We start from the raw sequence: 144,179 nt of genomic DNA, 5'->3' as shown, positions 1-144,179 counted from the left end.
CCCCGGGGTCCGAGGATTGTTCAATGTTCCTGAATAAACTGCATTGAAAAAAAAAAAAAGAAATTGGGACCTTGGGAACAGATACTGGTACAATACCCTTGAGCAGTGCATGCCATTGGCTGAAGGAGAAGCTGTTTATGAAGTATTTCCCTCTTCAGTGAGGCAAGCTTATGCTACAGCCCACAACTGCCTGAGGAATTTGCTCTGCTAAATACCTAGTTCCATCTCGTCATGGTTTGGCCTCCCATGTGACTAGAATGAAAAAAGAGCTGCACCAACTTCTTTGCTGCTGTATGATAAGCATCTTCTCTCCACTTGAGAACGCAGCATAATGCCTTGATCATCCATATTCCCACCAATGTTCTGACTACATCGTATATAATTGTCTCTTTCTAAACTCTAAGCAAGACTACTTTAATGTCTATATGCTAACAGCACCTTTATGGTACCATCAGCTTTTTCTATACTGTATCTCAGAACTCCTGTCTTTAACAATGTATCCCTGGGTGCCTAGCCTCTAATCACAAACTTTAGAACATCTATCCTCTAAGCATGAACTTCAATGCCTGGGATCTAAGCATTACCCAGCTGCAGAGCAGTCTTTGTGTTTTCATGTCTGTCATGACAATGTTCCATTTCAGCTTACCAAATCTCTTACCTGAGGCTACTAACCACCATAGACTTTGTGACTCTGCAATATTAAACATATTCATTTTCTTATAATACTGTAGACTGGAAGGTCCAGGGTAAAGGTTGTTGTAGGTTTGGTTCCTGGTAACATCTCTGGTTCTGGTTCTGGATTGTAGATGGCTGCATTCTTGCTACCTGGGAGGAAAAGAGGAAAAGAGGGAAAGAGAGAGAGAGAGAGAGAGAGAGAGAGAGAGAGAGAGAATGAGATGAATTAATTTATTCACTTTACATCTTGATCGTAGCCCTTTCCCTCTTCTCCTCTTGGCCCCACCCACCCTCCCTCTTCCCCTGTCCTTCTTCCCCTATACCCCAGAAAAGAGGAGCTCTCCCTTACCAACCTATGCCAACTCATCAATTTGCATCAGGACTGAGCACAATCCTTTTCCCCTGTGGCCTGCCAACACAGCCCTGCCAGGGGGAAGTGATAAAAAAGCAGGCAGCAGAGTTCATATCACAGACAGCCCCTGCTCCACTTACCAGGAGACCCACATGAAGCCTGAGATGACCATCCACATAGATGACCCCACATCTATGTGAGGGCCCTAGGTACAGTCCATGGATGGTCCTTGTTTGGTGTGTCAGTATCCACAAGCACCTCTGGGCCTTGGTTAGTTGGCCCTGTTGGTCTTTTTATGGAGCTCCTGTCACCTCCAGGTCCCTCTATTTTTCCCCAACTTTTCCATCAGACTCCTTATGCTTTACCCAATGTTTTGCTGTTAGTCTTAGCAACTGTTTCGATCCACTGCTGGGTGGAGCTTCTCAGAGGACAGCTATGCTAGGATCCAGTCTCCCTGCAAAGCAGAGTATCATTAGTAATGTCAGGTTGGCTCTCTCTCATAGGGTGGGTCTCAGGTTGGACCAGGCATTGTTTGGACATTCCCTCAATCTCTGCTCTCTCACATCTTGTAAGCAGGGTAAATTTTGGGTTGAAGATTTTGAGGGTGTCAGGGGACAGATCTTGTAGGGCTTTGTCACTAATAACAGAATGGCCAATTGAGTAAGTTTTAATGAAAAGCAGTTTATTTTGGCCCACAGTGCTGGAGGTCTAAGGTCAAGGAGCCCACACTGGTGGTGGCCTTTCCCTTCTGCAGTCCTGAGGCTGGTGTAGGCCATCTCCTGGGGACAGAGGAAATGCACCTGTATGAAAGGCTGAACCAATCACACATACTAGAGAACTGTTTTACCACTGAGAGACACCTAGGCCTCTTCTTCCTATAAGGCCACCAGGATTTAATCATATGCACTCCATCCTGATGACCTCATTTAATTGCAGCTCTCTCCCAGAACCCCACCTCTAAATGCCATGATGAGATTATATTTCTAGCCTTTTAATTCTTCCTACAGGATATCAAGCTCTGACAGCAGTTTTAAAAGGTACAAATCATGTTCAAAATACAGCATCTTAATGTAACTTTATTCTCTATGTTTTGTGTTTAACAGAAGTAGATATGCTTTTCATCACCAATCCATCTGACCAATTGTGGAAAACAAGAATAAAATGGACCAGTCTAGCCTGGCATGGTAGCTTATGTAACCACAGCTCTTGGGCTCTTGATGCAGGAGGATTGCTGTTAGTTAAAAAGCAGATTAGACTACATATTGGAAACTTTTCTCAAAAAAATTAAATAAAAGGAAGGATTTTTCTTCTATTTTAAAAAAAATCAAGAACTATATTTATAAAATGATTGTGTTTGTAATTTTAAATTGATAAGGTTTAGATATGCTTTTAAAATAAAGAAGTTACATAAAGGCTTCCATGATTTTGTGAAACATACTTAGTGAATTTGACGGCTTAGTTTGCTTTATCTGCTTCTGTTTTATTCCCTCAAAATTGGGTAAGGCAGTTGGTTAGTTGATAAGCTTGCTAAAGACCTTAGTGGCTGCTTAAATATTCTTCAGTTATTTTTAGTTCTTCTCATGTAAGATACCAGGCAGACAAGTCCTTCTACTTCACTCCTGTAGAGAGCATGTGTGTGTGCCTAAAAAGAAGGTGTTATTATTTCAAATTAACTCTGCATGGTAAAGTTTTTTGAACATGAAAATAAAGCAAAATTTGAATCTTCAGCTTTCTTGGGTGTGTACTGTTGAAGGAAGGAGGGAAACAGTTTCTTCATCACCAACCAAGATCCTATAATCTTACTTTCTAAGGTCCTAGGGAACTTCCCATTCTTCAGCCCTGAATCACTAGAGACAGAACAGATTTTTTATTTCCCATGTCCAGCATCACCTAAGTTACAACTTATAGATGCAATAGATCTGATGGTTTAATTAAAATGATTGGCGTGTGAGTGGTTTTAAATTCTCCTCTTTAGCCTGCCTTGCAGCCTTGGCTAGGTCATCCTTGTCTTGTTTGGTTTAAGTTTGATAGAGCAAAATGGTTCTTCAGGAGGAAAAAAAAGGTAACTTTAGGGAAAGATGAAAAATGAAGAAGCAGAGATTCCATAAGGGCTACTACCGCCCTGTTCTGGTGGTATTTGATGCCTTCACTTTGCAGCTGGATGTATCTGTCAATACCCAAGACCCTTAAGTGTGAGGGGCTGATGTGGGCGGTGTTTGGGTTGAAGCAGGAAGAAAAGGTAAAAGAGTAACCTTTTCCTTTTCCATCTTGCTTAATCTCTAAGCTGTATCTTTATCATATCCTGATTCCCAGGTGTGCCAGGAGCAAGAAGCTAATATGTCTGCCCGATTAACTATTGATAGGTGAAGTTGTTTTTCTGTCAGAGAAATACTTAGCTGAGAAGAGCAAGGCAGGTAGAGAGGCAAGAACTAAGGACAGCTGGAGAATGAGACACGACTCTGACTCAGGTCTGCTCTTTGCTCCATTTATCTGTGAGCTTGGTTGGGTCAAAGGTGAAAACAAGGCTCCTGATGTCTTGGAGTCTGCCTTTATGCTGTGAGAGGCATTCGTTGTCGACTTTAAGGTCTTATTTGACATTTCTTTCCTTAGGACATTTTTTACCTTAGTCTAGTTCTGCATTATTTGTTCACATTTTTTTTTCCTGCCGATTGTTTACATTCTTATACCCTCTGAAGTTTATTCTCACCATTTTTGTATTTTGCTTTATGTAATTCACTAAGGTTGATACTCCTCAGGATTTTTTGGTGCAACATTTAAAAGATGGAGAGCTGAGAGGGTTTAGTTCTCAGCATTACTCCTCTTATTTGTAGTATTGTAGAGCTCAGGACTCATTTTCTCTAGCTGATCTCTCCTAAGCTAAGAACTTATCCATTCTGTGGGTTAGGGAGACATGGTTCTCCAAGTCCTTGCCCAGCCACTATCTCTCCCAGTGGACATTTTTTTTTTTTTTGTAGGTTACAGCTCATGACCTATCTAGTAACTAGTTGGACAAAGGCCTGAATGACTTTGAGCGAGGTTCCAGCTGACAAAAAAATACCTCTTTTGGATTGGTTCTAATGAGCTCCAAGCAGTGCCCATCTCTGGACAGAGTGAATGGAGGACACCCACGTGGACAGAGGGGCTTGGAACACATGAGTACAAAGGAAGAATCTGAAGCTTTGTGTCAGTTGGGGGAGGAGTTGGGGAATGAAAAAAAGGAAGCTTGAGAGACACAGTGGAACTAGTAATATCATGGTTACTAGGCCGAGAACTGCTGTCTTTGTCCAGCTACGAGGTACATACTGTAGCTGTTGAGAGAGAAGCCAGCGGGATGTATCCCCTTGTCCTTGGCAGCTCCAAAAGACCTAAAAATTGCAGAATATAATATAACCTTATTAATTCCACAAAGTTATTCTCATTATGTTAAGGATGAGACAGAAGTTCAGAGAAATGACCTGACCTGACTGTGTCTTACAAAACCCCCAAGTAGTTGATTCTAATGAGCAGAAATAAGGAAAAATCATAATTCAGGTAGAATAATGTGGGATTGTTTCTATCATAATTCTTTTTCTAGTCATATTCCAAGGTATCTCTCAGGCATTTCTGTCTCTTTCTTTAAATTTATCACCACTTTCCTTTTTCTCATTAATTGATACTGCAATAGTATTACTTCAACATTTTGAAGATTTGTCTTGATAAATTGAGATTTTTTATGTTTACACCATTTATAAAAGAAATGGTATTCAGTCAGGGTGACACTTACTGTTGGTTGGGAGTATAAAAAGGTGTAGGGTTCTTTGGGTTCCTATTTTCTAATTCTGTGGCTAAATGCCAGTTCTCACGTGTGGCCTTCTTTGTTTCTTTCTGATTTGCACCCACTCCTCACCATTGACATAGAGTTTGAGTTCATCTCACAGCTTTTGCCTTCATGGTTGATTTAGTACAATGATCTGCTTCTTTGCCAGAGACAAAATTGGAGTTCTGGGGCTTATGCTAAGCTTGATTTCCTGCACACTTGTTGTGTGTTGAGTTGTGTAACCCAACTGTATACATTCTCTGTATGATCAGATAGTAGCTGGAGTCCTCTTGGCACAGGAAACTCTAAGGCTTTGGTGATTTGTCTAATCATATAATGTTCCAGTACTGTACATTTTCACTTTTGGTTTAACTGTGTGATTCTTTTGACAAAGACTACAACCTTGGCATGGACTGTCCAATTCTTTCCTAACATGCCTTGCCATGCCACCAGATGGACTGTCCTTGAGGAAACATGGCCATCCCAGACAGCCATTTCCTGCCTGTCCACCCTTCTACATATGACAAGTAGGATTTAACTATGTGAGCTTATAGCTGAGGCTGTGTGGGTGGAGAAAAAAAAAACTTCACACCACATAATTCTTCAATCCTCTGTCTCCTCTTCACATTTCATAATGTCTCATTCATGAGGCAAAACTACAGAATCACAAGCACATAGAAAATGAGCATCCACAGACACAGAGTAGACTTAGGATACTGACATACTCCTCTTCACTGCATTTTTCCAAGTATACTTTTGTATATGTTTGTGTGTTTATCTATGGATGTGTATGTGGAGGGTGAATGTGTGTGCAGAGAAAAGGTCAATAGCACCTTGCTTTAAAAAACAGTATGTGTGTGTGTTTGTGTTTGTATAAGTGTATACCTTGTGTGTATGTATAGGTGGCCTTAGAGTCCTGTCAGATTTCCCTGCAGTTGGCGTTACAGGCAAAGAATTGTCTGATATGAGTCCTAGGAACTCTAAGGTCCTCTGGAAGGTCAAGAAGGGCTCTTAACTTCTCAAACTCTGTGTCATCTCTCATACATGGCACAGGCTTTCACATGCATGCTGGGAATCTAAATTCAGAGCCTCATATTTATACAAAAGACATTTACCCATTGAGCCAGCTCTGAAGGCCCTCTAGGGACTTTAAAGAGGTATCCTCAAAAGGGACTATTTGGCTATTATGGAGCAGAAAGGATGTGAATATAAACAAATGTTTGACAAGGCCACTATGAAAAGCATTACTGTGTACAAATTATAAATTTAAATTTAGAGGATAACGAGGAAGAAATTTTCCATTCATATCTAGAAGAGGGTCTAAGACATTCAATGATCCATCTGGAAAAGACAGAATCCTGGGCTCCTCCCTCTGAGCAGATGACAACACTTAGGGATTTGGGGAGCTTCCTTTTGTGGTGAATAAGGGCTCCCAAAGCCTTTAGGATTATCTGACTTCTGCCTTACCTGGAATAGCATTTCTAAACCACCCACGACAGCAGGTTTTACAGGCTCCTGTCCTATACTGTCACGTAGGGCCTCACATTTGGAAGGCATCATTCTCTGGTCTGCTGTCACAGTTATGAAATTCCTGTTATTAAATAATGGGTTTTAAACCTTGCTTTCTGCAGTTTGCGACTCCAACCCCATTCCCCGGGTGTTTGCCCCAGAATAACTTGATGCACCAATGCATATTGTATTTTTATTGCATTAGTTCCTGAGGGCTAACCCTCCTGGAGGCAGCATTCTAGAAACCATCCCATTAATTCTCAGGCAGTTTGTACAACTGGAGAGCTAAGATAGCAAGTGTTTGTACATGTTTCTTTGGTGAAAGAGTTAAAAACAGAAATCTTGGCATTGATTTCAAGTACTTGTGTGTTTGTGGGAAGATGGCTACAAATGCTTTATGTGGAATACATTAGGATTTTTCTTATTGCCAAGGTAAACATTTGGAAATAAGCCGAAATTGTTCATCAGAGAATTCTCACATTTTTTTTTTTTTATTTCTAGCTTGGTTTACTTGTTACATCTTTGTTTATTTATATGTCCTTTTTTGCCATAAATTCAACCAAGTATTTCTTCTCTGTTAACTTAGAGACCCGTGAAAAGACAAACAGAATTGTTTTGAAAAGAGGACCACCGCCTGGAAAGTCAGAAACAATGATTTGTATATTTCTGTAAGTCTTTAAGAAGGGCCCTTGACAGTCCTGCAGGCAGGCTCAGTGTCTTGGTTTTATTCCAAACTAGATTCTAGAGAGGAAAGAACACCAGTTTCTAGGTGGCTCCATCACAGCTGTGAGCCTGGCTCCGGAAGGCACTGGACTAAGGGCAGTGTGTGTGTGTATGTGTGTGTGTGTGTGTTGCTGTGAAAATGAAGATAATTAGTATTAGCTGCTTTCAGAGTGCAGTATTACATGTTAATCTGAGCAAGTAACTGGAGAGTGTTATAAGGACCTGCTTTTTACACAGTGATCATCACATTTTCACCTACGCCCCAGGGGCAAGAATGCATGCCACGTCAGAAGGCCCCTGACTGGCTGGTTAGACCACTCGTTGCTGTCCAGGCTTGAGAGTTCCTTCATTTTGAACAAGTTCATTTGTGACCATCACATATTTTAAACCAGTGTTTCCAGATTTTTAAGCTCAACCTACAGTTTCACATGGCTTTCTGCTTTTTTTGTATACCTAAAAATAAAGTTTAAGTATTTTCCCCATTCTGAAACTCGAGGTGGAGGGAAGCCTGTATGATTGTTCAAATACTGGCCTGTTCCTGATGTATAGTGAATTTGGATTAAAATCTAAATAGGTTCTTAGAAGTTAATTAGCAATAGCTCAGCTCAGAAAATATGCCTCTGTTGATTTCCTTTTATTACATGAGTCTAGGTTTAAAATTAAAATATTTTGAGATGAAGTTTAGTTTTCATTAAACAAGCACTTTTTAATCTGAAATTTTGATTGCCTTTGATAAATAAAATTTATGTTAGTAAGTTTTTAAGGAGTGATGAGAAAATAAGCATGCCTAAGTCAGACCCAACAGAAAAGCAACAGAACTAATTTTCTGAGAGCTGATTCTCATCCCTTGGTGCTTCCCTCCTGGTTCCTTTGCCTCCAGGCTTCTGGTGGTAATTCAGCTGCTCAGTTCTGGTGTGGATAATCAACCTAAGCCTAAACCTCACCCAGCTTCTCCCACAGTGGGCTCCAGGCAAATGTTATGCCATGGGATAATAAACTGAACTGTAATAGTTTTCTTGATTGTTAAAGTGAGTCAACTGAAAGGGGTATAAAAGATATAAAAGAAACAAAACCCCACCAGTGTCTAGGATATACTTTTCATTTGTTTTCAAGTGTCATTGGGCAGTAGTCATAAAATGGTTTGTGCATGTCCTCATTCCTAATTTAGTTTATGTCTTATTCTCTATAAGACATCTGTTTGATTATTAGAGAGTACATTTGACATTCTCTGTAAACAGATTTGATGTTGTTATTAAATATTTGATAAAAAAAAAAGTCATCAGTTGTCAGGTCTGAAGAAGTGTTTTCACAGCCATAGGTAATTTAGCATTGTTCAGAGCACTGAGAAGGAGAAGTGGTAGATCAATCCACGGATGAATGGATCAAGAAAGTATGACATTAATCTCCCACTGCATCTCTTTCTCTCTTCTCTCTCTGTTCCTCTTTGTCTTTGTCTCTGCCCCCCTCCCTCTGTCTCAGTCTGTTTCTGTCTTTCTCTCTCTCACACACATATTTGTTAGTTTGCATTTTCTCTTTTTTAAAATTTTATTTATTAATTTAACATCCTGATCATAGCTTCCTCCTTCCTCCTGGTTCTACTGTCCCTCCCTCTTCCCCTTCCCTCTTCCTCTATTCCTCAGAAAAAACGGGAGTTTCTGCTAGCTCTTCAAGTGCCACAGACTGTGCACATCCTCTTCCCCTGTGGTCTGAGGCAGCCTCACTGGGGGGAAGTGATCCAAAGGCAGGCATCAAAGTCAACCCCATTCCCCTTATTAGGGAACCCATATGAGGACCGAGCTGCCCATCAACTACAACTGTGTAGAAGGCCTAGTTCCAGTCTATTCATGGTCCTCAGTTGGGTGCTTCAGTCTCCGCAAGCCCCTCTAGGTCCTGCTTATTTGTCTCTGTTGATCTTCGTGTAGAGCTCCTGTCACCTCCAGGTACCTCTCTTCTTCCTCTTACTTTTCCACAAGACTCCTGATGCTTCGCCCAATGTTTGATTGTGAGTCTCAGCATCTGTTTCGATTCACTGCAGGATGGAGCCTCTCAGAGGCAGCTATGCTAGGATCCAGTCTGCAAGCATAGTAGAGTATCATTAATAGTGTCAGGGGTTGGCTCTCTCCCTTGGGGTGGGTCTCAGGTTGGGCATTGGTTGGACATTCCCTCAATCTCTGCTCTCTCTCTCTCTCTCCCTCTCTGTGTGTGTGCATCTTGTAGGCAGGATAAATTTTGGGTGGAAGTTTTTGTGGGTGGGTTGGTGTTCCTCTCCCTCCACTAGGAATCCTGTCTAGATAGAGGGTGGCCTCTTCATTTCCGATGACCCCTGTTACTAAGAGTCTCAGCTAGAGTCACCCCCGTATCCTCCCGGAAGCCTACCCTGTCTTAGGTCTCTTAGATGTCCCTGCCCACTGTTTGGTTTATCATTGTCCTACAGGTTCTCTGTCTTCCCTACCCTTGCCACTGTCCCCCTTCCTAGGTCTGATCTCCATCCCTCGTTTCTCTGTGCTATCCCCCTCCTACCTTGCTCCCTCTCTATGATCACTTCTGCTGTCTATTCTATTTCCCTTTCAGAGTGAAATTTAAGCATCCTCATTAAGGTCCTCCTAGTTACTTATTTTCTTTGGATCTGTGAATTGTAGTGTGTTTATCCTGTACTATGTGGCTAAAGCCTACTTATAAGTGAGTGGATCAAAGACCTCAACATATAACTAGATACACTAATTCTATTAGAAGAGAAAATGGGGAAGAGCCTTGAACTCATCTGCACAGGAGAGAGTTTCCTGAACAGAACACCAATAGCTCAGTCTCTAACATCAACGACTGATAAATGTTCATCCTGAAACTGAAAAGCTTCTGCAAGCCAAAGGTCACTGTCAATAGAACAAAATAGCAGCTTACAGTTCGGAAAAAGATCTTCACCAATCCTAATTCAATAAAGAGCTAATTTTCAAAGTATACAAAAGACTATATACCAACAAACAAAATAATTCAATTAAAATGAGTACAGAGCTAAATAGAGAATTCTTAATAGAGGAGTAGCGAATGGAAGAGAAGCACTTAGGAAATGTTCAATTTCCATATTCATCAGGGAAATGCAAATCAAAATGACTCCAAGATTCCATCTTACACCCATCAGAAAGGCTAAGATCAAAAACTCAAGTGACAGCATATGCTGGTGAGGGTGTGGAGAAAGGGGAACACTCCTCTATTGATGGTGGGAATGCAAACTTGTACAACTACTTTGGAAATCAATCTGGTGCTTTCTCAGAAAATTGGGAATAGCTCTACCTCAAGTCCCAGCTATATCACTCCTGGTTATATACCCAAAAGATGCTCCACCATATAACTAGGACTCTTACTCAATTATGTTCATAGCTTCTTTATTCCCTGATAGCCAGAGACTTGATACAATGTAGATATCCCTCAACTGAAGAATAGATAAAGAAACTGTGGTACATTTATACAATGGAATACTGCTCAGCTATTAAAAACAAAGAAATCATGACATTTGTAGGCAAATGGATGGAACTAGAAAAGATCATTCTGAGTTAGGTAACTCAGACCCAGAAAGACACACATGCTATATATGCACTTAAAACTGGATGTTTGTTTTTGAGCTATAATCTGTTGTAGTCCAGCCTGGCCTTAAATTCACTATGTAGCCAAGGCTGATTTAAAGTCCATGATCCTTCTGTCCCTACTTCCTGTGCTTGGGATTATAGGCATATGCTACCCCAGTAGGCTCCATGCAGTAGAATAACATCCAGCTTTAAAATGAAATACCTAGCTACATGTTGCAATATGGGTAAACATTAAAACATGACATTAAATGACATAAGAACCAAATGTTTCAGGGTTCAACTAAGGTGATACATACTCAGATAACAGAGGTAGAATAGCTATTTTAGGGACTAGGGAGCTTAGAAAAGAAAGTAGTTGTTCAACAGGTACATAGCTGTAAATTTGCAAAATAAAGAAGCTTCTACAACACTGGTTCTCAACCCTCCTAATGCTGGGACCCTTTAAAACAGTTCTTCAAGTTATGTTGACCACCAACATAAAACTATTGCAGACTGGATCTTAGCATAGCTTTCCTCTGAGAGGCTCCACCCAGCAGTGAATCGAAACAGATGCTGAGACTCAGAGCCTGACATTGGGTGAAGCATCAGGAGTCTTGTGGAAAAGTAAGAGGAAGAATAGAGGTACCTGGAGGTGACAGGAGCTCTACACGAAGATCAACAGAGACAAGCAACCAGTCCCCATAAAACTGTTCTGTTGCTACTTCATAAGAGTAATTTTGATTCTGTTATGAATTGTAATGTAATATCTGATACGCTATGTGACCACAAAGGAGTTGTGATGCACAGGTTGAGAGCCACTGTTCTACAGCTATGTTGTAGAGCAACGAGAGCAGAGGGAATGGTCCTAAGCTGTATACCTAAAGATGGTTGAGGGGCTAGTGTTAATGGTTATACTTTTTACTACAATTCAACAGTTAAAAGTAAATACTGTGAAACATACTTAGTCTGGTTCTTTAGATCAGCCAGTGAGAGTTTAGTCCCAGGGTGAAGAGGTGATGTGGAGGTAAAGTGCTTGATGCATAAGCATAGGGACCCAATCCAGATCACCAAAACCTAAGTAAAGCCAGATGCTGTAGCACACATGTAATCTAGTACTCCCATGGCAAGATGGGAGACAGTAATAGGAAAATCTTTGAAATTTGCAGACCAGCTGGACTGGTAGATGTAGCCAACAAAGAGGCCCTGTTTTAAACACAATGGAAGTCAAAATTATCCTCTGACATCTACAAGAGTGCCATGACACACGTGTTTGTACAGAGGCAAGGGAGAAAGATGGGGGAGGGGAAAAGAAAAGGAGGGGGATATAGAGAGACAGAGAACAAACTTGAATTTTAATAAACTATCAGTTGTCTTTCTTTGAATCTCTTTGTTTCCCTCTGTGAATGTTTTCTTACTTCATCCCTTAGGCTGGTCAGTTCGTCTCTGAATACTTGTTCAATGTTTCATGACATTGTTACTCTGTGCTGAGAGTGTAACCAGCATAGGTTTACAATAGTTCTGTTAACCATTTAGGACAGCATGTTTTTTTACTAAAAGGCATATAATTAGTGCTTCATGTCACAGAAGCTCAGCTATTTAGTCATCTTAAGAAAACATTAGATAAATAAATTCCCCAATTCAGCTTTTCTCTTGCTTTCAAAGTTTCAAGATATGTTCTTATTGTAAAAATGTATTTCATTTAATGGGGAATTTTAGGCATAACTAAATATTTTGCTGAAAATGTACATTAGTTCTTAAAGGGTAAAGTTCATCAGCAGATTGCCCATTTTACAATTACTGGCTCTTTTTCTATTACCAGGGACTACACTCTAATTAGGAGATTATATGTGTAGGCTTTCTGTTCATGAATCTAGTACAGTTCTTGAAAACACTAGAAAGAGGTATTAGGTTAAATGTTTAGAAATTTTTCTTCGTGAATAATACTTTATGGTTGTAAAAGAAAAATAGTTTGTATTAAAGAGTGAAAAGGTCCATTTGCACAAATACTTTGGAGAGAAAATACCAACCTCAAGATAGTACACTTAACAACAGATCTTATTGGCAGGCCTCTATTATTTTCTACCGTATTACTCTGATTGACTAACTTTTTGTCAGCTAAAGTAGCCATATGTAAACTCAATGACTGGCTCTTTGACCTCCCTACCCCTCAAGGGAGGAGCAGTCCTGTTAGGCCACAGAGGAGGGCTTTGCAGCCAGTCCTGAAGATACCTGATAAAGCAGGATCGGATGAATGGGGAGGAGGTCCCCCCCATCAGTGGACTTGGAAAGGGGCACGGTGGAGATGAGGGAGGGAATGAGGGAGCAGGATACGGCTGGGATACAGAGTTAATAAAATGTAACTGATAAGAAAAAAATAAAATTAAAAAAAGAAATGAGACATTAAAAACATACTGAGCAAATTAATTTCTTCTTGAGATATCCAGCTTTATTTTTTGTAGTCAAAGCTAACCTGTAGTTTATCATTATAGACTCAATGAATTATTGGGAGAGTTTCACCCAAAGTTTTTTTTTTCTCAAATTGAGATCTTTCTTTTCACTGAGGAAGTGGTTCACTAGGAAACCAACAAGAGATATGGAGGAAATACAAGGTAGTTTTTTTTTCCCTTCTGAAACATCTCACTATGTAGCATTCTCCAGTGCCCTCAGTTGCACACCACCTATCTTCAATCCAAGCTCCATCACTGCTGTATCTAAATCACTGTGTCTTTTATGATACTGTTTATTTCTAAATAACCAAAGTCCAATTAAAGGGAAATTAAACAAAATAAAAGGTTACAAGAAAAAAGGACAAGTGGAAGTGTGTTATAATGCAGGTCTTAGCTAAGGACTTGGGTACTGTGATTATGTTGTACTGTCTTCAGTATGATGACCAAAAGTATAGTTTTCCTGTTTACGGACATGGGCACATCTTCCACCTCTAGTACTTTAAATAAATTCCATTAACATGAAAAATGATACAATATATGGTAAAAGAAAACACCCGTGAGATATGTAGGGAAAACAGCTTCTTACGTTTGATGCAGCACTGTTGTCATTCTTCCAGTAGAAGGCATATTGCTGATTGTGTAGACTATTATAACTATGGTGACCTTTTAGCAGGGCAGTGATGAAACTTAAGTTAGGACCTAGAAATACTCCTAAGAATTGCCTTTATTTTGACTAATGTTTTACCTATAAAATTATTTCCTTCTGCAAGCACTTGCATGTATATGTTGAGCTACTTCTGACCTTTTGCCTTCTTCCTCTAGCAGATGTCCTTAGCAGATGGCCTTTTCTATTTAAGACACAGAAGGACGAGTCTATGCATATGATGTTCCCAGCTTCCTAGTTCTTCCTCTGACCCTTTCCACTAATATTGTTCTATCTAGACCAGGTCATAGCTCTCTATATATTGTAGAGAAAGTGTTTCTATCAGAACTGTAATCCCCATTTTTTTCTGCTGGTTCCATTCTTTTCTGTGTCTGAGCATTGTGAACCACTGACCAGTCTCTACCTGTCCTCTCAGTTTTCTCCTCCAAATGCATGTAAACATGTTGAGGATTGAGTGATACCCCAGCAGACTTCCATAGACTCCCACAGACTGAGGCACTTTCTGTCCACTATTATATCTTCCAACTCATTTAGAAGCAGAGTCCTCCCAAGGAGACATTTATCTGCAATTTTTCGTCCTCTGAACTTGCTGCCATCTGCTTTCCTCATACAATTTGTTAGATTAAAATGACAGAGATCATTGTTTTGGGCTAAGATCCACCACTGGACCCAAGCAGACCAGGCTAAGCAACGAAAGAGAGCCAACTTTGCTAAGCTACCCCAGCTCGTTGATCTCACCTTCTGAGAAATCAACTGCTGAGGTCTAGTAGCAACCAACAGACTAGTTTTAATGGGCTTGACAAGGACGCTCTGCAAGCATTAATCCTAACACAGAAAAGGCAACCTAAAATCTGTATTGACTGATAAGTTACTTTTCTGTTGTCTTGTCTGTTTTCCCCCATTTTCCTAAGAAATATACTGTTTCCTAAGAAATATACATATACTGTTTTCCTGGGTTTTTGCAGACTCCTGATCTCAAGTGAGCTTGCCTGATCAGCTTCCCAGGTGACTGAGGCTATAAATAGACACCACTACATGCTTGGCACACTTTAACGTGACCAGTCATGTTTTGGTTTTGTTCCTACTTTTTTGAATCCTTCATCTATAATATCACCTTCATCTATAATATAATATAATATCTATAATATCTCTCTGTCTCTATCTCTCCATCTCCCTCTCCTTCTGCCCTTTATCTTCTTGACATAGGGGCTGGCTATGCAGCTCAGGATGTTCTGTAATATAGGAATCCTCTGCCTCAGCCTTTTCATGCATCACCATGCCCAGCTGAGAGGTTCTCATTCTCCACTCTGGACTCATATCTATAAACTAAGTTGACATGCTTTTGTTCTTTAACACAGTAAAATCTTTCCCCAAAGCACCAACATCATCTTGGCTAGCTAAGATGGTTTTTAGCTGTTTTTTTTCTTAGGGCATGTTTCTATCTGTATGGCACTATTAACAATTTTGTCTAGGAAACATTCTTATCATACATGTTTTACTGAGTAAGCTCTGTGTTTCTCAGAGTGTAGTTTGGCTCCTTCCTTCTTTTCCTGTCTTCTGAATGATTGGCAGTCAGTACTAAGCCTTATATTTGCAATGTTCAATGTCCTGTGAACAGCCTAATTTATTTCGATTGTTTCAGGTGAGTTCTTCATGTCTGTGCAAGTCACATGCACATTTAAATCTCAGGTGTGACCTTTCTGACTTGGCAGGCTCACCTTGCCCAAGATGGGAGTCTCTGGCAATCCAGACCATTTCCTGTGTGCTCTCCTGTTCAGGTACCTGTTAGTCCTAAACTCACCCTTCCTCTTTCACAGTTGGTCCAGTCAGTGCCTGGTCCTGAGTCTTTCTGTCTTTAATAACTTCTGAATTCATCCTTGTCTTGTTGTTGGCTCAGTTAGAATCAGTGTGAGGACCTGAGTTTGATCTCCAGAACACCTGTAGAAAAACTGGGTGTATTGATTAATACTTTTAATCCCAGAATTGGAGAGGCAGAGAGAGGTAGATCCCTGAAGTTTCCTGTCAGTCTCCCTGTTTGGTGAACTCCAGGCTAGCGAGAGACTCTGCCTCAAAACTCAATGTAGAGGGCACCTGAGAAATGACACCTGTGACTGAGCCCTGGCCTCTACATGCAACAACACATAGAAACACATATATGTTTCTCCTCCCCCGTGTTGCCTTAGTTTCAATTCCATTGCTGTGGCAAAATACCATGATAAAAATCAAGATAAAATACCATGATAAAAAAAAGAGTTTATGTAAGCATCCAATTCCAGGTTATAGTCTATCATCATGAAGAAACCAAGGCAAGAACTTCAGCATTTAATCAAATCACTTACACAGTTAAGAGCAGAGAAAGGTAAATGCATTGATGCTCATTTAATTGCTTGTGCTTAGCTCACTTGTTCCAGTTTTATCCAGTTCAGAAACCCTTCCCAGGGAATGGTGTTGCCCACAATGTGCTAGTCTTCCCATCTCAACTAAAGCAATCAAGAAACCCGACAGCCAAACCAATATAGATAATTCCTCATGAAGACACTCTTTCCAGGAGATTCCAGGTTATCTCAAAGTTGACAATTAAAGCTAATCATCACATTTGCATTCTACACCCCTGAACACACACACACACACACACACACACACACACACACTCACAATTTTTCGAAAATCAAGTAATGATGCTAAGTTTCCAGTGCACACTGTCAATAGTCCTCTACTGTCTTTAAGATCACCCTTGACATGGGTCTGGAGAGCTGGCTGAGTGTTTAGAAGCACCTGTTGCTCTTTCAGAGAACTTGCTTTGATTCCCAGCACTCACATGGCAGCTTAGAACTATCCATAACTACAACTCTAGAGAATCAGATACCTCCTAATTTCTTTGGGCACTAGGTGTGTATGTGATGCATATACATACATACATACATGCATGCATACATACAGATCATTCATACACATAATATAAAAAAGTAATCTAAAAGGGGGAAGCAAACCAACTCTTAATCATTTGACTCTTAGAAAAGATTCATATAATTGTGCTGCACTCTGATTATATTCTGGCATTTATTTCTTGAAGACTTCACTGAAACTGCATTGAAACAATTTCAGCTGGTGGAAAGGCCAGTCCTTTCCCTCCTCTGTCCTTTTGCATATTCTCTTCCCTGCCTGGTGGTACATCTGTGCTTCCTTTAAACCTCAACCTGCACATAGGCTCCTCTGAAAAATACTCAGTTTGGTTTGTTCTTCTTCTTCTGAGTTTATACTTAAACCCGTGCTTAGTGTTTAGTGCCTTTACATATATATTAAAGTGATTTTCTTTCCTCATCTCCTAGAGTGCAGAGACCTTTATGTCTGATTGCTGTGACTGGAAACACAGCATCTGACACGGGGTTGGTGTTCAATAAATAGAAAAGGAATAAATAAAGATTGTTAGAAAATTATCTGTTGTGTTAAGACTCAGAAAAAGACTCTGATACCCCATTCTGCTTGTATTGTGAGTTAGTAAAGCCTTCAATTTTGTTAGTCAGAAGAGAAATCAATTGTGAAAATGGTTTGTATTTTCCTTCCTGGCAGGTAGTAAAAGTAGAATTTTCTAAGTATGGAATTTTAGGATCAGAAGACACTTTATAAATGAAGGCTATATTCACTAATCACAATTGGTATTTTAGATTTTATAATATCAAACATCTAAGTCTATCAACACAAGCAACACAAGAGCTGATAATTACCCTTGAAGCAATATTGCTTGTTAAAGCATTTTTAGGGAAGTGATGTATCTAAATGTGTCCTTATTGTGATGAATCTTTTAACTGTTTTTTCAGATTTATTAATTTTATTTTATGTAAATGGTGTTTTCTCTGCACCCCTACATGTAATACCCATGGAGGTCAGAAGAAGCCATTTAAATCCCTGGACTAAGTTTCAGATGATCATGAGCCACCACATGAGGAAACAATCCCAGTCTCTCTACAAGAGCAGTGTTCATTCTTAAGGGCCGAGCCATCTCTCTAACCCTTCTCCACAGGAATCTCTGGAAATCATCACAGATACACTCACAAACCAGTCTTACCAATTGCTGAGCTAGCTCTTTCTCACATGCCTATCCACTTCCCTGCCCCACGGTCCTTCCCAACTCACACTTACTCCTCAGGTTTGTATCATCCGAGTCAGTCTGAGGAAACAGACCCTCTGTATTATATTGCAGTAATCAGTCAGAAAGCTGTCAAAGTAGCACTGCTTCATGTTCTAATGTTTAATATGATTTTTAGAGCAAACGGTTTATAAGGCATTGCTGATGGCCTCTAGCTCAATTTTAATATTGAGAGGCTTCCCTATGCCTTTCAAAAATGTTTTTTTTTTAATTTCCTGTGTATAAGTGTTGCCTGCCATGTATGTATATGCCTCATGTGTGCCTGGTGCCTGCAGAGGTAAAAAGGGTGTCAGATCCACAAGAACCATAGTTAAAGATAGTTGTGAGCCATCAGGTGGGTGCTGGGGACTGAGCCTGGTTCCTCTGCAAGAACAATAACCCTTAGCTCCTGAGCCTTTTCTACAGTCCAAACAATCTTGAAGAGCAGAATCACATCCTATGTGAGTGTTAGGTAATATGATACTCTGTTTTCTTTCTCGAATCCCTAAATTCTTATTTTATTAGAGTTTTAATTTTTTATTAAATGTATTTATTTATATCCAGATTGAAGCCCCCCTCCTCTCTCTCCTCCTGCCCCTCCCACTCTCTTCCCTCTTTCCTTCCCTTCTCCTCAGAAAAGGGAATCCCCACCATCAACATTACCCTTCTCCCAGCACATCAAAAAACTCCACCAGGATCAATTGCTTCCTCTTCCACTGAGACCAAACAAGGCATCCCAGCTAGGGGAAAGCCATCTGAAGGCAGGGAACAGAGTCTATGTCAGAGACAACCACTGCTCCACTTGCTGGGGAATGGTCATAAAGCCACCCACCAGCTATGTATGTGTAGGGAGCCTAGGTCCTGTCCATACATGCTCTTTGGTTAGTGGGTTTCTGTGAGACCCCATGGTCCTCTGTTAGTTGACTTTGTTGGTCTTCTTGTGGAGTTCTTGTTCCCTCCGGGTCCTTCTTTCTTTTTCCCTATTCTTCCACAAAACTATTCAAGTTATGCCTAATGTTTGGCTGTGGGCCTCTGCATCTGTTTTGATCTGCTGTTGAGGGAGACCTCTCAGAGGCTATGCTAGGCTCCCATCTACAAGCATAGCAGAGTATCATTAATAGTGTCAGGGGTTGGTTCTCTCCCATGGGGTTGGTCTCAGGTTGGGCCAGTCATTGGTTTGCCATTCCCTTAAGTTCTTCTCTGTCTTTATCCCTGCACATTTTGTATGCAGAGTAAATTTGGAGTCAAAGGTTTTGTGGGTGGGTTGGTGTCCCTCTCCCTCCAATGGAAATCTTGCCTGGTTAGGAGGTGGCTACTTCAGTCTCCATGTCCCCTGATAGTAGAAATCTCAGCTAGAGTCATCCTCATCTCCTTCCAGGATCCTATCCTGCCACAGGTCTCCAACTTGTCCAAGAGATGCCCTCCTCATTCCCTTCTCTCTCCCATCTCTCTTGCCTCCCACCCTCATTCTCCCCATTTAATCCCCATCCTCTTTTCTCTCCCCACACCTCCTCCTACCCAGTTCTTTCTTTACATAAGAAAACTCTTTTATTTATCCAAAATGTCTATGGTTTTGAAGATACACCTCCATTCAGCAATTCTTGAAAAACCTTGACATACATTTACAAAAGGAACAAATGAGAGATGGGAAGGTGTGTGTGTGTGTGTGTGTGTGTGTGTGTGTGTGTGAGACGTCTCTTCAACATAACTATTATGTTTCTAGTAATTAGCAGCTTGAAGGTCTCTGAAGTATTTCAGCTTGACTGCTGATTACATCACTGTTTTAATATTAAGCTTTCTTCAACATGGAACTTATATGGTTTGATTTGTGCTCATAAGAATTAATGAGGTAATTCTCCACAAGTGTGGTGAGCTTAGGCATTACCATACGTCAATGGTAAATGCTCCAACTGTAGCCTCTTTAGTGGAGGCAAATTTTGCCTGGTCAGATGAACACTTACTCTGTGTCTGAAACTGGACCATCTGTTTCCTGTTTCTCTGAGTTGCTCTTCCTCTCTAAGCAACTGCTGCAGTCCTGACCATTGAATGAGTCACAGCTTCCTTGAGGGTAAACATGCAAAGTCAGCCTGTCAGGTATGTGTGGGTGTGACGAGACCCAGGTGATACCTAGCCTAACCTCCTCCCTCTACATATATCTTTCTCAATTCAGCATCTGTCCCTGTTACTGTGCTCCTGGCTCTAGAGCAGCAAACACTCCATTGTTTCTCTAGTGTCTTTCCTAGAAACCCTCATGGGTTTCAGCCAGAATGTTTCATTTTTAAAACATTTATTTATTTGTTTCTCATTCCATGCTTTCTAAGTGGAGTGAGAATCTACTGAGCCACTTCCATACCATCACTCCTACTCATGAAAATCCTGTTCCTTTAAGGCAGACCCTTGCCCTCTAATCTAATAACCTCAGCTAGCATTTATTGAACACTTCTGGGCCAGGCGATGAGCTAATCATTTTTAGCAGACTATGTCTTTGAAAACTCCCAATAACACTGTAATGTAGGAACTATTGTTATTACACCGTTGTGAGCTTTATGGAGGCCAGGAAACATGTTCTTATCTGTGTAAAATGAACAGAAGAGAATGTAACTACTTGAGTTGTTGCGAGCTATCAATATACATGAAGTGCTTACTAAATGCACCTGTGTATTGTATTTACTGTTACTGTTGCTCCTGAATGCTTTGTGAAAAGGTGGGAAAGTGACATTTAAACCCCAGAAGATTAGCTGTGGAGCCATGGAATGCTTACCTTCAGTTATCAAGAATGGCCAGACAACATTCCTTTGATACCAGATAAGAGGTCTCTGATTCACAGACCAGAAGCGAATTCTGCTTAAGCACTCTGGAATTCTCCCATTCTACAATGCCTCCTGCTCTTTCTTCCTTTGTCCTGTTCTTTTCAACTTCTTCCTTTTACCTTGTTCATTCACTACCCTTAAAATTTCAGAGCCCTATTTTACTCTCAACATGCAGCCGAGCACACCTTGCTATGACCATCGTCACTGAGATGCCTGCTCCATCCATTAATTCTACCAATATTCTTCATCTGCCAACTTGATCAGCTCCCCATTTGGCAGCTTGTTTTTATATTCAAGTCACACGCTTATTTCTGTAGACACCCTTGGCTTCCTTATTCTCTCCTCAAATAGTGTTTACCACTCCCCTACTGGAAATTTAGCTCTTGTAGAGCTAGCCTAAAATCTGAATTTACATCTGAACAATGGTGGATGGATGAAGAAAAATTGATACCCAGCCTGCCTAATTGTTACATTATATACATTTATCATCTTACTTAGTGTCTTTAAACAGATTCCTGGCCCTGCTTGACAGTGTTTGCCTTAATAAACTTAGCCATTCTCAAGAGAACTATTTTATACTGCCCCTCTTGTCTTGCACACTCTTGCTGATGACCTTGCTTGCTGTATCATTAAGAAAGTGGACAGACAGTGGCAAAATGGGAAATCCATCTTTACACTGTTGGGCTGAAAAAGCTACCCTGTGTTTGCTCCTCCCCCTCCTTGCTTCCTCTTCTTGTGGAGGAACTGTTTCTTTAAAGACTACTCTTGCTTTCTGTCTCTGTAGAGGAAGTGCTCCTTTTCATATTAGAACTTGGCTTTTCTTGTGATCTGGATATGTGTCTGTTCTGCCTCTTTGCCTGTTCTTCATGTCTAACATTCCTTTTCAATAGGGGTCCTTCTTTCAGCATTTATCCAGTGTTCTGGGAGAGACTATTACCAAAGATCCCTTGCTTTTGAGGCTACTTTTCCAATTCCAGGAACCTTGGATCTGAAATGGCCTGCTTGCTTCTATTCCTCTGCTTCTTCCTTGCATATTACTTTGTCCGCATATCGTCAACCCATTCTTATCTGGTATCTCCATCACTACTCCACTAAACCACTTTTACTGCTAAGATAGCCAATGTGCTCTGTTCTGCCAATTCCAAAAGATGCTATCCTGTCTCCACGTGATGCCTGTACTCTTTCATTCTGCATCATGTTGCTTTCAAGAAACCATCCTTCCGATTCAATCTGAAGAAATCTCCTCCTTCCACGACAGTGGCACTATGGTGTTACTTGGATCTATTTGTTCCTTGGCTCTACTACATGAATTTATCTTGTTTATGTTTTTGCTCATTTACTCACTGTGCCTCTTCAGCCTCTACCTAGAACTGTGCCTGGCACATCACAGATGCTCAATAAGGATCTGTTGAGTGACAAGGACAAGGCTGTATTTAGAGTCATCTCCTCTCTTACATCTCGCCTTTTGTTAACTAGGTGATGTTTGTCTGCTTGCCTCTACCTAACATCAGGTTAAGCTTGCCTTCTCAAAGCTCCCTCCTACTCTAATTGAGGAGACTTTCTGGGAGGTTCAATCTTGGACAGACCAACCAGAAATTGGATTCAATACTTCCCTCCTATTATCTCTGCTTCCATACCTAAGTCATTTCAAGAGCCTGAGTTATAAACCTTCTTCCTAAATGCTAATTGTAGGCGGTTGGCTTGGTGGAGATTGGTACGAATGTCTTACTAGCAGTTCAAGTAGCAGTTTTACAATTGCTCTTCCATCTGCAGAGCATCCTTGCTGTGGGGCCAACTGGCTCAGCTCCAGATCTTGTCTCTTGTCTTCTGAGATCTTAAGTATCTGGGTCAAAGTTACTTGTAGACTTGGCTCTTGTTATCTAGCCACTAAACTATACTTATTACCCTGTGAACCACTCTGACAGTGAAAATTAGGAGCGTCTCTGTAAGAAGTCCAAACTGCATGGTTTTCTGAGGTATATCTGGCCAGGCTGGCAGGGCAAAACAGCATCAGAGCCAAAGGGAATATCCAGTTCCAAAAGTCACAAGCTACCAGCCACACAGCATTTTGTTTCATTTTACTGTATTGTTAAACAAACATAAAAGATGAAAAAAAGCACATAAAGGCACAATGGAAGGAAAAAGTCTGAATTATATAATTTTTCAGAGGCTTTCTTTGAGCAGTTATGTATTTCTTCAAACTGTGATTTAATGAAAATATTTCAGTGCACACAGAGCTATACACATGTCCTTGAGACTTGGATGAGTCATGTGTATACCCAAGAAATCCAATAGAGAGGAAAGACCCAGAGGGGTGATGAAGTACTGCTGGCTGTCCAGTTTTAGCCCTTTGGCTGCTTATGTCCACTGCCACATCTGGGTGATGGAGTAATTTATCATTCCAACTGGGGCACTATCAGTAATCATGCTGGAATACTGTGAGCAAACTGGGGCCATTCCGAGTAAAAGGGAACATGTGCTCATTCTAACCGAAATGTGGCTGTAAATGAGGAACACATCACCTTCGGCAGCCCCTCCTCCACCCCCTGCAAAGGTAGGGCGGGGAAGCATGCCTTTTGTCTTAGTTAGGGTTTCTGTTGCTGTGATAAAACACCATCATCATAAGCAACTTGGGGAGGAAAAGGGTTTTTATTCTTTTACACTTTCACATCACAGTCTATCACTGAAGAAAGTCAAGACAGGAATTCAAGCAAAACAGCAGGTGATGCAGAGGCCACAGAGGAATGTTGTTTACTGGATTGACCATTACTGCTTGGCTTGTTCAACTTGCTTTCCATAGTACCCAGGACCAGAAACCTAGAGATGGGTCCTCCCACATCAGTCATCAATGAAGAAAATCCACCATCAGCCCACCGCCAGGAACATCTGGTGGGAGCAATTCTTCCACTGAGGTTTGATCTTCTCAAATGACTGTAGCTTGCCTCAAAGTGACATAAAAACTAATCAGCACATCACCACAGGCCTCCACAGTAACTAGGAATAATTATTAGCCCCTAAATGAGGCTAATTTCTGCAAAGGTATTTTAGCTATCATTCCAGATGTGTGTGATTACAGAGCCATATGACTTTTGGTGTTTTCCCTCCCAGTGTCCACACATTGAAACAGCCACTCAATAGTCGCTCTTGCTAGGAACTGAGAGTGTCCAGTGAACATACTTGTCTTTTTTCAGTGTAACCACAGCTCAGTTCTACCCATAGCCTGTACTCACAAGTAAACATCAAGTCACCCTTGGAGGACATCTCACTTGAAATATATTTGTAGTTTCTAGCAGCAGAATGTAAATCAGTGCATCCCACGGTGGGGTGAACAGAGTAGAAAACAAATTGGGTGGAAAATTGCTAAAAGTGTATTTACCACTCTATAATATATTTATCATGCACTTTAAACATACATCTATGTATCTCATCTATCTGCACATACACAGTGGAAGAAACAGAGTAAACAATACATTTATTAGAGGCAGGTTAAGTAGACCCATAAATTAATTTAATAATCTTTCTATTCTGACAAAAGGTTTTTTTTTTCTTTATTGGTTAACTTGTATCACTTGTGTAAATAATGGGTTTAATTACGGTATTTTCATGTGTTCATATGCAATGTTTACTCACTCCCTTATTTCTGATAAGATTTCTTTAAGGACAAGTACAGCAGGTGGCTCCCACTTCTTTTGGGCAGATCCCGTGAGTTAACCCTGATGATGACCATTGAAGTGAAATCCTGAGGCTGGCCTTGGGCAAGGATGTCAGTACCACTTTCTGTAATGGTCTTAAGTTGTGACCAGTCAACTGTGAGAAAAAAGCTACGAACACTGACAGTTTGAGGATGCTTGGAAGAATCTCGTTTCTGTGGCGGCTCATGAAATGTATCTTATTATTTCAAAACTGCTCATATGTGCATGAAGGACTGGATTCTACAGGCAAGATGGGCTTTGTAAGTTATGAATCTCCACAGGCTTCTTCCAGGCATCTTCACCGAGGATCACCTGTTTTTGAGCATCTACATTGTTAGTGAAATATGTTGGCTGTCTCTGGACAGCTCTCAGACTCCTGCCTTCTTTAATCTCCCAACAGATGACCACTCTGTTTTGCCCTGGGCTGTCCTATTTTAACACCGAAAAATCTGCACCCTGGGGTGGATCTGAGCCCTGAGTAGTCAGTGCAGTTGGTCGCTGATTTTTTGTTTTCTGGCCTTCCTTTCCATCTTGGGCCACGAAAAGACATGCCATTTATCTATTTCTTTATTTATCTACTTATTTATATATTTGTCTTTCAAAGGACATCCATATTGACCTAAGGCACATTCCTCTTGCTCTAAACACCTGACATAGCCTTAGACTACTTATTATCCACGTGATCTGCTGAGAAAGTACAGGCTCCAGTAGGGGAAGGAGCTTCCCATTCCTATCCACACAATTCTACAAAAGAAGGCTATTCTACTTCCTTCATGTGGAAGGCATAATAGCTAGGAACACCTTGACCTCCAATCTACATTTTGTTTTCTATCATTTTGCTGAAAAGAAAAGTTATGTCTGTCCTAATTGTTGGGAATCCAACAACTTTTTGGGTCAAAGTTCTCACAGTGACAGGAGCCATTTCTTTCAAAGGTGATGAACAGAGTGTGTCCTTCTCTTTTCTTTGCCAGATTGGCCTCATGGGTATGCACAAAGGACTTGGTTGCCTTATTTCTCCTTTCTGTGTCAGGACAGCAAACACACCCCAGGCAGGAAGAAGTCTAGGCTCTGGCAGGTTCTGCTCCTAGAGGCAATTCTATGCTTTTGATTCTTTTCAGTTTCACAGTGCTGTGCTTCATGAAGAATAAGCCAGGTCAGCCTTGTCTTGCAAGCCTGCCTGTCTTACATTAAAAGTGGGTGGCAGTAGAGAACCAATTGAGGTCTCTTCCTTGCAGACTGTTTCTCGTGCTCTCAGCATTTCTTTGTTGCCTGTATTTCTTTGACTAGGGTAGTAAGTGGTCAGTCCCGAAATCATGTGCATACAAGTAACATTATACTGGCTGAGCAGGTTGTATTTACATAGTTAGGAATGTGTGTGTGTGTGTGTGTGTGTGTGTGTGTGTGTGTAACAAGTAAAGAAAAAGAGGTCATGAATTTGTTGAAGAGAAATGGGGTATATAGGTAAGAGGTGTTGAAGAGTGGAAGGGGAAGGGGAAGAAAATTATGTAACTGTAACTACATTTTAATTTTAAAAAGTAACAAAAAATATCAAAAATGTAGGTGTAGGTAGCAAAGAAGAGTCTTGACCATGATTTATTTTCTAGATTTCTAGTTTCTGTACCAACAATTAAAAACATGCTAAGACCCAGATATCCTATTTTTACACTAGCTGTTTGTACCAAAGTCCAAAGGCTTGACAATCTTATCTGCCACGTATCTCTCAATTTATATGGTGCTCCTAATTCCCAGTATTCCAGTGTAGCTTAAGCCTTCATAGTTCCTGGTGGCTTTTTAATCAACACTTATTTCCCTCCTTTATTCTTTTCTTCATTACTCTTCACTTAACTAAAGTGATCTACTTTCAACCAATGTCTTTATCTGTCATCTGTTTGTGGGCGATTCTCAGCTCTATATCCATACTCTGGCCCTCCCTTACAGGCACCATAATAGTATAACCCATTTGTCTACAGGGCAGCTCTATGCATCCTGCTTGTATCTTAAAATAAGCATGGCCAAGTTTGACTTATTATATAGATTTAAGATTCTGATTCTAACTCTATTCCCTCTTTTAGATATTGGTAACTCCACTCAAGCATCATCATCCTAAGCTAGAAATTTGTCCCTGGTTCTGGTCTTGTTTCTCTTTCTTTAATCAGTCCTGCTAATTCCACCCCTTGACTCTCATTGCCTCTTAATTCTTATTTTCCCAACTTACTAAGTATTTTCTCATTGATACTACTTTAACAGCTCCAACTCTTTTCTCCCTGCTTCCTGCTTAGCCAGCTCCACTGTCCATACCCTTGCCAGAGTAACCTTTGAACCAGGTGAATCACACGATGCTGTGACCCTGTTTTGAAATCCTTGGATGAGCTAGTCTGTTCTTGTAAATCAGACATAACTAGGACTGATTTCTCAACTGTGCCTCAGGCCCTTCTCCAGCTGTCCTTCCCATCCCATCCCCCACATACCTTGTTGTAATAGAAAAGCATTTGCTTCTACACTAATTAATCCCTGTACCACTTCCACACATTTGCCTCTCTGCCTGGAATGTCATTTTTCTCTTTATCACAGCAAGCTCTAACACTATTGACTTTAAGGACATGAGGATTCACTCTCTCCTGAGTCTCTCTGCCCCATGCTTCAATCCTATCATCAGCCAGGCATATTTCTGATTCTTCTAAAATTTAAGATTCAATGGGTAGCCATTAGGAAAGTTCATAGTGTAGTGGGGTGTAGAATATGCTATATACCTGGACTATTAATAACAACAGAAGAATTATTAATATTCAAGAACTTTATATTATGGAATAGTGCATACGTGTACACAAACACACACACAGTGAACTATGGATTGTTTTCAAGGGAAAAGTTGCTTGTCATAGTCACAGTGCATTCTGGTTAGTTTGTTCAGAAAATATCTGGCTTGGTGAAATTAACCAACAGAGTTTTCCAACTAAAATTCCCAGCGTCTTAAATAACCACACAAATGATTTGTTAGGTACAATTATTAAACATAGAACAACTGAACTAGGTAAAAGCTGAGAAATTGATTTGTACCATTAGCATCATTGGTTTTAACCCATTCTTCCTGACACCTAGATGGCTGAAGTAATTTCCTGTATATTGCAGTCATAGTTCATGGCAATAAAACTACCATCTGTATATGGCAAAAATAATTTTGTTCCTATAGGAGAATATATTTTCAGATGTCTTAACATGGCTTTGCTTCATTAGTACATATATATAAAAGAACTTTAAAGTGTAACTCAGTCTTTTAGAAACTTTCTAATGATATCAGTTTTTATGGTGCTGTTAAAGATATAATGTGGTATGGGGATTTCCAGTGTGGGGACACCCCACTCTGGAAATGACTTATGACTCCTGGGTCACAGAGGTAAAGGCCAAAACAATCAAAGCAGAATGGCTGTGGTTGATGTTTCTTTTGTCTTAAACGATGTTTCTACAAGGTGATAAGAGTTCAACAGTGAAATGGGCAAGCTCCATTCATGCTTTTAAGCTTAACATTCATAGAAGTCGGTACTCATAAGAGTTATATGAAAATGTGACCGTAATTCTTAAAAAGTAACAGCCTATTTATCTTAACAAATGAGAGCAATCCTTCACACCCAGCCAGACAAAATCACACCTAGATTTAAAAAAGACCAATTAATAAGTTTTCAAAAACTGAAAGCCATCAGTGAGGGGAAAAACAAAAACATACTGAGCATGGGTTGTAAAACTAAGGAAAATGAAGCTCCTAGTTTCTAGTTGGGGACTAGACTCATACAGTTTGGCCAGATCTAAACCAGACATGAATTTCTCCCCAGTCTGCATCTTAGTGTTTCCTGTTTAAGCTAATAAATGTGAGACTTGTTAAAATATTTAAGAAAATTCTTACCGAAATATATTTCACAGAAACAAAATATTAAAATGAGAAATAGCAAAAGCATAAATATTTAAACCTTAATTTTGTCAAAGCATATTCATATAAAAATTTGGGTAATGGTTTATAAAGATTAGATATTTGTTTACTTTGGAGAGTTGAAATAAGGGGGAAATGGCTCACACCATTTGAAAATGTTTAAAAATCTATCCTAAGAGGACAGGAACAAGCTATGTGTAATCTCCATATGTGAGTCTCCTTGGGGTTGGCTACAAGAGTGAACATTTTCTTAATCTCCCATGGATGATATCACTTTCCATTTTCCACTTTTGATGAGTAATTTTCTGTATTTATTGACACTACTGATCTTGCAAGACTTGCAGAGGGAAGCCAGCTCTCAGCTCCATCAACCCTGGCAGAGCATGGTACCCCATGGGGGATGTGTCTGCACAGAGTTGCTCTCTATTGTACTTTGATTGTATTCTTCACTGTACAGTTTGCTCATTATTTGCAGATGGGAGTGTGTGTGGGAAATGCAGGACTTTGGGTTTATATGTGGAAATCCCCAGGCAGAAGCAGGCTCCATTTTCACTGGTGTGAGGGATTAGAATTGGTCTGGGGAGATGAATGAATGTTTTTTTCCTTGCTCCTATTGTTGTCACACTATATTTTGGCATGTGGAAGGAAGAGTGGCTCTTCCCAGCATCACTGTGGATATGATACGAACCTCTCTGTGTATATGTATAGGTGTGTGTTGACTTGGTCTCATGGGTACACTCAGAGATAAGATATAGTTGTTTGGTTTGGCCTAATCATAATGGGTAACAAAGGCAGGCTGTTTTGTCCTTGGGGTTGGGGGCTAATGATGGATACATTTAATCCTCTGTGTATATCCAAATATCAGGCAATAGAAGGAGACCCAGTTGTCCAGGGCTGGCCCTTGAAGGTTCAGAGAGAGTGACAGAAAAGGACTGAGCATGTATCCAGCTTCTACTAGGATTTTCTCTTGCAAACAGGCTTCAGATTAAAAAAAAAAATTATGCTGTTCCAGTTTAAGATCTTTTCAAACCTGCATGCAGGGGAAATGTTGGGAAGCACACATCCAGCTGCTGTAAAGTTCCTTTACATTTCTGATTCGGACTCAGCACAGTACTTATTGCCTTCAGAACAACACTGATGCTTTGCCACAGTTCATCTCTATAGAGTAGCATTTTTTTTTCTTTTTCTTTTTTGAAATATATTTTGAAGCCAAACTTTCCTTTTCCTCTTGACTATTTCTAGAAAGGACTTTAAAAGGTTAAACAGGTGCTGACAGACTTGATGGCGAAAGGCATGACAATGTTTAGGGTAAATCATGGACGCTTTAGGAAAGCACTGCAAGGCACATACAGTGGTTTGTAGAGCAGCAGAATTGTATGCTCTCAAAACACAATTGGTATTCTTTGCTGGGATGATGGCTTGGGCCCCCTCATTGTTCTGAATGGGTTAATGCCAGCCTGTATGATGTAATGATTACATTAAATAACAGATACCAGCTGAGAAGTACAAATAATCCATATTAGAATACTGGCACAAACTTGAATTTGAGAATTATTTATAAGCTTGATTCACAAGCAATGAGCAGGGAGCACACAGGAGTACATACAAATGGTTCATCTCGGCCTCTAATAGAAACTTTGGTTTTCAGTTTTCTGGGAAAATGGCAATTCTTAGGTGGAATTGTGTATCTGTTAGGAAGATTATGGTAATTTGCCTGGTCTCAGAAATTGTATGAATAAAAAGAGCACGGTTTATAAATGGAGACCCTCGTTTCCCCTTTCACTTTCTCTGAGTGCGCATATTTTAAAGAGTATTATTTCAGAAGCAAAGTGGACATGATTTATGGATAGAACATGTTGCAGGAGAATCTTTCCTTTTGAGTTTACAGGTCCGGTGGGAAGGAAGGTGAAATTCTTCTAGCCATTCAAAAGCATTGGAGTGTGATGGCAGAGCTTCAATAATGTCCCGTTTTCATTCAGAAAGGAGGTTAGTTATGTCCCTCAAGTACTGCAGTGAAAACAAATGCAAGTATGCATATGACATTGAATTGTCTTTGTCTAAATGCTTTTGTTCTATGAATGGTGTGAAGGAAAAAAAAACTCGAACTGTGTAACTCATATAAAAATCATATTTCTCTATTTCATTTCAAGTACAAGTTTTGTTCCAGAGACATATTAAAAGTAGAGAATAGGACAGAATATATTTTATGATTTCCCTCATCTTCCTAATAGTCTGTTAGCACTGTTAACTTGCAACTGGACAATTATTTGGCACATAACCCATGATGCAGGAACCTTGACAGAACCTCTTTCCAAAGCTGAATCATTTTTGAAGAACTCACTGGAAGCTTTGGACACTAATCCACCTTTGTTTGGCTGTTTCCCATGCACAGCAACCTTCTCGTTCTGACCATTTCTGATGTTAAAAGTGCTTTCTCTTGTTTCCTGTTCTACTTCCACAATTATCCTTTCTCCATGACTCAGATCTGTAAAACAGAAGTTCGGTGTTTTCATGCACATGAATTTCAGCTATCTTCAGGGCATTTTTTTCTCATAGTACTTGCGTGGTATTAACAATAACCTACATAATTCTTCAAATGTCATAAACCGCATAGAGAAATAAAAATTCATTAAGCTTACTTTTCTTTTCTAGCTTAAAACAAAAACTTCTTTGAACATAGATTAGAGACATTAAGAAATAGATTTATTCCACCCAAACTTGAGATCCTACACATGCTCAAGGTAGAGAATGGGTGACTTGCCCACTTGAAGAAAGTGTTAATTGCCTTTCTGAGGCCTAAAGGTCCTGGCACACACACATTTTTCTACAGATAGACAGACGGACACACACACACACACACACACAGACATCTGGCACAAATATTTTTCTACACACACACAGAGAGAGAGAGAGAGAGAGAGAGAGACAGGCAGAGAGCAATTGATAGTACTATACACTAAGCACAAACCTGCAGTCCTTGAGTCTCCTTCAGAATCACAATGCCTTTACCTGCCTGTGCTTAACCTCTTCCCTAAAGAAAAAGACAGGTGGAGTATCACATCCTGAGGTTTCTATCTGCTTTTTTTTTTTTTTTTTTTTTTTTTTCCTGTTTACAGTCTTTTGAACCAGAGCATCAGATTGTCCTTTTCTTCTTGGCTTTGCCCTTGGAACATTCAACATTCTCCTACTCTCAACCTACTCAACTTGAAGGTGACTGCCTCTGATTAGCTCTTCTTTCTCTTCCTTGGCAAGGATCAGGTCTTCCTTTTCCTTGTTCCTCATGCAGCAGCTAGTGAACTGCTGCTACCAATAACCAGTCACATCTCTGGGAGACTGTGGCCAGGTCAGATAGGTAGAAGGCGAAGCTTGAGAGCAAATAAATGCTTCCTTTCTATGTTTCTTCTCATCGCGGCCATGAGCATCTATAAACTACATGTGGAATCCAGCAGCTTGTGTGTGCCTAGAGAAAAAAAAATAAAAGAGTGTCTTAAGACCCACTTTAAGGCCTCTTCCTTTCATCCTACAAAAGCAGAACTCTCCAGGATGAATCAGTGTTCTGACCTTTCACCCACTCCTCCATGCATCTGTGGCTTCAGCATCCCAGTGACAATTTGTGAAGGACTGAACCATTAGCTTCATTGACCTTCTCCAGGCTTAGTCACCTGATTATCATCCCCAATGCTCTCTGAAATTAAGCAGGTGCACAGGTAAGCTGTTTGCTAGAAATGTGCAGATGGGCACAGGCTGCTTGGGCCCTTCTGGAGGTTCATACAGTGCCTGGCCACACTCTTTTGACTCCAATGTGTGTGGAGTCCTGGAGACAGGCAAAGAAGCACAAAACATGCTCATTGTCACTCTGAAAGTGGGAATCTTGGCTGCATGTGTCACTGTTACTGAGGATTTGACTTTTAGCATTCTATCTCTTCAAAGATCAATAAACAAAACCTGTTGCTTTTGGCAATGCTATAATAAACTATAATCTTTTGTATTTACTGGGAAAAATTTATCACCAACACTCACAATGTAACTATTGCCCGGACAGTTTGGGCTTAAAAAATAATCTAACAATTGTTATTACATGGTGTAGATAGGATGGGAATCTGCTCATTTTTGCAGCAAAGTAGCCAGAAAGATTCCATCAATGCCTTCCTAAACAGTATCACTAATAACAGTTTTAACCGAGGGAAAAAAATCATTTATTTATTTATTTAAATTTAATTTTTTATTAATTACATTTGATTCACTTTGTTTGTATCCTAGCTGTAACCCCTCCCTCATCTCCTCCCAACCACACCTTCCCTCCTTCATCTCCTCCCATGCCCCTCCCAAGTCCACTGATAGGGGAGGTCCTTCTCCCCTTCCATATGACCCTAGCCTATCAAGTCTCATCAGGACTGGCTGCATTGTTTTCCTCTGTGGCCTGGTAAAGCTGCTCCCCACTTAGGGGGAGGTGATAAAAGAGCCAGGAACTGAGTTGATGTCAGAGACAGTCCCTGTTCCCATTAGGAGGGAATCCACTTGGAGATAGAACTGCCATGGGCTACATCTGTGCAGGGGTTCTAGGTTATCTCCATGTATGCTCCTCAGTTGGAGTATCATGCTCAGAAAAGACCCCTGGGCCCAATTTTTTTTTGGTTCTGTTGCTCTCCTTGTGGAGCTCCTATCCCTTCCAGGTCTTTCTATCTCCTCCCTTCTTTCAAAAGATTCTCTGCATTCTGTCCAAAGTTTAACTATGAGTCTCAGCATCTGCTTTGATACCCTGATAGGTAGAGTCTTTCAGAGGCCATCTGTGGTAGGCTCCTGTCCTGTTCTCTGTTTTCTCCCTCTTCCAATGTCCATCCCATTTGCCTTTTTGAGTGAGGATTGATCATCTTACCCAGGGTCCTCCTTCCTGCTTTGCTTCTTTAGGTGTACAGATTTTAGTATGTTTATCCTATATTTTATTTCTAAAACCATTTATAAGTGAGTATATACCATGTGTGTCTTTTTGCTTCTAGGATACCTCACTCAGGATGATCTTTTCTAGTTGCCACCAGTAAAATGTATTTAATTGTGGCATCTAAGCTTTCAGATTGATTTGCTTTGGAAAAACCTTTTCAGAAAAGTATTCTTGGGAAGCTGCTTTTGTTTCAAAACTTATTTTAATTTCTAAAGGTGTTACATTATGAAGGGCACATATGGTTGGTATTCTTACTCCCAAGCACTGATAGTAAGTGTTAGTTTGTGATTTTTGTTTTGTTTTGTGGTGTTGGGGACCTAACAGAGCACCACATTTATGCTAGGCAAGCACTATGCCATTCAGCTGCATCTTCATCCCAATGGGAGGTTTTCAGTGTTAAACCCATAGTTAAACATAGCTCTTTTGCTTGCATGTATGAGCAATTTTGAAAGTGAAGGAAAGTTATGAGTTCAGGTAATTGATGGAGGACATCTCCCTCTCTTCTTAAAAGGCTGACGCAGCACTGCATCATAACTTGCGCTCTGGTGATAGCTTTCCAAATCATTTCTTATCACTGTGTACCACACTCCTGCTGATCTGTTAAGGATTCAGAACACACTGATGTATAAGTGATTCCATACTAATTTCTGGTAATTAATTTCCTACATTCAGGGACTGTGCAAAAGCCTCAGGGAGAGAGCCCTGAACAAAGAGGAAGATCTGCTGTCATGAATGTAGAAATGACAGACCTGGAACGATCAAAGCTGAGACTCAAAACGAGCTCTGTTGGCTTGTGCCTATTATTTTTATGCATGCTACCCACATGAATTCCTGGTTCCAAATCTAAACACTTCTTCCATCTTCTGGGAACCACACCCCACTTAATGCTTTGTCAATCTCTGCTATAGGCGTTTGGACCTTTACTCTTCGACACTGTTGGCTTTACCCCACCTTCCATCATCTGCCTCTGCTTCCATCATAACTTTAGGTTTGGATTTCTTCCTAGTTTCCTCAGCATGTGTATGGCAGGGTGGTATGAATACATGCATACAGGTGCTTATGGAGAACAAAGAGCCATGATGGATCCCTTGGAGCTGGAGGTGCAATTGACTGTGATCTGGGAACCAAACTCAATGTTCCTAAGTGCTAAGTCATCTCCCTAGCCTTACCTATATCAGTTTCATTTTTCTGGTTCCCTGACAAGTCCTAGAGACACCCAGGAATGTGGGGATGCTTTTTGTCACCACACAGTGTACTTGGAGTTGATATGGCTGTGGTTACCTTCCTGATTTAGAGGGAAGAATTACACTGAACAATTGCCAAGTGAGAGAAGGCAAAACTTTGTCTTAATATGTACTCAAACATGGTGAGAAAATAATCCAAGGTAACAACAAATTGGGAGGACACTGAGGAATGTTTGATTTGCCTTCTTGACTGTGGGAACTACCATTTAAACCCTTTCCAAAGAATCTAGGTGAGGGAACTGCTGAAGTGGAAGTTACATTTGACAATATATTCAAGGTCAGGGAAAAGAACATTAACTTGTAGGAAGAGGCAGATTTCTCAGTAGCATAATTCCTGAAGCCAATATTCCAGAACGGATATAAGAGGCATAGGTGGCTCTCAAAAAAAATACATAAAATAAAGTGAAAGAAGTTCTGGCATGCTGGGAGAGACAGTTCTAAAGAGGGAGGAAAGTCATCTAAAGAAACAGGGAGCTCTCCAGTGACACCATATTTCAGAAGGTTGCCCTCCAACATGGGAACCTTCGGAAAGCAAGCATAGCCATGTAATCTGAGACATGTCAAGGACATGTAGGTGTTTAATTCAGTCTTGTTCTGTTTACCTCTATCTCCTCTATTTATGATCTTCTGCTTACAGATTCATTTATGTGTTTGGTTCCCTCATATCCTTCCCCCACTCCCCCAGCTCTTGTCTGGCTTGATTCTAACCTATTTTGATCCACATTTGCAGATGGTCTCTTACTTTTCCCATACATATTCACCTCATTGTTTTCTTCTTCCTGTTCATACCAGTTACAATGGCCAGAGAGCCTATGCTGTGATAGTGACCCTTGTTTAGATCCCCAGTGCATTGTGTAATGATACCTCCTTCTGTTCACTCAGCTTACTTCGGGTTCCTCTCATTAGCAGATCCCTTAGCTGAAAATTGAAATAAAAACTCAAGGGTGAGCTCACTCACATTATGAAGGACAGAAGGATGAGTCCCCTTTAAGGAACATTTTCTGAAATGTTTGTTTATAGATCATTAAATATTTAACTTAACTGAGAAACTAGAAGCTGAAATGTTCCAAAGCATTGCTGATTAAATAGCAATCTGGAGTTAAGATAAAGCAACTTTAAAATGAAAATAAAATAAAGTCCAAGTGTTCCTATTATCAGGTAAGTAGTTAAAATACCCCATTCTGTGGTTCAACAAGAGACAGTCAACAACCTGGGGTCTTGCCTTCTCCAGCAACTCAGACCTCATGCTCATCTTCTGTTTGGACTGCAAAATGGGAGGACCTCTTAGTTGTCTCCTTTTTTTCTGTGCCTTCACTGTTTCTCTGTGAACCTGGATATAAGATTGAAGAGGGGGCTCATTACCAGGGCTTAGAGTACTATAATGTTGAGAAATGAAAGCAGGAACTTTAAACCTCGTTGAGATAAAAATGCTTACAATAAGTGTAAAGGACATTTGGAACTACAATGTGAACCCTGGCATATCAGGGAGGATAAGGCTTGGTGGAGCAGCGACATATATCATTAATGACAGAAAGCAGAACTACCTACCTTTGATTTCACCTTGGTGTTTCCATGAGGACGAACTTTAAATGAGCAAGGGTAGCACACACACAGTTAAAAAGTCACAGGAACCCAGGCAGATAAGCCATAGTGAGAAAACACTAACCTGTCCTTTGTGTTAGTCAAAACATGGGGTCATTGCTTTGCAGAAGAATCTTGGTGCTTGGTAGTGTCATTGGCCAACCACTTTGGACTTTCGAGTATTTATGAAGAGAGATGCAGAAAGCCTGGGATAAGTAAATGCCCTAATTCGTATTTAGGAGAAAAAGTTGATTTTAGAGATAGAAGACAGACACATTTGAAGGTAAGATTTAGAAAGGGAAATGCTATCTACATCACTATGGATTTAGGTAGGTAACAAACAGCTATTTAATTGGACTTAAAGACAGCTCAACAGCAGGGAATTCATGCCTAGTATTGTAAATATAGCAAACTACCCATGGCTGGCAAGGCCACGGGAAATAGAGGAGAACCCATTATTTATACTTTCACAAACCAGCATAATCTCTAACTTTATTTTTAATACTCACCATTATACTCACAAAAGAGTGTAGCTTTTACACCTAATCAAAGAAGAATACCTTTTGCAGTAGAAACAATCCATTATAGAAGGCCACAATTGGTCAAAATATAGAAGATTCCTCACCTTAGGGAGCCTTTTGCTAATCAACGCATCTAAACACAAGCCCTATATACCCAAATATATATGTGAGGGGGGGGACTGTAAGAGCCAGAGGATCAGGATGTCTTCTGTGAGACTGTTTCTTCTATATATGGCAGGAAAGTTGTGTCCATGAACTCTTGAGAATGTGATAGAGAAATATAAAAATGAATATAAGTTGACATGCAAATGTGGGTGGGTGAAGACTCACTGGACCTCATCCCTAGATAGAGATCTACAGACAATTGTTGACTGTTAAGAGAGGAAGAATTGATCTTCTCCATGCATAAACTTGCTAAATTGATTGTCTAATACCAAGTGGCGTGCGCGAGCACACACACACACACACACACACACACACACACACACACACACACGGGGGGGGAGAGAGAGAGAGAGAGAGAGAGAGAGAGAGAGAGAGAGAGATATGCATATAAGCAAATGAAACTTCCTGGGTCCATTTAGTGTCACTCATCTATCTATCTATCTGTCTGTCTGTCTGTCTGTCTGTCTGTCTGTATTGTTTTTGTTTTTGGAGGGTAGAGGTGAAGGTAAATATTTGCAAGCATGTGAGAAAAAAGAATGCAATGGAAAAGGAGCAATTTCCTTTTCCATTGTGGCTTTAAGTATTTCCTACATTTGGCAAAACATCTGATTTGTTGACAGTACTTTTCTCTCTGCCCTTGTAGATAAAGGACACCCTGAGGATGAGGATGTATGAAGTGGCTCTGAAGCAAGCAGTCTCTCAAAATCAGATTTTAGGCATGTGCCTGGGGTTCTATGGAACTTTGTATCAACCTGTGGCAAAGCTTAAAAGGCACACTCATCAAACCTGAGGATGACATGGAGCTGGGAGCAATGACTAATTAATTGCATGATAGGCTCAGAACTCAAAGAGACACTGACAGGCTGGGATGATTGTCCTCCCCAAACAAGATTAAATGTAATACATAAAAAACAAAAATAAAAACAAAACAAAAAAACAAAAACTCTGGCACCTAAGATTAGAAAAACAACCATACAAGGAGAAGGACAGTTCAGGGTTCTGTTTGCTTAAGGTTGCCTAACTTACTTTTCAAATCTGGGTTCAATGTCAGAATTCCTTCCTGGTTCATCATAATACTTGGGAATGGACTATGAATCACCCAACCCTCCTGCCCTTCACCTTTTGCCCAGACTTTCTTTCGCTGGCCTCATTTCTTCCTCCAAATAGTGCCCCCTTCTGCTTTGATGTCACATGCATTCCATTGCTTTCTTTTTCTCCTAACTCTACTCTTCCTTATGGCCTCTTTGTCTGTTTTCACGATCTCCTTCCTAATTTACGCACATGCACATGCACACGCGCACACACACATTTATATTTCACATATGACTATAAGAATGGGACATTTGTCTTTCTAGGTCTGATTTATTTCACTTAACATAATGATCCATCACATCCATTTTTCTGCAACTGTTATGACCTCATTTTCTATACAGCTGAATAATATTCTGTTGTGTAGATGAGCAACATGTTTATTTTTTAAAATCAATTTGTCTCCTTATGAACCTCCAGGCTCTTCTGTCTCCTTGCTATTGTGAACAGCACAACAATAAACATGAGTGTACCAGTATTCCTGATGTGTAGCTGGGTTACATAGAACTCCAGGTTTAGCTTTCCATGCTCACTTCCTTCGTGGCTGTGTCAGTTTACAATCCCACCAGCACTCTGTAAGGGTTCCCCATTTCCCTTGCAGTCTTTATTTTCTTGATCCTCAGTGTTAGCCATTTTGACTAGGGTGAGTTGGTCTTTCAAGGTAGCATTAATTTGAACATGTTTTTAGATATTTTTGGCCACTTGTATTTCTTCATTTAAGAGCTGTCTGTTCAGTTCATCAGCTTATTCACTCACTGAATAATTTAACTCACTCATTATTTAGACTTGTTTCGGTACTTAAATTTTTTTACTTCTTTATATATCTTAGCTGTCAGTCCTCTGTCTGAGATGTAGTGAGCAAAGGCATATTCATGTCCTGTTAGGCTCTCCATTTATCTGGTTGTTGTTACTTTCACTGTACAGAAATGCTTTAAGATAATCCGATTTGCCAACTCTCAGGATTAGTTCCTTTGCTATGGGAGACTTTTCACAAAGTCCTTGAACATGGCTGCACCTTGAAGCTTTTCCTCTAGTAGTTTTGAAGTTCGTGGTCTTACATTAAAGTCTTTAACTGATTTTTGAACTAAATTTTGTGCAGGATGAAAGTCATGTATCTCATTTCATTTTCTTTTTCAAGTACCAGTCATCCTGATACATTCACCAAAGAGGATTTTTTTCCTCAAGAGTATGTTTTGGTTATTTTCGTATGAATGAAGTATTTGTAGATATGTAGGTATATTTCTTGGTACTTTGTTCTATTCAATTGGCAAAAATGCTCAACTTTGTTCTAGTCTCACATAGTATTTGTTACTGTGGCTCTGTTGTATGACTTGAGATCAGGCACTGTGATATTTCCTTCATTGCTCTTTCTGCTGAGAATTACTTGGGCTATTTCAGGTCTTCTGTGCCTTCATATAAATTTTAGAGTTTTTTTTTTCCCTACTTATGAGGAATGTCATTGGAATATACATGAAACTGCACCAAATCTGTAATTTTTTCTTGGTTATACAGTCATGTTAATAATATTAATTCTGCCAACCCAGGTGCACGGGGGTCTTACCATCCTCTGATGTCTTAGTTTCTCCTTTCAGTGTTTCAAAGTTTTCATTATAGAGCTTACAGAGCCCTTTCACCTCATTAGTTGGATTTATTCCTAGGCACTTTATTATTTATTCAAATGTAAAGTGAGTGGGAATTTTCTTTTTATTTTATTCTCTGTGAGATCATCTTTGTTACACAGAAAGAATCCTGTTCGTTCACACAGTAGTATCAGACTACTTAGGTGAAGGTGCTTATAAGATATGCAAATTTTCTGGTGAAGTCATTATGGTCTTTCAAGGATAGGATCACAACATCTGCAAAAGGAGATACTTTGATTATATCCCTTCCTACTTTCATCTCCTTTTGTTCTTTCTCTTATTTTAAACTCCGATTATATCTGATCCTCAGAACTAAGCAGCTAGCATTCAGATGGGAGGCCGTTCTGATTTGCTTTTTGTCGTTGGCTCCTGCTCAGAGTGGCTGGGACTACATCCCTGTGGAGCATTGAAAGAAGCTTCACTTTAGACACAGGTGAGCTCTAGTTTCACCTCATATGCACTGGCTCCCAGTACCCAAATCTTGCGCTCACACTACCATGTGAAATTGTGAGTAGTTTCATGGGTTTTTCTTGTTTGTTTAAATTTGACCATGATGCTATAGTTAGAGTCAGAAATTTCTGTTTTATAGCTGAGGAAATTGACACCCAGGGTGGTGAAAGAAGAGGCCTAAATCCACACAGCTGCTATTGGTAAAACTGATACGAGATTTCAGGCTGTCCTATACCAGCTGCTCATTTCACAACTGCACCTGCTTGTTAACCGGCCTGTACAAGAACTCAAGTTTTCTCTCATATACGGGCTTTTCTCAAAGGTTCCATTGTGTCACGGTGCGGCACCAACTTTTAGAAACTAAACATTCTCTGACATGTTCATGCATGCATGTCAATAGTTCTTGGTTACCCGCCCCCATTACCATTCCTAAGTCCCCATCAGCTTTGTCAATCACTTCATCTCAACAGCTCTCCTTCTGTATAGCTTGATGTTTTAAAATCGTGACCGATTGAGTTTAACTTAACAAAGGTGAGTAGGGGTCATTTACGGGAGCCTGGCAGTGGCTACATTGCAAAAGAAAGTGACTCTTTGTTCCCTAGCAACCAAAGTCTCAAGAGAGGGAGAGAAGAAGAGGAGAGGGGGAGACAAAGTGATAGAAATGTCTCAGCTAAGGTCATCCCCACAAACTCCCAGGAGCCTCACCTGTCTGAGAGATACTCCCTCCCCTAATTTCTGTTCTCTCTCCTGTTCCCCGCTACCTTACAGAAGGGACGGGAACCTAATGTACTGCTCAAGTCCATTTCTCTTGAGAGCTGCCTCTCAGAACAGCTGGCAGCAAATGCCTATGAACTACTCCTATTTCCATTTCCTTTTCCCTTTGTTGTGTTCTTCCCTTCCCCAGGACGGTGATTGTTCTTTCCTTAAGACTGATGAAGAACAAGAGGATTTTGAAATAAGAGGAGATATTTGAGATATTTTGGTTGGTGCTCACATGATGAAATTAAGGTCGTATGTTCGACAAATCCTGGCTACTAGGTGATTGTCAGGTCCCAGGTTCACAGGTCCTTCTACCTCTCCTGCCTTCCAGCAGGAAAGCATACAAGGGCCTTACACAGCGACCTATCAGTTAGGCATTGACCTTAAACTGTGGGCAAGCTTCCGGGTACTAAATCCATTAATTATTCAACAATTTATTGTTATTTTTATATCTATCCATGAAGACAGCAAGAGGATTAGGAGAAAGCATATAAAACGGTCTTTTAAAGTGTGATGAAGTCATCTAGCCCACAGGCAAAGCTGCCCTTCAGAGGAAATCTTAGATGTTTGTTAATAATTGTTGATTAAATGATTTCCTTCTGCACCAAGAGTTCCACAGAAAAGCCAAGATCACTGTCAGTTCTAGGAAGCTGCCTTCTTCAGTTCCGGCTACTAACATTTCTTTAAGGGACTGTGGTTTCCTAGGAATGATCTCTTTAACAAATATTTATATTGTATTCTAAAAATTGTAGCATTGGCCTGTTGAAACCCAAAGACAGATGTATTCTCATGAGACTCATCTATCACAGCAACGATGACTAAATCTTAGCATGGAGATCATATCATGCATCTGCTTAGTGACTAATCTTTACCAGATTGCAGATCAATTAGCAATGTTCTGAATCATATGTTCTGAGGAATTGTATTTAATTTTAAGTTTTCTTTAATGCTAAGTATTCTCAAATGTTTTATATTGCAGATATTGTATTTTATACTATCTAGCCATCATTTATCTATTTTGTGTGTGTGTGTGTGTGTGTGTGTGTGTTAAGGGGGGCACATGTATCTCATTGCACATGTGGAACAACTTTTGAAGATTGATTCTCTTTTTCTGCCATGTGGGTTCCTGGAATCAAACTGAGGTTTGTCAGGCTTGGCAGCAAGTGCCTTTACTCTCTGAGCCTTCTTGCCAGCCGTGTCTTAGATAAGCTTTGATTGTGTTGGTGATTTTGCTAACCGAAGAGATTTCAGTTTTCTTAGCACCATTTCTAGAGAGGTTGTGAGTTAGCTCACTTATATTGTCATTAGCACGCTTTACAGATTTCTTTTAAAAGCCATAGAAATAGTTTTCCTAATAGCATTTTGAGAGAGTTCTGGTTTACTTTATTAAAGGCTGTTCAAACTATGCAGACAAGAAAACTGATTGTGATTGTTATGCAGACAAATAACTAACGAGACACCAGCGAGACCACAGACACTGTTGCAGGCTGTGATACAAACCTACAAATGCCTAAATGAAAACTGAATATCAAGTCACTTTCCAATTGCCCACATGCTTGCTAGCTTTTGGGTAAGGGTAAATTTAATAGAATTTTAAAATGCTCTGTTAGAAAACCTGTCTATTTCACAGATTGTGAGCACCCAGAGGATAAGCCATTAGTTTTTATCTGCATGACTTCGATAAGTTATTTAATTTCTTTGTATCTCACTTTCTTAATCTATAAGATTGTGATAACAATAGTACAGACTCCAGAGGTACTGGGGAAGAGCCCATGATGGAAACACACAGAAGAAATGCAGCAACAGCTCTTCTATGGGTCTTAACACACACCTGCTGCCTTCCCGGACTAGAAGCTAGGAGAATTTAATACTATTTGTAAAGGATTACAGACAGTGATAAATGTAGAAACAGGTACCTATGGAGACACCAAAGAAGATCCACTTATATTTAACTGATGTAAATGTTTCTTTAATTGGAATGCAACAGATCTGCTTTTTTCCCTTTCCCATCGTGTGGTTTTTTTAGACCCTGTGTGTGTGTTGGAGATAGAAGCAGAGAAGCTCCATAAATGATCCTTGGATTCTTCCTTTCAGTCTGAGAGTTTTCATGAAAGAGAATCAAGTGTGTTTGGTACCTCCTGCCTTGGGAAGGCTCTGTACCTCTCACTGCTGGACTGGGATTAAAATGAAACAGCTAACGTTTATTGAGTGTCCATAATGTGGTAGACACTGTACTAAGTGTTTGACCTGTTTTGTCCTCATTTAGCACCTACAACAAAAAAGGAGGAAAGCTCTATTATTTTTACTTCTGTATTCAAGGACAAATAGGCTTCAAGTTTGACCTGTTAAAGATCATAAAACCAAACATTAGTCCTGGATGGTCTATAAGGGAGACAGAAAGTTTTGACCTCTCTGGCTCCCAGTGTTTGAAGAGTCATGAACTAGTTGTGAATTGTTACATTCTCAGGGGTGGCAGTAAATAGACTTGGGACCATTATTCCCATTTCACAGAGTTTGACTAAATACTAAAATACTTTTGCTTTTGAAAGAATAAAGTTAGATGCACAAGTCTCTGGAGGAAATTTTGCATTTAATAGCTTTATTTATTTTTTGTATGTTATTAAAATATGCTTATCACAGGTTAGAAGACAGAGAATCTGAAGTTCAGGGAAATATGATCAACAATAACTGGAAATGTAAATCTGAACCTTAAAACTTCCCGAGTGCTGCATCTCAGCTCCTGCTTCCTCCTTCTTTTCTTTCTTTTTTTGTTTTTATTAATATAATTTTTTATTTATCACAATATATTCACTTTGTATCCCAGATGTAGCCCCCCAATTTCATCTCCTCCAAATCCCTCCCTCCCTCATTTCATCCCGTGCTTCTTCTGCAGTCCAATAATAGGGGAGGTCCTCCTCCTCTTCTATCTGACCCTAGCCTATCAGATTTTATCAGGACTGGCTGCATTGTCTTCTGCTATAGCCTGATAAGGCTGCTCCCCCCTCAGGGGTGAGGTGATCAAAGAGCTAGCCACTGAGTTCATGTCTAAGACAGTCTCTGTTCCCCTTATTATGGTGCCCACTTGGAGACTGAGCTGCCATAGGCTACATCTGTGCAGGGGTTCTAGCTTAACTTCATGGATGGTCCTTGGTTGGAGTATCAGTCTCAGAAAAGACCTTTGGTCCTCCCTCTTTTCTTTTCTTTTTTTTTTAAAAACGTTAACGTTCTTTAATTTTAATTTTTTCTCCCAACTGAAGCCTTCTCCATCAATTCCCCCCTGTCCCACCCTCCCTTCCTTCTTCCCATCATCCCTTTCCCCTAGTCCACTGAAAGGGGGAATTTTCTACTATTGCTATCTTCCCATAGCTTAAGTCTCATCAGCACTGCTTGGATCCTCTTCCTCCAAGGGTTGGAAAGGCCACATTACCAGAGGCGAGTGATCAAAGAGCAGTCAACTGAGTTTGTGATTGAGGCAAACCCTGTTCCCCTCACTCAGAGATCCACATGGAGACTGAGCTGTCAACAGGCCACATCTGAGCGGTGTGTGAGTGTGTGTGTGTGTGTGTGTGTGTGTGTGTGTGTAGGTTGTCTCCATGCATGGTCCTCCATTGGTGTATCTGTCTCTGCAGGAACCCCTGGGCTCTGATCTCTTAGTTTTGTTGGTCTCCTTGTGGGGCTCCTGTCCCCTCCATGTCACTTTATTCCCACCCCTCTCTTTCTCCATAAGACTCCCTGTACTTTTCCCAAAGTTTGACCCTGAGTCTCAGCTTATGCTTTGATCACCTCTTTTCAAGAAGACTAGTTACAGTCTTTAGTGAAAAGCAAGGCATAGGATCTGGCTAGGGTAATGGGAGAGCAATACCTCCAGTTGCAATACAAACACATCCGAAGGTACAGGGAAAAATAACCAATATTAAGGCTAAGTATCCAGGAGGACTCTCAGTAAACAAATGCTCTTGATGAGAGCAGCCACATGAGATATGTAAGTGAGCAACTGTAAGGTACTGAGTAGTTGTTTAGTAGTCAAGGTTTAGGGAGTAGATAGAGAGAAGAGATGATATGTGGGATGAGCTCAACATTAGGAACTGGAAAGGTGAGGCTAGCAGCTAATGAAGCTATCAAAACTTTAGACATCTGAATATGAATGTGAGAAACAACCTAGGATTCTATGCTGCTATGGCAGCCAGAGCTTGGAAATTCAGTACTTCAGAATTCAGGGAGGTACAAAGAGGTGAACCAAATGTTGGATACCTTTGCTCATTGCATTATGCAAGGCAAAAAGCCAACAGAAGAAGCAAAAAAAAAAATAAATGCTGAAAGGAAAGGTTTAATGCAACTTTAGGTGCTGGAGAAATAAAAGAGTGGAGTTCTGGAATGAGTAATAAGAAAGGGTACTGGAAAAGTGCTAGGTTTCAGGCTTGTTGATGCAGTTTCAAGTAACTGAGATAAAATATTCAATAAAAATAAACAAATAGAAAAAAATTACACCAAAAGTAAAATTTTTAAAGATTGAATGGAAAAATCCAGATAAGGACATGTAATAACGAAATAATATAGTTAATAACCTGAATGTAACATAGTATTTGATATGGCTATAGAGAGACCATATAAACTGGAAGATAGCAAAGAGAAAGTATGTAGATTGGAAAGTTAAAAGTAAAAATGATGAAGAGTGTTAGAAAAGTGTGTGGTAGATTTATGAACTGTGATGTAAAATATGCATAGAGGCCTAGAAGGGTAGACATGATATCAACTTCAACAGATGTTCAATGTCAACTTTATAGAAGACCATTTTTCAGAAACCAACGAAAGATATCAACTCACACAATTATATATCAAAATAAGAGTATATGCAAAGAAACTACAACTTGATATTGATATTGTTATTGATAACAACCCTAAAATACAGAGTAAATATTGTTACATAGAGAGAAAACAGGTATATGTTTTCAAAAGAGTAAGATCATGACTAACACCTGTATTCTTGACAGAAATGAGAAAAGCATAAAATACCTGCTGATTTCTAATTCTGTAACTATCAGAGATGCCATTCACTAGTGAATCTAAAACATGGATACTTTAGACAAAGTGAAGCACAACAAAAAATAAAACAAACTGAAGTAAGCACATAATAAGTACAGGGAATGTTTCAGGCAAAAGGTACCTCAGAGGAAACAAAATAAACAAACAGACAAACAAACAAACAAACAAACAGAAAAGGAAGAACAACAGAACACAGCTCACTGAGTATACATTCCTAAGAACAAAGCCTGAAAATTCATGAAGAAAAAACAAGCCTGGAAAAGAGCCACATGTACGTACGAAAAAGAGCAAAATGTATGCAACTTCAGAGCTTTCAGAATGTCATTGCTGATATAAAATATGTAGACACAAACCTAGTAAAACTGCAGTAAGCACAGTTTTACACAGGAAGTGTTTAGAACCCCACAATATCAACAGCAAACATGGCATTTTGTCTTGAAAAAATGTCTGATTTTTTTTTTTTTAAATGTAGTCAGCCTAAGGAGAGTTGCAGCTTGTATGTTATTATCAGGTCAAGGCAGAAGGTCATCTGAAATTGGATAGGAAGCTATAACACCAAGGGTCTGGGGGTGTGGCCTGGGTTACACATGATGCCCTGAGCTAGCTGGTAAGTACTTGTAGTATATCATGTGTGCATTCATGTCTTCCTAGCATGTTTACTTAATTGGAACACAGATTCTTTTTTATTTGCCTGTGTTTCTCTAAGTAAAATGGAGTAATAGGAAATAAAAGTTTATATTATTATATTATTTGTTTTAGTTTTATCTCTAATTATCAAATCCATGCTTTTAAACAAGCATCATAAAATCTAAACAACACCAGAAGGCCTGCTAATGCTCCCATGCCCTCCCATTCCTTCAGATGATTCATGGCTGCAGCAATCCATGTTGATAATCCTGTGGCCAGTCCTACGTCCACTCTGGTAGAATTTACTGTGACAATGGCCACTCTCAGCTGCTCCATGGTAGTATCGAATTCTCCAGTCCAATTACCTAAAATATAGCTCGACAATTGTTTAGACAGATTTGCAGCACAGGAAAAATTCTCATGTTATATGCTAGTGACACAAAGTCCAGCATACTTTCATTGACAGCCAGGTTGAGCGATTTGCCATAGGGTATCAATTTGCTCCTGCACGAGGTCAATCCTCTGATTGAACACCATCAAGCTTCCTTGGTTTGCCTGTGGTATATATGCAAGATTAGAGTCTCACAACAGTGTGATGCAGCCATGATCATTCAGGCCTTTACAGCCATTGAAGCAGGACATTCTCCCCAAGCATGGTTGGATACCATAAAAAGCTAAAATGATACGCTCAGGATGCGAGGCTAAGCACTGCACTCAGGGTCAGCCGCTTTGGACCCAGAGAAGAGCATGTCTGATTGCATGCGGGTTGATGCCCCAGGTCCGGCCTCTGAGAAAAAGGTATCGGACGGGTCTGATGCTCTTTGGGTGGATGACACCTAAACGAACATCGGTACAAAGTCCCAATTTATTTCTAATATCAGAGATCAGACCTCTACTCTTGCCTGATGCGTCTAAAACAAAAAGGGGGAACTGTAGAGAGCTGCAGAATGCTATGCCTTAAAGATGGAGCTGGTTTCCGCCTTCCATCTTCCCGATGGTGAGTGCTCTCTGTCACGAACAACTCCACATTTGGCTAAGGCCGAGGATCTGGCTTGCTTCCATGTATGTGGACCTATCTGCATTGCCCCCGTGGCACGCCTGGGTTGGCTACCCAGAGGCTATTTAAGCTGTGGGCTGGCTTTCCCCGGGGTCCGAGGATTGTTCAATGTTCCTGAATAAACAGCATTGAAAAAAAACAACAACAACAATGCTGAGAGTAATGGAACATGCCCTTAATCTCAGCATCTGGGAGGCAGAGGGACTTGTATACAAAGTCCCTGTATAAAACATTCCCTCTCCAAAAAATATAAAATTAAGTGAATATTGACTATATAAAAATAATAAAATACAGAATACAGAAAAATTATGAAAATTATATCATAGGAGATTGGAGGAGAAAAATAATGTTCATTTTTTGTGATCCTATTATGGTCTAGGAAGTGGAAATAGTAGCAATTTATTACAGCTGATAATTCTAGGTACAACTTGGAATCATTATAATAAAAGAAATTACATTTAAGGCATTAACAGAGAACAGTAGACAGATATAAAGAAATGACTGTTTAAGTGCAAAGATAAGCAAGCCATCAAAAAGTAAGAAGATATGGAATAGATTAAAAAACAAATGGTAAAATGATAATTACAAACAATTACATGAATAACTGTAAGTAGGGAAAGAACTCTAAATACTCCAATAAAAAGACAGAGATTATTATACCATGTTTTAAAAATTCTCCATGTTGGGAAAGAAAAAACTTAGATGTAAGGATATAGATATACTGAATATAAAAATGTGCCCAGTAACATACTAATCGTGTTTGCTGTTTTGTCTGTGATAATCAAAAAGCCTTCAAAGAACACTTATATGGGCTCTTATATAGTATTTTATGCAAAAACAAAAAATAAGTAATATATATATATTTTTAAAATTCATACATGCATGGAGTGTATTTTGACTTTATCTACTTCTTACTCCTCAACTCCAACTGCCCCCCAGGACCTTTCAATACATCTTACCAGCGGTCATGTCCTTCTTTTGTATTTATTTATTGAATCCACTGAGTCCAATCAATGCTGCCTACAGAACCACTTCTAAAGAGAAGTGATTCCACCTCCAGTAGCCATTTCCTGCCAATTGTTCCTCAGCAAGGCGTGGGGCCTTGAGAATGCCTCCTTCCTCAACAATGGGATTTTTTTAAGTGGCTTGACCTTGTGCAGGAACCCACCACTGTGTATGCTCATCTGTACAATATTTATGGTAAGTCCAGAGGAGAGCATTTCATAACATCCATCCCTATCCTTCAGCTCCTACTTTCTTTCTGACCACTTACCTTGATGTTTCCTGAGCCACTTGTAAGTTGGAGGTGAGGTTGCATGGAGGGTCCCTGCAGGCTTTACAGTCAGCAGGGAAACAAGCCATGGAAAAACAAGAATGAACTCAGCTTTTTTAATCCTAGCACAATTTTGGAAAAAGTTTTCAGATAACATCAACCCAGCCCTCTGAGGACAACAAAGCTCAGACATGTTTACTTTGAAGCTCTTTACAAAGTACACCGGGCTTCATCTGTAAGATGGGTTTTCATCAACTTAGAAACAGTGCTCAAGATAAAGGTCTAGCGAGAATGAGTGGAGTATACGTCATGCCTGGGGAAGACAGGATTGGCCTGGCCCTAAGATAACATACAAGTCACTTATGCTGTTGTAAAGTACACATGCCACTCCCCACAAGGATGAATTTTATGGCCTAGAAGGAATGCTCAAGGCTAAATAAGTAAAGCATAAATTATGGACAATGCAGGTAGAGCCTGGAATATCAGATACACAAGGATCGCCATGTTGTAAACCACATTCATTCCTAGCATTCCAAGAATCTTTTGATGGGTGCCTGTGAGTTTAACTTTCCTGACTTCTCTAGTAGTTATCTGTGTGCACAAGAAGTGTTTGCCCTTTAAAGGGTTGACACAGACAACCAGAGTTGAGCTCTCTCAGGCACTTTTGAATAATTATGAGTCTATGTATTAAGCCTTACCCATTTGATAAGAAGCATCTCTGACCAAGGTTGGTAGCAGCACAAATCTGTGGACAGAAATAAACATCACTATGCAGAAGGCAGTTTGAAAACAATTAGAAAAATAATTCCACCAGGTTCTTCTCTAGGGCCTGTGACTTCTCTAGTTGTGAGGTTTTACTATGCTGACAGTATGAGGCATGGATTGTCTCTGTGGAGCAAGCCTCAAGTCCAATGAGGACAGCAGTTGGTTATCACCACGAACTGTCTTGCCACTAATCCACCTTTTCATTTTGCCTGGCAAGTCAGCAATGAAGTATGCAGTGTCCAGTGATAGGCAAGTCCAGATATCTAACCTGTTTGTATGCACGTGTTTGTGTATGAAGTGTAAAATCTAGAAAGGCATCCAAAGAGAGTAGTATCGAGTGAAGAGGGGAAGATAGGCAGGAAGTGGACAAAAGGACACATAAAACATGAAAGGGGAAAGGACCTTGGTGGAACAAGCTACAAGGAGGGAACAGGGACAGCAAGGGTGAGGGAGATGGGAAGGAGTGAGGGGGAGTTGAACAGAGGTAGGGGTGAATGGATATGATCAAAGTATACATTGTATAAAAGTAGGAAAACTTCAAAAGAAAACAAATATAAATATTATCAAGGAGACTGATCAAGGAAAAAAGATTACAAATTACTAAAATTCAGTATGTGAAGATATAACAACATTTATCATAAATATTAAAATGTAAGACATAAATATTAAACATAACATAAATGGACCATATTATGAATATGTTTGAAACTATAACTACAACTGAAATCCATGGCCTCCAAAGTTACATAAAGAGATCAGAAGGGGCAGGTAGCCGTGCAGTTATTTGTTAAGGAACACCTTTCAAAAAACAAAATAAAAATAACAACCTGCCTCATCCAAGAGGCTTGTCAAAGTTGAAACATTTCTAAAAAATAAAAACAATGTTTTCTCCCTCTTCTGATGTCTGCCTTTCTGAATGAGGATTGAGCATCTTACCCAGGGTCCTCCTTCTTGATTAGCTTCTTTAGGTATACAGATTTTAGTATGTTTATACTATATTATATGTCTAATCTCCACTTATAAGTGAGTATATACCATGTGTCTCTTTCTGTTTCTGGGATGCCTCACTCAAGATGATCTTTTCTAGCTTCCACCATTTGCCTGCAGATTTCATGATTTCATTGTTTTTAATTGCTGAGTAGTATTCCATTGTGTAAATGTACCACAATTTCTGTATATATTCCTCAATTGAGGGACATATGGGTTGTTTCCAGATTCTGGCTATTATAAATAAAGCTGTTACTAACATGGTTGAGCAAATGTCCTTGTTATATACTTGAGCATATTTTGAATATATGCCTATGAGTGGTGTAGCTGGATCTTGAGGTAGAACTATTCCTAATTGTCTGAAAAAGAGCCAGACTGATTTCCAAAGTGGTTGTCCAAGTTTATATTCCCACCAGCAATGGAGGAGAATTCCCCTTTCTCCACTCTCCACATCCATAATACAGGAGCCTACCACAGAGGGTTTCTGAAAGACTCTTCCTAGCAGGGTATTAAAGCTGAGGCTCATAGCCAAACTTTGGACAGAGTTCAGGGAATCTTATGAAAGAAGGAGGAGATAGAAATACATGGAGGAAAATGTCCTTATTGTGTACTTGAGTCTCTTTTGGATATATGCCTAGGAGTGGAATGGCTGGATCTTGAGGAAGCGCTATTTCTAGTTGTCTGAGAAAGCGCCAGACTGATTTCCAGAGTGGTTGTACAAGTTTACATTCTCACCAGCAGTGGAGGAGGGTTCCCCTTTCTCCACAACCTCTCCAGCATGTGTGGTCATTTGAGTTTTTCATCTTGGCCATTCTGAGGGGTGTAAAGCGAAATTTCAGCGTAGTTTTGATTTGCATTTCCCTAATGGCTAATGACGTTGAACATTTCTTTAAGTGTTTCTCTGCCATTTGATATTCCTCTACAGAGAATTCTCTGTTTAGCTCTGTTCCCCATTTTTTTAATTGGATTACTTGGTTTGCTGCTTTTCAGCTTCTTTAGTTCTTTATATATACTGGATTTTAGCCCTCTGTCAGATAAAGGGTTGGTGAAGATTCTTTCCCAATCTGTAGGCAGTCGATTTGTTTTGATGATGGTATCCTTTGCTTTACAGAAGCTTTTCAGTTTCATGAGGTTCCATTTATTGATTGTTGCTCTTAGAGCCTGTGCTGTTGGTGTTCTGTTCAGGATAACAATGGGAAGAGGGACTGCTTCTGACATAATCTGTTTGTCCTGCTCTTTGATCACCTCCCCCTGAGGGGGGAGCAGCCTTACCAGGTCACAGAAGATAATGCAGCCACTCCTGGTGTGATCTGATAGACTAAGCTCAGAAGGAAGGAGAGGAGGACCTCCCCTGTCAGTGAACTTGGGAAGGGGCATTCGTGAAGAAGGGGAGGGAGGGTGGGATTGAGAGGGAAGGAGAAAGAGGCTTATGGGGGGGATACAAAGTGAATAAAGCGTAATTAATAAAAGTTAAAAAAAAAAAAGAAATACCTGGAGGGGACTGGAACTCCTCAAGGAGAGCAACAGAACAAAAAAATATAGGCCTATGGGATTTTTCTGAGACTGATACTCCAACCAAGGACCATTATGGAGATAACCTAGAACCCCTGCACAGATGTAGTCCATGGCAGCTCAGTCTCCAAGTAGGTGCCCTATTAAGGGGAACAAGGGCTATCTTTGACATGAACTCAGTTGCTGGCTCTTTGATCACCTACGTGTGTGTGTGTGTGTGTGTGTGTGTGTGTGTGTGGCAGGGGGCAGCCTTGCCAGGCCACAGAAGAAGACACTGCAGCCAATCCTGATGAGACCTGATAGGCTAGGTTCAGATGGAAGGGGAAAAAGACCTCTCCTATCAGTGGACTGGGTGAGGGGCATGGGAGGAAAAGAGGGAAGGAGGGTAGGGTTGGGAGGGGATGAGGGCCAGGGTACAGCTGGATACAAAGTACATAAATTGTAATAATTTAAAAATAAATAAATAATAAAACAATAGCAAAACATGTTATCTTTGTAGATGCAGAATGATTTTGATCAAATTTAACTCTTGCTTCATGGTTACCAATAAACTCTCAGTACATGAATATGGGAGAGGCACTTCTTTAACTTGCTAAAGGCATTTGACAGGACATTGCCAAAGTGCCTCACTTTCTGCTGTAGTGCTGCGATTTCTGTGAGATTGAGAGGATACAGTTTCTGCTGTGCCATTCTACTCAACATTGTAAAAGAGGGCATAGCCAGGGCATTGAAGAAGCAAAAATGTATTACAATTGGAAAGATTAAGATAGAATTGTTTTTATTCTTGGGTGACATATAAAAATAGAGCCTATGAAAATAAAAGGAATCCACAATCAAGCTATCTGAATAAGTGGGAAAACTTTAATGAGCATTTGTATTCAAAATGAGTATATGTTAAACTTCTTCATTCTACCAACAAGGAAATTGGTGAATAAATTGTAATTTATATTGGTGCTGGAAAGTATCAAATATCCAGAATCAAATGCAACAGAATGCATAAAGATTTTATATAAAACTATTGCTGAGAAAATCAAAAGCAGACATATAAATAGACACTTTGTGTTGAAAAACAGTTTAAAAACCACAATTTATAGATTTAAGACATTTCCCCCCCCCACAAAATCAGCAAGTTGAATCTTAGTTGTGACTAAAAAGCCAAAGAGTCAAGAATTGTTAAAATGTTCGTCAATTTTTCTCATCGAAGAAACAAAACTCTGGGAGACATACTGTCAAATTTCCCCAAGTTCTCCAAAAGTTAGCGTAATTCAAAGTGTGGCCGAGTGGCTGGAGGAAAACAAGTAGTGAAATAATAAGCTCGGAAACTGACTGAGAAGACAAACCGAACAGTGAAATAAAGAAGAGTGGTCCTTGTGTGGCATGTTCGGGTATCTCTATGGAGAATTTTGGATTTGACCCCTCTGTTATGAGATACAGACATTTCAATTCCAGGTGGATTATAATATATGCCTAAATGGTAAAACAATAAAGCAACAGAGTTCACAGGAGACAGCATTGGACAGAGTTCACGACGTTGGATTAGGCAGAAACCCTAAGGAGGACACAAAGTGGAGAGATTGATAAATTGGAATTCATTAAAATGAGAGCTCCTCAGAACAGTAGGCAGAGAGGAGAGTGAGGAGACAATACTCTGGGGAAGAATGCTTTTGTGTTTTACAGACTCACAGCCTCGGTGAAAACCAATTCCCAAATTAAAAAGGAAATGATGTACAACACACTTAGAAATGGGTAAAGAGTTGAACATGCACTTAAAGGGAGAAGGGGTGTGTGCTATCTGAACAGCAGGTCATCAACAGAATAGTTATGGAGTGAAATGTCTGTAGCCGTGAGAATAGAGCAATTACTGAGATGCGCAATAATAGTGATGGATTTCATAAACACGATGCATTCAGAATAAGCCAGGCAGAATAGTGTGTACTTGAGATCATTCAGAAACATTCAGAGGAGATACAGAAACTGCTAAGTGACACCAGAGCAAAGGTTCTTTCGTACAGTTGTCCTTATGAGGAGCAAACATAAGGTGAATTTGAGGTGTCAGCGACACTCATTTGTGGTGCAAACATAATCGGTAGTAATTTTTTTCTCTGAATATGTAAACTTTTGATAAAAAGTGACATTATACAACTCCAACATAAAGTTGAACCTAAATTAGATCCTTTTGAGGACAACTGGAGAATTTCAATATTAATTTGACATTGGGGACATTAACATATTCATTCATGTTTTGAGATGCAATGTTTTTTGGGTGACATGAAGGACATGGAGTGCTTTTATTTTTAGCAGAGGGAGACTGAAGTGATTATGAACAAACTGTCATGATGCTGGCAACTTAGTCTCAATGACTCAGTGAAGCAAAGTTGTGCATGTAGGAACATGTATTTACTTAGTATAAACACAGATGCAGCAAATATGGGACAGTGCTAACTACTGTGCTTCAAATTACAGTTGGACATAGAGAAAGGGGATGTAGTGTGCTGATCCCTCAGTGTTTCTGTGTGGTTCAAATATGCAGCATAGAGAATTGGGGGAACTTACAAAGCATTACAGTACGTGTTCTGTTTCCTGTGCCTGTTTCCTGGAGTCTACACAAGATGGACTATCCAGGATAGCAGCAACATTGCTTTTCCTGTCTCATCCAAGATCTCCCCAGCTCATCACAATCCCCGGAGTCAGGAGCCAGGCCCAGGCCAGCTGCTGCTTCATGCAGCCGCTGATGCCACAGCTTGCCCTTGGGAGACTTCTTCTCAGGTACCCTCTCCATTTTCCTTCTCTTTTTAGTCATTGCCTTCTTTCCCCCAACTTCTTATGGCACTAAGCAGTTTAACACTCTTCCATTGAAAGAAGACCAAGAGAAACAGGGAAATCAAACAAATACATCACCTCAATTCACTGGAGGAGGATCTAATTGAACAAAATGAAAACAATTTCTCTGCAGCCAGCACCGCAGCAGGAGCTGGTCTTTCTAACACATGCCAACAACTCAGTGTGTCAATATTTTCAGATTGCCTTGTTAGAGGAAAGACAGAACCCATGCTGAGCCCTCCCTCACCCATGTTTTTGTGATCAGAATGGTTGGAGCTCCCCTATAGAGGACAGAGGCCATCATGAGGCTGGTGTGCATAGATGACATGGATATTGATGGGCTGCCCTTGAAAAAATGAACAGAACACCGTAGAGAACAGGCAGAAAAGCCCCTGCCCCATGTAAAATGGGGGAGAGAAAAGATGGCTTCTGGATAGTTATCATGGGTTCATGTGAGGCTGGCAATTTACTATTGAATTCCAAATTCCCTTTTGTATACCACTAATTGTGACAAAATTTTGGCATGTATCTCCCATTGTTTTCTTGTTCTCTCTCTCTCTCTCTCTCTCTCTCTCTCTCTCGTGTGTGTGACAGTTTTACCGGGTACTTCAGGTTGGCCTAGAACTTGCAGTCTTGTTCTCTGTGCCTTCTAGAAGCTGGGACTATAGGTTTGTCTATCACATTCTGCTGTCTCTTGCACAGTTTAAAATATTTCAAGGTGGTCTCTGAACTTCAGGTTTTCTTTTCAATTCACTGCTTACTTCTGTGTTCTGATTCCTGGCAAGCCTCTTACCTACTATGCTCCGCCTTTCTTCTTCATAAAATGATGTTATTTTTACCATGTTCCATTTGAGCTTTCAATGTGTTAAATTAGTTATATGTACAAAAGGCCCAGAACAGCCTAAACCCTCTCTTTGTAAATTGCTAAGTTACTGTGGTGATGAAGAGAAGAAAGCTTCAGAATGAGGAGGATTTTGTAGCCACTGTGTTCTCTTTTACCTCCTCTATTTATGAATTTCTGTTTCTGAAACTACTGTGTTAGCTTCAGATCCTTAACTTTTCAAGCCATTGTCAGCTTCTCATTTCCATGGGGATTTCTAGCCTTCAGCTGATTAGTTAACAGGGTTTATGGATTGGGCTTCTTGAGTTTCTAACATTTCTTACACTGTGCCATTTTCTAAAGCTTCATCGTGAGTTTGCTTCTTACCTGAAAACTAGCAAGGGCTTCTTATTCCTAGTGACTCTCCAGCCCCTCCTGCTCCTTGATGTCTCCACAGTGCTGTCATCTTGGGTAATGTGCAAACCTGTGAAAACATGTTAGTGGCTGTCTATTGCTTGCCAGCCAGCATACAGCCTGGATGCCGGCTTCAGGAGCCTTGGGAAATCCTGACCTGCATTTCTAGATTTAGCCCTTTTTATTTATTGATATGCACTGAATTCTCAAGCTCTGCATCTCACAGTCACTGGAAGCTTGCCAGCTTCAGACTGCTCTACTTATAGCTATAGGGTTCTGTCCAGCAACAGTTTCTGTCTTTTGCAAAACAGGGAAACACAGGCTATCTTTGTAGGGTGGTTGTGATAACAGGAGTTGATATTTGTGGAGAATTTAGGGCTTAACATAAAGTGAGATCTTAGTAAATGCCAGTTATAGTGAGTGCAATTGTTTATACTGCTCTGTTAAATGAAATCTCCTCATATCTCTTTTGACAAGAAATAACCATTCTTCAAATTGGAATAACTCAAGCTACGCCTATCAGCAGTCTTTCCTTACTCTATCCAGATGTCTTTTTTCCCCCTCATATGAATCCTTGTGTATATTTATAAATGATAATCTTATATACCTACAGTCAAAACACTTTCCTGCAGCTGTCTTTGTTTAAAACCTTCAGGTAATATCTTTTCAAAAACCATTTTATGTCTCAGAGAGACGTTCACTATCTCTCTTTTTCTCTGTGTATGCATGCATGCATGCATGCATGTATGTATGTACATGCATAAATAGTAGCACATACATCAGAGGACAGCTCATGGGAGTCAGTTTTCCCCTCTCACCATTTGAAATCTGTACATTGAGCTCAGGTCATTACCCTGACGGCAAGCACCTTTGCTTTGTTGAGCCTTCTTGCCAGCCCCCCAAATTCTTTACTAAGCAAGCCTTGGCAGTATACATTCCCCCTTCATGCATCTTTGTATTACCTGCTATGATGCCATGTGGAAATCTCTTCATGCCTCTATAACTGGAAGTATTAATTTGATGGATGGTTAATCATTAAGTTTAATTGATAAGTCTGTTTTGTTGGATTGACTGTTATTACATGTTAGGACTCTTGCATTCTGAGAAGATCGCCAGAGAACTAGATGTGAGTGACTTTCTACTGTCCACAACTTTCTGAAAAGGACAGCTTTTTAGGAATGTCTGTCTTTAGGACAACTCTACAACTATGTCAGCCAAACATTAAAAAAAAAGGTTCATATTTGTTACTTTACTGTTAGGAACTTGAGGCCAAAGCAGCTCTGTTTCCACTCATTCACACATACAAGAGGTGGGCAGGCTGATCCACATAGTAATTTTTCAATACTAAGTGCTGAGAGATCCTTAATCTGGCCTTTCTTTACCTCTTCAGCAGCACAGAACTTTTCTTAAGTTTGCTTTTCTTTTCCTTTTAGCCTGCACCTACCTGTTTTCTACTTCCTTGTAGGGTGATGGTGGGAAGGTTAAAGAATGGGGCAGATCTTCCCGTGACAAGTCTCTTGAGCCTACATTTCCTGATTCCCTTTTCCCAGCTGCTCCCTTCTTGGGTAGACTCCTGCACTCTGTAAGAGTGCCAGCTGCAGACAGCTGTTGGTTGCAGGCATCAGACAAACAGTAAGATGTGTCTTTAACACAATGTAGCGACGACATTGTTAATTTTAGATACTGGGGTCTCTGTCCCCTAAGCAGGTAGGCAAGATTCTGAAAACCCAGAAGGTTTAGCTCAGGAGGGCAGATTTGCTCCAAATTTATGTGTTTTTTTTTTCCTGATGTTTTTCTATAGGCAGTCTAGCCAAAAACCCGTGCCTCAGAACCTGGGTAAGTGAGGACAACTGTAGGTCAACATGAGGCAGTTATTTTGGATTCAAGGACTAGTTCATAGGAACTCTTTATATCAGGGCCAAGAGTTTGTGTTTGCTTGCGCTGTTGCTAAAAGGGCAGGTCACCGTGCCTCTTGCTCACATTTGCTTGAGACCTAAGATTGAAAATTGTTGCCCTAAACAGGTAATAGAATCACTTTAAAGATCTCTCTCTAATGTATTTACCTTCCAGACAGCAAAATGCCAGGCCGCTAACAGATGAGTTGTTTGTACTTTAAAAGTTTACTGTTCCAGTTAGGACATTCTTGATGGCATTTTATATCCTCTGTGCAGTGCAGTCAGCTGATTCATGCTGTCTTCTGAAGGTTATGAGTCTCCATGTGATGTTAAGAACTATATGTCCGAATCACTAAAGAAGAAGTATATAAAATGCAGGGCTGCTCAGTGGAAGTATATGAAGCAGAAGTATTTCATTTTGTGCTGTGGTTCTTGTTATATTTGTAGCCTTTGAACACTGGCAGTCCCTCCTTTTTCTTTCACTTCTGGAGTTATAGCTGTTCTTTCTGCCCAAAAACACAGAGCAAAGCTTTTCAGATAAGTTCTGTAGATTTACTATACACATTTTAAATTCATCTGAAAAGTGCCATGGCTGGCTGAGTTATTATACATGAGGGTTCCTATAAGCTGCTCGGAGGGCTCAGGGTCCCTGATCACAGGGATATCCCAAGTACAACACTCCCGAAACACATGGCAGGGATGCTAAGAAAAGTGCCAGAATAAGAAAGGTTCAAGAAAAACAGAAATGCATGCTTGGAGGAGAACTGAAAAAAAATCTTTTGAAATAATATCAACTAAAAGATAAGCAGAATTTTAATACATGAAAAATTTTACCCCAAGTTCCAGGAGTTCCAAATGGGGGAAAAAGAGAAAACCAGAAATCTAGTTGCAAGAAAGTCATGGTGGGCACTGGTGGCTTATGCAGGAGTAGAACATTCACCCACTTACATCCATGGCTTTCCTCTCTGGCCAGCATGATGTTCCTACTGTGGAGTGACACTCAACTGAAGATTCCTCCTTGGAATAGAAGTGATGGGTCATTTCCAACTCTTACTTGAATTCCATATTTATTGCTGAAGTGACATCGAAAGTACCTTTAAGTCTTCCATGGAAGTAGATACAGGTTGGATTTAGGATGTTAAGGGGCTCAGAGCACTTTTTACCTCCCCGTAAGTGAGTTGACAAGAAGCCTTTTAGTGTGTCAGGCCACTGAGAGTTGGTTTTCTAAGATGAATGGCATTTACCTTAATGAACCTGACAATTAAACGTAGAAGGGAGAAGTGGCTCATGCGTGCAAATGACAGCATGATGTAGTAGAAGGACTCTGGACCGGAAGGCAAGGGCTTCACTTATTCATTATTTGCCTTTTTGCTCATTTGCTTCTTCATTCATTTCATATTTATTGGGAGCTTTACACCCTGTCATAGCTTGATCTAAATGCTGCAAGTGCTGTGATTAATAATGCATAGACCATGGCCCTATGGAGCTTACAGCCGAGCAGAGGAGGATGAAACAACAGTAGACTATGCTAATGTATTAGAGAGCCTTATTTTCCAAATTGTGGGCTTCTGACCAGTGGGATCAGCTTCGCTTGGGAGCAGGCTAAGGATGTAGGACCGCAGGCCCATACTCAAATCAATGGAATCCACCACTGTAGCAAATCTGGGCTGCTTTAGCTCAGTGAGGTTTGGGAAGCACTGATAAAATGAATGTAATGGCTAGACATGCCCTGAGGCTGTGAAGTCCCAAAGGAAGGGCACTCAGTCCAGATCCAAGAGGCTTCCGAGATGAGATGAGAGCTAAGCTGATTTCTGTACAATGAATTGTACATACATGACTCTGTGATGTATGTACACATCTGAAAGCTACACATTCAGTTTTGTCTCTAAAAACAAGAATGCCATTCCAATGTTGTTTCAAACCTTAAGACTTGCCAAGCTTGCTTTGAGCCTACATGTATGGAACAGTGCCTTAAATGTTCAAAGATATACAAGGATGGAAAGTTTTGCTTCTCAAGCTGCAGCATATAGGAAAATATGTTCTTTGGTATAATGATGCATTTTAAATATTCTTCAGTAAGAAAAGTTAATCTAAGATGGGCACTTTCTTTTGACTAAACATAGGATTGGAAAAATTTTGTCTTCTTCTTATTGCAGAAGAGTCTAAATGTCTGAAAAATAAATCGAGTGTGTTGGTCAAATACAGCCCCTGGGGAAGGGGCTTGGAAAATCCAGTCTCCAGGGGTAAGCTCGGAACTTCAATCATCTGTGTCCTGGAAAGCTGTCCGCACCGTAGTTTAGTTCTAAAACACAAATAAAGATGAAAGGGACAGAATGCCTTCCAGCTAGGATGGACGTTAATTCCTTGCTATAAACAGAAAAATAGAAATCAGTTTTATTCAAGATGATCAGAATTGTAGAGGATTAATGAAAAGTAAACACAGAATAGTAATTAATTAGTGATGATAGCAGACTAGTGATGTATTCATCAGTTGGGCTTTTCCTCAATACCATCAGCATTTATTAGGTTTCACATGAAGTCAGTGGCCCGTGGCTCAGTCACACAAAATGACTTCCATGTTGGTGCTTTGGTCCTATTTCATACTTTTCTTCCTTTGCCTTGAGTATTTTTCCTTTTCTAAGCCACTCAAGTCACCCACACCATCTAATGCTGTGGGTCTCAACCTTCCCCCTGTTGCAACCCTTTAATATAGTTCCTCATGTTGGGGTGACCCCAACCATACAATTGCTTCCATTACTACTTCATAGCTCTAATTTTGCTAGTGTTATGAATTGGAATGTAAATATCTGTGCTTTCCAATGGTCACGGGCAGCCCCTGTGAAAGGATGAAACGGTTGTTTGACACCCCCAAAGGGTCAAAGCCCACGGGTTGTAAACTGCTGATGTAATGGTTGCAAGAAAGAACTCAGATATCATGGGTCAGACAGTATGATGACATAATTGACTAATTCAACCAATTGTGTCCTTTCTTTATAAAGCTTTGTGCAGGCAAGAAAACAGCCACACTGTCTTTCTCACTTGATGTGCTTAGCTCACACTGAGACTGTGAGAGTTTGGGCTCTGGTTTGCGGCTTATTCATTTCCTACTCCAGGCACATGGAACTCTGCATGGCATATACTAAGTCCTCAGTAAATGGTGAGAAGGGTTTGAGAAAAGTCAGCAACTTTAAGAAATGGAACTTTTATGAAAAAAAAATGAACAGAAACTTTGTTACCTGCTCTGTCTCTAAATCATCTCAGACTGGTTCTCAGCCTGTGGGTTGTGACCCTTTTGGGGGTCAAATGACCCTCTTACATGGATTACCTAAGGCCATCTTGCATATCGGATATTTATATTATGGGTCATAACAGTAGCAAAATTACAGTTACGGATTAGCAATAAAAATAATTTTATGGTTGGGGGTCACCATAACATGAAGAACTGTATTAAAGGGTCCCAGCATTAGGAAGGTTGAGAACCACTGTTCTATGAAGAAGAGCTAGTCACAGATCACAGAAGTTCTAACTAAAACATGTCTGATATTAACGTGGCTACAACATTGCAAATGGTTGAATTCCAACAATCTCTTTAAAGAATAACTCTAAGGATATAAGAATGGACACAAGGATGCCCCTTTTACTGATTATAATAGTGAGATTTGTACACGAACTAAGCTCTTGACAACTGTGAATTGCTTAAGTCAGGGTAGAACTGTGAAGGAAAACATGTTTATTAATGTAGAAAGACATTCATGTTATGTTAAATATAAAAAGTAGGTTTCCAAGTACAATACTTACTTAAATGTCATTTTATTTAAAAAAAAATAGGATACTTTCAAGGGAAGGTCTAGGAAGAAATGTACACTAAAATGATTAGAGAATTTCTTCTGCTTGATGAAATTGTGTTAATTTGAACTTCCGGTATATTTACTTAATATTTGGTAATTTTGTTCAACATTTTCATGCTGAACTATGAAATAAACTTTTAAAATTGGAACAGGAACAATAAACATCTTCAGAATAAAACATTTATTTAAGACTTCATAAGACTCACAACCAAACCTTCGGCAGAGTGCAGGGAATCATATGAAAGAAGGGGAGTTTGATGTGGAAAGGATAGAAGCTCCATAAGGACCAAACGTATCTGGGCACAGGGTCTTTTCTGAGATGGACACTCAACCAAAGTCCATGAGAGGATAAAACCTAGAACCTTTGCTCGGATATGACCCGTGATGGCTCAGTAATCAATTGGTTTCCCATAGTAAGGGGAACAAAGACTATTACTAACAGGAACTCAATGACTGGCTCTTTGACCTCCCCACCTCCCAAGGGAGGAGCAGTACTGTTAGGCCACAGAGGAGGACTTTGCAGCCAGTCCTGAAAATACCTGACAAAAGGGAGTCATATAAAAGGGGAGAAGGTCCTCCCCTACTAGTGGACTTGGAAAGGGGCAGGGAGGAGATGAGGGAGGGAGGGTGGGATTGGGGAGGGAATGAGGGATACAGCTGGGATACAGAATTAACAAAATGTAACTAATGAGAAAAATAAAATTATGGAAAAAAAAAAGACTTCATAAGACTCCATAGTATGCATGCGTGCATAATGTATTTATGTTGCCATTAGCATATGTTTATTTTGTAACATTTTGGTTTTCATTATGGTGTTTTCATGTATGTACATCATGTACTTTGCTCATACTTACCTCCTCATTAACTTTTCTCTCTTCCCTCTACTGGTCCCTTTCTTCTTCCCATATAATCCTCCTCCTATCTTCATGTCTAGATTTGAATCTAAATGCCGCATATGAGAGAATGCATGGGATGTCTTTATTTTTTATGTCTGGCTTATTTTGCTTAGAATAATATACTTTAGTTCCACTCATTTTCCTTTAAATGAGAAATTTGTTCTTACTTAATACAATTACGGCTGAATAAAATAGTGCTTATACACTACCCATATTTTCACCTATTCATCTGTCAATGGGCTTCTAGAGTCTTATTTTTTTAATTAGAAACTTTGTTATAATGAACATGAACGTACAAGGATTTCTGTTTTATGGTTCCTTAAAAATGTTGGGCATACAACCTGGAGTGGTACAGCTAGAGTTGGATTATATGGTAGTCTTATTTTCAGCTTTTCTCCCCAATGTAGCATTTTATTAATTACTTGGGAATTTTTTGTAAAATACACCCTGATTACCTTCACTTCCCATTCCTCCCAGATCCACCCTACCACCCTTCCACACCCCCCAAACCCTACCAATTTCAATCTGTGTTGCCTATATACTCATTGAAGCATGGTCAAACTCCCAGTGGCCCAATTCTTTGAGGAAAATGAGTTATTCCCCATCCCTCCACCAGAAGCCATCAACTGTGAAGAGCTACATGTCAGCATCTTTATCATAGTTTTTAAGGACTCTCTTCAATAGTTATTTTCAGCTTTCTGAGCATTCTCTGCACTCTTTTTTCAGTGGCTACTTTACATTCCTACCAACAGTATATAAAGAGTTCCTTTCTTCTTGTGTCCTCAGTAGTGTTTGTTGCTTGTTGTTTTTCTTGATAATAGCTATTCTGACTGGGATGAGATGGAGTCTCAATGTAGTTTTCATTTGCATTTCCCTGATGGCTAAGGATGCTGAATATTAGTTTTCACATATTTATTGTCCATTTGTACTTCTTTTGAGAACTGTTTGTTCAATTTGCTTGCTACATACAGAAAAATGAGATTAGACCTTGGTTCAGTGTGAATTTTCACCATTCCCTGTATTATTTTCTTTATGAAGTCTTATTTCAGTGAATAATCTGATAGGATTGTGAAGAGGAAGGATGGAGGTCTAGGAAGCTTAATTCCACCAAAACTATACGATTATAGTTGCTCAATTTCAGTATGAGAAGTCTGTTTTTGGGCTGGAAGCAGTGTCCTCTGGGATGAGGATAGTAAGATTCAAGAAGGAGATGAGGCTGAGAACTAAGCTCCAAAGCCATTGCCAAATGAGCATGCATGATGCAGTTCTTAGATACAAAGAGGAGCAGATGGAGAGAGTGGAACAGCAGAATCCTGTGTTTTACAGAAGAACACATTTTATGTTGTTGTTGTTGTTCTTCAAGAGAATGAAAGAATGTACTTTTCAAAACAGCAATGGTGAGCCAGACGGATTCCAACCACCAATGTATGGAGTTTGAGATGCACAAAACACAGAGAGCAAAAGATATCCCAGGAGGGTCTTTTCTGAGAGTGATATTCCAACCAAGATCTATTTATGAATATAACCTAGAATCCCTGCACAAATGTAGCCCATGGCAGCTCAGTATTCAAGTGGGTTCCCTAGTAAGGGACTGTCTCTGACATGAACTCAGTGGTTGGCTCTTTGACCACAACCCCCTGAGGGAGGAGCAGCCTTGCCAGACCACAGAGGAGGACATTGCAGCCAGTCCTGATGAGACCTGATAAGCTACAGTCAGATGGAAGGGGAGGAAGATGTCCCCTATCAGTGGACTTGGAGAGGGGAATGGGAGGAGATGAAGGAGGGAGGAGGGTTGGATTGGGAGGGAATGAGGGAGGGGACTACAGCTGGGATACAAAGCAAATAAAATGCGATTAATGTAAAAAATAAAAATTTAATTAAAAACAACAACAACAACAACCAAAAAAAACCCCCAGAAACACTAAACCTGTTAGAAGATAAAGTGGGGAAGAGCCATGAAAGCATTGGAACAGGAGACAACTTCCTGAACAGAACGCCAACAACATAGGCTCTAAGATCAACAATCAATAAATGGAACCTCATGAAACTGAAAGACTTCTATAAACCAAAGGACACTGTCATCAGAACAAAATGACAGCCTACAGACTGGGAAAGAATCTTCACCAACCCTGTATCTGTCAGAAGGCTAATATCCAGAATCTATGAAGAACTCAAGAAGTTAAAAAGCAGCAAATCAAGTAAGCCAATTAAAAAATGGGGCACAGGGTTAAACAGAGAATTCTCAACAGAGGAATATAGAATGGCAGAGAAACACTTAAATTTCAGGGTCTGAGCAGTCTGCCCAGTATGACTCATGGCTAATGCCCTGGTGGTAGCTCCAACAGCTGTCAATGAGATGGTAGTAATAATGGTGGCTGTAGTTCCAAGATCCCTTTTCTGTCTGAAGAGAGTCATAGCGTGAGGGGCATCAATGGGCACAGGCACCCAGTGAGGCATGCGAGTAACCAGGGCATACCTAACTTTACTAGCATTCCAGCATTGGGCAAAAAAGCAAGTATCATTACCACAATTACTTGGCTCTATCTGGCTAATAATGAATAAAAATGGGGGATATAGACAAACAGGTGTGGGCTTATAGGAAATATTATGAGAAGCCTTAACCCCTCGTTGGAACATCCTGCGTCAGTTCTAGAACTAGCAGTGGTGGTGTCCGAGGTCTGAGTAGGTTCAGGAGACCATTGCCCCCAGGGGCGAGATGTGCTCCATGCCAATTGACTAACTCCATGTTTTCCTCCAATTTTGAAAGTCATTTAAGGTTCTTAAATTATTTTTTCCCTTTTTTCTTAAATTTTTCATCAATTACACTTTATTCATTCTGCATCCCCCCTTAAGCCCCTCCCTCCTCTCCTCCCAATCCCACCCTCCCTCCATTCTCTGCTTGCATGCCACTCCCCAAGTCCACTAATAGGGGAGGTTCTCCTCTCCTTTCTGATCTTAGTCTGTCAGTTCACATCAAAAGTGGCTGTATTGTCCTCTACTGTGGCCTGGTAAGGCTGCTCCCCCCCCCCCCAGAGGGAGGTGATCAAAGAGCAGGCCAATCAGATTATGTCAGAGGCAGTCCCTCTTCACATTACTATGTAACCCAATTGGACTCTGAACTGCCCTGGGCTACATCTGTGCAGGGGTTCTAGGTTATCTCCATGAATAGTCCTTGGTTGGAGTATGAGTCTCTGGGAAGTTCCCTATGTTCAAATTTTCTTGTTCTGTTGCTCTCCTTGTGGAGACCCTGTCCTCTCCAGCTCTTACTATTTCCCAGTTCTTACCTAAAATTCCGTTCACCTGCTCAACAGTTGCCCATCCGGCTCAGCATCTGCTTTGATAGTCTAAAGGGCAGAGGCTTTCAGAGGCCCTCTGTGGTAGGTTCCTAGGTTGTTTCCTGTTTTCTTCTTCTTCTGATGTCCATCCTCTTTGCCTTTCTGGATGGGGATTGGACGTTTTAGTTAGGGTCCTAGCTCATGCCTTAGTTGTACATAAAGGAATTAATGCTCAACTAAAAGGAAGCTTGATGGTGTTCAATCAGAGGATTGACCTCTTGCAGGAGCAAATTGATACCCTATGGCAAATCGCTCAACCTGGCTGTCAATGAAAGTATGCTAGACTTTGTGTCACTAGCATACAACATGAGAATTTTTCCTGTGCTGCAAATCTGTCTAAACAATTGTCGAGCTATATTTTAGGTAATTGGACTGGAGAATTCGATACTACGATGGAGCAGCTGAGAGTGGCCATTGTCACAGTAAATTCTACCAGAGTGGACGCAGGACTAGCCACAGGATTATCAACATGGATTGATGCAGCCATGAATCATCTGAAGGAATGGGCGGGCATGGGAGTGTTAGCAGGCCTTCTGGTGTTGGTCTCCTTGGTTTGCCTGTGGTATATATGCAAGATTAGAGTCTCACAACAGTGTGATGCAGCCATAATCATTCAGGCCTTTACAGCCATTGAAGCAGGACATTCTCCCCAAGCATGGTTGGATACCATAAAAAGCTAAAATGATACGCTCAGGATGCGAGGCTAAGCACTGCACTCAGGGTCAGCCGCTTTGGACCCAGAGAAGAGCATGTCTGATTGCATGCGGGTTGATGCCCCAGGTCCCGCCTCTGAGAAAAAGGTATCGGACGGGTCTGATGCTCTTTGGGTGGATGACACCTAAATGAACATCTGTACAAAGTCCCAATTTATTTCTAATATCAGAGATCAGACCTCTACTCTTGCCTGATGCGTCTAAAACAAAAAGGGGGAACTGTAGAGAGCTGCGGAATGCTATGCCTTAAAGATGGAGCTGGTTTCCGCCTTCCACCTTCCCGATGGTGAGTGCTCTCTGTCACGAACAACTCTACATTTGGCTAAGGCCGAGGATCTGGCTTGCTTCCATGTATGTGGACCTATCTGCATTGCCCCCGTGGCACGCCTGGCTTGGCTACCCAGAGGCTATTTAAGTTGTGGGCTGGCTATCCCCGGGGTCCGAGGATTGTTCAATGTTCCTGAATAAACTGCATTGAAAAAAAAAAAAAAAAAAAAGAAAGTAGGCATTATACACTGTCCCCATGGGTGTCTCACATGAGCAGGTAGATTAAGTTATTTTTTCTTTTTCTTTAATTTACTTTTAAATCTATTACAGTTTATTCACTTTGCATCCCAGCTGTAGTCCCCTCTCTTGTGCCCTCCCTCTTCTCCTCTCATGCCCCTCCCCAAGTCCACTGATAGGGGAGGTCCTCCTCCTCTTCCCTCTGACCCTAGCCAATCAGGTCTCACCAGGACTGGCTGCATTGTCTTTCTCTGTGGCCTGGTAAGATTGTTTCCCCTTCAGGGGGAGGTGATCAAAAAGCCACCAATGAGTTCCTGTCAAAGACAGTCCCTGTTCCCATTACTAGAGAACTCACTTGGACATTGAGCTGCCATGGGCTACATCTGTGCAGGAGTTCTAGGTTATATCCATGAATGGTCCTTGGTTAGAACTAAATGAATCAAGCTTCCATTGTCCATCTTTGGCTCCTTCTGGCTTCATATATTCATATATTCTAGGAAATTAAAGCAGGATCTTAGACATTAATCTGAAATCATGTGTCTTTAGAAAATAAGAATTGCTTAAAATTGGTGATTCAAGTTTTAAAAGTCCTTCTCATTCTGGACTTGATCTTCTTCAGGATGAGCCTGGCACAGACCTAAGCTCTCTCTAATCTCTCACAGGAAGTTTCAGAGGAATCCTTTGTAGAGTTCCACTTGAGTAACCAATAATTTTGTGCGAAGTATACATAGTCATGTTTGAAAGTTCTTTGTTTACATAATTAAACATTTCTTAATATAGAAAAAATATTCTTTCTTATTAAAAAAAAAAAGTACATAGGACCAAGGAAATGGCTCAGTGGAAAAGAGCACAGCATGAGGTCCTGGGTTCAAATGACCAGAATTTATATAAGAAACTGGGTGTGGTCCAGCATTCTCCTGTAACCTCTGTGCTGGAGGCAAAGTGTGAGGACAACATGACAGACCCTCTTAAGGGACTAAGGTAACAATACAGTAGGATACCCCATGTCCTACATTGACCTCTAAGCATGTGAATATGTTCATGTGCACACACTGTACACACATATACAAAAAAAAAAAAAGAAACACTTAAATGTTCAAAATCCTTAGTCATCAGGGAAATGCAAATCAAAACAACCCTGAGATTTTACCTTATACCAAACAGAAGGGCAAAGATAAAAAATTCAAGTGACAACCCATGCTAGAGAGGATGTGGAGAAAGCAGAACCCTCTTCCATTGCTGGTGGGAATGTAAATTTGTACAACCACTTTGGAAATCAATCCGGTGCTTTCATAAACAATTAGGAAAGTGCTACCTCAAAATCCAGCTATACCACTTGTAGGCATATATCCAAAATATGCTCAAATATATAACAAGGACATTTGCACAAACATGTTAGTAGCAGCTTTATTAGTAGTAGCCAGAAACTGGAAATAACCCAGATGTCCCTAAAATGAGGAATGGATATAGAAATTGTGGTACATTTACACAATGGAATACTACTCAGCAATTAAAAACAAGAAAATCATGAAATTTGCAGGCAAATAGTGGAAACTAGAAAAGATCTTCCTGAGTGAGGTATCCCAGAAGCAGGAAGATACACATGGTATATACTCACTTATAAGTGGATATTAGACATATAATATAGGATAAACATACTAAACTTTGTATACCTAAAGAAGGCAAGCAAGAAGGAGGATCCTGGGTAAGATGATCAGCCCTCACCCAGAAAGGCAAATGGGACAAATATCAGAAGAGGGAGAAAAAAGGAAACAGCACAGGAGCCTACTACAGAGGGCCTCTGAAAGACTCTACCCAGCAGGGTATCAAAGTAGATGCTGAGACTTATAGCCAAACTTTGGGCAGAGTGCAGGGAATCTTATGAAAGTAGGGGGAGATAGAAAGACCTGGAGGGGACAGGAATTCCACAAGATGAGCAACAAAACCAAGAAATCTGGGCAAAGTGGTCTTTTCTGAGACTGATACTCAAACCAAGGACCATGCATGGAGATATCCTAGAACCCCTGCACAGATCTAGCCCATGGCAGCTCAGTATCCAAGTGGGTTCCCTAGTAAGGGAAACAGAGTGTCTTTGACTCAGGGGCTGGCTCTTTGATCACCTCCACCTGAGCGGGGAGCAGCCTCTTTAGGCTACAGAGGAAGACAATGCAGCCAGTCCTGATGAGACCTGATAGCCTAGGGTCAAATGGAAGGGGAAGTGGAACTCCCCTATCAGTGGAGTTGGGGAGGGGCATAGAAGGAGATAAGGGACAAAGGGGGGACTGGGAGAGGATGAGGGAGGGGGCTATAGCTGGGATAAAAAAATAGAATAAACAGTAATGAATAAAAAATAAAAAACAAACAAACAAAAGATATCCAGGAGAGGACCAGATAGCTATGAGTCCCAGGGGCAGTTGAGTTTCACTTGGCGGAAAATGATATTGGGTTCAGGACACAGAAATCATGCCCTACAAGGAAAAGAAGAAGTCAGTATCCAAGGGACTGCAGACCTTTTATGTTGCTCATAGGGTAAGTTACTCCTGAGGAAAAAAAAAATTCTAAAAAATAATAAAGCATAGCTCCTGGATAGTGCAGCTTGAATATAAAGTTTTGCATAAATTCGTATTTGTATGCTTGGTCTTCAGTGGGTGATGCTAATTTAGAAGGCTCTGAAATGTTTTGGATGCAGGGCTTCCTCCGAAGGTCACTGGATGCATGCCTTGGAAGTCTACAGCAAAGAGAAGGTGTCCCTTTACAATGCCCTATGACCATGACGAAAAATGAGAACTTCATGTTCCAGGCACATGGACCAACTGACCATGGATGGAACCTTGAAAACTATGGAAATTGGGAAAATAAAAAGTCCCTGGCTTTATGTAAGTTATGTCAGTGAGGAATCCATACCCAGAATGTATAAAACAACCTCCAAATATTTAGAAGGTAAGCTTTAGCAACCAATTGTTAGCTTTTGTCAGATTCAGTCCAGTTAGCTTTCAGCTTTCCTACTTATCACCCTTGAAAACAATTGCTATGCTTAAGTCCTTCATAGTCTCTGCTTGGCACTGAGCCAGCAGGCTGAAATTCCATGTCACAAAGACTGTGACGCCTGTGCATGAGGATTTAGACAAGTCAGGTTAGAGTCATGAAACAGAATGGCTGGAATGGGGATGAAGTGTGAGAATAACTGAAGCAGCTCTCAGCAGATGAAAAAGGTTCATTTTTGCAGACACCAGGAGTGACGTGAGCAAAGACCCAACAGGGAAGAAGAGCAGAATAAGAGTCTAACAATATCTTTTGTATAATAAATGTATTTCTGATCTTTTCAGTTCTTTCCTTTCTGATGGTTCTGGGGATCAAATCCAGTTGCTTAAATGTGGTAGGCAATTACCACTGGACTGCTTTTTCAGCCCTTCCAGTCTGTTGTTTTAGAATTAATTTTACCGAGATCTGATTCACAGGAAATAAGAATCAGTCTTTTAGGGTGAATCGTGTATGTAGTCATGTGCTCAATATGAAAATCAAGATGCTGCCTACATAAATGTAAAAGCAAGAGAGCAAAGTAGGGTATATGGAAGGGTCTAGAAGGAGGAAAGGAAAGGAAGAAATAATGTAATGTTATTATAATCTTAAAAATAAAATAAAAATAATAAGAATAAATATTAAAAAAATAAAATCAAGGTGCAGAACACTAAGGTTCAAAGGAAATATAGTAGAAACCATTTATATACTTTTCAATTTTAGAAGCCACATGAAAAATAAAAAATAAACAGGCAAAGTTTATTTTAATAACATTTATTTAACCAAACATATAGAAATATGTAATCAAACTAAGTTGCTGAAATGTTTTACACTTTTCCCGTATATCTTCAATGTCAGATTTGTCTTTGATACTTACAGTGTACCTCAATTCAGCACTCATATATCACATGCTTCATGCAGGTGTGTCTAGGGGCTAGAGAATTAAGTTGTCTTGAGGAAATATTTAAATCATTGTACTATACAACATCCTTATGGCCGAAACTAAAAGAGAAACTACTTGAACAGAAAGAAATCTATGACTTCAGGTATGGATCTTGGGGTGATTGTTCAACTGAAAAGCCGTAATAGACCTGGACTCCTTCTTTCTCTCTACAACTTCAGTCCCCTGTGTCTCGTTTGCTTCCCCAAGCTAGCTTAATTCTGATCACAAAACAGCCGTGAAAGCCGCGTACCCTATAGATGTCGTGTCAGAGGGAGAAGGTGAATCTGCATCTAGCTTGGAATTGGGATAATTCCCAAGGCCCATGTGTTGGACGGTTTGTTCCCAGCTTGAGGAATGATGTAGATGGTGGAATCTTTAGGGGTGAGGCTAGTGTCCCTGTGAACAGCCCTTGAAAGCGCTGTGGGAAGGTAGTCTCTTCCCATCTTTCTCTTCCTTCCTGGCTGTTTGTTAGGTGAGAAGCTGTTCCTTCTCATGTTTTCACCATCAGATGATGGTGCCTTTCTACTGTTTCATGCAGTGGGGTCTTCTGACCAGGATTTCAGCTAAGCTGGTAGCCAAAATTTCCCTTTTGTAAGTTGATTACCTCTAGGGTTTTGTTATAGTAATGAAAGCGAGCCGATACAGAATTTTCTGTACGTTCTTTTTCTCCTTCTGAAAGTCAAGGACTCTTTCCTAAAAAAAAAAAAAAAAAAAAAAAAAAAAAATATCCCAACAGATTTCGTCATCTCACTACTCATTTCTTAGAATTCAATCCAATGTTTCGACGCTTCGACTTGCATCAAATGACAGAAGAAACTGCTATTTAGAGACATGTGGAAACCTGATTGCTCCTAGTGGATGCCACTTTCCCAAACACTTTCACATCTACATCCCATTTTCACCCTAAGGTCAGCAGTAGCAAAGAAATCCCAATCTCATCTGTTAAAATGGGAAAATAACACTTAAACTTACTCCTCCTTCAAGACAGGATTCTGAATTACTCCAATCATGCTTTCAACAATAATCTGTCAATACACCATTCTGTGGAAGGCCTTGCTGAGAAAATAAGTAAGGGTAAAATTAATCTTCTAGCCATTCTGAGGGGTGTAAGATGGAATCTCAGAGCTTTTTGACTTGCATTTCCTTGATGACTAAGGAAGTTGAACATTTTTTAAGCGTTTCTCTGCCATTTGATATTCCTCTGTTGAGAATTCTGTGCTTAGCTCTGTACCCCATTTTTTTATTGTTTGTCATTATTAGTTACATTTTATCAACTCTGCATCCCAGCTGCATCCCGCTCCCCCATTCCCTCCCAATCCCACTCTCCCTCCCTCAGCTTTTCCCTGCCCCTTTCCAAGTCCACAGACTAGGGAAGACCTCCTCCCCTTTCATCTGGCCCTGTTTTATCAGGTATCTTCAGGGCTGGCTGCAAAGTCCTTCTCTGGGTTGTTGGAATCTAATTTCTTGAGTTCTTTATATATTCTGGATATTAGCCCTTTGTTGGATGTAGGGTTGGTAAAGGTATTTTCCCCGTCTATAGGCTGTCATTTTGTTCTGTTGATAGTGTCCTTTGCTTTACAGAAGATTTTCACTTTCACGAGGTCTCATTTATTAATTTTTTATTTTAGAGCCTGAGCTGTTAGTGTTCTGTTCAGGAAGTTGTCTCCTGTGCCAATGAATTCAAGGCTCTTCCCCATTTTTTTCTTGCAACAGAGTAAGTGTGTCTGATTTTATGGTGAGATCTTTGGTCCCCTTGGATTTTAATTTTGTGCAGGGTGATAGATATGGATCTATTTGCATTTTTTTTCTACATGTGGACATCCAGTTAGACAAGCACCATTTGTTGAAGATACTATCTTTTTTTTTTTTCAGTGTATGGTTTTGGCATCTTTGCCAAAAATCAGGTGTGGGTTTATTTCTGCATCTTTGATTCAATTCCATTGATCCACCTGTCTGTTTCTATGCCAGAACTGTGCAGTTTTTATTATTGTTGATCTATAGTACATCTTGTTATCAGAAATGGAGATACTTTCAGAAGATCTTTTATCAAAAACTCAAATGACAACACTTGCTGGAGAGGATGTGGAGAAAGGGGAGCCCTCCTCTATTACTGGTGGGAATGTAAACTTGTACAACCACTTTGGAAATCAGTGTGTACTTTCTAAGAAAACGGAGTAGCGTTACCTCAAGACCCAGCTATACCACTCCTGGAAACAACCTAGATGTTCCTCAACAGAGAAATGGATTCAGAAATTGGTGGCACATTTACACTATGGAATACTACTCAACTATTAAAAACAAGAAATCATGAAATTTGGAGGCAAATGGATGGAACTAGACAATCACCCCGAGTGAGGTAACCCCAAAACAAAAGACGCACATGGTGCGTACTCACTTATAAGTGGATATTACCTGTATAATATAGGATAATGATACTAAAATCAACAGACCTAAAGAAGCTAAACAAGGAAGACCCTAGGGAAGATGCTTAAATCTCATTCAGGCTGGCAAACAGGATAGACAGCAGAAGCAGTGGAAGAGGGAAGGAACAGGTTGGGAGCCTACTATAGAGGTCCTCTGAAAGGTTCCTACACAACAGGGGATGGAAGCGGATGCTGAGACTCAACAGCCAAACTTTGGGCAGAGTACAGGGAGTCCTAATATTTTATTTATTAATTGATTGATTGTTTTTTAATTTTTTGTTTTTTTCATCTGCTATTCTTTAATTGTTTTATTTATTTATTTATTTTTACAATTTTTTCATTATATATCCCTGCTGTAGCCCCCTCCCTCAACTCTTTCCCAGTCCCATCTTTGGTTCCTATCCCTCCTTATTGCCTTCCCCTCGTCCACTGAACGGGGGAGTTCTCCTCCCCTGCCATCTGCCTATACCTTATTAAGTCTCATCAGGACTGCCTGGATCCTCTTCCTCTGTGGCCTGGGAAGGCCTCATTGCCAGAGGCAAGTGATAAAAGAGCCGACCACTGAGTTCACAGCAGAGGCAATCCATGCTCCCCTTACTAGGTAACCCACATGGAGACTGAGCTGCCAATTGGCTACATCTGAGCAGAGGATCTAGGTCCTCTCCTTGCATGGTCCTTGGTTGGTGCATCAGTCTTTTCAGGAACCCCCTGGGCTTAGAATTTTTAGCTTTTTGGGTCTCCTCGTGGGGCTCCTGACCCCTCTGTGTCCTTCTATTCTCCTCCTCCACAATTCTTCCATAAGATTATCTGCGCTCTGCCCAAAGTTTGGCTGTGAGTCTCAGCATCATAGCGTATACTCACTTGTAATCATATATTAGCTATATAATATAGACTAACCATACTAAAATCTATAGACCTAAAGAAGCTAAACAACAAGGAGGACCCTAGGAAGGATGCTTAAATATCATTCAGAATGCAAAGCAGGACTGACACCACAAGTGGTGGGAGAGAGGAAACAGAATAGGAGCCTACTATAGAGGATCCTCTGAAAGGCTCCACCCAACAGGGGACTGAAGCAAAGAGTCTTATGGAAGAAGGGGGAATAGAACGACATGGAAGGGACAGGAGCCCCAAAAAGAGACCAACAAAGTTAAAATGTCTGAGCCTGGGGAGACTGCAGAGACTGATGCACCAACCAAGGACCATGCATGGAGAGGCCCCAGATCCCCTGCAGACCCTGCTCTCCTGATGAGATTTGATAAACTATGAGCATATGGCAGGGGAGGAGAATGCCCCCTTTCAGTGGACAAGGAGAAGGCGATAGGGGGAAAGAGGGAGGGAGGGTGGTACCTGGGAGGAGATGGGGGAGGGGCCTACAATCTGGTATAATGAATAAATTGTAAAAAAATTAAAAAGTACACACACGCACACACACACAATAATAGAAAAAACTAACCTTCTAGTTTGAACTGTTAGTATTCAAAAGAAAGTTGTAAGTTAAATAACCATCAAAGACAGGAGCAGTGGTTCTAAGCAACTGTGAAGAACTCAGGCTGCAAAACTCACAGCAGGATGATGACTATCGGCAGAAAGGCAGCAGTACTGATGTGGTTCAGAGGTAGGGCAGATCCCTGTGGTCAAGAGCAGGCAGAGAAAGCTTTTGAGAAGAGAAGATATCTTAGATGGGCTTGACAGAGAGGCTCTGCACAGGTAGACAACAGTGAAGGAGGGACAGTGTCCCAGAATCAGGAATGATTGGAACAGTGTGTGTGGGGCAGTGTGACATTCACCTGGATCTAGGATGTAGTGCTTGCTCACTGTTCAACTAGGATTTTATTCCCACCCATGGTTAGATAAATATTTCCTGTTTACCCACTAAGTAAACACAGTAAACCGGATTCCACAGTAAACCGAGTGGATCATGCTCTCTTAGAGAAAGATAGATTAGCACTCAAGCAAGAAAAACATACCTGATGTCAAATATAATAGAGGAATGCATGAAATAGAATGAAGAGGTGCTATAATTGCAGGGGAGAGTTCCGAATTTGGGGTTTGTAGTGGCTTGTTTTGTAACAGGAAAAGGCATGAAAGGGTATTGGGTATTGGCAGGAGCACGTGGTGACCAAGATCCCTGCTCTTCTTGTCAGCTGCAGGGGAGAAAGGTGCACATTCATCCCAAGCTTATGTGGCAGGGGTAGTGCTTTTACTGTTATGAACTATAGCAGTTTAGGCTAGAAATATAGGTTTGGAGCATGCTGTTAAAGACCTCAATAATAGGATCGAGGAGATTAGATACGGTTGACCTGTGTTCTTTGTTATTGTTGCCCTTATCTATTTTGAGGCAGGGTCTTGTGCACCTCATTCTGACCTTGAAGTTGCTATGAACTCCTGATCATCTTGCTTTCCTCCTCTGTATGCAGGGATTGTAGGCATGCACTTCTACCTCTGGTCTTTAGACACACCTGTCTGTCAGCATGATAAAGACAATGCACATGATGAGTACACTTGGTTCCCCTGGAAAACTGTTGTGAAGTTTTGCTGTGTTACAAAACAGATAAAAACTCCAAACCGGCTAGTAAATATCATTCTTAAAACATTTACATGAAATAAATTCATGCTTTCATTGAACAATAACACAATTTTGCTTTTTATAGGATGTTTTAAAGTGATTAAAGTGATTTATAAGATGCATTTTTGGCAGTAGGTTCAATAATGGGACTGCTCATACTTTTTGGTAAGTCTTCTTTTAGTCCCTCTTTATTTTATGTGTGAACGTGTGTGTGTGTGTGCGTGTGTGTGGAGAGAGAGAGAGAGGGAGAGAGAGAGAGAGAGAAAGAGAGAGAGAGAAAGAGAGCCTTATTTGGGCAGAATAACCCTCTGTTTTGGGCTTATTGACCTGATTTCCTATTGCTTATTGTTGGATATTTTCATTATTCTCTTACCTCTGCCATTAGTGTTCTTTAAACTTTTTCTTTGTTTAATGACTTCTGACTAGCTCTTTTGCTGTTATGACCCTATTTGATCTGTATCCCAGTTTCTTGGTTCTGGCTTCTTGCCTGTCTCCTCTGACCTGCTGCCACTCACAGCCTAGTATGACAGATGGCCATAGGCTAATGGCAAGGGCACTCCATTAGATTCTTGGCACTGCAGTCATATCAGACACACAACAGGCAACAGAGAAGAAACATGAGTAGGCTGATGATGCTTTCCCCAGGCTTGCATTGGAATCAGTTCTTGGATGGACTCTTTATTATCTTTCTAAACAAATGACTGTCAGTGAGCCCATATATCAATAGACTCTTCCTTTTGATCAGGGATCAGGTTTTGTATTGTTTTAAAATAGCACACCTTTTAAAAAGGCTAGTTGTATAGAAATCCATGCTGGTTTCTGTGGTGGTGGTGGGGAATACAAAGATAACAGGCATGACTCAATTACTTCCATCACTGGGCTTATCATCCAAGAAGGGAGCTGCTCACATAAGCAGTAAGTCATAAGTCTAGATCGAGCAGTGTCCAAACCAACCCTCAGGAGGCACTCAGAGCCAGAAACTTGACCGTATGAAGGATTTGAAGATGGTTTTAGCTCTAGTTTTGGTTCTTATGATTCTGTGTTTTGAAAACCACAGATGACCATCAGTTTCTGTCAATCACTTCGTGTTCTTTAGGTCTTGTGATTTCAGCTTTCTGCACAAGCGCCACAATAAAGAATTCATCTATTCTATATAGGAGATTCAAAAGAGAGTTAGATTTATAGAAGATAGGTTGACAATATAAAAAGGGTAAAAGAAAAAAATGGCCATTGTGATAAAATTATGGCTTGTATTAATCAATATATGTAAATCTCCAAGGTCAAATACTATAAAGACCATTTTGCTCATCCCATTATCAGGGACCCACTGTGCCAGCTCCAAGACTTATTTGTCATTTAAATATTTAGGCTGTAATTCTTTCACCTGAAAATGAAAATTTCTGTCCTTGACTAACAGGTGGCCAAGACTGATTAGAAAAAAAAATTTCTTCAAAATGTTTCAAAGCTTTGAAAAAGAATCTTTCCGTTTGAAAAGATACTCTATGAATTGCTTGAACTGTTCCATCTGCTATTCATAATGATTATTTTAAAATATTACATTGTCAAAACAAACCAAACTACCATTTTGATAAAAAACAAACAAAAAAATGACAACTTTTCATTTCATCAGAAAAGACAGGAAGATTTTCTTTGCAAGACATAAGCTTTTTTAACTTTTATTTTTTTCTTCACAATTTATTCATTATATATACGGATTGAAGGCTCCTCCATCAACTCCCCCAGTCCCACCTTCCCTTCCTCTTCTCCTTATCCCCTTCCCCTAGTCCACTATTGCCTTCTGTCCATAGCTGGTTAAGTCACATCAAGACTGCTTGGATCTTCATCCTCTGTGGCCTGGCAAGACTTCATCATCAGGGCAAGTGATCAGAGAACAGTAAACTGAGTTCATGACAGAGGCAGTCCCTGCTCCTCTCACTTAGAGATCCACATGGATACTGAGCTGCCAATTGGCCACATCTGAAGGGGGGGTCTAGGTCCTCTCCATGCCTGGTCCTCCGTTGGTGCATTAGTCTCTGCAGGACCCCCTGGGCTCAGATCTTTTAGTTTTGTTGGTCTCCTTGTAGAGCTCCTGTCCCCTCCATGCCCCTCTAATCCTACTCCTCTCTTTCTCCATAAGATTCCAAGTGATCTGCCTAAAGTTTGGCCCTGAGTCTCAGCATCTACTCTGATCCCCTGTTTGGTGAATCCTTTCAGACGACCCTCTATAGTAGATTTCTATCCTGTTTCCTCTCTTCCACCGCTTCTGGTGTCTATCCTGTTTGACATTCTGAATGAGAGTTAAACATTCTTCTCGGATCCTCAGAGTTTAGCTTCTTTAGGTCTGTAGATGGCTGTCTTATATTATACGGCTCATATCCCCTTATTAGTAAGTATATACCATACCTGTCTTTCTGTTTCTGGGTTACCTCACTCAGGATGATCTATTCTAGTTGCATCATTCTTTACAGACCTTGAAAGAAAAACTGTCAGCTTCATATCGAATAATAAGAAACTCCAAATAGCTAAAACAATCCTCTCTAATAAAAGATCTTTTGGAGGTATCTCTATCTCTGATCTTAAGCTGTACTATAGAGCAACAAGAGTAATAACTGCATGGTACTGGCATAGTAGCAAACGTGTGAATCCATGGAATTGAATTGAAGACCCAGAAGCAAACCCACACACCTACAGACACCTGATTTTTGACAAAGACGCCAAAACCATACAATGGAAAAAAGATAGCATCTTCAACAAATGGTGCTGGTCTAACTAGAAGTTTGCATGCAGAAAAATGAAAATACAACCATATATATCACCCTGCACAAAATGAAAGTCCAAGATGATCAAAGATCTCAGCACAAATCCAGACACACTAAATCTGTTGGAAGAAAAAGTAGGGAAGAGCCTTGAACTCATTGGCACAGAAGACAATTCCCTGAACAGAACACCAATAGCTCAGGCTCTAAGATCAACAATTAATAAATGGGACCTCCTGAAACTGAAAATCTTCTGTAAAGCAAAGGACACTGTCAGCAGAACAAAACGAAGGCATATAGACTAGGAAAGGATCTTCCCCTAGCCTACACCTGATAGATGACTAATACCCAGAATATATAAAGAACTCAGGAAATTAGACACCAACAAAACAAATAATACATTAAAAAATGGGGTAAAGAGCTAAGCACAGAATTCTCAACAGAGGAATATAGAATGGCAGAAAAATACTTAAAGAAATGCTCAGTGTCCTTAGTCATCAGGGAAATGCAAATCAAAACAACCGTGAGGTTTCATTTTACACCAATCACAATGTCTAAGATCAAACACTCAAGTGACAGATGCTAGAGAGGATGTGGAGAAAGAGGACCCTCCCTCCTTTGCTGGTGGGAGTGCAAACTTGTACAACCACTTTGGAAATCAATCTGCTACTTCCTCAGAAAGTTGGGACTAGCACTACCTCAAGATCCAGCTATACCACTCCTGGGCATATTCCCAAAAGATGCCCCGCCATTCAATGAGGACATTTGCCCAGCTATGTTCATAGCAGCTTTATTTGTGATAGCCAGAACCTGGAAACAACCCAGATGTCCCTCAATGGAGGAATGGATACAGAAAGTGTAGCACATCTACACAATGGAATACCACTCAGCTATTAAAAACAAGAAAATCCTGTCCTGGAGATAAGGGAGGGAGGGTGGAATTGGGAGGGAATGAGGGAGCGGGCTACAGCTGGGATACAAACTTATTACAAGGAAATCATGAAGTTTGCAGGCAAATAGACGGAACTAAGATGTAGGTATTTAAATATCAGGGTCTTTGCATTTTTTTTTTTTTTTGGTAATACTTGCTCAAAGAAAGGCTATACCAATGATGAACTTATGCACGCATGGAACTGTTGGTACTAATTATGCTCCTGGAGCTTCCATATACATGTATGTAGAGAAAACATGCCATACTGCTTCATGTTCTTAGCCTCAGTATGAAACCTAGTCAACTGATGGAGGCATATTGCAGCAGTGGTTTTATTTTTCTAAATAAATGTGATTTCCATTTCAAGCTCCTAGCTTGATAGGGCTGTGAAGTTTTATCTTAATGGTCTGAAGTTTCTTTTGTTCCCCTAAGGGCCATGACTAGGGACTAGAGGTCTCTCTACCTAACGAAGATATTGAAATGTAGCTTGTCTAGTCCTAAATGCTATTTTTCCATTCATAAAGATGTTAAAGATGGTCTCCATTATTTCTGTTCTGAGTTATCGTAAGAAGCCAATTAATACCTTACAGCACTCCAGCATATTAACTTATGGTTTTGCTGAAATTCATTATTTTAGTCATCTCATTGAATATTTATCCACATGTCTGTGTATATTTTTATTATATGTCCATGAAACAAAAATGAAATGGGTAAATTCAATTTGAATTTCATTTTATCTTTAGATACATCTGACAGACCATTGAAAGTAGACATAGGTATGAATAAACAAAAATAAGCATTAGATGCTTGATGAGTTTTTAAATTTAATTTTTATAACTTCATTTTTTTCCAAGTAAGATTTCATGAAGGGTATGAGACCAACCAGTAACATATAAGAGAAATAGATAAAAATCTATCCTGTAAGCAGTTTATGGAACATTGCTAGAACTGGGTTGCAAATTGAATTTGGTGTTTTTTAGTGGTTAAACCAGAGGAGATTACAATTTGAGGAAGGATTCATACTTTAATGCTGCACTGTTCTGACATAGAACAATTTGTCCCACAGTGTCCTTAGAGGGGATTTCTGGTGAATGGTCTCATGTGAGACCTTGTGGCTTTTAGATCAGTTTCTCTAACACTATCTTAAAAATGGCCTACTACAATTCACGAGAATGATTCACTAAAAGAGACCACAGCTTGCTCTGCCATTCAGCTACTGAGGTCTCTGCTGGTGTGGCAGTACCCGAAGCATACAGGAGAATAAGAGTCAAGTCAGCATTCAACTGAATTGAACACTTCAATCTGATTGAATTAAGGTTAGAGGTGGGTATTCAATGAGGGCACACCAAGGCACAGTGTTTTTGTTTAGAGGTCCTGCTACCATTAATTGGAGTCTTGTTGCAGACATAGTTTGTGTGGAAAAACATAACTTTATAACCTTAGAGTTCAGAGGAGAGCAGTTTCAGAACCCAGGGCAAGCGGAACACAACGTACTCATCACCTGTGTGACTGATGCGGCGGCTTTCAGACAGCGCTATTATCAGTATGTGCCATCTGGTCGCTGCCTATTTTTACTAGTTATTTTTGCAATGAGGTGTTGAGCTCCTTGGTTTCTGTGCTACTGAAAGGGAGTGTATGCTGTAAACAAGTAAATGTCATATATTTTTAAAGGAAGGGCTTTAAAATTACATTATTATTTAGTCTAGGTGTTAAATTTTAGTGGCCGGAGACAAATGTCGAAGAATGCTAGCACCCTGGAGCAACTCCCAGAGAACTTTTCCTAGACTGCGGGGTTCCACTTAGGACTCAGCTCTGTGCATTCTGTGCACAGGAATAGGTAGGTTATCTATGAATTAAAGTCCTTTCTGCACAGCAATACTCACAATTGCAAGCATTTTTCTTATTTGGGCACTGCATCATCAGGAAGCTTCTTGAGACCCTAACCAATTCGTTTGACTTAGGCTTAGGGATAGGCGTTTTAAAAAGTTAATTTCCAGGTGTTTTAATATAAGAAAGCGCAGAGACAAATTCTTTTTCTTTATTTGCCAACCAGCATTAACCAAAAATGACACCGTGTCATAATATTTCCAGTTTTTTTTGGGGGGGTAATGAATTATTTATTTATATATAAGAAAGAATTATTTATATGTAAAGAAAAAAATCCTGATACCAGGTTTTAGTGTGAGGGATTTTGACAATCACCTCAAACATGACATACAACTGCCTCAGAAGTCCACCATCTTCTCACAGGCCGCTTTCTGGTCACTTCCCATCAAGAGACAAGTGCTTTCCAAATGCTTTCTAATTTTTCATCATCTGCAGATTAATTCTGCTTGGTTTTGGATTTCCTGTAAGTTGATGTAGCTATTTTATAGTCTTCTGGGTCTTACCATTTTATTCAGACAGTGCTCTGGGAGCAGCCATGTGGCTGCATACTACGTTTTGCTTCTTATCAATTTTTAAATATCCTTCCATATTGTTGCATCGTCCTCCCTGTTGACGTGTGGCATCTGGATGCTCTATATAAGAGCTACTCTGAAGATGCTTGTACAGGTCTCCGGGTGGAGATGTAATTTGTTGTTTGTGTGGGCTGTGGAGGTGGCAATGTAAATACTCAGAAATCACTTGCTGGGTTAGAGGGTAGATGTATATTTAATTTTACAGAGAATGCCAACTGCTTTCCAATGTGGCTGCAGCATTTCACATGCCCACCAGCCATGTGGGAGTTCAAGTTGTTCACATCCTCCTCAACATTTGGTATTGTCAACGTCTTTTCAATTATAGCCATTCTGCCTATAATTTTAATTTGTGCTTTTTTTTTTATAACGGGGGATGTCAAGTACCTTTTTATGTGCTTACTGTACACTTGTATCTGTAGTCTTCAAAGTGGCTATTTAGGTCTTTTGTTCCTTTTTTGTTGTTGTTTTTTTAGTTTATCTTTTTCTTACAAAACTGTGTCCATCCTTTATATTCTGGGTAAAAATCTCCTGCCAGGTTGGTGCATTTCAAATATTTTTTCTCAGTCTGTAACTTGAAATTTTTATTTTTGTATTTATTGATTTGTAAACCAATATTTTAAAAATAATTTAAAGTTTCAGCCTTTACATTTTTACAAGATGTAAATCATCTTGTGTTATGATTATTAAACTAACCACAATTCAAAGATCTTTTAATTTCTTTTTGGGGGGTTATCTAGTGATCTCCAAACCATTTATTGTAATTTTCTGTTCCCAGTAAGTTGCTTTGGCATCTTCGTTTGAAAGGCAGTCTACCGGAATTGTTTCATTTCTGATGCCCTATTACATTATATATTATTCTAACCTCTACTTGTTTATTCTTTATGTTGATAATATACCACTTTTTTTTTTTTTTTTTTTTTTTTTTTTTTGCTATTGCAAGTTTTGATTAGGTTAAGACTAAAAAACCCAAGCATTCCTGCTTTCTTTGTTAATTTAGACTGCCTTGGCTATAGAGGGCTGTTATATATCTAAGTAAATTTGAGAAGTGATTAGTGAAGAGCTATAAGAAAATCTGTTTGGATTATTGTTAGGATCATGTTGATTCTATAAAGTAATTAAGCAAAATTAACATCTTGATAATAATGATTTTTCTAATGTACTATAAAGGTACATATTTCATGTTTTTAGATCAAACAAATATTTTGTCAATTTTTTGCTGTTATAACTCTAAAGATTATCCTTTTGATTCTATTACAAACAGAAATATTTAAATGTATCTATTCATTTGTTTACTGCAAATGTATAGAAACACAGCTTATTTATCCATATTGACCTTTATCTCATAATCTTGCTTAATTTAGTTGCAGTGAAAACATTGTATACTTTTTAGACTTTTCAAGAAAATAATCATTTTATTTGAAATTAAAGGCCATCTGACAAAATATTTTCTTTTTTTATTTAATTTTATTTTTTTCTTATCAGTTACATTTTATTAACTCTGTATCCCAGACGTGTCCCGATCCCTCATTCCCTCCCAATCCCTCCCTCCCTCCCTCATCTCCACTGTGCCCCTTTCCAAGTCCACTGATGGGGGGGACCTCCTCCCCATTCATCTGATCCTCTTTTATCAGGTATCTTCAGGACTGGCTGCAAAGCCCTCCTCTGTGGCCTAACAGGACTGCTCCTCCCTTGGGGGTGGGGAGGCCAAAGAGCCAGTCATTGAGTTCCTGTTAGAAATAGTCCTTGTTCCCCTCACTTTGGGAAACCAATTGGTTATTGAGCTACCATAGGCGACATCTGAGCGGAGGTTCTAGGTTATATCCATACATGGTCCTTGGTTGAATGTCAGTCTCAGAAAAGACCCTGTGCCCAGATATATTTGGTCCTTGTGGAGCTCCTATCCTTTCCCCATCAGACTAATATTTTCTTATTATTCATATCTTTTGATTATTTCATTTGCACTATTTCACAAACAGTAATTTAAGAAGTATTTGCTTCAAGTCACTTTTTTATTTCTTTTACTCAACCCTTACTTAGCCTTCCTTTACTCAATATACATATCACCTTCTCTATGTTCTTGTCCAAGCTCTAAAGCTCTGTTTATTCTTAAAATGTTCACATCCTCATTTCTCCTTATGTTAGTCATATTCTCATTTATAATCAATTAGCACTTTCAAGCATTCATGTTGATGATGCTCAGGGAAGTGTCCTTTCAGCTATGACTAATAGGACAAAATTAAAATATGCTTTGGGGGGGGAGGCTACACCTCACAGCCAGGAAATAACACTATTCTAAGTGGGTAGTGAATTCTAAAGCAGGGAATTTAGTACAAAATTACTTGAATAAGAGAGCTGTGAATAAATCCAGAAGTGACCATTTATTACTTAGGTAGGCCAGGCTCTTTCTCAGGGCACCTTGACATTGCTAATTGTGGAGATTTAAAAGTCCTATAAATTACGAATCATTGACATAGTAGTTTGTTTGGTTCGTTTGAAATTACAAACTGTTATGAAATTTTATTCACTGCAGCAGATGCTCCCTTTTATGATGGAAACTGTAAAGAATCCTTGTCAATTCTCAGATAAAATTATAAAGCTCATCATTTGTTTCAACGTGTAGGCATAATCTTACCTTAAAATTGTAATTGATCTAATTTATCAGTTCATTCATGAGGCAATATTTTCTCTAAATTGATGCAGATTTTTAGAGAAGCAAGGCCGTCAAGTGGTAAACTGAAATTGTTTTGTCAATATGTGGTTCACAGAACAAACGAAAACGCCTTGATGAGAAGAAAATACTGAGAGAATGCTGAAAAGCTCATGTTTTTGTGAGTCTCTCCATCTAGTTATTTGTTCGAGACAGTTTATAGTTAAAATAAAAGTAAGTAGTATAAACATAAGCAAACCTCAGTTTCTAAATCTAATTAATTTTATTTCTTGAAATTAATGAATGGCAAAAAAATTTGTGACAAAAAATATTGTACTCTACAATGTAATAGTTCAGTTTTCAATTACTTTAGTATTTGTAAGTACCAGAAGTGTAGCTTGTGCACAAGCATCCAGAAAATCTATGACAAAGTTTTCCGTATCTGATGTCATCTTAGACTCATCTCTGAGGCTTCTAAACCTTCTGGTTTCCTGGTGACACCTTCTGTTTCTCTCTGTTTTAAAGCACCGATGATTATGTTTGTCCTATTTAGATAATATCTATGTTAAGGCAACTGCTTAATAAACACACACACATGAACATCACAGAATGAATTGTGATAGTATCATATAAGTAACACTAGAAATGAGAAGTAACGCTTGGGAGATTACAAGGATCTCATTTTAGAATCCCTGCCTCCTTCACCCACTATTGTGGTTTGAATGTGCAATGTTTCAAATATACTTGTATCTAGATACCTGTTTCCCAAGGTTGTGGATAGAATCTTGGGTACAACTTTGCTTGAAAAAGTGGGGTGCAGAGGATGAGTCTTGAAGTTGTATAGCCTGGCTAAACTCTCTGTTAATCTCTGTCTTTCTTGTCTGCCAATGCAAGGTGATCATTGATCTACTATTCACAACACAATGCTTTCCCTTATATGATGGAATGTGCCCTCTCAAACTGTAGGATAGGACAAGCCCCTCCTCCTTCATATTGCTTGTTGTTAGGTATTTTATCAGAGCCATGTGGAAAGTAACTAATATAGAAATTGATGCTAAGAAATAGGACCTAATTATGTGGTTCTTAAGTCTTTAGAGCTGGTTTGTGGAAAGGATGTGAAAGAGTTTGTGAATCTGAGCTAGGAAAGTCCTTAAATATTGCAAGAAGAATTTCACGATCTAGGCTGGTGGCAGTTTGGAAAACCAAAATAAGGAAGAAAATGTTGTCTTTGGAGGTCCAGCTCATAGCGTTTTGGAAGGAACCAAGGACTTTATAGGAACTGGATGCCATTCATGTAAAGTTATGACAAAAAGTCTGACTGTACCCTGAAAACTTTAATTAGCTTGTATTTGAAAATAATGGACTAATTATGTTTGGCTGAAGAAATTGCAGGGCTGGGTAACATTCTGGCTGTGTCATGGTTATTGCTTATCAATTTTACCCAGATCTCCAGTAAAAAGCAGTAAGTGCGACAGAAAAATAAAAACATGTTCAGTTTGTTCAGAAAAGAGTTGGGTAAGTTCAAAATTGCAGCTGAAGCATATGCTTAGGAAAGGCTCTAACTCTTAAAAAGAAAAGTTCTGATGTGTGCTGCAAAAATAGAAAAGCTGCTCCAAGGATAAGACCCACCCATCAAAGACTTTGACTCCTGACATGCAGATTTATTTGAAAAGAGAGTGCCTAAACTGAGCAAGGAGGTTAAGTGGTTCCTGGCTTAAGAACAACTGCATATTGTCTTTATATATTTAAAGCAGGGAACATATAGCTTTGGTCCAAAGGGGCCAGCCTCCATCCTGATCTAGCAGCAGCACCTGGCAACATCATTCATGTGAGACTGGTTTTGCAGACATAAAAGTTGCACCATGAAGGGTATCGTGGGATCTTGCTCCACAGTTTCTGTTAAAGCCAGGCAATGTGTTGTTGGGATCTGGCTCCCTACAAGAAGGTTCTGAGAGGCCATTTTCTGAAGCTGAGAAGATGAAGCCTACATTCCAATGAAGCAGCCAAGATGGTTGGAGATGTCAGGGTCAATGAACATCTACCAAGGACAAATATGATCTCTGAAGCTGGATGATGCCACACTGAGTTATAACTGCTGGACGTAGAACTTTGGGCTTTGTTATTTGCTCTTCTGGGTTTTAGCCCTGTTTTGGTCCAGTCTTTCCTTGCCTTGTTCCTATCTGACCCACCTTATAATGTGAATATTTAACCTTTGTCGTCATATGTTAGAACTACATTATTTACCTTTTGATTTTTACAGGGACTTCCAATTTACATAGTGTTTTGAATTTCAAAGAGGGCTTGAATTGACACTTTTTAAAAAAAACAACCGTGCTTGGCATGTTAATGACTAGGGGAGACTTTTGAAGTTGGAATAAGTGCACGTTGCTTTATGAGGTGGTCATGAGCCTATGCGGGCCTGAGACAGATGTTGTGGTTTGAGGGTGAAATGTCCCACATGTGCTCTTGTGTTCTAACACTTGGTCTCCAGCTGGTAGTGCTCTTTGGGAAGGCTGTGAAACCTTTAGGGAATGGAGTTTTGTTGGAGAAAGTTGTTTCTTGAGGCAAGCCTTCAGGTTTTGTAGCCTGATCCTACTTCCTACTCACTGCCTACTTCCTGACCTCCATTGTGGTGTAATCAGCAGACCTCCCATTCCTGCCGCAAAGGCTTAGCTAACATTATGGCATGTATCCCCTTAAATTGTAAGCCAGAATAAACCCCTTCCCCCTTAAGTTGTTTCTTGTCTGGTGTTTTTAGGAAAACAATAACGAAAGTAATTTAATACATAAAATACTTTAGGTCATCGTGTCTTTGTAATTATGTATGACTTCAACATCAGAATCATGATCGTCCATTAGGTCACAACCCCAAATATTGTGAGCAAAACAAGGTATTTGTGAGAAAACAATTGTCACAGGTTAACATCCATCATAGTTTGAATGAGAATGAGAGCCTCATATACTTGAATTCTTAGTTCCCAGCTGATGGAACTGTTTGGGAAGGATTACAAGTTGTGGCCACGTTGGAGGAGGTACATCACTGAGGGTGAGTTTTGAGGTTTTAGCTCCCTCTGCATCTTGCTTGTGTCTCAAGATATGGATTCTTAGCTACTCCTCCAGCACCACACCTGTCTGCCTGCTGCTATGCTCCTTGGACTGGTGATCATGAACTCTAAACCTCTGAAACTTTAAGCCCCACATAAATGCTTTTTATAAGTTGCCTTGTTCATGGTTTCTCATCACAGAAATAGAAAAGTAACTAAGACAATGTCCAAGTTCTGTGGCTTTGCTTAAATTATATTCTTTCCAGATCTTTACATCAGCATTCAGAAATACTGTATATATAATAGACTGGCAAGATGGCTCAATGGATAAAGATGCTACGAGTCTGAAGACCTGAGTTTGATTCCAGAACCCCACATGTAAGAAGGAGAAAACTAACTTCTGAAAGTTGTCCTCTGATCTATATGTGAGTTGTTTGACCCATGAGCAGGCCACCACTCTCTTTAGGTCCACCTAAAATAAATGAATGCAACAATTGATTTTAAAAAGGATATATTGTTTATCTGGAATATGAACCACCCCTTTTATAACTTTTGAAGAATAAATTTCTACAAAAGTTTTGGATATAAGCTGTGTTGAATTTATCATAATACTAGTGTCAAGGAATAGAAGAAAGCTAAAAATTAAGCAGAATCAGAGATAGGGGCCTGGTCTGTCAGAGATTGGAGTGTCATAAGAACCAGAGAAGTAACAGACCGTAATGGTGCTCAAGGATTCAAGGCTTGGTAAAGAAGCCTATGAATTCTGAGTGTCAGCCAACAGATAACAGCATAGTACCTGGGTGGCACATGACTGTGAGGGGTTGGATTATGCTGTTAGCATTGTGGTCAGTCATTTGGATTTAAGGAAGTTCTCAAACCTTTGGAACCTGCCGAACTTGAATTGGGTAATAGAACTAGGCAGTCCTGGAGGTGTTTGGGAAGGTTGTGGCTCAGTTAAATATAAAGGTTTTGCTTGGGTGTTAAGATTATTTTAGATCTCATGTGCTAGGGAGATGATGCTTCTAAGCTCTCCTGAACTTCCCAGAGACTGTAGAGTGCATATCAGTGCAGGTGCACTTTAAATGGCTATGGCTGCATGTGGATAGCACAGGAAAAGCCTATCTTAGAAGGCTTCTCAGGCCCAGGGACAATGAGCAACCCTTTCTGTAGTCATATTAATCTACTTTATTTGAGTTCTTATGCCACGACCTCCCTTTTCCACCTCAATTCCTTCCAACACCAGGCAGGAAGAAAAGAAAGTTAGTGGGAGAGGGTACATAGTTCTCTCTGTCTACTTTCTGTTATTTAGGGTTGTTGGGTTCTTTGGAGCAAGTCCAACCTTCGTTTCAGGATATCTCCAACTTCCTCTCATCAAACGGCATCAACAACAACCAGGAACAGCAGCAGGGAGCACCAGCATTCTTCTTTCTCAGAGTCCCCCTTCCTCTCTCTGGGTTCTGGTATTTATTCGCTCTCCACAGTCCTCAGAATTAAATTGTGTGCAGCTGGTGAAGATCATCTCTCAGGACTCACACGAGGCAATTAGTGTGCTGCTATGGACAATCTGAATCAGCTCCATATCCCAACCTGGGATTGAAACAAAAACTTCTCATAACATGAGTTTTCAAAGACACCAAAACTTTCCACTACACCTTTCCTCACACTAGATTTGGGAACAGACCACATTCTTTGGTCTCACATGGACTCAGTGGAGTATGAGGCCATGGATGTTTCACACCATTCAGGGTCACACCACAGGGGATAGACAACAAGAGGTCCTTGTCTTATTCTATTTTTTTTAACATAATGACAAATACAAAAATACGAAATAATCCAAATCTGGGTAAATGTCAGGGTTTATCTTTTACAGTTCCTGAGGTCAGCAGGTTCAATATCAAGGTGTCAATAACCTCCAAGAGACTTCATGTGGTGTCATTCATGATGAAGGATGGGAAGGCAAGAGAACAAGATGTGACTTAACTCACTTCTATTGAAAGCCCATTCTCATCAAACCAAGCTACTTTTAAGATAACGGCATTTGTGGTGGTTTGAGTGAGAAATGTCTTCATCACTTGTTCCCTGGTTGGTAGCACTGTTTGGGGAGGTTATGACACTTGCAGGTGGCAGAGTCTTGGAGGCATTACATAATCACAGGAAGGCTTTGAGTGCTTTTACCTTCACTTCCAGTTTGCTCTCTCATGTTTGCTGTTGAGGATGTGATCACTTAGCTTCAGGCTATGGCCATCTGCTGCCACGATTTGCCTGACATTATGGACATCCCCTCTGGAACTATAAGCCAGAATATTATTGCTTATATAAGTCACTTTTGGTGTTTTATCACAGCACCAAAAAGTACCAAGTATCACATTCCTTTATCCATGGGCATAGAGGCTTTCTACTCTAGTCACCTCTCACAAGGCTCTGCCACTCAGCACCTTTACAGTGGAGATTCAGTTCCATGCACAGTAATTTTGTGGAATGCAATCAAATCGTAGTTGAGCCTACCAAAGAAGGAGCAGTGGAAAACAGTGGTTGGAAGATGGGGTGGGAGGAAAGGATTAAAGAGCCAGAAATGTTAGGGCTATTGAGGTACAGAAGACATAAGGGAAAATGTACTTATTCATTTCTTGCATCTTGCCTTTCTCCCTTTATCTATTCCTCCACAATTATCACCCTCTCTCACACTTGTTCTCACTCTTTCACATTGTCAGCATATTTTAACTTGAGCTAGCTGAAGTGGGCAGATGGGCCTTTCCATTTTACCTCAGTTGAAAAGCAATATGTTGCCTCTAACTAGGGTAGAAACATTATTCTAGCTTTGCATAGTTAGGATTTTATCAGTATCTCTTGAAAAACGCTTGGGAGTTAGCAGCCTAAGGATGATTAGTCTAGGTTTGACTTGTGATTAGCTTTATTACCATGTGAATCATCATTAATATTTTTTATTTACTCCACTGCATGGAGAAAATCCCTCTTATTGTTTTTATGTTCTTATGAAGCTTCATAGCAGAAGTCCCTCATTGTTGCTCCAGCTGAACACTTTAACACAGAGTTAAATAAGGGGGCCCTTTCAATGGCTCTCTTGACATCCTTACTATTAATCTCTCTTACCTTTGGTGTCAAACTCTCAAGGACATTCCAGACTGTTCTACATTCTGTCCAGTAAAGCAAGGTAAGGTGGTACCATGGTGACTCCATTATGCCAATATGGCTTGAAGAGTTGCCAAGGTTAGGCTAGACTGGTCACTCAATGATTATTGGAACCTGTGTTTCTTTTCCTTCCTTCCTTCCTTCCTTCCTTCCTTCCTTCCTTCCTTCCTTCCTTCCTTCCTTCCTTTCCTACCTCCCTCCCTCCCTCCCTCCTTCCTTCCTTCCTTCCTTTCTTTTTCTCTCTCTTTTTCTTCCTCTCTCTTGAGCTGCATTATGAGAAAATCCAGACACCACCATGCATCTGGGAACTCATGGTATATCTTGGACATCTGCCAGCAGGGACCACTTGCCCTCTATCCCATGTATAGGCAGGTGGGATAGCTTGAGAGGGCATATCACCTTCCTGCCTGGTGCTCAGCAGCAGGTTCACAGACAATTGTACATTACCAATTCTCTAACCATTCCTGAGAGACCAGCACCTTTCTGTAAAAAGCCTGAGTTACATGGTGTGACTACAAATTAACAAGATGGATTTTGTCCTGGCTTGTTGAAGTCATTCTTGAGAGACAGCGTTTGAAACAAAATTTAGCAAATGGTCTGTGGTCTATTTACTCCCAGATATTAATCTCTGCCTATGGTGCTGGAAGGTTCTTTTCCTCATGAGAAACTTTCATTCTTGTGAATGTATTCTGTTCATGTGGAGTCAACCCTAGAAGACTTTTATTGCCTTTTCTTTTAGAGGAAATAAAATTTAAAAAGAAAGAATGAATGAAAAGACATCGGCAACTCACTGTGTGGCCCAGTTCACAGAGAGGGAGACAAATGATCTTTTCTGATTCGTTAAGCATATACAAAGCTCTATTAAAATAGAACTTCACAGAAGACATAGTAGCTATTAACTGGTGAGGCCATGGAGTTTCTACTGACTCTTGATAAAAGCTTCCTAGGTTAACCCTGCCCATTCCATAGTGTGCTAGCATGATGTTCAGGGGTTGCTTTGTTATCTAGTTAATTGGTGGTAACTTTTTCCTCTTGCATTCCGTTTTTTAGTTAAAGATAACTCCATGACTCCTAAGAATGCAAGCTGGTGTTCTTAGAAAGAGTGAGCAAAGCAGTAAAACAGGAACTATTTTTTTTTTTGGTTGCTTGCTACTCGGCTCTTTCATTATATGCCATAATACATTATTCAGAAAACTTTCCTAAAACATGACCATGAATAAATACTATAATTCTTTACCACCAACCTAGCATTTCTAGAAAATATGTACGGTAAGAAGAAAAAGGTAAAAGGGTTGGCAGATAGCGACTCTGCCTTCATCATCAAATTTCATGGCTCTGCCCCTCCAATTGCCATAAACTTAAACTTCCTATATATCCTATTCACTGTTTGCATGGGATGATGGGATGGATAGGTGTGACAAAAAGTAATAGGCATTTAGATGTCCCCCAGGTTTCCTGGATAGGCAAGGAGAGAGAATGCCCAAGAGAGGAATTTTGTCATTGCAATAGGAATTGTCATTACAATAGCTAAGACACTGGTATTTTTTCTTCATGAACATTTAGTAATGTCACCTAAACTTCAGGTAAAATATCAGATCTTTCCTTTCTGCCATCTCAATTCCTTTGGAAGTAAGATCTTTCATGCCATGGTATGAATTCCTGCTGTCTCTCCAGAAATGAAGTCTTTTTGTACCGGCCATGTACAGACCATATATCAATCAGAAGAGCTTGTGAACCATGCACATCCTGTCCAAAAAAGCGTTGGTGGTCCCCACTTTGACTGGATAATCAGAGTGAGAATGGAGAGCTTTTTAGATTGTGGTAAGGTTTTGAGTGTTTTTAGTATTGAAAAGCAGCTTACCCATTTTTAAAATGTTCAGATTTATGTTGCAGATTTGGGTAGACATAGAAAAATAAGATTGTGTTAACTTGAAAAGGAGATAATAAACAGTCCTAAAAGCTTTCAGTCTAGAACAGCTGATCCACCGGCTCCATCAGCCATCGTACAATAAACGCCATGCTTATTTTCGGCATGTGGGAAACGTATTTCACTCTGCTTGTTATGTCGAGTGGATGGAGAGGGGAAAGGCAGCGAATATTATGGAAAATTGTGCTCCTGACTTAGGATGTTGTTCCGAATGCTGATTGTCTTCACATTTTATGTCCATGAAACAATACGAGTTTTATAGAATTACTAAGTTTATGAGAGGATTAAGTAGGTTTTACTTTTATAGCCATAACATGTTCAGGCGCATTTGCATCAAATGGTAGATATAATTTCTCTTTGTAATTGGAATTTAAATCTCAGCATAAATATAGTGCTGGGAAAACTATTTTATGAGCCTTTCTTTTATAGAGATCTTGTATGAAAAGGAGGTTACACAGCTGGAGGTGGTTTAGAGACAATTAAGACTTATCGGCTTTCAGCTGGTGATAACAGTACGACTTGGAGGTGTGTGGAATCTTGGAACTGTTACTAAGGTGTGTATCCTACACAGGCTAAAGGATACAGTGTGTGTGTGTGCTTAAATTTTTTAGCCACAGGACTTAAAGTATGATCTATTGGAATTTAATCCCACAATGAAGGCAGCATGTATATTTGAGTTTAACATGATTCACAAGGATTGAGTTTAAGACCTTCCGCCATCTTCTCTAGGCTTGTTCCTTGTGCTGAGGAAAGAATGGAGCCAGTGGCACGTTTTAGAGCTTTCTCTTTCCTGTTACCATCAGCTCTTCTGACCTGGTGCCCCACTCTCTTTTAATTTGTGTGTGTGTGTGTGTGTGCAGATGAGAACTCACATCCGTGTTTGGACATGTGGAGGCCAGCAGTCAAGGTTAGATGTCTTTCTTAATTGCTCTCCAATTTACTTTTTGAGATAGGGTCTGTCATTGCACCTGGAGATTACAGATGTTGCTAGGATTCACAGCTGGAGATTACAGGTGTAGGCAGCAAGCCCCTGGGATGCTTATATCTCTGTCCCCCAGTGCTGAGATTGCAAGGATTCACTATGGTGCTTCGCCTTTTCTGTACAGTCTGAGAGATGGAACACAGTCAAGTCTTTTTGCCTGTGCATCAAATATGTGACCAAACTGAGATGTCTCTGCAGCCAGTCTGTGAAAGTTAATCTTGGTTTTTCAACTTGATTAGATTGAACTAAAAGATGTGCTTATAGTTTGGTCTGTAAGGGTAATTCTGGAAGAATTCATTGAAGGGTCAACACCCTCAGGAGTAACCAACAAATAAGGAGTTTCAAAAGAGAAGCTGCTTCCATTTTATTTATATATATATATATATATATTTTTTTTTTTTTTTTCTGCCTACCTTCTTTCCCCATTGGAGAGTGCATCTTCTATGCTGACACATCCTTAGCCCACATCAGGGAAAGATTGTCTGGCCCTTCCACAGGGATTGAAGAGCCTTGGATCTCTAAAAATCCTCTAAGCCTTCATTGCCAGCTTGGGACAGCTGAGATATCCAGCCTTGTAGACTGAGGAGCAATGGGGCTTGAAGCCTGTCCAGCATGCAGATGGCCATTGTTGGACTTGTATAAACTAGTATAAAAAATTACCTTCAAAATAGATATTCAATCCATTAATTCTTTTCCTTAAGAGAACCTTGACTAATATATCTCCCTTTGGATTTTAATCTCTCTCTCTCTCTTTCATCAGACTAGGAGAGATTATATAATCCAATAAACTAATAAGTGATAGAACTTTAGAACTTGATACTCAAAACACTGCTGATAGTATCAACAATTCCACAGATGACACTCAATAATGATGAGGTTTCTCAAATCTGTTGGAAAATATTTTTCATTAAAGGGATTTTATCTAGTAACTCACAAGTCAGACCAACCAGGCCATATTTACTGTTATGGTTTGGATGTGGAGTTTCCCCCAAGAAGCTCATGTGTTGGTTTGGCTTGTAGCTGTTAACACTCTAAAAGGTGACCAGTACATGAAGATTCTAGAATTCTGGGGATATGGTGGAAATGTTTGCAGAAGAGCTTAGCTGGAGGAAGTAGGAACTGGAGGCACAACTTCAGAAGCCATGTTTTATACCAGGGCCCTTTCTCTGCTTCCTGTTGACATAAGGTCGGTGATTTCTTTCTGTGTCCTGAATTCTCACATGTATGTTCAGCCTTACAGTGGCGCCAGAACTTCTATGAAACTGAGTCAAAGCACGTCCTTTTTATTTTTATTTTATTTTTTTATTTTTTATTTATTTATTTTTTTCAATGCCGTTTATTCAGGAACCTTGAACAATCATCTGACCCTGGGGAAAGCCAGCCCACATCTTAAATAGCCTCTGGGTAGCCAACCCCGGCATGCCACGTGGGCAATGCAGATAGGTCCACATACATGGAAGCAAGCCAGATCCTCAGCCTTAGCCAAATGTGGAGTTGTTTGTGACAGAGAGCACTCACCATCGGGAAGGTGGAAGGCAGAAACCAGCTCCATCTTTAAGGCGCGGCATTACGCAGCTCTCTGTCCTTTTTAAAAAACTGATCTATTTAAAATTTTAAAACTTGTTTTCAAGTTTTAGTGTTATTTAATATGAATGGATGTTTTGCTTGCATGTATGTCTTTGCACCCCATCTGTGTCTGGTGTTCACTGAGGCCAGAAGACCGTATCAGATCTCAGGGACTAGAAACACTCTGTTGCATGTGTAATGGGAATTAAACTCTATTCTAGTCTTCTAGAAGAGCATACAGTGCTCTACTGAGCCACCTCTCCTGTTCCTTATTTTTAACTTTTAATTATGCCTATATACGTGTGTGCCTGTATGTGGAGATGTGCACAGTTAGTGTGGGCACCTTTGGATGGATTCCAGATGGAAGCATGAAGTCCCTGGATATATTTGTGAGCTGCCCAACATGAGTACTGGGAATTGAACTTGAGGCCTTTGCAAGAATGGTACACAATCTTACCTGCTGATCCATCTCTCCATCCGTTCCCCCTCTCCCCCCAAAACACTGTCTTTCTTTTAAGTTGATTATTGTAAATGTTACAGCTTGCTCGGGTGGGAAAGGTATCTTGACAGTTGGGAGCCAAGGAGCACCACAAAGTCATACAAACATCATACAAGAGATTTTAGGTGTGGGGAAATGCCAGGAAGGTGGCTGCCTCTGCTTGGGTGAGAAGCAGCAGAGAACTGAGAAGTCAGAGTTTGTATAGGATTTCAGTACAGGAGGAGGTGTTCCCTGGGTGGCCTGGGACTGGAGGAACTGTGGGGCCTGTTTTTGGGTCAAACACAGGGATTGGTGGATTTTTTTTTTAGGGTGGGATCTGGCTCCTCTTCTGCCTCGGGGTGGGGCAGGAAAAGGAGCATTACATCCTGAGAGGCCTAGGGAAGCCAGTAGACAAGTCTGGGGGTCTAGGCTTGGTCTTTGGAGCTCTTTATGAGGGACCTAGCCTCTGGAGAACCTCAGTGGGTCAGGGGTTAGGCCTAGCTACCAGAGTAGTCTGGGGGTGGAGCCTGGCTGCTGGAAGTCTCCAGGGGAGGAACCCATAAGGGGACTCTGTATGCAGTACTGAATGGTCAACAGTTATGCTAAATGTTTTCTCAAAGTGAAAAAGGGGGAGGGGGCTAACATATTTGCTCTATTTTCAGGACAATCTCAGAGAATATAATCTTTCAAATTAAACACATTGACTGCTGGCTTAACCCATCTTGCAGCCAGATCATAAATGGTCACAGTAAACAGATTCGAATAGGTACCCTAACAGAATCCATGTTCTGAGTTCTCTTATTAATGTCACTAATAGAAACTTGATTTGCCTTATTTTCATTAATGTGAGAGTAGATGTTCCCTGGATTAATATAAATCTATATAATGCTAAAATTTGGTTCCTGCCTCATTGAGATTTTTAAACTATGTTTGACTTAGGTTGACATTATTGGGGTGACAGTGTACACATGTGTGGGGATCTGAGATCAGTGTACTGCAATTGGTTCTCTCTTAACACCAGGGCTCTGGGTGTTCAGTGGCATGTACCCTTCCCTGCAGAGCCATGTCCCCAGCTTAAATCTTTATATTTTAATGCGGTAGGATTTGTTTCTTGATACATAATTTGAGGCAGGCAGAATACCAAATTAATTTAATTTGTCCCACTATACTAGTACTATGTCTATTAGCTTTGGGGCGGGGGGAAAACATATTGAACTTGTCTTTGATTTGCTGTTTCATACAGAGACACGGGATGGTGTCACAAATGCTTCCCTTCCCGTGCTTTGCTTCTACTTGACAAGGTTTTGTTCTCCTTGACAGATATTCAGCAGTAAGAAGTGGTGTAATTATTAATTTCCCACTTGACACTGTGAACATTTCAATGCTAAGTTAGCTGGTTTAAAAAAAAATCACAATCCATTCCCATTGTTTCTATCTACTGAACCTCAAAGGTTTCCCAGCAAACCTTCTCGAGTCAGAGAGAAAACAAGGGTAACGCACAGATAGCAAGTAAAATCAACTTTGTTAACAGAACTTGACCTTTCTATAAAGTACTCTGTTTTGTCAGGTACTTTTTTCCCCCCATGGGGATAGTTTGAAGGAAATTAGCATTCATCACCTTAGATTGCTTGTGTTAAGTGGAGAGAACTTATTTTAGCAAAAGAGGCACATTGTTTTCTTCACATACTGGATAAATGCTAGTCCCCAGGGGCTAGGGTAACTGCCAAGTCCTAGCAGTTCCAGAAAAATCTCAATCTGCATTACTGCAGTGATAGATGGCAAGGGATGATTGCTTCTTACAAATGTGCTGCTGATTGATTGGTCTCAGAGTGTTCCATCTCAGTTGTGTTAGCTTGAGGACTACTGCTGTAGCCAAGAGCAATGAACACTAAGGTAGAGCAGAAGTCTCTTTCCTCATTCTGATGACTCATAGCTGAGACCAGTGGAAGCATCATGCTTGCTGTATAAAAGATTCTGCAGTAGTATATAAATAAAAGGGGGGAATAATTTTAAATGTTTTATTTAAATAACTGAATCCAAGCAACTATTTCTTCAATATTCAAACCTTTCTATAGCCATGTGCAGTTCTCTCTAGCCATGCGTGGCCCCTAGTTGTCATATTGTCCAGCATGGCTACAGAGAACCTAAAGTTTAGCTGCTTACAGTACAAATGTACAAGCTTACTGTCCAACACATGTCTTATGTTCACATTAGGATTTAGAATGAAATGTAGCCATGGCTATATCATCGTTCTTTTCTATCAACAGTCATAACTTTTCTTTTTGTGTCAGCTCTGAGCCAGACAGAAGAAGAGTAACTTGTCTGAATCTGGTTGTATGGAGGAAGGCACCCTTGTTACTTTGTTTCTGGAGTCATTTCCTTATCTAGAAGAAAATGATCATAGACACCAATTACAAGAGGACTGTATGTAGATTGTCACAATAAAAGACAACTTTACAGAGGTAGGTAATCAGATGTACTGTTTTGATCTTTCAGCTATGTATCAGAGATTCCCAAGAACAACCAAAGTATCATTAAAGTGACTGGAGAGGTCCACAAGTCTCCTGAGGAGGAAGAAGGAAGTGTCTCTTGTTCTCTGTGATATTTGACAGGAGAAAGTGACTACAGATTTCCTTAAGGACTGATACAGTTACAGCTCAGCTTTTCAACTTGGTGAACTTGAAGCTATGGTTCTTGAAATGTTCAAGGAAAGAAATTTTACTTAGGAAAATAATATTGATAGGAATTACAGATATGAGACTAAGGTATATAAGGAAGAAAAAATGCAAAGTTTCAACTTGGTCCATCTCATCTGAAAAGGGGGTTAATTAACAAAGTAGTAGAAATTTATTGAGTACATACTCTTTGGGGGTTAACAATGCTCATAGGAATATGACAGTGACATTATATACACTTAGTAGCTTTCTGGGAAGCTAAAATAATACATGCCATGTTAGAATTTGTCTAAAGAAAGGAAAGAGCTGAGATATTATTCTAGCTATGTGGTTGTCATTCAGGACTTCCTGCTGTGGCTGGCATAAAAAGAAAACTTGGAGGTAGGGGTATGAGGATGCAGCCTGAAGCCAGAATTGGACCAGAGAGAAAAAGTACAGTTAGATTAGTAAAGAAGGAGGAGGAGGAGGAAAAGAAAGAGGAGAAGTAAGAGGAAAAGGAAAAGGAGAAGGAAAAGGAGGAGGAGGACAACAAGGACAAGGAGGAAGGAAGAAAGAAAAAGAAAGAAAGAAAGAAAGAAAGAAAGAAAGAAAGAAAGAAAGAAAGAAAAGAAAGGAAAGAAAGAAGAAAGGAGAAGGAAGAGTAGATCAGACACCTAAGAATCTAGATAGTTAACTTTTTAATGCATTCTGTATGTGGCAAATACATACAGTGTGAGACACACTGCTTAAAACATTTTAATGCATCTGATGCATTTGGTATGTATCAGATTTACCTACATATATGCATATGCACTATGTGTGTTGACTGTGGTGGTCAAAGGCAGGAGCAAGGTTCTTTGGAGTTAGAGTTACAGTCTGTTAGGAGCCACCATGAAGGTGATGAGAACTGAACTTGGATCCTCTGTAAGAGCAGCAAGTCCTTATGATTGCTAAACCATCTTTGTGGCCCTCTATCTTAGACTATTTTTCAGCATTTAATACCATTCAGTTGTATTAAATACATTCATACTATGATACAAACATCATCATTTTCGTCTTTGACACTCTTCATCAAAGCTCCATACTACATGGATACTTTTTTAACATAGCCCCTAGTAGCCATGATTCTTTCTATTTATGTGAATTTGACCCTTACAGCTACAAAGCATAGTAGAATCGTGCAGCATTTATCCATTTGTGATTGTGTTATTTTGTTTGGCATAATGTCCTCAAGGTTTATTCATATTTTGGTAGGACAATTGACTCACATAGCTAAGTAAAGCGTGGAAAAGAAGTCAATGGAGAGATAAAAAGATAATAAAACTAAGTGAAAAGAAATGAGAGACAGGATTAGTGGCATATCCTGTAATCTAAGAACTTGGGAAGCTATGTCTGGAGGAGCCTCTGTTCAAGGCCAGGCAGGGCGACATAGTGAGATCACATCTCAAACACACACACACACACACACACACTCACACACACACAAACACAAACACACACACACACACACACACACACACACACACACACACCGCTGTGGCATCTACAGGACAGGGTCCTAGAGTTCTCCAGGGTTGTGCTAGGGCATAACAAAGTCTGCTTCTTGTCCAGTGCCTCACTGCTCTCACTGCTGGGGTGACTGGGTTCAACAAAATAAATGCTTTCCACCACTGTCCTCAACTGGCAACCTCCCAAATGCTGGTCTCTGTTTCTTCCCATTGATACATTAGCTTTAGTGCATATATTCGTTACAAGTTGAAGGCTCAGTAAAATATAAGAAATGATTGAGATTGTAGATGTAGAGACAAACTATTTCACAAGCCCAAGGGAATAATTTACTTTTCATCTGTTCCTTCTTGCTCAAGATAAAGAACCTTTAACAAATGGTATATAAAGGAAAACAGAGCAAACAGAAAAAGGAAAATTTGCAATATATTAACTGAAGCATGAAAGCATCGAAAACAAGCAGGGCCCAACTTTCTTGGAAAAATAAGTTTAAACCTATTGAATTAAAACGTGTTGTTGCACTAATCTAATGAGTTTTAAGGCAAATGAGGCATGAAACATTGCCAAAATATAAAGTTGGTAAAATATCCAAATTACTGTTTAATGTCACTATATGTTTTAATTTATCAGGAGCTGGTAAAGAATAGATTATTTCTAAATCTGCATCCCTAGCAAAAAATGTGAAATTATTTTTACAAGGAATTAGTTGTTCTAAGTCCTGTTACTAGTTGCAGTTCTAAAGAAGCCCCAGCAAAAGGCACACATATGCCTAATTAGTTAGGAAGCATTAACAACATAGAACATGTTTTTAACTCAGTCATTTGTTCGTTAAGAATTCAGGATAATGGGGTTGTGGAGATTGGCTCAGTAGCCAAGAGTGTTACCAAGTACAAACATGAAGAACAGAGTTTGAGTCTTTAGCACCTAAATAAAAAGTTAAAAAAAAATTTCCCATGAGGGTAAGTTAGTCTGTAACCCCAGTGCTAGTAGAGCGGTGATGGAGACAATAGGACTGGTAGGGTTTACTGGCTGTCCACCTAACTTCAGGTTTATTGAGTGATCCTGTATCAAAGGAGTAATGTGAAGAGTGATAGCAGGTCATCTGAAATCCTTCTCTGTTCTTGGCACATATATATATCAGCACACATAACTGCACATGCACACACACACATACACACACACGCATACACATGCACAGTAAAAATAATGAAAATAAAAATATTAAAAAGAAATTGAAGTTAATGGTGTAAGGGACATGAAATATGGAGGCACATGAATATGTTTGTCCTTATTCCTGAGGATTGAACTATAATTTTCTGTTAAAAAAAAAACACAATAGAATTACCTGCACTTATTTAGAAAATACTCATGATCATGAAAGAATCTTCATCCTAGACCTTTTCCTGGAGTTATTCTCTGACATTCTGGATATGGTTGAGTAGTGCATTCTCCATAGCTGAACGAAATTAGTTAAAAGCTCTGAGTTGTTTTCCTTATGCAAGGGCCCATGCTAATCTTATCTATATCGTTCCAATTTTAGTATATGTGCTGCCGAAGCAAGCACTCTGGGTTGTTTTCAATAGTGCAAAATGGAAATGATTTTTTTCTAAGAACCCTGGTTGTATTAAAGTATTGTCAAATTACTAATTAGTGCCAAATTATACACAGTTCAGTAAGGGCTGTCAGCTCATAAAGTTTTAGGTGCTTATTTATCTGGAGGTTTGAATTTGTGTGCCACTAGTAATTGTTTCTACTGATTACTACTTCTTGTTATAGCACGACAAACTTTTTTCTTCATAGGTGTTATGGTGGATGTCATTTTGTATTTATTCTGCGTAGGTGAAGCAGGGCCAACTTTACAACTTTTATTTCACCGACTGTGTATTGCCAGAGCATTTATTTCCGATGGCTCTAAATGACTCACCACACCCCCAGCGATGTGCTTATCAGCAAACAAGCAGGTTCCCAGTATGCACTGGCTTGTGTCACCTTGAGCTGATTTAAGTGCCATCCTAATGGCAGGATGGACATCATAATATAGAGCTAACTCGGCAAGAAGGAGAGACATCTGCGTGCAGGGGTGAGGAGTTATGTGCTTTTTCTCCATACAACCACATGCCATAAGGGCCAGCTAGAAACGCCTCACCTTCATGATTCTTTCACTCCTCTTGCAACTGGTATCTTGTTCCCTGACTTTTTTATATCTATGCTTTTGGCTTTATCCTTACACCACAAATGGTGTCCACCCCCGCTTCCCACACTGTACTTTGCACCTTGGACTTTTTTCAGGTCAAAATCCTTGCACCTCTTTGAAGGATCATTGCTCCATGTTTCTTTTTCAGTGTACTAGTTACTTTCCTATTGCTGTGGTAAAACATCATGACAAAGGCAACTTATAATAGAGTTTATTTAGGCTTACAGTTCCATAAATTGGAGTCTGTGGTGGTGGAGTCAAGGGCATGGTGGCAGGACCAGGAAGCTGCTGAGAGCTCACCTCTTGAACAGCAAGTACAAAGCACAGAGAAAGCACTAGAAATCTTGGGAGTCTTTAAACTATCAAAGTCTTTTCCCAGTGACATATTTTCTCAAAAAAGGCCACAGTTTTTAAGCTTCCTAAGCATCATTATCAATTGGAGATGGAATATTTTTTTAATTTTTTATTTTTTATGTTCATCACAAGTTATTTACATTGTATCCCAGCCATAGCACCTTCCCTTAATCCCTCCCAGCCCCACCCTTGCTCCCTCATCTCCTCCCTGCCCCTTTCCAAGTCTACTGCTAGGGGAGGTCCTCCTCCCCTTCCATCTGACCCTAGCTTATCAGGTATCTTCAGGACTGGCTGCAATGTCCTCCTCTGTGGCCTAGCAAGACTGTTCTTCCCTCGGGGGTGGGGAGGTAAAGGAACCAGTCATTGAGTTAATGTCAGAAATAGTTCTTGTTCCCATTATTAGGGAAACCCACTTGGTTACTAAGCTACCATGGGCTACATCTGACAAGGGGTTCTAGGTTATATCATACATGGTCCTTGGTTGGAGAAACAGTCTCATAGAGGACCCCCATGCCCTGATGTATTTTGTTCTTGTGGAGCTCCTGTCCTCTCCCAGTCATTTTAACTCCTCCTTTTATCGTATAATTCCCTGTATTCTGTCGAAGGTTTGGTTATGAGTTTCTGCATCTGCTTTGATACACTGCTAGGTAGAGTCTTTCAGAGACCCTCTGTGGTAGGCTTCTATCCTGTTACATGTTTTCTCCTACTTCTCATGTCTATCCCATTTGTCTTTATAGTGAGGCTAGATCATTGATCATCTTACCCAGGGTACTCTTTCTTCTTTATCTTCTTAGGTGCATATATTTTAGTATGTTTATCCTATCTTATAGGTCTATATAAGTAAGTATATACCGTGTGTGTCTTTCTGCTTCTGGGATACCTCACTCAGGATGATCTTTTCTAGATACCCATTTGCCTGCAAATTTCATGATTTCCTTGTTTTTAATTGCTGAGTAGTATTCCATTGTGTAAAAGTACCACAATTTTTGTATCCATTCCTCCATTGATGGACATCTGGGCTATTTCCAGCTTCTGGCTATTACAAATAAAGCTGCTAAACATTGTTGAGCAAATGTCCTTGTTGTATACTTGAGCATCTTTTGGATATATGCCTATAAGTGCTATGTCTGGATCTTGAGGAAGCACTATTCCTAACTGACTGAGAAAGCACCAGATTGATTTCCAAAGTGGTCGTACAAGTTTACATTCCCACCAGCAATGGAGGAGGGTTCTGAGGGATGTCTAACTCCAACTTCCACATCCAGGCACTCACATAATACCAGACATAGCTAGTCAGTTGGCTTTTAAAAGGAGTTGATGAGGAAAAGAAACTCATGCGGGGACAAGATAGCGGCTCCAGGAGAACACTGCCTCTGAGGAGTAGGACAACATTTTCCATACAGCGACCAAGAGACTGAACTCTGGGTCCTAAAATAACAGTGATCATGTTTCCCAGGTGAGAGGAAACCCCCACAGCATGGGAATCAGTCCGGTCCACTCTCAGGCCACTTAGCCATAACCCAGAAGAGATTCCAGGTTGTGCAGGCACTAGGTCACCAGACCAAAGCCACATGCCTGCATGACCTGATCACCTTCCCAGGATGATCAGTGGGCAAAAAAACCACCAGAGACTGAGTGTCCCAGTTGCAAGAAAACCCCACAGGAAGGGAAGGAAACGGTACTGACTTGGGTCACCCAGTCTTTCCCTGGAAAAAGTTTCCATCACTGAACTGGGCTCCAGCCACGAGCACAGACAGTTGCTGCATGCCCAGCTCTCTGGCACAGATTGGATACAAAATTAACTAAAAAAAAAAAAAAATGAGTAGCCCTCCTATATACAAAAGACAAAAGGGCTGAGAAAGAAATTAGGGAAACAACACCCTTCACAATAGCCACAAATGACATAAGGTACCTCGGAGTAACCCTAACCAAGGAAGTCAAAGACTTGTATGAAAACAATTTCAAGTCTCTGAAGAAAGAATTAGAAGAAGATATGAGAAGATGGAAAGATCTCCCATGCTCATGGCTTGGCAGGATTAACATAGTAAAAATGGCCATCTTACCAAAAGCAATCTACAGATTCAATGCAATTCCCATCAAATTACCAACATAATTCTCTACAGACCTTAAAAACCTGGAAAGGAAAATTCTCGACTTCATATGAAATAACAAGAAACCCAGAATTGCTAAAACAATCCTCTACAATAAAAGATCTTCTGGAGGTATCTCCATGCCTGACCTTAAGTTGTACTATAAAGCAACAGTAATAAAAACTGCATGGTACTGGCATAAAAACAGAATGGTGGGTCAATGGAACTGAACAGAAGACCCGGAAATAAACCCACACACTTATAGACACCTGATCTTTGACAAAGATATCAAAACCATACAATGGAAAAAAGATAGCATCTTCACAAATGGTGCTGGTTTAACTGGATGTCTACATGTAGAAAAATGCAAATAGATCCATACTTATCACCCTGCACAAAACTAAAGTCCAAGTGGATCAAAGACCTCAACATAAAACCAGACACATTAAATCGGTTAGGAGAAAAAGTGGGGAAATCTCTAGAACTCACTGGTACAGGATACAACTTCCTGAACAGAACACCAACAACACAGGCTCTAAGAGCAACAATCAATAAATGGGACCTCATAAAACTGAAAAGCTTCTGTAAAGCAAAGGACACCATCATCAAAACAAAACGAATGCCTACAGATTGGGAAAGAATGTTCACCAACCCTTTATCTGACAGAGGGCTAATATCCAGTATATATAAAGAACTAAAGAAGCTGAAAACCAAGTAATCCAATTAAAAAAATGGGGAACAGAGCTAAACAGAGAACTCTCTGTAAAAGAATATGGAATGGCAGAGAAACACTCAAAGAAATGCTCAGCGTAATTAGCCATTAGGGAAATGCAAATCAAAACGACCCTGAGATTTCACCTTACACCCGTCAGAATGGCGAAGATGAAAAACTCAGGAGATAACACATGCTGGAAAGGTTGTGTAGAAAGAGGAACCCTCCTCCATTGCTGGTGGGAATGTAAACTTGTACAACCACTCTTGAAATCAATCTGGTGCTTTCTCAGACAACTAGGAATAGTGCTTCCTCAAGATCTAGCCATTCCACTCCTAGGCATATATCCAAAAGAGGCTCAAGTGCACAACAAGGACATTTGCTCAACCATATTTGTAGCAGCTTTATTTGTAATAGCCAGAAGCTGGAAACAGCCCAGATGTCCCTCAACTGAAGAATGGATGCAGAAATTGTGCTACATTTTCACATTGGAGTATTACTCAGCAATGAAAAATAAGGAAATCATGAAATTTGCAGGTAAATGGTGGGATCTGGAAAGGATCATCCTGAGTGAGCTGTTCCAGAAGCATGGACTATAGATGGTATATACTCACTCATATAGACATATAATATAGGATAAACCTACTAAAATCTGTACATGTAAAGAAACTAATCAAGAAAGAGGACCCTGACTAAAACACTCAATCTCCATTCTGAAAGGCAAAGAGGATGGACATCAGAAGAAGAAGAAAACAGGAAACAACCTAGGAACCTGCCGCAGAGGACCTGAAAGGCTCTGCCCTGCAGACTCTAAAAGCAGACACTGAGTCTTATGGTCAACTGTTGGGCAGAGTGCATGGAATCTTATGTAAGAAGTGGTAAATAGAAAGATCTGGAGAGGAGAGGAACTCCACAAGGAGAACAACAGAACCAGAAAATTTGAACACAGGGGTCTTCCCAGAGACTCATACTCCAACCAAGTACCAGGCATAGAGATAACCTAGAACCCCTGCACAGATGTAGCTCATGGCAGTTTAGTGTCCAAGTGGGTTACATAGTAATGGGAAGAGGGACTGCCTCTGACATAATCTGATTGGCCTGCTCTTTGATCACCTCCCCCTGAAGGGGGAGCAGCCTTACCAGGCCACAGAAGATGACAATGCAGCCACTCCTGATGTGATCTGATAGACTAAGATCAGAAGGAAGGAGAGGAGGATCTCCCCTGTCAGTGGATTTGGGGAAGGGCATGCATGAAGAAGAGAGAGGGAGGGTGGGACTGGGAGGGGAGGAGGGAGGGGCTTATGGGGGATACAAAGTGAATAAAGTGTAATTAGTAAAATAAAATTTTAAAAAATTGTGTTGATGAATCATATCCACTGATACGTGAATGTATACCATGCAGGTCTTTCTGTTTCTGGGCTACCTTACTCAGGATGATCTTTTCTAGTTCCATCCATTTGCTGTCAAATTTCATGATTTACTTGTTTCAAATAGCTGAGTAGTATTCTGTTGTGTAAATCTACCACAATTTCTGTATCCATTGCTCAATTGAGGGAATCTAGGTTGTTTCCAGATTCTGGCTATTACAAATAAAGCTGCTATAGACACCAGAAGTGGTGGAAGAGAAAAAAAAACAGTATGGGAGCCTGCTATGGGGGGGTCTTCTGAAAGCCCCCACCAAAAAGATGCTGAGACTCAAGGCCAAACTTTGGGCAGAGCACAGGATGTCTTTTTGAAGAAGAGGCAGGGGTGGAAATAGAGGGGCATGGAGGGGACATGATCCCCACAAGGAGACCAACAAAGCTAAATATTCTTGGCTCAGGATGTCCTGCAGAGATGGATGTACCATCCAAAGACCTTGCACGGAGAGGATGTTGACCCTCTGTTCAGATGTGGCCTATTGGCAGCTCAGTGTCCATGTGGATCTCTGAGTGAGGGGAGCAGGGGCTGCCTCTGTCATTAATTTGATTGTCTGCTCCCCTTGATCACTCACCCTTGGTGCTGTGGCCTTCCTAGGATACAGAGGAAGAGGGGCTTCAATTGGAATGTATAATTTACAAATTGTAAAAAAATAAAAACAATAAAAAAGAATAAAGGATTTAATGAATTAAAATTACTACTCTTATCTACCAACAAGGTAGAATACAATTAACATCTAAACAAAAGTGTATCAGAACTGAAATGGAATTTGCTGCAATTTTTCAATTTCTTCTTGTGCTTTTATGGTACCAGAACTCATAAAATAATTTGCCAGTGAATCTCCACTACAAGAAGAAAGTGGATAAAACTTCACAAAGTCATAAGTCCATGCCTACACTGTGTTGTCTTTAATGGGATTAAAGGCATGTTGCTTTGGGGTTTGTCCATGAGTGTGAGAAGCATGTCCTTATATGTGGGAATAAGTCCATGCTAAACTTCACAGCTATAGTTACTGATGTGGTTTTGATTGGGAAAGCACAAGTGGAAGGCATCATTAGGCAGCGTCTCCTAGTTAGTGTGAGCAAGCATATCTCTCTTCAGAACACAGCATGGGAAAGGCTGCTCTACCACATAGCCCATTGTGCTTATAGTTCTGTCTCCTGTACAATAAAATTGAATCCCTGCCTTCTTGGTCTTTAATTGGCTGAACTGTTGAATAATCAAATATAAATGCCATATCAAACACCCTTGAGAGTCTAATCAATACCAAAATCCATCACCATGCTTGTCCAAGTTTCCCTTTTATAATTCAGCTTCTATTCTCTTTCTGAGAATGACTTCACTCAAATTAAATGATGCCGTATATCATTAGAGAAAAGCACATGTTGTCTGATTTATTATCGTATGGTATATTTTCCAAGTGTTAGGTGGAGATGTACAGATTGGGACTCATACATTTTTTATACCTGTCAGTGCTCCTTGTCATTGCAAATGCTGCTCACTGGGTCACTAATGGACTTATTCCAAGTTCTTGGGAAAGATTTGGTGTGAACAATCCAGGAAGAGAAAAGGAAGGGAGTCACAGGCGCCAATAAAAAGAGCAAACCAGGAAGGATGGGAACACAACTGGAGGTAGGCTGTGACTGTAGCAAGGTCTGTGGCCGGCTGCCGCTGATCTATGCTTTTGTCAGCCTCTTGGCTACAGTCTTTCTAGGATACCTGTACTTATTCCATATGGCTTTGCATGTGGCTGCCAATCGCTTATTGCCTGACATTTTCCTCCCTTTGTCACCAGAGACCCAGTGAACCCATTCTCTTAGTCATTTAGAATATCGCGAAAGAGGATGATCACTGGTCCAACTTGGATCCCTTGCCACCTGGGTCAACCACTGTAGTCCGGAGAGTGGGGACATTCAGAAAGGTGTCTGTTTGGGGTGGAAATATCCCAAAGAGTGGAATGGCTGTGATGGGGGTTGAGGAGAGGACCGGAAGCGCCTGGTAGAGTGAAGATGTCAGTCTAAGGAGAAACAGCGAATGTGAGCCGTTCTTCAGGTAATAACCTCCCCTTTGAATCTCAGCTCCTCTTTTTCTGGCTAACCTCCGTACATTCCTACGTTTCTCCATGTGATTTGACTTCTAGAAACTTTACCTTCAGTCCCTTGACACTCAGCCCGAGCAATGAGAAAGTCTGAGAGGTTTTCGCGAGTGAAGGAGGGAGAAAGGATACAGGCAAGGTAAAGAGAGCAACAGTGGCTGTTTATTAGCATACTTGTGATTAGATGTGCTTTGGGGAGTCCTCTCTCTGTTGTTGGCATATGTGAAACAGGGATATCTGTTCCTTAACCTTATTCCTTGCAAGGGAATAAGTTTACCAAGGTGATCCGTGTGTGTCTGCAATGACTCCTTAAACCTCTTCCAGCCCAGTGAGTCTGATAATTGTCCTTGTGTCTAATGACCTACCACTCGTGACATTCAAGCAGTTCCAAATTAGTTAGTTCTCTCCGCTTCTCGGAGAAAGAATAGGAGAATGGAAGGAGAGGTGGTATTTCTGCGTCATTTCTGTCTGATCATTGCCAGTGTGCATCTCTCTAGAATTTCATTGAAATTCTGAGCAGTACAATTCTGCTGCCACTGAAATATTGTTAGCCTTGTCTCATATCTGTGGGTGAACTAGACTTGTGTAATTATAACGGATTAGAGATGAAGTTATGAATTTCATTTGATGTGATTTAGTTCAAATTAATGTACAAGGCAGATGAGTTTTATATTTTATTTGTGCTAATGTCCTTAGCAGGGTGACACTGATGAGTACTTCATAAAGCTTCAGAATGTTAGAGACATCTGATAGTCTGAAACAATAACTCGGTGATGATAATGATGACAACAATGATGATGGTGGTGACACATGCGATCAAACCCAGAGACTCTCACATGCTAGGCAAGTGCTCTCCAGATCAACTATTAGCCTAATACAAAACACTTCTTCTCAGAGATGAGAAACTAGATACTCAGGCTGGCAAGATTTAGGTCAGAAAAGTATCTTTGCTCCCTGAAGACCACAGAAGTTTTGACTTTTTACCAATATCCCTTAAATCTTAAATCAAAGGATAACTAAAAAAATGTATCTTATAAATTTATTTTAGCAATATGAGGAAATGTAAATTACTGTGTTCCAAGCTTATAACATTAAATGTAAAGAGAACTACTCATAAAAGTTTTAGCCTTAGAGTTTTCTAATTTGAAATTCTTCTGTTATACAATTTCAAATCTGTTTCCTTTCTGTCTTTCTTTCTCCTTTTGTCCTTTCCTCCTGATCTCATGTTTCCTCGATGGTGTATCATTTGCTTGGGATTAAACATGTTTCTTCAAAAATATATTGTTGAATTGTGAAAAACTGTTTCATGTAGCAAGATTTGTCAAAGATGGTAGAAGCCAGAAAGTCTGATAAAGAAATATCTCTCATTAATAATTTCAAATCTCTATGGGCCTATTTGACAACAGAGCTTACATTTGCTTATATGTTTACCGATTGTAAGGCCCTCCTATACATATACATATATGATTTTAGTGAGTTGTTACAATAAAAAGAATAAACCACTAAGTTACATTTGAGTTCTAGACATAAAACAAATAATTTTTCAGTATTTAATTGTATTATAATATTCATAAGACACACATGTACATGCATACATACATAAAATTATTGTTTCTAAAGATATAGTTTATTAATATTTTTATTAATTTAATACAATGCATTTTGATCACATTTACTCCTCAACTACTCTAATAACTCCTCCTCAATCCTCCTCACCTCCTCCAAATTTTGTGCCCTCTTTTTGTTTTCATTTTTAAATTATCTGCCACCTTCTGTTTATGCTGCCCATATTCTCATGGGTTTGGGGCCATCTATTAGACTAATCAGAGGCCACATCCTTAGCGAAAGATGACTCTCCTTTTTCTAAAAGCCATAAATATCTCCTCAGTTAGGGGTAGAGGCTTATAAGCTCCTCCCCTCCATGCTATAATGTTGGCAGGCTTGATCTTACATTGGTCTTCTGAAGTTGACCACACCTACTGGCAGTTCATGAGTGCAATGGTCCTATTATACCTAGATGACATTATTTCCTTCTGCAACCTCTAGCTCTTACGGTATTACATTCCACTCTTCCAAGATGGTTCCATAGACATAGGGAGTAGGGAAATAGGTGTTTCATTGTTGTGGAGCTCTCTATCTGCTGAAACAAATTCTCTACACATGGATCCGTTGTGAGTTTCTGTGTTAACCACTATCCACTATAGAAAGATGTTTTCTGATGACGTGTGAGAATTTCCCTAATCTGTGAATATAGTGGTATGAATTTAGAGAGACATTTGATATATGTCCATTTAACAGAATAATAATAGTAAATCCTTTCCTATGAAACTCATGAGCTCCTCCAACCGTGGGTGTTTCTTCTTTCTTCCTGTGGAGTGGGCCTTAAATTAAAACAGGAAATGGTTGGCTACCTCCATAACATTTGTGACAATATTGCAACCATGGTTATCTTGCTATGACAGTTCACTTTATATTTTTAGTTTAAATTAAGCTGGCCATTTTATGTTTTACCTGGCAACCTTACATTAGATTTTCTGATAGTATATACACATATAAGAGTTTGTTTTGTTTTGTTTTGTTTTTGTAATACTGGATATTGAGCTTAGGCTCTCACAGGTACTAAGTAAGCACTCTACTACTGAACTTCATGTGCAGCCTGGTTTTTATCTTTTATTTTGAGATAGGGCCTCCCTAAGTTGAAACATATTCCATAGGTCAGCCAGAGTTGTGATCTCTCTTAGCTTTCAAGAGGCCAGGATTACAGGCCAAGGCAAATAAGAATCTAGCATCTGAGAATGCTATGCATCAGATCCTAGGTGATTCTCAAGCATATCTATCATCTCTTTAAGGAAAGTACAGTTTGTCTCTTAGTGAAATGGATGCAATGCTTTTAGAAAGGCCAAGGTAACAAAGAGCCTATGGGAAGATATGACTAATGTTGGCAACTGAGAATGTTTCTTAGGTGGGGTCATTGATGCTAAATAGAATGCTGAACAAGAATTTAACACAGAGAAAAAAATAGAAAAGTCCCTCTGGTATCACTTAAGGAATTATGTGTTCTTCTTAAGATTTAGAGAGAGAAACACTTTGACTTGGGGAGTGGTGATGGATAAGGCTTGAGAGGTGAGACAGTAAACTCATATTTCTCCCTTTTTAAAAATTAAATAATAATTGTATTTATTGTTGGTGTATATACTGTGTGTATGAATGCATGTGGGCTTTAGCACAATGCACATCCATGGGAGTCAGAGGCAACTTTCAGGAGTCAGTTCTCTGCTTCCAGTGTTGGTCCCAAGGATTGGACCCCAGCTGTCAGGTTTCCATGGCAAACAGTTTACTCACTGAAATGTTTCACTGGCTCTAAACTAATATCTATTCTTTTTCCTCATGGCACTAGTTACCCTTCAAGGTGAGACAGAGTTGGATACATTGGAGTTTAGGGAATGGGTAAAAAGGGAGAAAGACCAATGGAAGTTATTCAGGTAGTCAACAAAATGTTTATGTGTTAATTCTGAGCTAGGCCTGATTGAGAGACCTGCGGTAGATGAGATGACAAGAACATTACAGACTGAGAAACAGCCCCAGTGATCTCAGGGAAGAAGTGGATCTCTGGGTAGTGACCAAGGAGTTAAAGCAATAGAAATAGAAATTATTTACAGACCTTGATGTGATACAAAGAGATCAGTGAATCTGTTGGAAGTGCATGGGTGACGGACAAAGTTGCTGATGGAAAGCACATGCCATGCATGAAAGGAATGAAATAATTTTCTGTTTTGGATCTATGCAGCTCTGTGTGTCTATGGGACTTCTAAGGAGGAAAATTAAGGAGGACAGTTTCTGGAAACACAAAGCATTAAGGAATGATGCAGTACAAAATTGTCTCATGATTTATGAGCCGTGGCTTATTAGAGCTTATTGTTGGAATAAGAGGTGAGAATGAGATCACCCAGGGAGTACTTAGGGTTAACAATGGCTGCCAGGGAGAACCTCTAGGGGAAAAAAAAATCTTCATTTAAGACACAAAATGAGTAGAGCAAGTGAATAGTGCCATAACAACAACAAAGAAAACTAATAAGAATGTCAGAAAAACAGGGGAAAAAAATCAAAAGCAGGTCCCTTCTAAGATGTAAAATTCCAGCTTGTCAAAAGCTGAGGACAGATACAGCAATATGAGGACAACAACAACACCCCTCTTTGGTGGTGCTGCGGTGTGAATCTGACATGCCTTCACAGGAGCTCATGTTTTGGATTTTCACCCTTTGCCTGGTGCCGTTATTATGATTTTGGGAAACTGTGGAAACTTTGTCAAGTAAGACCCAGCTGGAGAAAAGTAAGTCACTAAGGACACGTTCTTCAGGACATCTTGTCACCATTAGTGTCCAGTCTCCTTCCCTCTTTCTGTCTGATCCACCCTGACGCCAGCTGAGCTGCTCAGTCACACTTGACCCAACACAATGGGTAGAATCCTTTGCAACATTGAACCAAGTAAATCTGTTCTCTCTTCAGTTGATAATGAAAGGTATTTTGGTGTCAGGAATGATAAACATACCAAATGATGACTGTGTTGAAGGCTAGGGAATACAATATTCAATTACCATCATCTGTTGAGGCCCTTCTTGGGGCTTCATCTTCTTGTGGCTGAAACAAGGAGGTGAGAAAGGGAGAGAGAGCTTGAGAGGAAAGGAGAGAAGGAAATAGGAGCAGGGGAAGGAACCCAAGCTCATTTCTGCAGCAATGACATTAATCGTTTCATGAAGCCAAACCCCTCATCACCTATTCCCCCATTCAGTCTTCCATTTTTCAGCATTGTCACACTGAACACAGAAATTTCAACATATGAACATCAGGGGTACACTCAAATCATTGCATGAGAACTGTGCTTACAGGAGTTGAGATGAATTTCATTACAGAAGAATGAAATGAACTGTACCTATAGAAGATGAAGTTAACCACATAATGGGTGAAATAAACTGCACACACAGAACACAAGATAAAGGCATCTATGGAAGATAAAGGGAATTTTGTAACAATAGACAAGGTGATCTGCTTCTACAGATGACGATGAAGTAACAGAAGATGAAGTAAGCCACACCTACAGAGGATAAAATGCACCATATCTACTGGTGAGGCCCACTTAAAAGTAAAGGATCATCCTGAGTGAGCTGTTCCAAAAGCAGAAAGACACACATGGTATATACTCACTCATATAGACATATAACATAGGATAAACCTACTAAAACCCTGAACATCTAAAGAAACTAATCAATAGAGCGGACCCTGACTAAAACGCTCAATCCCCATCCCGAAAGGCAAAAAGGATGGACATCAGAAGAAGAAAACAGGAAACAACCTAGGAACCTGCAACAGAGGGCCTCTGAAAGGCTCTTACCTACAGACTACAACAGCAGACACTGAGACTTAAGGCCAACTGATGGGGAAAGTGCATGGAATCTTAAGTAAGAAGTGGGAAATAGTAAGATCTAAAGAGGACAGGAACCCCACAAAGAGAGCAACAGAACCAGAAAATTTGAACACAGGGGTCTCCCCAGGGACTCATATTCCAACCAAGGAACATGCATGGAGATAACCTAGAACCCCTGCACAGATGTAGTCCATGACAGCATAGTATCTAAGTGGGTTCCATAGCAATGGGAAGAGGGACTGCCTCTGACATAATCTGATAGGCCTGTTCTTTGATCACCTCCCCCTGAGGGGAGAGCAGCCCTACCAGGCCACAGAAGATGACAATGCAGCTGTTCCTGATAGGATCTGATAGATTAAGATCAGAAGGAAGGAGAGGAGGACCTCCCCTTTCAGTGGACTTGGGAGGGGCAAGCGAGAAGAAGGGGGAGAGAGGGTGGGGCTTGGAGGGGAGGAGGGGGCTTATGGGGGAATACAAAGTGAATAAACTGTAATTAATAAAAAATAAAAAAGTAATGGAGTTTATGAATATCAGAACTGCTCACAATGTTTATTTAATTCCATTGCTTGGATCAAACATACATTGAAAAACCTTTCTTTAAAAGATTTGGATAGAGCAAAAGGAACTTAGGAAACATTATAAAGTGTGTTAGTAAATTTCAAAATTTGAGAAATTTGGCAGCAATACAACTTAACTGATTTTGATTTTCCTTTGAGTGTTTAGGCATGATCCCCATCACCTTGTTTGTACTATCTGCAGTAAAAACTCCAACTCCTACTACACATTATATATTCAAACACATATATGCACATACATACATGCAAATACTCTCATACACACATGCTTGCACATGGACACACATACACACAGATTCCCTCCCACACGCTCCTATTATTTTCATAAGGTTTTATTTTCCTCTTGCTGTTAAGAAGCAGGACTGCCGGACCAAAGGAAACATACATTTAAAATCACTGTATGGACTGAATCTGAAGCTACTGTGAAAAGTTTTGTGCTAAGAGCCTTGGTCATTAGATATGGGTGTGACTGGGTGGTGGAAGGTTCAAAAAGTATGAAAGAAGTATGGCATTGTGGGGTAAACCTTTGAGGTATATTTTGAGGTGCAGTTTTCTGTCTTTCTCTGGATTCCTGACTTCTATGAGGGAGGTATATGCTGCGCTACTGTGTGTTCAGAACCTTGATGTTTCTCCTCATCATCGGAGAAAGATAGGCTTAAAAGCAATCGAGACAACCGACTATCCAGCAACATCCCTGGAAAACTTCCAGCTCTTTCAAGATACTTTGTTCGAGTATTTTGTCACAGTGCTGGGATGCTGAGTAACACAGATGTACACAATGACAAGTGACCTTCCTGAAAACTTCTATCAATTTAATTTCTGTCTAACAGGAGTAGACTATGTTTGAATATTTACCAGCATAACAAAACAGAATGATGTATGGATTTTATGTCTTTGACTAGTGATGGATTTGAATATTGTTTTGCATGTCAGTTGGCTCTATTTCTTTATTTGTTTTGGTTGGGATTTTTAACACATTCTTTCATCATTTTTCTATTGCTTGGTTTGTAGTTCCCTTATTGATTAGTAAAAGCTATTATATATTAAAAATATTAATCCTTTGTCCATTATACATGCTCCAAAGATTTTTTATTAGTAGTTTTCCATTTTCCTGTAACTTTGGTCATTGTTATTCCTGCTGTACTGTACAATGTATCTTCCTTTCCTTTAGATTTTGATATTTTGCTTTAAATTACGTGAAACCTATATACCAGGTTTATAGTTACAGAAACATTGACCTAAATTTTTCTCTAGTTCTTTTATCTCTTATGTCTAACAACCCTTAGTCTCCTTGCTTTCCAGCTTTGCTAGGGACCAAGTTAACAGATGGAAGCAGACCAGAGGTATCATTTAGCTTAACAACTGATTAAAACCGAAATATTATAGTAACAATGCTTCTGCAACTCTTGGTCATCATTTAGAATTTAACAAATAAAAAGAAGCATGTGTAATGGGGTTTTTAGTTCAATTGCCAAAACACATTGTTCAGGATTGGTGGAAGACTATTCCTAAGGTTGTTTGAACATTTTTATTGTCAGGTCTGTGAAGCAGTAATTATAATTGGTATTTCTCCATGCATTTCACTTTCTCAAATGATTTCACTTTCCTCAATAGTACACAACACTAATACTTTGCACTGCTCTGATGGAGAAGCCAGAAAGCAGCATTCTGCAAGCCAGAGCTCCTCTACTGTGTACATGACAAGAATTAGCTTCTGAGAGGACAAGGATGAACATCTGTTGCTTTGGCTTGCTCACTATTCCCACTTTTCTTACCAACATGGCACCAATCTTTCCAGTAATATCTCTCCTCAATGTCTTATAGTGCTGTGGGAACAATGGGGAGGGCTTGGCATAAAGTAGATTTGTGAATAGAATGCTCAGTGAAACCTTATGTTTCTTCGTGTTTCTCCCACGAGTCTTCTGTGTAAGAGATTAAGGTCAACTTGCAAAGGAGCAGAGAGAGGGGGGCTTAAAGCCAACTCTAGCTAACCCAACTTTCAGAACTAAACTCTCAATGTCTAGACATTAATGAATTAGTGCCTCTCTTTTTAAATCTAGGTTGAATTGCTCTTATGGTTTTGTTACTTTCAACTGAAATATTGTGGATTAATGCTTTGATATAGCCACGGCACTGCACATGCTAAATTATTGTTACAAAGAGATTGATTGCTAAATTTTAAAGTTGATATTAATCTGGAAACAGATTTAGAATGTGAATGAATACAACTTTGAACAATGAGACAATTCTTACCTACACAAGGGCCCTGAAAATTATTTTAGGATTTGTCATTGACTGATTGCATGACTCTCCTCTGAAATGGCTGCATTGCCTTAAAAACATGCTATTGGAGGGTTGCTTGAAGACATTGATAAGCATTAATAAACTGTTCTTCCGTGCACCTCACAGAAACAGTGCCGATTTAAGTTCCATACCATAAAACAGAGGTGTTGTGATAATGACTAATTAGATGGCTTTAAGTGGCTAAAACTCTGTAGAGAATTCAGCCATGTAATGGATGGTATTATTGCCCATATTTAATGAGATTTTTGAAGTGAGTTGGTATTGCTCTATAGTAAGGACTGGTTCACTATTGCAATGCTGTCTAGAACACATAAACAGATGTAACTCTTTATTATATTGTTAATTTTATTTTATAATAATTTGTATTATCCAAGTAATAGATATTTAAAATCTAAGTAAAATGGTGTCATCCCTTAAAAATGGTTTTGATGTTTCTTTCAAAAGAAAAATACCCACCCATGTTCTTTCTTTTTAACATAATAGGATTCTTACTTTGCTTTCAAAAGGAATGCAACAACTTAAATAATTAAATGGCTTTTGTTCTCTCTCTCTCTCTCTCTCTCTCTCTCTTTCTCTTTAATACACTGTAATACACACACACACCCGAAATGGATTAAGTGTGAGCTGGGCTCTATTGTTATTTTCAGTTTTATTCTTTTTGGTTTTGTGCCTTTTTAACTAATTATAACCCTACTTCCTTTCCTTAAAATGTATCCATTATCATAAAACAACACTTTAAAATATAAACAAGTTGGGAAGAAGATGACTTTGACATCTGATTTGATTTCTTTTCTGAGTGTTTCAAATGAAATAACAGAAGCATTTCAGCGAAAATTCACATTAAACTTCTCACACTTACTTCCCAGAGGAGAAGTGAAAGAAGGGAAGATAATAAGACACAAATATATAATGAATTAATATGGGTATGACTTACTATCCTAAAAAATTTGGGGGGATGGTGAGAGGGCTCTATGGGTAAAGGCTTACTGCCATGTTTGATGCCCTGAGTTTGATTCTGGGACTCAGAGAGCGGAAGGAGAAAATCGGCTTTGGCAAGTTGTTCCCTGATATTGTGGGCATTGTGTGGCACTTGCACACCTGAGCCTATATAAGTTAGCAAAATGAAAAGAGTTTTGAAGAATTTTTTGAGGCATATAATATGAAGCTTTTAGTAGAACTGTGTCTTTGTTAGAATTTCTATTCCTGGGATAAAACACCATTACCAAAAGAAAACTGGGGAGGAAAAGGTTTATTTCAGCTTACAACTTATATGTTCATCAGCCAGAGAAGGCAGGGAAAAAAAACCTGGAGGCAGTAACTGAGGCAGAGGCCATGGGGGAATGCTTCTTACTGGCTTTCTCCTCATAGCTTGCTCAGTCTGATTTCTTATATATATATTTAAATATTTATTTTTATATTAATTGCAGTTTATTCACTTTGTATCCCAGCTGTAGCCCCCTCCTTCCTCCCAATCCTCCCCTCCCTCCCTCATCTCCTCCTATGCCTCTTTCCAAGTCTTCCTCCTTTTCCATCTGACCGGTCTCATCCAAACTGGATGCATTGTCCTACTCTGTGGATTGGCAAGGCTGCTCCCCCATCCAGGGGAGGCGGCCAAAGAGCTAGCCACTGAATTCATGTCAGAGATAGTCCCTGTTCCTCCTACTAGGGTACCCACTTGGATACTGAGCTGCCATGGCCTACATCTGAGCAGGGGTTCTAGGTTATCTACATGAGTGGTCCTTGGTTGGAGTATCAGTTTCAGAAAAGACCCCTGTGCCCAGATATTTTGGTTCTGTTGCTCTTCTTGTGGAGCTCCTGTCCTCTCCAGGTCTTACTATCTCCCCCTTCTTTCCTAAGATTCTTTGTACTCTGCCCAAATGACTCTCATTATCTGCCTGAGTTTTTATACATCTCAGGACCACCTGCCCTAGGCTGGCACTATCCAAATGGATGGGGTCCTCCCACATCGTCAATTAAACCTCACCTGAGGTTTACCCACAAGCCAATCTCATAAGGGCATTTTCTCAGTTGATGTTTCCTCTTTTAAAGAGACTCTAGTTTGTGTCAAGTGGACACAAAACCAACTGGCATAAACTGATTCATATAAATAGTTTTCATATGTTTATATTTCTAAGTAGATGCTTCCAAGAACAACAAACAGAATATTTATGGCACATTGGAACTTGCTTCATTTTTCCTTCACGGTTGCTCCTGTTCTCATGGTAAGTTTGAGTCTGATGTTTATCACCATAGGTGTTTGTGTTTTTTTCCTTTTTTCTAAAACAGGAATCACCTAGAGTATACACCACTGTGGAGACAGGCTGTATTTTTTACTCATAAGAATAGAGCACAGTCTGCACATATGAAGGATGGGATCTAGGAGCCTCAGAAGAGAAAGGACATGTGACATTTGTCTTTCTTGGTCTGTCTTTCCTCAATCAACATGATTGTTTCTAGTTCTACCATGTAACTGCAAATCTTGTATTTTTTCTTTTACAGATGAATAGTACTCTGCAGTGTATTCATACCATACTTTTTTATTCACTCGTTTGTTCTGTACATTTAAGTTTTTTACATTGCCTACTTATTGTGAATAGAGCAGCAATGCATATGGCTGAGCAAGTATCTGTGCAATAGGGGTTTGAGTCCTTTGGGCATATTCCAAAGAATGGTACAGCTGAATAATATGGTGAAGTTAGTTTGAGCTCTTTGAGAATTCTCCATGTTGATTTTCTGGGTGGCTGGGCCAGTTTACAATCCCACCAACAAGCATTTGTTGTTGATAATGATCTTTAGCATTCTGATTGGAGTAAGATGAAATCTCAAAGTTGTGTTGATCAGAATTTCCCTAATTGCTAGAGACTATCAATATAGTCTGGAATAATGACAGAAACCAGGAAATTAAGAAGGGACCACTGGGAAGGAGATAAAAGAAAGAGGGATAGTCCTGGTACAAGTGATCTGAAGAGGGAATTAAAAAAAAAATGAAGGAAAAATTAGGGCGGGGAGAAGCCAGCAAAGAAGTAGGAGGGAGAAAGGCAAAATAACATTAAGGATATCTGAAAAAGTCATAAGGAATCGCATTGTTAACTATCTAAAAGCACCTATAGTATACATAATTTGGCATATAAATACACAAAAATAGTTTAAATGAAATTTGCCTATTTTGGCTGATAATACACTCTTCACTGGCAAGAGTCATAGACAAAACCCTCAACCCCAGACATGTGAAGCCTTCAGTTGGTCAGGCTTGTCTGAGATTTCCAGAGCACTATAGACTATTGCTATTGCCCTTGGTTGCTCTTCAGGGCTGGAACTCAAATTGCTATTGCTGAGGATGTACTTCAGACACCGGTCCCAGATGCCAACAAGCTGGATCTGAACAGAAAGCCTCCTCCAATAGGACTAGATTTCATAACACCAAAAAATGTCATTCAAGCTTACAAAAGAAGGAAAAGCAAACAATAGTCCTAACCTGCTACAATGCCTCTAAACTACAACAATGACTAACATGGCACAATAATCCTAAGGGTGTAGTGGTGGCATACATACTTGGGCAGTAACCAACAGCTCTCTTATTGGGCTTAAGATCTGCTCAATGAGAGGGAAATCAGACCTGTCACTGGAACCTTAGTCAACTACCTAGGCATAGTGAACCCATGGATATTTGAGAACCTTCAACTTCCACTCTATTAAACCAGCATGATCACTAACTGCATTCTAAATATTTGTACTTATACCCATAGATGAGTGTAGTTCTTACCCCTCATGAAGGATACTTTTCTTTGCAATAGACAGAGATCATTATAGAAAACCACAACAAATCAAAATGCAGAGATGTGGAGCCCAGTCCTAAATGATGCACCTATAATACAACTCTTTTACTTAACGTTGAAGGATAATTACAGAAGAAGGTTGGAAATATTTTAAAATTCAGAGGAATAGGGAGTTTGCTGTAAGACTGGATCTTAGAAATATCAGAAGGTGTATCCATGAAGTCTCAGAAACATGGCTGCCTAAACTGACCCACACAAGAATGACATGATAACACAGATGGGAGAAAGTTCAGGAGGCCTTAGTCTTGGACAGACAAATATAAACAGCTGAGAAATGCTGAGAGAGGCAGAAATTGTCTTCCCCAGAGAAGAGCGTATCAATTGGTTATCCAGTACCAAATGACTATCCCTGAAAACATATATACATACAGGCAACATTATATAAACTGTGTAGGCTTCATTTATGAATAAACATATATAAGTGTACTTATGTTTATACATATATATGAATATGCATATATTCATATATATTCATATATATTCATATATATATATGTATATATGAAATTATTTTGAAAGAGAGCAAAGAAGCTACATGAGAAGCTACATCTCAAAAAGTAAAAGTATTATTTAAAAAGAATATAGCAAATTGCTTCCATGTTTATAGTATATGACAATTAGACAAATCTATAGAGAAATAAAAATTATTAAATATTTCTGAGACAATGCTTGAGTGACAAGAGATGATACTGGAGTAGTGAAAGTATTCTAAAACTTAACTGTGGTGATAGCTGTGCAACTCAGTAATTGTAAATATCAGAAAATAACACATGTTAAGTTGGATGGTATAATGGCATGTAAATTGTGTCTCACTAAAGCTGTTAAAATTACAATTTGTTTATGATTTCTGTAGAAAATAGGCATTTGGATTGCTTCCAGTTTTGTGCTAATCTGTGTAGTGGCACAGTAACATTCTTAGAGTGTCTCTTGGTGAACATATGCATGCATTTAGGCTGAGGTGGAATTGTATGCTCGACGTTTATTACCTTTTAAAGTATTTCTTGACATTCAGTACTTGTTTATGACTTGCTAATGAGGGAGAGCAAGAACTGGTGCGTATTTGTGTAGGTGGGGAGGTGAGGAAAATCTGGAAGGAGTAGAGACTATAATCAGAATATATTGTATGAAAAAAATCTATTTCAATAAAATTTTTTAAAGCTTACATATACAAATAAGAGAAAACTTAAATTATTAATTTTACATTTTGCTACATTATTAACCTCTAAATAAGTTAAAGGAACCCAGGAGGATTATAGTTTCCACTGAAACATGTCAGCACCTTATCCTTTGGTTTCCTTTGTATTTAAATAAATGAAACATGGGAATTTAAGCTTCTTTCTAACCTTTCACAGCCTCATTCACTGTTTATTCCCAGAAGCACTTATTCTCCTGAAATTGGTGTGATGGTTTGACACATTGTTAGAAATGTGAGAAATCTCTTTCTGGGAGAAAAAGTTTTTTTTTCCTTATTTTATCATGAGATTCCAGGCAAATTCCAATTTGTTAGGATCCATTGTTTAAATTGTCTAATAGAGACAGAAACTCGAGTGTTTCATTAGAATATCTTTGTTTCTACCAGGCTTGCTACAATTCTCATTTGGTATTTCCACATCCTCAGTTCTGAGGTGGAAAGTGTCTTAAACAAACAATGAACAGAATACAAGTAGCGAACAAGATTAGAACACACTTAGTGCAGTTGTAGCCGTGCAAAAGAACCATTTTTCATATATTTTTGGAAGGGCTTGCACAAATACCTCCATCTTGTTGGTTTGAGATACGGTCCTGTCAGGAAGCATAAGATGGCCTCAAACTTAAACCCTCCTGTTTCAGTTCCCAAGTGCTGAGATCATAGAAACATGCTACCATACCCAGTGTCACTTTATTTCAGTTACATCAACTTGCCCTGTCTTTGAACAATATTCTTTGATGACTGTTGTTGATTATTAATATTTATTTTTAATAATTTATCTCTTAGTTAAACAGTGGTTATTTCTAAACCAGCTGTATACCCAGATCACAACACAGAGTCTAGGTTTTATTTAATTACCATAGAGTACAATGCTGGGCAATAGTTACTTCATCCTAAACCTCTAAGCCCACAAAGATTTCCCCCATTCAGATTTCCCACATCATACTTGCTTTTAGTCATATCTTAAGCCCAGTTCATCTCTCCTCATGGTTTCAAGTCCCCTCTGGTCAATCTCTCCTCTCCCCCCCTCCACTTTCTTCTCCTCCCCTCTAGACCAGGATGTCCCACTCTGTTCTCTCCATTGCACAGCACTGGCTGGTTGTTTTATTGACAATACAAAGAACAAATGGTGGTATGTTTACACAAACTTGGGGCAGGTGATACTTAGAATAAACATCACAATGCAATGTCCTGATTGAAACCAGATAGCGGGTAAAGAAATCAGCATTTGAATGAACAAGAGGTAAATTGTATACATTCACAAGAACATTATACCAACAGAAGACATTGCTGATTAACCATCTAGTGGTTTGTCCTCTATTTTCCTGTAATGCCAGGAAAAGACTCATTCTCATGGTTCTGATTTGATTGTATTTGGGGAGGAAAGATAAGAGACAGGTGTTAAGAAGTTAGTGTCAACAAGCCCCTTTGGCCCATTGAAAAACCTGAGATATGAAGTGGCTCTTAGTTCAGTCATACCTGTAGTCCATTCTGCCTGCCCTGTGGATGGTGTCCTAGCATATAAAACAGTCCTCAGGCTCCTTTCTCAGAAATTGTCCTCTAGAAGTTAACAAAAGTTTTACAAAAATACAACTAGCAAGTAACAAACAATACTTCCTTATAAAGTTTTGCAGAAACACATTCAGAAGAGTAAAATAATTTTGAAAATTAAGTAATTGTGCACAGAGATAAATATCTAATACCTACCAATCTTTTTAAGAGGCATCTTATACACAGAGCCAACAACTATTAGCATGATACAGGTAGATCGGGGTTTGTGTTTTTTAAAAAAGTCTGTGTGCTTTGTGTAACACTTGTTTGTTGTGGAATACCTGTACATGTATCATCTATTTTGTCTGTATCTATATCTATGTGTGTATCTGTGCATGCATGTATCCCATTAATGGCTGCCTGTTATCTTTGAAAAATTTAAAACTAAAATAATTTAACTGATACTATTGGATCTTTCTGTATTTAACAGTTTCTAAGATAGAGTAAGGCTAAAAAAATACAGTAGAAAATTAAGCCCTTATTCAAATAATAAAAACACAGTTTGATAGTGAGAAAGACATATATCTACATTGTTAGTGTCCTATTATAAAGATACCAAAGTAAAGCTAGAACAATATTAAATAGACTGTTTTACTATTTGTGATAAACTTTCCTATTTTAATGAGAATTGTTATATGTTTTCCAGTGCTTGTGTTTCAAAATTTTGGCTACTTTAGAAAAAAGTTTAACAAAATCAAAGATTGCTTAAAGATTGGTTTGTGTTAAAGTTTTTTAATAAACACTTTATAAGAAACTGTGGGCTTCATCCCAGGAATGCAGGGATGGTTCAACATAAGAAAACCCATAAATGAGAAAGAAATTAGTGAAACTACACCTTTTATAATACCACAAATAATATAAAGTATCTTGGTGCAACTCTTACCAAGAAAGTGAAAGACATGTATGACAAGAACTTCAAGTATCTGAAGAAAGAAAGATGGGAAGATGGAAAGATCTCTCATGCTTATGGATCAGTAGCATTAACATAGTAAAAATGACCATCCTGCCAAAAGCAATCTACAGATTGAATTTAGTTCCCATCAAAATACCAACACAGTTCTTTATAGACCGTGAAAGAGCAATTCTCAACTTCATATGGACAAAAAAAAAAAAAAAAAAACAAAAAAAAACCCAAAAAAACAAAAACAAAAACAAAAAACAAAAAACAGGATAGCAATCAATTCTGTACAATAGAAGAACTTCTGGAGATAACACCATTACTAATTTCAAGTTGTACTACCAAGAATTAGTAATAAGAACTGCATAGTATTGGCATAAAAACAGACAAGTTACTCCATGGAATCAAATAAAAAACCCAGAAATAAACCCACACATGTGCAAACACTTGTTTTTTGACAAAAAAAAAAAAAAAAAAAAAAGACAAAACCAAATAATGAAAAAAGAAAAAAATTCTTCAACAAATGGTGCTGGGCTAACTAAATGTCTACATGTAGAAGAATGCAAGTAGATCCATACTTATCACCCTGTACAAAACTCAAGTCTAAGTACGTCAAAGAGAAAGTAGGGAAGAGCCTTGAACTCATTGGCACAGGAGAGAACTTCCTGAACAAAACACCAATGGTCAAGACTTTAAGATCAATAATTAATAAATGTGACCTCATGAAATGGAATAGCTTCTGTAAGGCAAAAGACAAAAATTTCAGCCTACAAATTGGGAAAAGATCTTCACCAACCCTATATCTGACAGAGGGCTAATATCTAAAATATATAATGAACTCAATAAAGTAAATACCAACAAACCAAATAATCCAATTAAAAAGGAGTACATAGCAAAAGAGAAAATTCTCAACAGAGGAATCTTGAATGGTCAAGAAGCACTTAAAAATAACTCAACATCATTAATTCATCAGGGAAATGCAAATCAACGCATGGAGACTGATGCTCTAAATTTAAGGACCAACCGTGGACTTGACCTAGGCTCCCTACAAATATGTAGCCTATGGGCAGCTCAGGACTCATTTGAGTCCTCTAGTGAGGGGAGCAGGGGGCTGTCTCATCATGGACTCTGTTGCCTGCTTTTCAATCAGTCAATATATATGGGCCATTAGGATCTTTCTCATCCTTTCTACAAATGAGGAGCCTTCAGGGCCCCTCTGAGTCTCTCTACAAATATATGGACCTTCAGGGTCTTTCCTACCTACCCCACAAATGTTTCATTACACATGTGGCAAAATAATGATGAGTTCTTAGACTTTAAATAGCATCAACATTTGTAATTATACACAATCTTGGTAGTTCAAACCTAGATCTATACCTATATCTTTATTTATATCTGGATCAATATACGCACATATATAAAGATATATATGCCTATTTATGCTGAAAATATGGATTTTACTGTTGAATATATAATATATATGTGCACTTCTCTGTAACAATTAGCACTGTTCTCCAGCTTTGTAAGAGATTGTCAGTGATATAAGGACTTATTCTACTAAACCAAAGGTTCTAGACTATGTTCTTTTCATTTTAGTTTATAAAGGCACATATTACATCACTCAGTATTTAATGTGACTATATTTAAATCTATTCTCTTAGAAACTTTCAGATATTTAACTTATTTAATCATTAGAAAATGCCCACAACTTAAGTTAAATGTGCATTTCTAAGTAACAAATCCAAATGCATCCTTAATACATCTTTGGACTTTGAATATTCCATTAGAGAAAACCCTAGATTTAGGGCCCTGAAATAAGTAAATTGAAATGTTGCAGTTTGTTTCACCAAAATGAACTTCACAGAAGTTGTCTTCCTCGGGCTTTCACCAGCCTCCTGAGACCAGGTTAAGACACGGAAATGAGTTTTGCCTCACTACAGGAAATACAATTCTTGTGAAATAGCTGTCCTGAAGACTCTCGGGCAGATGCTGAATGAGCATCTGTCAGGGGTGCCAGAAGGAGATTTATATGAAGTGGCATTTGGTCATAAAATTTAACAGCCTTTTCCCCTCTTCAGTTTGTAATGACACTATTTCCTGTTCCTTGTTCCTCACTACCTACTTCTCTAAAACTTTTTAAGAAAGACTTGTTGATCTTTGTGCCAACGTTACCTTCTTGTTTCTATTCACAATTCTCAATAGTCCTCTGTTTGCATTCACAAGTGAGTAAAACAACATCTCTTCATTATTTTCTCCACAAGTAAGTTATTTCTTATGGGCATTCACACTGTATCTGTGAAAAAAGTCTCATGAGAGGTAAAAATATTCCTCTGCTTTAATAAAGCCATTCTTATATTTTTGTGTGTGTGCTGCAATACAGAATATAGTGTTAATACTTGTTTTCCATAAGGCTATAATTTCCCCAAGAAAATTCTCTCAAATATTCATAGTGAGAATAAAAATCTTAGTAATGAAATTAGGAAATAGTATGCTTCAGTGAACTTCATAAGTGTGTTTTCAATGTGCTCCTTTTCTACAGTACTCCGAGATCAGCATGTTCAGTTATGTTCGAGGTTAATGCAAGATAAAGTGTTTCATGAAAGGAATGACTACTTCATAATTAAGTTGCCATTGACCACAGGGGGAGTAGGGTTCATTTTTGTAAAAATTATTGACATGGATATTGTGTTGTAATATCATGCATATATAAAATGTACACCAACATAAGTTCTTTGTCTTTGAATTCTGTACAATCAATATTCTATTACCACAATGCTCGGCTTGCTGCATTGTACCTAAATTAGAATGTCAGGTATGGAGATGCTTCTATTAGACATTCAAATAAAGAAGATGATACAAGAATCTTTATTTTCTCACTTAACAAGCATTTATCTTTTTTCCCCGGTGCTTTTAGAAATAGCTCTCAATTTAAATGTCATTAAGATATTTATAAATATCTAAAGAAACTTGCTATTTTGTATTATTATAAATAGAGTTCTGTGACAAAATCCTTATCACAGTAGAAATATTCATGACATTTGAATAAAGCCTATAGTTAATATACAATGGGTGCTAATTGTCAGAGTGTTGTGAATGTAAAACTTTCAAAGTATGGAGATGTACGTTATCTTATAAAACTGTAAATGGAATGTAGGAATGTTATGGAAGTACTGATAAACCTATAAGCAAGTCTATAGCATCTGCAAGTGCAGTTATCTGTAATCATTTCCCTTGAAATTTGTTGGAATAAAGAGAAAATAGTTTATACACGTGATCACAAGGTTTAACACATACCACACCAACCTCAAAAGTTCATGGGACATCAGCATAGCTGCTAAGTAGATCATTGTAATGTTCCTAATAGAATAAAACACAAATTACTAAGGACACAGATAATACTCCAGTGAAATGTGTGTTCATTTTAATTGCTTCACAGTAATTATTGCGGATAATTGAGGAAGATATATTTGTCTATGTTTTTAACTGATACCTTTTCTAGTGGTTTTAAGCATGTCTTACAATTTAGCCTATAATCTATAAGATTTAAAATTTTTATTTCACTCATGATTGTAGAATAACCTTGGGAGTTGTCATTTTGTGCCTTTATTTCTGAAACACAGGAGTGAAGTGAATCAAGAATTTAAAAAAAAGTCATTTGGAACCACCCAGCTGTAAAGTTTCACAGTTTTCTTTACTTTTCAGTATCAAACAGAATGGTTTTGTTGCAGCTGAAGAGTGGCAGGCTGGCTATAGATACAGTCAAGAGATTAGAAACAGCTCTCCAAATTTGTTTCTTGGTTAGTATCGTCTTACTCCGACTTCACTACGTAGAGACATCTTAACCCGGCTAGTCTCCTATGCAGTTATGTGGGAATATGGCTGTCTGTTTATCAAGAACAGCCTTCCCCAGGGTTAATATCCTAACAGTGTTTTTTTCTTCTTTTTCTTTGTGGCTGCAAAGAATAGACATTTAAGTTATCTCCACTGATGGCAGAATGAAGACTCAACTTTAATCCAAGTGACTCACCCAAAGAAGAGCAAACTGGTGAGGCTATAGAGGCGTCATGAGATGCCTGTGTCACCCTTTCCTTTCACCCTGACTGCCTATTCTTCAAATCATTTTCTTTTTACGGTCTGACCTCTCCCCCCACTTTTCTTTGTCATGACCTGTGCTCATCCCAGTTTCTGACTTGACATTGGCTCACACACAGATGAGCAAAGAGTAATGTGGCATGTCCCCAGCACTGAGGTGAGTAGAGCTCTGACTGAGAGGAATCAGAGACTAAAAGGAGAACACTTTTAGAATGTGGGGGGAAATGACAGAAGTGAGACCTGGATAGCAGGGGACTAACAATGTCTGGGGTTTTACATAAAGTCCAATCATAGAGACACAGAGAAATGAATATTTTGGGCACAGCTGAGTTTTCTGACTAAAACTCAAACCAACTGCTGAGCAAATTCTATAAAATGGGAGTTCTACATACATTAAACTTATTCTTTTAGAGAGGACCATCTGTCATGTGAAACAAAGTGTTAAGTATTCACCTAATCTATGCAAACTCATATGAACCTTGAATGGTCTGCATAGAATATTAAATTTTAATGGACATACTCTTACTTTCAATTAGTAAGTTCATGTGTCTGCTTAATAATGGTTCTCAGTTTTTTATTAAAAAATCTAGAGCATGCCACCTTTTCTGGCAGCTTTCCAAAAACGTGTTGTCTTATTCTTAGTTCTAAAGTGCCCAGGGCATCAATTAATTCTCAACTAGCTCTTTAATAATCCTCTCAGAACTCAACAACAAAACACTCTATTATCACGATGGGATGATACATGGTTACAGATAATATGAGGGGCTATCCTGTTTCTCGAGGATTAAAGTCAAAGTAATTTATGATTTTGTCCAAGGAAAACATAATAAATATGTATTTTTCATACATGAGATGGTGAAATGAAGCGAGTGAGCGGTGGAATTGAGCATCAAGTGGATGTCAGAGAACAGAGCCACAATAATTATGCAGCAATGTAAAACACTGGTTTAGCATTCTCACGGGTTTTGAGAATGGTGCTGTCATAGCTGGAGTGTGAAGATCTCTGCGTCGGAAGGCTGCTCTGGACAAGTGGCCCTCTGGAGCCTGGCCTACCAGAGATTTGCTTAATTATTTGATTGAGATCTTGAACAGACAAGCCTCAGGTGCATAAGTGGGCTTCTCATACAGGTCACATATGAGTATTTATACTTCTGTTCTGATGGAAAAATCAACACCAACAACAATCAAGATACCTGATATAGCCCCTTTTCGATTCTTTTCCCCTTGTTGACTCTCCCCAGTTGTTGACTCTCCCCAGTTAGCATTTTCAGCCTTCAACTGATTTGGCTGAACACAATTACCATATTCTTATAAAAAGAGGAAGAGGTAGGAGTAAAAGGGAGCGGAAAGCCAGGCTCATTTGCAGTTTATAAAACCAAATATTAAAAGATTTGAGGGCCAGGGAGACTTCAGTGATGGCTTAGAGAAGTGCTTGCTATGCAATCATGAGGAACTGTGTTCGGGTCTCTAAGACACACAGAAAGTGCTGAAATCGCAGAGCTGGGAGGCTTGCTGTATCTGTCAGCTTCAGACTCAGTGAACAATGCGGTAAATCCTGCCTCCCAAAACAAGGGGGAGTATGGCAGAGGAAGAAAACTGACATCGCTCTCCAGCCCCACACCCTTCTACACATATACCCGCCCACAAATGCACACTCGTGCCCGCCCGAACATACTCATTCTGAGTATGAGCCAGTTACAATTGTCTTCTAACACCTATTGTTTATCTAATCCTGCTCTGAAAAGGTACCCTGGCCTTCTCAAACAAGAAGAAAAGTATGACACCCATCAGCAGGCTAGGATGGACTATTCTAATCGACCTAAGCTTCACTAAGTGAAATACATTGACAAAGTGAAACCCATTCTCAGTATGACTCAAACTTGTGGTTTTAGGGACTGAATAAAGTCAAATAGTTAGGCTTCCTCTCCTGAGCCAGTCCTTGGGACCATGAAAGCTGATCTGCTGTAAAATTATATTAGTACTTTTGGGTGGGAAACGGGTTGCATTACAGTTCTCCTTTATGATAAATCACTTGGGGGATGTGCTCTGTGAGAAGGCTTAATTATTTTCTCCATTAAAAACTTCTCTCTAGCACTCTAGCTCCAGGGAGCGAACTTTGCAGAAGAGGGGGAGGTGTGGGAGATCATCTAGAATGTCTTTCAGGTTCCTGTGATGAATGTGAAGCAGCAGAGCAAAAAACACCCCTTGCCTCCCACCAAAAAAGTAAAGATTCTCTTTTAACATGCAGGAGCAATGAATGTCATCCCATCCCATGTAAAATCCTTTACATGCGCTTCTTCCCTTCTGTCACTGTGGGGCAGGTTCTTTTGTTTTTCCTTTATTCTTTAAGTACGGCTTGCGATAATGCTCAGGCAGCATGATATCCAGAAAGACACTGGCTAGAAATGTAGATTTTCCTATTTCCTGAATGGTGAATTAAAACAAGTGTTTCTATCCCCAAACCTTGATTCCTATTTATCTAGAAAGAGAGATAACAGTGCTGGCTTTGGAAGTCTCTTTTGTGAGGAATAAACAAGATGGCATTTTGTAAGAGATGTTGTAAATTGTAAGTACCGTTTAGTTTATAAGGGACTGGAAGTGAAAGGTTGCTAAACTAAAGTGCTATTAATTATTGCAGGGCTTGACTAAAAAGAGTGGTATGCACTTGAGCTCTTTTTACGTTGCTGTAGTAAGAAACCGTGTACTAAATTTGACATTGAATAGCATGGTTAAAATAAATCCAGATCTGCTTAAATATAACTCTAAACAGAATCTACTATTAAAATAAAAATACCACTTTTAAAAATGTAAACTAAACTTTAGTTAAAGACTAAATTGTTTAGAAAGAATATACCCAATTATCTGAATTCTACAAAAATTGTGTTTCTTTCCGTTATCCTCTTTCATTCCATCCACCTGATTCTTCTTCCATCACATATTGTCAGCAGCTCCTGTGCCAGATGCTATGGTTAGAATGAAGAGGAAGAGAATGTACATTGGTTGATCACCACATCACTGTAGTCTCTATAGCTGTTCATTTACTGCTCCAGCCCGACTTACCTGCTCACCATTTTCTCTCATCCTGTCTTGTTACTGAATAAAGGTTCTTAACCTTCATGAACAAACTTAAGTTCTTCCTTCTCCAATGAAGTAATCAGTGGTGATTCCAGCCTTTAGGGGTCTCCCTTTAAAATTAAAAGGAAAACTTTTTATTATATGTGCATGAGTGTTTTGCCTGCATATATGTCTGTGAGTCAGGTGCATGCCTGGCGCCTGGAGAGATTAGAAGAAGGAAGGAATTGGATCCCTTGCAACTGGAATTACTAAAGGTTATGAGCTGACGATGTGGGTTGTGAGACTGGAACCTGGGTTTTCTGGAAGAATAGCCAGTGTTCTTAGGTGCTGAGCCATTTCTCTATCCCTAGAGGTATCTCCCTACTTAATTCTAAAATATCTCATATTGTAGTCATCACTTGCTATTATGACTGCTAACAATTTACTGTATACTTTAGTTTGCTTCTTCCTTCCTTGCTTTGTTCCTTCTTTCCTTCCTTGCTTCCTTCCCTGTTTCCTTCTTTTCTTCCTCTCTTCCTTCCTTCCTTATTTCCTTCTATGTATCCATTCTAGTTTCACAACAAACATAATTGTATTCCCCATATCAAGCTATGTAGTAAGCACACAAAGCTATAAATCTTACCTGCTACCTTGTATTCTCCTCAATTAGAATATTCCTTGATGACAGTATAGATTGTCTCATCACCAAATCATCAAATATTTAAGTGAAACAAGTGACATTTTCTTCAACCAATATTTTTGTTTCATCAGCATTCCAGGGAGTTTAACTAGAGCCAATCAAGAAGCTGGGTGAGAAAGAAATGGCCACAGGTCTCTGCTGTCACCAGAGGACATGTTAATTTGCTGAAATAGATTTTGCCCCATCAGTTGCCCAGCCAGTGGTCCAAATATTGGAATGTAACTATCTTTTGTTTCTGCCACAGGACTCTAGAAAACTGGAATGCTCCTTGGGAGCTTCTTCATCAGTTCTGATTTTAGCAGCTCATTCCGTGTTTGAACACTCAATAGAGACCAGATGCTTCCATGCTGCCGGGAGACCCCATCTGCCACAGCAGACCAGCCACCATGTGCTTTTTCTCTAGCATTCCATTGGAACATAGTGGATGGTACTTCTCTCTTGGTCTCCCTATCATGTCTTTTTTTTTTTCTTTTTCTTTCTCACTGTCCGTGTCTGTTTCTTATCAACATAATTGAAATATTATTGGCAAGGAATAAGCTCCATATGTTTAAAGGCACAATTTGAATTTTTCTGCTGTAAGTGTTTAACCAGGAAACCATCACCACAGTCAACACCAAGGACATATCTACCTTTCCCATGAACTTTTCCTTGTGTCTTTTGTATTCTTCAAGTATGTCTTTTCTAGACTCCTGAGAAGCCACTCTCATTCCTACCATCTTGCAATGCAGGCGTAAAACCCTTTGTCTTGGAAATACTATCAAGCCATCTTCAGTGTTTTGTTACTTGACTTGATCCCCTTGCTCCAGAGTGGGGGTCCTCTTCTTGAGCTGAGGGAGGAATAAGAGAAGAAAGCCTGTGTGTTATGCTTCTTCTCACATTCCTCTGAGGCATTGATGCATCATGCTATACCTCAATTCATGTCTAAGTGTAAGGAATGAGAAAATATTGAGTCTAGTGTTATTTTTTCCCCACAGTGCAGCCATGAAACATATTGTACTCTATCTCACCTTGGAAACAGTACATACAGGTAAAGGTTAAATGCCTGTTCAGGGCTTCTTCCCAGTGGCCTGACGTACTCAAGAGCTATATGGGTGCCACTGTCATAAAGAGACAGTTCTATACATGAGATAAGAATAATTTGAAGAGAGAAATCAATGGCAGTTTAAAATGTAAGATCTATTGTGCTGGAGCTTAAGGAAATAAGTGACTTCATTTTACCTTTAGGAAGACTGTCAATTGCTGTTAAACAATTGGATTGAACAAGATGAATGCTTAGACATCCTTCCTAAAATCAAAAGATCCTGAAATTCCTAAGCATCAGTGGCAAGTTAAGATATATGATCCCTAAGATTGCTGGCAGTTTTGTTTTGTTAATCTGCAGAGTAGACAAAGCATATGTGCATTTTAATGTTGGCTGTAAAGAAATATGTGCATCAAATTTGTGATTAAATACACTAGTGGAGTGCTTACTGTTGGTGAGGACAGGGAAATGTCCACTCTCACCAGCCATAATACCGATAACTGGACTCTGTCTACAGACACTCTTGACCTCTACCACTAACCACCTCCTTTCCCTTTCCCTCCTCTCCCCTCCTTTCTCCTCCACTCCCCTTTCCTCCTCCCCAATTCCTCCCCTTCTATCCTCTCTCTTCCCCTCCCCTACCATTCCTTCTGTTCTGTTTTCTGTTCTGTTCTTCTCTTTTCTCTTCTCTTTTCTCTTTTGTCTTCTCCTCTTCTCTCTTCTACTCACCTCTCTTCTTCCCTCTGCTCTCCTCTTTTCTTCCTTCCTTCCTTTCTTCCTTCCTTCCTTCCTTCCTCTCCCTCTTCCCTTTTCTTTAATGCCTATTCTTCTTTGTTTCCATCTCATTTTTGTTTTTGAGACAGGGTCTTAACTATGTAAGTAGGCTAGCCTTCAACTCATGATCTTCTCAAGTGTTGGAACTATCAACATGTACCACCATAAACTCTCATTTTGCTTTTTATGTGTTAACTCATTGTATCTTTAAAATAATCCTAGGATATAGGCGTTATTCTCTGCAGCAACCTCCATTTTTTGAGACGAAAACAACAAAACAACCCGAATCATAATATAGATAAATACAAGAACACATAACTCATCTTTGGCTAAACTAGTTTAAAACCAGTTTAGTTGAAGCTTTAGGCCATTATAGCATGTAAACATTTATATCGTTTCATTCTCTTAGCACTGTATCCTGTCAAGAATGATTCCATTTTACCAATGATAAAATAGCACATCAGGGAGAGTAAGGCCCAAGAGCATCCATCTCATATATTTGATGGATTTAATAATCAATCCGTGGTATATCTTACATTAAGAATTTGTTTCTTTTTCATGACATACATAAAAAATGGGAAGGAGTAAATAGTCTTGACCTATTAATTGGAAAAAGCTATCACTGTATTAGAAAATAACCATATATTTAGACAAATTCGGGCACACAAAATATTTATATACAAAGAATTTTCCACAGTCTTCTAACTGAAGAGGTTTATGTAAATTATGTACACCTGAGGAGTATTACAGAATTATTATAATTATGTTTACAAACACTTTTTATACATGATATGAAAAGTGCTCAGGCTATAACTATAGATCTGAAAGCTCCATCTATAAAATTAGATAGTTATACTATTTCAAATATTTTCAAAAGGAAGTAGAGAATGAAATAGTTAAAGTTTTGGCTATTTACATTACAGACAATTTTAATTTTATGTATCATTAGAAAATTTGTCTTAAAGTGTAAATATTAATGTTGAATTTGGCCTTTTCTATTTGCTTCTGCATAAGTTTTTTTATAAAGTACATTTGTTTCTTTGGTTAGGGATGCAACTCAACTGACAGAGTGCTTGCCTTATATACACAAAGCTCTGGTTCAGGCCAGAGCACTGCGTAGACCTGATGTGATGGTGCACACTTAAAATCTCAGACTCCAGAGGCAGAGATGTGAGGATCAGAAGTTCAAGGTCATCCTCTAAAGCAACTCCAAAAATATTTAGCACTGAAATATTACTGATAAATTTACTCTAATGCTGTGAGTCATTTAAATTTGTTCATTACAATATTCTTAGTGGCTAAACACAGTGTTTTATATATATATATATATATATATATATATATATATATATGAACCTTTTTATAGAAGCAAATTGAATTTGGTATGTGACCTTTGCACTATCACATTTGATCTTCAGCTGAACAAAGAGAAGATGTAATCTCTTTTGTTTAGAGACAAAATATATTGAGTTCTGTCCTGTATGATAGTCCATGTTCATCTGTTCTGCCAGCTACTGAGGATGGTCAATCCCAGTGGAAGAGCAGAGAGGCCACAGTCAGACTTCCATTGTGATGTAAAAGTGTGGCCTGCCCCTTATCATGGGCCTTTACTCAAGTCCCCAAAACATAATGCCAATTATAAAACCAATCTGATTGACGGATTCTGTTTACATGTCTATTTTTACTTTGTGCTTTGGGGAACATCACTTGCTTTTAAAAAAATTTTCTCAAAACACAAGGTTTGGTTGAAGAATAAGAGCTATTAGGAACATCGAACACTTTGAATGCAGAATTCATAGACATAGAGGAAATAATTTCTGTCCCATGATAACTTTGAGGATATGGCTAGAAGACTGCTGCTCTCCGGTTAAATGGCAAAAGATGCTGTAAGAGGCAGGGCAGGGCTTAGCAGGGTCATCTGCACCTCTGCTACATGAGCAATCAGACTGTATTATAGGCATTGCCTAGAATGTTTTAAACAGCCTTTTGATTAGCTGTAGATTGTTTCTAGAAATGAATCATATGACATCTGGGGAAATACCTCTAGGGGTTTGAAACAAACCTCTATTAGTCATGAGCAATAGGATGAGTTATAAAACCACATCTGGAGAATTATATTTCAAAAGACTCATCCATTTCATTTTGATATCACCAGGTGCTGAGCCAGGTGTTTTACATAAATTATCTCATTTGTTTTCTCTGGCTGCAAGCGTTAAGGTAAGTATTGTTAATCCCATTTTATAGATGAAGGAATAGAGACTTAAAATAGGTAGAGGGTTGCCTGGCATTCCACAGACAGAGCCACACCCTGAACACAGAAATCTAGGGCATGATACTTAAAGGGAAAACATGAAAGGCATAATAAATTACTGTGTGGCTGGAAATAAAAGACACAAAGAAGCCTGATGTAGTAGGAACATTTATGGTAATGATACATGACAGAGAAGTGAAAATGTGATGGTTGTGTGTATTAGGTGATGATGCTGCCTGGACAGAGTGATATGGAAAAGACAAGACAAGCTGGAAAGAAGTACATATGCTGTTAGGTAAATAGGCAGATCTTGGAAATTATAGATGTGGCTTAAGGACCGCCTCGCTGGCCTAATACCTTTTGATTGATGTAGTTTCAAGTGCATGCAGGTTTAAAATAATTTAGCCTTGATTGCCTGTAGATGGAAGTTGAGTTTTTGGAAAGCAAAATGTATTTTCTTTCCTCCTGGGAGCCTTGTGTACTGCTTCAAAAGCCTAAATTAAAGGAATTGCATTGGCTTGTGTGTGTTGATAAAGTTACTATTTAAAGCAAACAGAAGACTTCAATTTTTCAAAAGAGGAGGTAGTTGGACGATAGAAAATCGTTAAGTTTGGACACCTGCTCCCAATCCTTGTTGGCACTAAGAAAGGAATGAGCTATGTAAAACTTGTTTGAATTTTTTTTTCCTTTGATAGATGGAAGATGTTCTTACCATAGTCTAGAAACAGGGATGTGACAAATTGACTAAATGATGTGGTAATTTCTATACAGTACAGCCTCCAGGGGAAAAAGAAAAGAGATACTTTCATGGGTTTTCACAGTGAGGTGACTCAGATAAATAGACTCATAAGTATGAAGTCATGTTCCAAACTGAAGATGATTTCTGTTTGCAGGTACAAAGATAGGCAGACACAGGGAATAGGGATCTAAGGCAACAGTGGCAAACTCTGTTCTTGAGAAAGGAATGCTGACTCCTTGCCCTACTGAGGAATGGACTGGGGGTGAGAGTACAGATTTCAAAGGTAGCCTGAGGAGAAGCAATCATCTGCATAATGTCTGTGGAACGAAGTCTGGAAGAGTCTTTGTAACTGGAAGCTGACTCCCAGTAAATTGAGCCAATAGACGTGTTATCAGTGTGACTACTCGAGCTACTTTTAGAAGTAAAGATTAGGACTGTCTTTCATTGTCTTCCTCTGTGGCCTGGTAAAGCTGCCACCCCCCTTGGGGAGGTGATGAAAGAGCCAGTACTGAGTTCATGTCAGAGACAGCCCCTGCTCCCCTTACTAGAGAACCTACTTCTAGACTGAGCTGCCAGGGGCTACATCTGTGCAGGGGTTCTAGGTTATCTCCAGGAATGGTCCTTGGTTGGAGTATCAGTCTCAGAAAAGACCCTTGGGCACAGATTTTTTGGTTCTGTTGTTCTCCTTCTGGAGCTCCGGACACTTCCAGGTTTTTCTCTCTCCCCCTTCTTATGTAAGATTCCCTGCACTCTGGCCAAAGTTTGGCTCATGCCTCACCCTCTGCTTTAATACCCTGCTGGGTAGAGTCTGAGACCTGATAGGCCAGGGTCAGATGAAGGGAGGAGGTCCTCCCCTATCAGTGGACTGAGGAAAGGGCATGGGAGGAGATGAGGGAGGAAGGGAGGGCAGGATTGGGAGGGGATGAGGGTAGGGGCTAAGCTGGAATAAAAAGTGAATAAATTGTAATAAATAAAAAAGTACATTAAAATAATTTTAAAAAGAAATAAAAATCACCATTGACAGCTATTAGGTTGATTTTGGAAAGAGTAGAAAAATAGAGGAAATGAAATTTACCTTTTTGGGAGTATTGTAGTCTCACAATGAAGAGCAAGGTAATTTGAGAAAGAGACATTACTGTAAGGAACACCATGTGCTTGGAGGAGGCCTATAACTTCATAAGATGACATAATCTGTCTATCATTTTTTTCTTTATAAGAATAGCTTCATGTACAGGTGGCCAAACAACAAAAAGACTTTAAGTTTAATGTTTTATAATTTGTGTAGCCAAATGATCAATTATATTTTTCTATCTCCCTAGTTAAAAAAACAAAAAAGGTTGACATATTTGCTTATTGGGAGAAAGGTTACAGAAAATAAAAAGCGCCAAGTTTTTCTATGGAGCCTTAACTTTGATCTTAAATTCTATACTTCCATTGAATAGTCAAAATCTTGTTTATATAAAAAGAGTGTGCTCTGAGAAACATCATGGAAGCCTGGCCACATGGAAACTGTGATGTCTTAATAAAAGGAGAGACACTTTGGATAGAAGCATCGTATTTTAAGTAGTTCCCACACTTAATTTTTTTATTTTATTTTATTTTATTTTTTGGCCTGAAAGTTCTTTGGTACTTTGGTTCTTTGGTATCTTCTATTTTATCACTAGTATTTTTAATTCAAATTATTTAATATTATACATGTATATAAAGTATTTGGATCAAGTTTATCCCAATTTTCCCTCTTCTCCAGTTCTTCTATTGTAGTAGGTGGAGGTTTATCCTCTCTTCTCCAAGCTCCCAGAATAATAACTCATGCAACTCAATTATTATTTTACAAATACCTAGCCATATAGCTAGACTCTTCTTTGACTAGCTCACAACTTAAAATAACCCATTTATACTAAAGTACATTCTGCCATGTGGTTGGTTACCTGAGTCAAGATACCATGTGTCTGTCCTCTTCACTTCTTGCAGGCTGAGTCTCATGCACCTGGCTCTATCTCAGAATCCCTTCTGCCTATTGGATGTCCCACCTATTTCTGCCTCAGCCATAGGCCATAGTTTTGTTTTTGTTTGTTGTTTTGTTTTGTTTTGTTTTTACAAGTGATGCCTCCATACAGACCACAAGAGATTCCAGAGTTTCTTCCCTGGCTTCCCTCAGTGATGGATAATAACCTGAGAGCTGTAAGATGAAATAACTCTTTTCTTCCCATGGTGTTTATCATAGAAATAGAAAGCTTACATAAGACACCACACTACCACTTTTTCTTTTCAACTTCATGTCATTCCCACCCCCAGCCTGTCTCTCCATAACCACTGAGTCTACTTGGTGCTGTCTAAATGGACATGGGACCGTCTACTGGAGCATAAAGATAACTGATTCTGCTCTCCACAGAAGACAACAGTTGTCAATAGTTCCTCATATAGTGATGGCACTTCATAAATACCTCTCCCTCCCATTTTGGATGAGTTGATCTTGTGAATGTTGTCCTAGCCATATGATTCATGTGCTCAAGTGTACAGTATCGTCTGTCAAATACTGTTTTGTTTTAGACTTCTACTCCCTCTCGTCCTTCCAATATTTAGTGAAAGGGACTGTGATGTAGATACCCAATTTACAGTTAAGCACTACTTTCTCTTATTTTTTGCATACTGACCAATTGTGGGTCTCTGTATTATTCATCACCTACTGCTAAAAGAAGTTTCTCTGCTGACAGTTGAGAAATGTAACAGTCATGGAAACAAATATAAGAACCTAGAGACTAGTGTATTTCTATATCCATCAGCATAATAATAGTACTAGGTTTTTTTCCTAGGATCTATGACATAGCTACTCACAAGTTTGTGGCCCACTGACTGGTACCCTTAAGGGTTTCATAATGTGCAGTTGGGTTCTAAATATAATCAGAAAATGGTTACTCCCATAACATTTGTACCACAACTGTATCACTGGACAAAGAGATGCTTGTTAGCGATAGAATTTTGTATTGGCCACTGTAGTCTTTTATAGATATAGATATTTGAATACTTGGTTCCCAGTTGGTGGTACTCTTCATGGAGAAATAGGTTACTGGCAGCAGGCTTTAAGAGTCTATAAACTTGCCCTACATCCAGTTTTTTCTCAACCATGTGCTTGTGGTTCAAGATGTGAAATCTCAGCTACTTGCCCTGACTTCCACGCCTGCTTTCTGCCATGCTTTTCGTCATGAGTGACTGGAACCACAAATTCAAACAAATGTTTTCCTCTATAAGTTTACTTGGAAATGATATTTTATCACAGTAATAGAAAAGTAACTGATACAGCTGGCATTTTAATTCTATGTTTAAAGACAGTTCCTCTGAATTTTGGCTTTTATTAAATATTATGAGAAATTCATGCTGACCCAAGTTATTGATCCAGTGCATAAAATAGTTTTTATTTTACTCTGAGATTCATTTCTTTATGGTAAGTTATCTAGGCTATATTGAATATGGAAATTACCATTGTTATTTAAGGTTAAGAACAGGAAATATGAAAAATGTGATATTACCTGCTATAGTTTCTTAGCTGCTGGTAAAAATATTATACCCTTGAGCAAACAGTAAAAACAACTACTACAACAACAAATGGTATTTATGGCAACATATGTAGCAGAAACTGCATATTCATGGACACCTATCTGTCGAACAACACAAGCAGCATGGAGTAAGTATCATAGAAGCGTATTATGGTGGATTTGAACATTCTCCCACCCAAAGAAAGCCATTATTTTCAGAGAAACTGCTAACAACTTTGCCCAGCTCTTGCCCTGCAGGAGATAGATCTTATCTTTATTGTTGTACAGAGAAATCTGCCCCCAAGGTGACAGTATCTTTATCTTCAGAGTTTATTTGCTACACAAACATCATTGAAAAGATAATATGAAACAAAAGCTGGAATAAAAAGTACAACATGTACAATACCATAGAGAACTAAAAATTCTTGTTAACATACATATTTTATCAAAATTATATACTTAGGGTCTTTGTTTTTCGAATATTTTACTCCAACCTATTTTCTTCTCTTGTGAAGACTCCACATTATGTATGTGGATACTTTGTTAATATACTACAGGTCTCTAAGACACAACAGGCTCTATTAACTTATTTTTTTTTTCTGGACCAGCAAGATGGCCCTTTCTGGCAAGCCTTACAACTTGAGTTCAATTCTCAGAAGCTACATAATGAAAAGAGAGAACTGACTCCCAGAATTTGTCCTCTTACTTCCACATGTGTGACTTGGTATGCATGTGTACACATAAAGTAAATAAACAAAATGTAAAAGAATATCCTTTTCTTTCCTTTCTGTATATTTGGTAATTTCTACTGATGCATCTTCAAATTCACTAAAATTTCCCTCTGTTGCCTACAACTTCTTATTGAAGCTATCTAGTGATCTTTAAATATTATTTTTTCTAGTTCAGATATTTCCATAACATGGAATTTATAAAGATACTTGTCATTTCTTGGATTTCAAATGTACTTTTTTTTTTTTAGCTCAACAACATGGCTATCATAGCTGCTTAAAATTTCTGCCCTATAATCAAACATATATATCCTTTTGAGAATGACACCTATTTGTTTTATTTTCTCTTGAGAGTTGGTCTGCTTTCTCTAGTTCTGGGCATGATGTATAATTCTGGATAACATCCTGGACATATAAGTGCTCTATTATGGGATTTGGGGGTCTGGTTATAATCCTTTGGAAAAATTGATGTTTATAAGGAAACTATTTGACCAACACCAAGTGTTTTGTCTTCTTTGCCTGTGGCTCATATCTCAGCCCAAAACTTACAGATTTTCAATCCTAGTTTGAGTTTCCTCCACATGTGGATAACTTGCAGTTGACCTCTCAAAGTTGTCACTGTACTGATTTAGGCAGAGACTCTTGTGTGGCTGTGAGGTAAGCTTAATGCCTGCTTAGAGCACAAATTTAGGGGATCTCATTTTCTAGCTCTCAATGCTATGGGATTCCTATACATTTTCCAGCCCAGATAATCTACTTTCCTTTATTTCTATGGCGAGAGAAAATGTTTTATGTCGGCTGCCACTGCCAAGCCATTGGTGTGACTGGAGCTCACCCTATGGGCACAGTTGTGATGAATTTAAAAAGAAAACATTTCAGTCAAGTGACAACACATGCTGGAGAGCATGTGGAGAAGGGGAACAATCCTCCATTTCTGGTGGGAATGTAAACTTGTACAACCACTTTGGAAATCAATCTGGTGCTTTCTCAGAAAATTAGGATTAATGCTATCAAGATCCAGCTATACCACTCCTAGGCATATATCTGAAATATGCTCAAGTATACAACAAGGACATTTGCTCAAACATATTCATAACAACTCTATTCATAATAGCCAGAATCTGCGAACAACCCAGATGTCCCTCAACAGAGAAATAGATACAGAAATTGTAGTACATTTATATGATGGAATACTATGTTGTAATTAAAATCAAGGAAATCATAAAATTTTCAGGCAAATGGTGGGAACTAGAAAATATTTTCCTGCGTGAGGTATCTCAGAAGCAGAAAGGCACACATGGTATATACTCACTTATAAGTGGATATTAGACATATAAAATAGGATAAACATACTAAAACCTGTACACCTAAGGAAGCTAAGGAAGAAGGACAACCCTAGAGAAGTTGCTCAATCTTCATTCAGAAAGACAAATGGGATAGACATCAGAAGCAGCAGAAAACAGGGAACAGGACAGCAGCCTACCACAGAGGGCCTCTGAAAGACTCTAACCATCAAGGTATTAAAGCAGATGCTGAGGCTCATAGCCAAACTTTGGGCAGGGCACAGGGAAGCTTATAAAAGAAGGAGAGATAGAAAGACATGGAGGTGACAAGACCTCCACAAGGAGATTAACAGAACCAGAAAATCTGGGTCTAGGGTCTTTGCAGAGATTGATACTCCAGCCAAGGACCATGTGTGGAATTGACCTAGACACCCTGCTCAGATATAACCCATGGCAGCTCAGTCTCCAAGTGGGTTCCCTAGTAAGGGAACAGGGGCTGTCTCTTACATGAACTCAGTGTCTGGCTCTTTGATCACTTCCCCCTCATGGGTGGCAGCCTTACCAGGCCTCAGAGGAAGACAATGCAGCCAGTCTGATGATACCTGATACCTGATAGGCTAGGTTCAGATGGATAGGAGGAGAAGAGGGAGGGAGGGTGGAATTGGGAGGGGTTGGGAGAGGGGCTGCAGCTGAGATACAAAGTGGATAAATTGTAATAAATAAAAAATAAAAATTTACCTGACCAGTAATTGCAATGTGGAAAATTAAAGGATATTTAAAGAATAATTAATATTAACAATATTTGTTGGACATCTTTAGCATGAACAGTGAAATATAATTATTCAAAATGGTGAAAAGTGAAGTAATGTAAAATAATCACTTTAATAAAGATCATACTATCTCACTAAAAGCACAAATAAGTAGAAAAACAAATAGCAATCACGCATGCAAATTTTAATAATAAATAAGTGGCTCTGCCTGCATGGAACCGATGTAATCCCTTTGTACATATATTATAGATGTGTACCTTGGTCTTCATGTGCAGCTGTCTGTCTCTGATGCCCACCTTTGAGACACTTTTGTCCTACTGGGCTACCTCCTCCAGCCTCAACAAAAGATGATGCTTCTAGTTTCACTGC

The 144,179-nt window shown here is 39.4% G+C and overlaps 1 non-coding gene across 1 annotated transcript; it reads right to left on the bottom strand.

Moving 5' to 3' along the window:
* Positions 1 to 101,688: 101,688 nt before the first annotated feature.
* LOC132649638 (U6 spliceosomal RNA) lies at positions 101,689 to 101,790 on the bottom strand. Its single transcript, XR_009588120.1, has one exon. It is a non-coding gene; the product is annotated as a U6 spliceosomal RNA (small nuclear RNA).
* Positions 101,791 to 144,179: the final 42,389 nt, after the last annotated feature.

The sequence above is a fragment of the Meriones unguiculatus genome, chromosome 20, assembly GCF_030254825.1.
Source record: "Meriones unguiculatus strain TT.TT164.6M chromosome 20, Bangor_MerUng_6.1, whole genome shotgun sequence".
Lineage (NCBI taxonomy): Eukaryota > Metazoa > Chordata > Mammalia > Rodentia > Muridae > Meriones > Meriones unguiculatus.
Note: the sequence above shows the minus strand (reverse complement) of the source record. Positions and strands in the feature narration are given on the sequence as shown.